Source organism: Astatotilapia calliptera, chromosome 8 (assembly GCF_900246225.1).
Source record: "Astatotilapia calliptera chromosome 8, fAstCal1.2, whole genome shotgun sequence".
Taxonomy (NCBI): Eukaryota; Metazoa; Chordata; class Actinopteri; order Cichliformes; family Cichlidae; genus Astatotilapia; species Astatotilapia calliptera.
The window spans coordinates 15,761,887-15,898,951 of record NC_039309.1 but is presented as its reverse complement, the minus strand read 5'-3'; the positions used below and the strand labels follow the sequence as shown (position 1 = coordinate 15,898,951).

The 137,065-nt window shown below is 40.8% G+C and overlaps 12 protein-coding genes and 1 long non-coding RNA gene across 29 annotated transcripts in view; 8 read left to right on the top strand and 5 right to left on the bottom strand.

Moving 5' to 3' along the window:
• baiap2l1a (BAR/IMD domain containing adaptor protein 2 like 1a) overlaps positions 1-27,641 on the top strand; it is a 30,314-nt gene extending 2,673 nt beyond the window's left edge. Inside the window, exons 4-14 of one of the 3 annotated variants that reach the window (XM_026179002.1) lie at positions 8,462-8,523; positions 14,853-14,924; positions 15,651-15,785; positions 18,968-19,120; positions 19,213-19,290; positions 19,851-19,971; positions 20,272-20,485; positions 21,952-22,011; positions 22,116-22,272; positions 25,899-25,939; positions 26,039-27,641. In XM_026179002.1, the coding sequence (XP_026034787.1) occupies positions 8,462-8,523; positions 14,853-14,924; positions 15,651-15,785; positions 18,968-19,120; positions 19,213-19,290; positions 19,851-19,971; positions 20,272-20,485; positions 21,952-22,011; positions 22,116-22,272; positions 25,899-25,939; positions 26,039-26,111 (1,166 nt within the window). In that variant the 3' untranslated portion in view covers positions 26,112-27,641. Of the gene's footprint in view, positions 1-8,461; positions 8,524-14,852; positions 14,925-15,650; positions 15,786-18,967; positions 19,121-19,212; positions 19,357-19,850; positions 19,972-20,271; positions 20,486-21,951; positions 22,012-22,115; positions 22,273-25,898; positions 25,940-26,038 lie in introns of all 3 variants that reach the window. The other 2 variants (XM_026179001.1, XM_026179000.1) reach the window with 2 other exon arrangements.
• A 273-nt stretch (positions 27,642-27,914) lies between these two features.
• Positions 27,915-42,948, top strand: tecpr1a (tectonin beta-propeller repeat containing 1a). Its single transcript, XM_026178999.1, has 24 exons — positions 27,915-28,133; positions 30,673-30,912; positions 31,436-31,618; positions 31,703-31,825; positions 31,915-32,034; positions 32,316-32,490; positions 32,571-32,671; positions 33,139-33,240; positions 33,367-33,515; positions 33,604-34,199; positions 34,359-34,504; positions 34,590-34,745; positions 34,916-35,065; positions 35,204-35,361; positions 35,460-35,690; positions 37,726-37,822; positions 38,025-38,104; positions 38,224-38,280; positions 38,542-38,716; positions 39,340-39,475; positions 39,616-39,708; positions 39,853-39,959; positions 40,176-40,295; positions 41,403-42,948. Exons 2-24 carry the CDS (start codon positions 30,688-30,690, stop codon positions 41,544-41,546), a joined length of 3,624 nt encoding a protein of 1,207 aa, XP_026034784.1. The 5' UTR covers positions 27,915-28,133; positions 30,673-30,687; the 3' UTR covers positions 41,547-42,948.
• A 43-nt stretch (positions 42,949-42,991) lies between these two features.
• Positions 42,992-53,365, bottom strand: bhlha15 (basic helix-loop-helix family, member a15). 4 transcript variants are annotated; one of them, XM_026178998.1, is made up of 6 exons: positions 53,269-53,365; positions 53,034-53,133; positions 50,227-50,906; positions 49,983-50,076; positions 49,138-49,329; positions 42,992-44,269 (listed from the first exon to the last, which is right to left on the bottom strand). In XM_026178998.1, the coding sequence occupies exon 6, from the start codon at positions 44,218-44,220 to the stop codon at positions 43,669-43,671; it is 552 nt and encodes a 183-aa protein (XP_026034783.1). In that variant the 5' UTR covers positions 44,221-44,269; positions 49,138-49,329; positions 49,983-50,076; positions 50,227-50,906; positions 53,034-53,133; positions 53,269-53,365; the 3' UTR covers positions 42,992-43,668. The 4 variants fall into 4 exon arrangements, with proteins under 4 accessions (XP_026034783.1, XP_026034782.1, XP_026034781.1 ...); XM_026178996.1 differs by lacking the exons at positions 42,992-44,269; positions 53,269-53,365 and adding an exon at positions 48,219-48,973 and having other exon boundaries at positions 53,034-53,187; XM_026178995.1 differs by lacking the exons at positions 42,992-44,269; positions 53,034-53,133; positions 53,269-53,365 and adding an exon at positions 48,219-48,973 and having other exon boundaries at positions 50,227-51,215.
• Positions 53,366-67,144: 13,779 nt separating this feature from the next.
• On the bottom strand, positions 67,145-68,503 carry LOC113027899 (uncharacterized). Of its 2 annotated transcripts, none has more exons than XR_003273164.1 (3): positions 67,913-68,503; positions 67,440-67,544; positions 67,145-67,353 (listed from the first exon to the last, which is right to left on the bottom strand). It is a non-coding gene; the product is annotated as an uncharacterized LOC113027899 (long non-coding RNA). The 2 variants fall into 2 exon arrangements; XR_003273165.1 differs by having other exon boundaries at positions 68,299-68,503.
• Positions 68,504-70,858: 2,355 nt separating this feature from the next.
• On the top strand, positions 70,859-73,040 carry pvalb3 (parvalbumin 3). The gene is made up of 5 exons (XM_026178994.1): positions 70,859-70,941; positions 71,413-71,480; positions 71,842-71,974; positions 72,419-72,528; positions 72,620-73,040. Exons 2-5 carry the CDS (start codon positions 71,420-71,422, stop codon positions 72,643-72,645), a joined length of 330 nt encoding a protein of 109 aa, XP_026034779.1. The 5' UTR covers positions 70,859-70,941; positions 71,413-71,419; the 3' UTR covers positions 72,646-73,040.
• A 2,106-nt stretch (positions 73,041-75,146) lies between these two features.
• Positions 75,147-78,488, top strand: pvalb9 (parvalbumin 9). Its single transcript, XM_026178993.1, has 5 exons — positions 75,147-75,414; positions 76,250-76,317; positions 76,809-76,941; positions 77,412-77,521; positions 78,206-78,488. Exons 2-5 carry the CDS (start codon positions 76,257-76,259, stop codon positions 78,229-78,231), a joined length of 330 nt encoding a protein of 109 aa, XP_026034778.1. The 5' UTR covers positions 75,147-75,414; positions 76,250-76,256; the 3' UTR covers positions 78,232-78,488.
• A 954-nt stretch (positions 78,489-79,442) lies between these two features.
• On the top strand, positions 79,443-93,810 carry ccz1 (CCZ1 vacuolar protein trafficking and biogenesis associated). The gene is made up of 17 exons (XM_026178991.1): positions 79,443-79,632; positions 81,116-81,191; positions 82,186-82,282; positions 82,375-82,472; positions 82,741-82,834; positions 82,978-83,058; positions 83,147-83,194; positions 85,460-85,543; positions 86,173-86,348; positions 86,937-87,018; positions 87,525-87,586; positions 89,862-89,973; positions 90,324-90,357; positions 90,524-90,641; positions 92,641-92,799; positions 93,328-93,455; positions 93,597-93,810. Exons 2-17 carry the CDS (start codon positions 81,178-81,180, stop codon positions 93,650-93,652), a joined length of 1,443 nt encoding a protein of 480 aa, XP_026034776.1. The 5' UTR covers positions 79,443-79,632; positions 81,116-81,177; the 3' UTR covers positions 93,653-93,810.
• Positions 93,811-95,888: 2,078 nt separating this feature from the next.
• Positions 95,889-102,023, top strand: dlgap5 (discs, large (Drosophila) homolog-associated protein 5). Of its 2 annotated transcripts, XM_026178986.1 has the most exons (19): positions 95,889-96,023; positions 96,917-97,164; positions 97,251-97,432; positions 97,607-97,681; positions 97,796-97,835; positions 97,934-98,011; positions 98,132-98,221; positions 98,336-98,416; positions 98,537-98,574; positions 98,668-98,918; positions 99,165-99,326; positions 99,415-99,503; positions 99,651-99,811; positions 99,901-100,002; positions 100,167-100,419; positions 100,507-101,084; positions 101,223-101,388; positions 101,551-101,594; positions 101,735-102,023. In XM_026178986.1, exons 2-19 carry the CDS (start codon positions 96,927-96,929, stop codon positions 101,843-101,845), a joined length of 2,739 nt encoding a protein of 912 aa, XP_026034771.1. In that variant the 5' UTR covers positions 95,889-96,023; positions 96,917-96,926; the 3' UTR covers positions 101,846-102,023. The 2 variants fall into 2 exon arrangements, with proteins under 2 accessions (XP_026034771.1, XP_026034772.1); XM_026178987.1 differs by lacking the exon at positions 101,551-101,594 and having other exon boundaries at positions 95,891-96,023.
• A 163-nt stretch (positions 102,024-102,186) lies between these two features.
• Positions 102,187-107,782, bottom strand: rsph10b (radial spoke head 10 homolog B). Of its 3 annotated transcripts, XM_026178988.1 has the most exons (17): positions 107,499-107,782; positions 107,329-107,404; positions 107,095-107,163; positions 106,700-106,873; positions 106,540-106,625; positions 106,343-106,463; positions 106,067-106,243; positions 105,845-105,941; positions 105,635-105,750; positions 105,374-105,563; positions 105,176-105,284; positions 104,926-105,005; positions 104,468-104,607; positions 103,818-103,922; positions 103,585-103,722; positions 103,086-103,161; positions 102,187-102,625 (listed from the first exon to the last, which is right to left on the bottom strand). In XM_026178988.1, exons 1-17 carry the CDS (start codon positions 107,603-107,605, stop codon positions 102,348-102,350), a joined length of 2,139 nt encoding a protein of 712 aa, XP_026034773.1. In that variant the 5' UTR covers positions 107,606-107,782; the 3' UTR covers positions 102,187-102,347. The 3 variants fall into 3 exon arrangements, with proteins under 3 accessions (XP_026034773.1, XP_026034774.1, XP_026034775.1); XM_026178989.1 differs by lacking the exon at positions 106,700-106,873; XM_026178990.1 differs by lacking the exons at positions 107,329-107,404; positions 107,499-107,782 and having other exon boundaries at positions 106,700-106,733; positions 107,095-107,149.
• A 614-nt stretch (positions 107,783-108,396) lies between these two features.
• On the bottom strand, positions 108,397-113,860 carry pms2 (PMS1 homolog 2, mismatch repair system component). The gene is made up of 16 exons (XM_026178942.1): positions 113,804-113,860; positions 113,640-113,696; positions 113,400-113,539; positions 113,204-113,290; positions 113,016-113,118; positions 112,747-112,930; positions 111,988-112,155; positions 111,741-111,838; positions 111,553-111,652; positions 111,387-111,471; positions 111,151-111,303; positions 109,787-110,657; positions 109,535-109,702; positions 109,341-109,441; positions 109,074-109,243; positions 108,397-108,701 (listed from the first exon to the last, which is right to left on the bottom strand). Exons 2-16 carry the CDS (start codon positions 113,651-113,653, stop codon positions 108,558-108,560), a joined length of 2,586 nt encoding a protein of 861 aa, XP_026034727.1. The 5' UTR covers positions 113,654-113,696; positions 113,804-113,860; the 3' UTR covers positions 108,397-108,557.
• A 38-nt stretch (positions 113,861-113,898) lies between these two features.
• On the top strand, positions 113,899-127,667 carry eif2ak1 (eukaryotic translation initiation factor 2-alpha kinase 1). Of its 4 annotated transcripts, none has more exons than XM_026178945.1 (16): positions 113,899-113,977; positions 114,521-114,681; positions 116,623-116,790; positions 116,915-117,051; positions 117,210-117,244; positions 117,334-117,433; positions 117,582-117,662; positions 117,755-117,848; positions 117,946-117,994; positions 122,261-122,642; positions 123,092-123,200; positions 123,358-123,464; positions 126,546-126,660; positions 126,751-126,830; positions 127,005-127,238; positions 127,401-127,667. In XM_026178945.1, the coding sequence occupies exons 1-16, from the start codon at positions 113,964-113,966 to the stop codon at positions 127,524-127,526; spliced, it is 1,992 nt and encodes a 663-aa protein (XP_026034730.1). In that variant the 5' UTR covers positions 113,899-113,963; the 3' UTR covers positions 127,527-127,667. The 4 variants fall into 4 exon arrangements, with proteins under 4 accessions (XP_026034730.1, XP_026034728.1, XP_026034731.1 ...); XM_026178943.1 differs by having other exon boundaries at positions 117,331-117,433; XM_026178946.1 differs by lacking the exons at positions 113,899-113,977; positions 114,521-114,681 and adding an exon at positions 116,421-116,505 and having other exon boundaries at positions 117,331-117,433.
• LOC113028570 (ankyrin repeat domain-containing protein 61) lies at positions 123,471-127,458 on the bottom strand. 3 transcript variants are annotated; one of them, XM_026178971.1, is made up of 7 exons: positions 127,395-127,458; positions 125,541-125,644; positions 125,256-125,350; positions 124,910-125,081; positions 124,535-124,735; positions 123,912-124,196; positions 123,471-123,797 (listed from the first exon to the last, which is right to left on the bottom strand). In XM_026178971.1, exons 2-7 carry the CDS (start codon positions 125,640-125,642, stop codon positions 123,591-123,593), a joined length of 1,062 nt encoding a protein of 353 aa, XP_026034756.1. In that variant the 5' UTR covers positions 125,643-125,644; positions 127,395-127,458; the 3' UTR covers positions 123,471-123,590. The 3 variants fall into 3 exon arrangements, with proteins under 3 accessions (XP_026034756.1, XP_026034755.1, XP_026034754.1); XM_026178970.1 differs by having other exon boundaries at positions 123,471-124,196; XM_026178969.1 differs by lacking the exon at positions 127,395-127,458 and having other exon boundaries at positions 123,471-124,196; positions 125,541-126,536.
• A 129-nt stretch (positions 127,668-127,796) lies between the features above and the next one.
• On the top strand, positions 127,797-136,830 carry usp42 (ubiquitin specific peptidase 42). 3 transcript variants are annotated; one of them, XM_026178936.1, is made up of 18 exons: positions 127,797-128,341; positions 129,578-129,827; positions 130,413-130,619; positions 130,722-130,832; positions 131,067-131,166; positions 132,131-132,198; positions 132,319-132,368; positions 132,460-132,542; positions 132,652-132,763; positions 132,880-133,020; positions 133,264-133,364; positions 133,548-133,713; positions 133,812-134,495; positions 134,603-134,682; positions 134,844-135,923; positions 136,174-136,481; positions 136,574-136,627; positions 136,713-136,830. In XM_026178936.1, the coding sequence occupies exons 2-17, from the start codon at positions 129,587-129,589 to the stop codon at positions 136,621-136,623; spliced, it is 3,582 nt and encodes a 1,193-aa protein (XP_026034721.1). In that variant the 5' UTR covers positions 127,797-128,341; positions 129,578-129,586; the 3' UTR covers positions 136,624-136,627; positions 136,713-136,830. The 3 variants fall into 3 exon arrangements, with proteins under 3 accessions (XP_026034721.1, XP_026034719.1, XP_026034720.1); XM_026178934.1 differs by having other exon boundaries at positions 132,298-132,368; XM_026178935.1 differs by having other exon boundaries at positions 127,797-128,797; positions 132,298-132,368.
• Positions 136,831-137,065: the final 235 nt, after the last annotated feature.

The following is a 137,065-nucleotide window of genomic DNA, read 5'->3' as shown; positions in this document are numbered from 1 at the left end:
CATTTTACTGTGAAGACATTGTAAAACATAAGGCCCAGGGCTGATTCTGGCCGCTGCTCAAAATGATAATTTTTCAAAATAAGCATTGTGCTCTATTAAATAAGACTTAAAATTAGTAACTGAGACCTTAAACACATTAGTAAAGTGCGTAGTCATGTCATAAATCAAGTGCAAAGTAACTTCATTTTCTCATAAATCTATATACAAGCCAAGTTCTTTTTACCAACCAGACAAGTCGCCCCCTGGTGGCTAGAATGTAGGTTTAAAGTACTGTAGCAATGGATTGACTTTGCAGACTTGAAGTTTAACACTTGTGCTTTGATTAATATCAGTGTGACAGATTTATTTTTGTTAGCTTGGGAAAGGGCAAGCTAACAAGTATAGGCTTCCTGTTTTCCTCTTGATTACTCTATTTGTACTAGCTGTGCAAAAAACCCCCACAAACCCTACACCTGTACAAGTTGACAACATTTGATAAGAAACCACTTTGTTCCCAAACATTTTACATATATTTTCCACATGGTTGAAGTTTCTCTTGAAATGATGCTAAACTCTCTCACATCCTGCCAGTATTACGTGAGCTGGACACGTATCAAAATGCTCTTTCCTGCAGTTTCAGCGTAATAGTGACACGTTCTGCTTGCATCACCCAATATGCAAGTTAAATATACAAGCATCTGAAAATAACAACGCTTCAACCCTGGAGGTGAGGTACTTAGCAGAAATTCATTATTATGTCCTGTCTATCTCTCACTCCAACTGAAGCACTTTCTCTTTTCAGCCTCCTCTGAGGCTGCCATCGAGCACGTACAGGTTGTTTTTCATCCATCCTCTGAGTCATCTCCAATTATTCTATTAGTGCTGAAATTTGGAGCCGACCCGCTTTGTTCGGGGGTGTGGGAGGGGGGGGGGGGTGTCATATTGCAATTCATTAAGTTGCTTTTTGTATTCTGCTGCATCACTCTGTAACGCCGGGCTTTGCAGTTCGGCTTTTTATGAATCAGAGTGATGTGACAGGAAATCAGAGCAGGGTAGTTAAAAGATGATGCTCTGTCAGTGTGTTGTTGGGGTTTTTTTTGTTGTTGTTTTTTGTAAAGGACTATTGTGATGACAGTGGTTGTCTCCTGTGTTGTGATTTCTTCGCTGTTATTTCTGAACAAGTTTTCTTATTTTAAATCAAATCTGCTTTCCTTTAAGCCTTTATTAAGCTTTGATAAGATTTTAGACTAAAAATCAAAGAATTTTTAGAAGAAAATAAAAATTTCAGTGAAGGACAAAAGCAGTCGTGGTAAAACACAGAGATGAAGAATGCGTTTTAATGCTGAAGTAGACTCTCAGACAAGATTCTCAGACTTTTCTTGCTCAGTTTCTTTTTCTGAATTTTGAGGATAAAACTCATAAAATAAAAAATCAGAAAAAAGCATAGACTGAAAAAGAATAGTGCAGCCCGTCTAGCTACAAAGTGGCAACGCACACAATGGAAATTTGTATTTTGACATTCTGACGAGGGCTGAAATGTTTTAATGTAATCGGAGACGTCTCATACTGCGCTGTTATGAAATGCTGCCCATGTTTGTTAAGGCGCTCTTGTCAGCGAACAATAGCAGTTTTCATTTCTTCATTTAACAATATGTTGGTGTTACGTAGCATTGTCTGAGCATACCAGAACCGCTGAAGTGAAACGGCTTTACGAGCACTAAATTCTACTTTCTTTCTTTTTTGTTCTCTTTCCTGTTGTGAAAAGTCACAGATGGGAGGACTCTGCGCTTTCTAGTCAAATCTAGCCTTATTGAAACAGACCCCTCCTGGTTAACAAATGCTCAAGAATAGAGTTTGTGCTACATGGTTTGTGTATTCTTCCTTTAGGTGCATTCGTCTGTATGTACTCCCATCACGTTATGTGACTTCAGTCATAAAAAAAATCAATTCGACTTTGAATAAGAATGAATGCAGAAATGGCAGGTGAAGTGTTGAACTCCAGGCTCCGTGGCCGTTCCTTCACCGCCTGGCGTAGACGACATGGTGGTGTGAATTCTCTCACCCACTGCAGCACGTAGAGTTGCAAACGTGCTGAACAAACAGACAGACAGGCAGATAGACAGAGGAGACCGTCTACCCACCGCTGATCCTCATCCTCATCCCCCTATCCCTCCATCTGCCTCTCCAAACGGTCTGAAAAAGACGATGCGAGTGTTTAATCTTTATTTACTCTAAGCAGCACGACTCTTCAGAATGAGGCACCTGATAGATTACTCTGTACTTCTCTGCTGCAGACACCTGTAAAGATCTTTTCTCTGTAGTCATAGATTGTGTTGTTTTTTTTTTCTCTTCCTCCCTCAGTGAATGGCACAAAGCTTGTGCGTCACAGAGGTTAGCAGGTATTTGCTGAAAGCTACCCGAGGCTTTTACTTGGGTGCTGCTCAATTTCTCAGATTCTTGCTGTGACAGATGTGAAAGTAATAAGAAAAGATTTTTTTTTTCTTTTTGAAGAAACACTAAGTGCTCAGATGAGTGAAAGCCTTTAACCTGTGTCACTCTTCTTGCACTCCTTTAATTTCATTTAGTGGATTCATAAAAGGCAGCACTGTGGGGAATTCACTTTATCAGTAAGTTCCTTGGATAATGAGCTTTTCAGCCATGCACTCTTTTTGTCCCACATCTCCTTCCATCTGTGATCATTCAGTGCACTGCTGCTACTAACTACTGCTGTCTGTCTCTGCATAGCTGGTTTGCAGACTTCTATAGCTGTCGCCTGCTTTTGCTAGTCCTAAATTACATTTCAGCAGGTCATTACAAAAAGATTTATTTTGATTGATGAATGTCATATCCAGTGGGTTTACATTTTGAAATTGCCTATGCATGAGCAAACGGCCGGACTCCACAGGGAGCTATTCCACTTTGAAAAGCAGCAGGTATCGAAAGGCTGAAAATGTTACAGGCGAATGAATAGCACGAACCGCACCCTTTCCACCTTTTCTCTGCACTGTTTGTCAAGCCTTAGTTCATTTAAAAAAATAAATAAATATTGACGTAAACTGTCTGCAATAGAAAAATGGTTATGTCAGCCAGAATGATTTTTCTTTCACTTTAGAGAGTGAGAATTCAGAGCTGGGAGTCTGAGTGTGTCCTGCTGATAGCTTTTGTAGCAGGTTTCTGCTTTTGAGAGGCACCATTTCTTCTGGAGGCTGGTTAATGTTATGGTGAATAAGACTTTCTGGCACTTCAAATATCTTTTTTTGTAGCTGTTTCAGAGGATGGCTTTAATCTTTAGACAAGCCTATGTAGTCAGTGTGCAATTAAGCGGTTTATTTTTACTAACAAGCAGAAATGATTCAGAAAAGTCAAAAATGTATCTTGTTTGGAAGAAATCCTGCCCCTCAAAAAAGAAAAAGAAAACACGTTGCAAACTTAGGCCTACAATATTCTGCAGTGTTGAACTTTAATGAGCAAAAATGTGTTTCTCCTTATCAAATGTATTTTTATGATGCACGTTTTAGCTGGAGTGATGGTTCAGCTTCTTTAAGTGTCTCAGAAAGGTATGCTGGTGAGTCAGCGTGCACTTTACCATGACCCTGGAACCTGATCAGCTTAAAAGGAGCAGTCATTTTTAAGTCATTAGTAATACCTGTGTCTTTCCTTTGGTGACATACCAACATTTTTTTTTTCTCCTGTGGAGAATCATCTGTGATGGCGTTTCTTTTTTGCCTGGCTTTTTCAAGTCAGCTGTGTTTTAAAAGCGCTGTTCTCAAAACAGTGGTGCTGTGATACATTATTTACGCCCATTTTGAAAAATCAAAATCATTGCCATCATGATTGTGAAGTAATAATGGAATAACAGAAAATTATAGAAGTTGAGGTAAAACAAAAGTTTTAATATTTCTTGAGAAAATGTGTTTGTTTCGTTCTGGGGGTTTAGCAAAACGATTGATGTCCTCTTTTAATTCAAATGCTATAACTTGGAGGAAATGGTTGGGTATAGCATGACTAAATTTGTTGTGACCACATGCAATGAACTTGCAATCTCATTGCAAATGGCTGATGAGTTGTGATAATTAGCATAGACTGACTGAGATTGGAGCGTCCTGTCTGTCTGTGTTTAAAAAATTAGACAGCACTTACTTGCAAACCTTTACCAGTCTGTGAGCGACTGCAGACAGTCCAAGTCAGACTGCAATTGTGTGGAGACAGGTTGCTTCATCCCAGGTAACCTGTGGAATCGCCTTGCCTTCAAAAGTGGTCCCCCAGAGGCTCTCTGGCAATTTAGCTGACACAGGTACTAGCTGTTTGTCCCCAAGTGTAGAAATGTCCAGTTCAATCAGTGGATTTTTTTTTTTTTTTCCAATTTCTTCTTCTTCCCTGGAGACAAGGAGGTTGCTGTCCTATTTTTATTCTAGTGTGACTGCGCCATTAATTTACAATACAGCAGCCGGAGATCGTTAACTTATTTAGTTTAAAGACTGTAAATGAGAACATTGCTAACACTGTCAAGAGGTTAAAAAAAATCTACCAGCCTACACCTCAAAATCACATTTGGACTACTTTTACATAACATTTTATTTGTGTTATCTTTCTTACTCTCATACAGAGATTGGCTAAGATGAGAAATTGAGGCTGAAAGTTCTTTACGTTTATTTGCAGACATGGCATATATCCTACTGTCTAACCATGGGCGTGATTGAACTAATGAATCATCCAAATTAAAGTCTTAAAACCTAATATCACAGTGTATGAGAAACTAAACAGCTGACATTGTGCTTGATATGAAACTTCAATTGTGTATACTGTACATATGATGATTGTTTTTATGTAACAACCTCAACTAACCTCATCTAACCTTTAGAAGTCCTTTGAAGCTGGTGTTTAATTTAATCTATTAGGAAAATTGAGACTCATTGTGCTCGGGGTATTATTGGCTCTGGTATTAATAAATGATATTCTGTACTCTATGTGACGGCAAGTCATTGCTCTTTGTCAAGTCAACTTACACTGATATTTATTGTCCACAGACCAAGTAGATATTTATTCACTGTAACTACTCAAACCATTAAACAACATTCAACCAAAAAATGTTACTGTGGGTGATTGTTATTGAATAGAAACTTACAATCAACACCCAAAATTGCCTTATGTAAATGATGATGATGATGATGATGATGACTGAAAGATTCAATCCATAATGCACTAAGCAGATAAGCACCTTCATACGTGTGAACTTTGAAGAATTTTAGGGGAATCAGACTACGAAATATTTTAAGTACACAGGAGGAAGCAGTCAAACTCAGAACTGTTCCTGCTACTTGAGATCTCAGTGTGTGTTAAAGGAAAGGAAGAGATCTGGTCAGAAAGTAAGTGTGTGTGTGTGTGTGTGTGTGTGTGTGTGTGTGTGTGTGTGTGTGTGTAATCATCTAGAAATCAGGCTTCCATTAAAGAAATCTCTCACAAGTCGGCTGGAGAATATTTGTTTGATTTTTATGCCGGAGGTTTTTTTTTTTTATTTTTTTTGGAGGTGGGGTTGACAAAACTGCCTCACTTTAAGTGCCATTTGTTTAGTCATTCTGAAGCTTTTGATCTCTTAAAAAAAACAAAACAAAGGATATTATAGTAATCAGTAAATGTTTGCCAAGCTATCATATCTGTATTTTCCTGAGAAGAAAAAATGTAAGCACATTTTCTATAATTTATTTTATTTGTAATGCAACTATTTGCTTTCTATTCATTACTTACTACTTTAAAAAATGTCTTCTTTGTTTCTGGCAAACCTTCAGCTGGCAGTGCCTAAAGAATCTACCTTGGTGGATTATGCCAACACCCAGCTGGCAGTGTGAAGGGAAATCACGTGAAACACTAGACGTACTTCATTTAATGTAGTCTACAGTTGCACTTTGTTCATGTAGTCATCTGGATGGATGAACTGCATATTGCGGTTCTCATTATCATCCTCGTTATCATTGATTACAGTGACATCATTATGTTGATATTAAGGGAGTAGCTCCTCCATGGCAACCCCCAAACACAATCCTTGTCCCACCTTCATTGCGATGTTTATAACTTGGATCCTGATTCATACAGGAGGCGGCCATGATTCACTGCAGACACTGCATGCTTGCTGGAACAAGCCCAGTGATGTGTCTCAGTGATCAAACCGCGTTGCGAGACGATGGCCGATGACTGGGGACACTTCCTGAGCTAGTTGATTGCTGTGTACACTTGTTGAATGGGTGAAACATTAGTTTGATCAAACTTTCAAACAAAGAGAGTCTATGCTAGAAAAGTCAGTGCCGCTGTTTGCCATGCCAACATCACCTCATGTTCCTTATCTAACTCCACATAGGCGGGATTTTTTTTATTTTTTTTTATTTTTTGCTTTTTTGTTGGCACAGGCCATATCCGTCTCATAAAAGTCACCTGTCGACAGTGTCTAAGGCCTTGTCTACTCTGCCATGTATCAGCAGTTATTCAATAGTGCCAGTTGTGTGGAAACATGGTGCTGTTTGAAGTTTAACATAATCTCAAAGAAATGTCTCTTTAGGGGTTCATTTCAGCCTTTGCTTTGTTTTACAGCGCAGTTGGGTTATAGTTTTTCTTGCTTTGTTTAAGCTTCAGATCCTCCAAACAACATGTGTTTGATTAAAATCCAAAGGTCATTTAATGGCGTCGTAAGACACCTTATCTGTAATATACAGGCTAGAGTAAATTCTACATGGACTCAGCGGGTGTTGAATGAGGGGTTCGGCATTAATAATAGTGAATCACAGGTGTGAATCATGTGTGCTTTTTCCACAAGGATCTTTTCTCAAACTTGTATTAACCTGCAAAAAAAAAAAAAAAAAATGAACGTGGAGTTGTTCATTTGAAAAATTTGAGGGGAAGTTACACTGATATTCAGACACAGATATTCAGATGAACTGAAAAGCCCCGTTTTCTGTTAAAATTATGTAGTCAAAGACTTTTTTTTTTTTTTTTCTTTACCTGCACTTAAAAAAAATGAAAAAATTACAGACGTCATACATTGTGCTGTTTTTCTTAACTCTGATTCAGCCGTCAGTTGTTCATGCACCCTCTGATGACTTTCTGTAGCATTTATCCTCACTGAGGCAGGCTTTCACACCTTGTTCACCCCAAAGGTGAAACTTGCAGGTGTACAATGGCCTCTTTGAACCCCGCCGCCTCCCCCTCCTGGCCTTTCTCAGCCTCCCCCTTCCACCCCATGTGGTCTGTTGTTGAGGCTGTGCAAACAGCTCAACATCCAGTGGCCACCCCCCACCAACCCCCGGGTCGAAACACAAAGGCAGCATTTACCAGTACGTTCTGGTGACCTTCAGAGGGCAATGTTGTTGTAGCTGGATGCTGCCTGCTGGACACAGACGTACACTTATGTATCGTTACGTTTGTTTGCTCTGAGCTGGGGAGGGGGTGTCATATAAAGAGGAATGTCAGGTGTTGGATCGAATGTATATGAGTAGGTGTTCAAAGGTGGAGTGTGCTGAACAGGGTGACTTATAGAGATTTTTTTGCTTTCACCTAAAAATGACAAAGTGAAACTGATGCTTGTGCTTTGTACACTTTCTTCACAAGGTGTTGAAATCCATGTAGGTCATTCACTTTTGCCCTTTTCCCTCATTGACTATCACATGTTCAGAAATGAGGTAGAGGGTGGGGGGTGAGGTGTGCTGTGCATGTTTTGCCGGTTTCACCAGAGCATTTTGCCCTGTAATAAACCTCGACTCTAGATTTCACCCAATTGTGATAGAGGTAGCAGTATAAACTGCTTAGCTATGATTGTCCCCTTCTGTTTACAGTATTGAGTCACTCCCATTGTTTCATGTCATATGCTGCTCTGTCTGTGCTTTAGCCTGTCTGTGAATGGAGACTGTTCTGTAATCGACTGCACAATACCAGAATGTTTCATAGGAGATTACTTATTGACAGCTGTTCAAATATTGAAACACGAGAGGTCATCTGTAAAATATGGACTGTAACAAATGTATGACAGGCTCGATGGATTTATACACAAAGTTTCTGAAAAAGTAATAACTGTTGATATTATGTTTTCGGATCTGTGCCTGCTGGTATCCAATGCTGTCTCCTACCCCTCATAAAGAAACAGGTTAAGATTCATGGTATTTAATATTTGAGGATTTGCTGCGCAAATTTTGATTAAATGATCGGCTATCTTCTTGTGTCCCTATAGTAAATGAAGTTAGAACCAGCAGTAAAAAATAAAAACAAGGTACTTTTTTGTGGGTGTAGAGCAAAATAATTCTGTCAAAGGGTGTTCTAACAATAAATCTCTGCCAGCAACTTTAAAGCTCAGTAAACCTTTTGTTAGTAAATCATTTTTAGAAATATGTACAAACCTTGTTTGGGACCAAGGATTGCATGTGGAACCCCACATGATACACAAATCAATGATTAGCTGTAATTACTGAAATACTAAATCTTCTCCTGAATTTTTCCTCAGGTGTGGTTCTGATGGAGATTGCAGAAGCCCAGAAGAAGGTCCATAATGACCTGGAAGATAACGTAAGTACCTTTTTAAAGAAGAAGTCATATTTTTATAATTACTGTCAAGTCTCTCACATAGCATTTTTAAAATATGAGTATCAAAGACGGAGTCACAAAGTAAGGAAGTATTGCAGGGCAAAAACACAATATGTGCTGGCCTTATCCTGAGCAAGCTATTAATTACATTAATTACTAGCTAGAAGTATTTATGGTCACAAATGCTTATCTCTAAATGTTAGTGAACAAATGCAGAACTTTTTTTTTTTTTTCCCCTCTGTACTCTCGCTATCACAAGCCTCTACAAACTTTTGAGTTTAAAATCGTTGTAAGCAAAAGTGTCAGAACTGCCGACAAAGTAGAAAAGCCACATGATTATTTTCCGGACCTGACGCCTTAGGGCAGGGGTGTCAAGCTCCAGGCCTCGAGGGCCGGTGTCCTGCAGGTTTTTGATATCACCCTGGATCAACACACCTGAATCAAATGATTAGTTCATTACCAGGCCTCTGGAGAACTTAAAGACATGTTGAGGAGGTAATTTAGCCTTTTAAATCAGCTGTGTTGGATCAAGGACACATCTAAAACCTGCAGGACACCGACCCTCGAGGCCTGAGAAGATGCAGCAGCAGATCTCAGAGAATGACTCAGCCTCTGTGTGGAAAGGTTTTAGGAATATCACCAACTACAAGCCTAAAACCCCCCCACTCCACTGATGACTTGCTCTTGGCCAACACCCTTAACGACTTTTACTGCCGTTTTGACGAGCCATCAGACAACTTTCACACCTTCAACGGCCCCAACAATAGAGACACTTTGGACACTAATTCCCCCACCTCTCCCCCCTCCATAGAGCCATCACCACCTTCAAACACGTCACCTACAACACCCCCCTCCTCACCCCACACAAAAGAGGATTTCACACCACCTCCTCCCACCACAACTCTTCATATTCATGAAGTAGGTGTGAGGAAGCAGTTTAAGTCTGAATGCTCGAAAAGCTCCCGGCCCAGACGGTGTGTCTCCTGCCACCCTCAGACACTGTGCAAACAAGCTGGCCCCAGTGTTTTCTGGCATTTTCAACTCCTCACTGCAGGTATGTCATGTGCCTGCCTGCTTCAAGTCCTCTACCATAATCCCTGTCCCCAAGAAACCTAGGATCACTGGACTAAATGACTACAGACCCATGGCTCTGACATCTGTGGTCATGAAGTCATTTGAGCGTCTGGTTCTCGCCTATCTCAAGACCCTCACGGCCCCCCTCCTGGACCCCCTGCAGTTTGCATATAGAGCCAACAGGTCTGTAGACGACGCCATCAACATGGCCCTACACTTCATAGAATAGAATAGAATAGAATAGAATTCAACTTTATTGTCATTGCACATGCACAGGTACAGGGCAACGAAATGCAGTTTGCATCCATCCAGAAGTGCTTTAGTGATATAGATATATTACAATATATATTAGCAATAATATAGATATGTGAGTATATTACAGAAATGGGTCTATTATGGTATGTTATAATGTACACGGTATGAAGTATGTTGTGAATATTCTATAACTATAAGTATGTACAGGCTGTAGTGAGTACAAGCTATGTACAGGATATGAACAGGATATAAATATGAAAAACTATACAGAATATGAAATAAATAACTTTACAGAATCTGAGATATACAGCTATACAGAAATGGGAACTATGCAAGTTGTAAACAGTTGTAGGATTAAAGATTATCGAATGTACAGAATGATTATTTACACAGAGCTATACATTGGTGCAGTTAAGATAAGTGAGGGTGTAGATAGTTTCTACAGAGGCTATATAAAGTGCTAGTGGTTGTGAGTGGTGGTTCAGTCCATGTTATTATTGTGTTTGAGGGTACAGTTGTCCATTGTGGGTGTGTGTATGTTCAGTCCATGAGTTTAACGTGGGTCAGATGTCAGGAGGCAGAGTTCAGGAGTCTGACAGCTGTGGGGAAGAAGCTGTTCCGGTACCTGGTGGTCTTAGTCCGGAGGCTCCTGTGGCGCCTCCCAGAGGGCAGGAGGGTGAAGAGTCCATGTGATGGGTGACTGGGGTCTTTGATGACTTTTCCCAGCCCTTTTCAGACACCGCTTCCTGTAGATGTCTTTTATGGCAGGAAGTGGTGCTCCGGCGATGCGCTGGGCAGTTTTCACGACCCTCTGCAACGCCTTCCGGTCCGAGGCAGAGCAGTTCCCGTACCAGACTGTTATACAGTTGGTCAGGATGCTCTCGATGGTGCAGCAATAGAAGTTCACCAGGATGTCTGAGGACAGGTGGTTCTTCCTCAGAGTCCTCAAGAAGAAGAGGCGCTGGTGAGCCTTCTTGACCAGCTTGGAGCAGTTGGTCGTCCAGGTGAGATCCTCGGAGATGTGGACTCCCAGGAACTTGAAGCTGCTCACACGCTCCACAGCCGTCCCCTTAATGTGGATGGGTGGATGTGGGTCAGCATTCCTCCTGTAGTCCACGATGAGCTCCTTGGTCTTCTCGGTGTTAAGCAGCAGGTTGTTTCTGTCGCACCACTCAGCCAGACGATCCACCTCCTCCCTGTAGGCGGCCTCATCGTTGTCACTGATGAGGCCAATCACCGTGGTGTCATCTGCAAACTTAATGATGGTGTTGGAACCATCAGCAGGTCTGCAGTCGTGGGTGAAGAGGGAGTAGAGGAAAGGGCTCATCACACAGCCTTGTGGTACACCGGTGTTCATTGTGATGGTAGATGAGCAGCGGTTATCCAGCCGGACATGTTGGGGGCGGTTGGTCAGGAAGTCCAGTAACCATTTGCAGATGAGGGAACTGATACCCAGGTCTGTCAGTTTCCTGATGAGTTGTGAGGGGTGGATTGTATTGAATGCTGAACTGAAGTCTATAAACAGCATTCTGGCGTAGGTGTTGTTGTTGTCCAGGTGTGAGAGGACAGAGTGCATTGCGATGGAGACTGCATCCTCTGTGCTCCTGTTCCGGCGGTATGCGAATTGGTGGGGGTCCAGGGTGGGGGGGAGACAGGATTTGAAGTGTGCTAGGACCAGTCGCTCTAAGCACTTAGTGATGATGGGGGTGAGTGCTACTGGGCGGTAATCATTGAGGCAAGATGGGTTGGAGTTTTTGGGTATCGGGACGATGGAGGTGGATTTGAAGCAGGCCGGTACCACAGCGTGGGCCAAGGACAGATTGAATATGTCTGTGAGCACTCCTGCAAGCTCCCCAGAACACGCTCTGAGAACACGCCCGGGGATGCCATCAGGGCCTGCAGCCTTGTGGACATTGATCCTGCTCAGCACCGCTCCTACATCGGTGGGGGAGAGAGTCATAGGTTGGTGGTCTGGCGTCATGTCTGCTTTGGTTGTGGTTGTGGGGTTCCCTCGCTCAAAACGAGCATAAAAGTTGTTGAGCTCGTTTAGGAAGGAGACATCAGAGGATGCGGGAGAGGGTTTGGTGGTCCTGTAGTCTGTGATGGTCTGGAGTCCTTGCCACATGCGTCGGGGGTTGGAGTTGGAGAAGTGTTCTTCTACCTTCTTTTTGTAATGGTGTTTGGCTTTTTTGATGCCCTTCTTTAGATTAGCCCTGGCTGTACTTTAGGCGTGTGCATCTCCTGACCTAAAGGCAGTGTTGCGGGCCTTCAGGAGGAGACGAACATCCCGGTTCATCCAAGGCTTCTGGTTGGGGTACATGGTGATCCGTTTCTGGGTGGTGACACTGTCTGTGGTTTTGGAGATGTAATCCAGTACAGATGAGGCGTACTGGTCCAGGTCTGTGTGGGTGAACATATTCCAGTCTGTGTTTTTAAATCTGTCCTGGAGCACTGCGTCTGTCCCCTCTGGCCACACTTTAATTGTCCTCACAGCAGGTTTCACACGTTGGATGAGTGGTGAATACCGAGGTGTGAGGAACAGGGAGAGATGGTCCGATTGTCCAATGTGGGGGAGGGGTGTGGCTTTGTAGGCTCCAGCCAGGTTGGAATACACATGGTCTAAAGTCTTGTCTCCTCTGGTGTGGCAGGAGACATGTTGGTGGAATCTGGGGAGGACTGTCTTTAAGTTGGTGTGGTTGAAGTCGCCAGCAACAATGAAAGCAGCCTCGGGGTGTTTATTCTGGTGTTTGTTAATGGCTGCAGAAAGTTCTTTCATGGCCAACCTAGCATTAGCGTCGGGGGGTATATACACGGCAGTGAGTATAATCGAAGTGAATTCTCTGGGGAGATAATAAGGTCTGCATTTGACCATTAAAAACTCCGCATTAGGTGAGCAGTGACTCTCAGTAGTAGTGGAGTTCATGCACCAAGCATTGTTAATATAAATGCACAAACCTCCACCTCTGGTCTTGCCGGAGTCATCTGCTAGCCTGTCGGCTCGGTGTGTGTGGCGTCCTGCTAACTCGATAGCATTGTCCGGGCAGCTGTTGTTCAGCCATGTTCGGTGAAAAACATGACATTTGAGTCCATAATCCGTCTGTTGTTAGTGATGGAGAGCCGTATCTCATCCATTTTGTTTGCCAGAGAACGGACATTGGCGAGAAAAATACTGGGTAAAGGCAGCCGGTGTGGTGTTAGCTTTAGCTTAGCCCGTAGCCCTCCGCGCCTACCTCGCCTTTGTTTACGATCTCGGCGCCGTCTGCGTGCACTTCCGCCCAGCCGGGGAGAGTGGGCAGCCTCCGGTGTTCTGGAGATCTCTGGGGTGAGTCGGAGATCGGCGATAAAACTGTTGGAGTTGTGAGTCCAGATGTCCAGAAGCTCTTGTCTGCTGTAGGTCAGCAACGCACAGCAATTCTGGACGAATAATCCGGTTAAAAGTAGATAAAAAAACCGCTAAATAGCAGATTCTGGAGAGACACTGAGCCTCGCGTTGTTCACGCGCCGCCATCTTCATCCTGCAGCATCTGGACTCCCCAGGAACCTACGCCAGGATCCTGTTTGTGGACTTCAGCTCTGCCTTCAACACCATCCTTCCAGACCATCTCCGAGACAAGCTTTCCCAGATGAATGTGCCTGACCCCATCTGCCGGTGGATCACTGACTTCCTGACGGACAGGAAGCAGCATGTGAGGCTGGGAAAGAATGTCTCGGACTCCCGGACCATCAGCACCGGCTCCCCTCAGGGCTGTGTTCTTTCTCCTCTGCTCTTCTCCCTGTACACCAACTGCTGCACCTCCACCCACCAGTCTGTCAAGCTAATCAAGTTTGCAGATGACACCACCGTTATTGGACTCATCTCGGACGGGGATGAGTCTGCCTACAGGAGGGAGGTTGAACGTCTGGTGTCCTGGTGCAGCCACAACAACCTGGTGGTGAATGCCCAGAAGACAGTGGAGATTAATGTGGACTTCAGGAAGCACACAGCCCCACTCCCTCCCATCATCCTGACTGACACCCCCATCACCTCTGTGGACTCATTCCGCTTCCTGGGTACCACCATCACCCAGGACCTGAAGTGGGAGCCCACCATCACCTCCGTCATCAAGAAAGCCCAGCAGAGGATGTACTTCCTGAGGCAGCTGAAAAAATTCAACCTGCCAACACGGATGATGATGCAATTCTACACTGCAATCATCGAGTCCATCCTCACCTCCTCCATCACCTTGTGGTACGCTGGAGCCACTATCAGGGACAAACAGAGACTGCAGCGTGTTGTGCGCTCTGCTGAGAAGGTGATTGGCTGCAGACTCCCATCTCTGCAGGACCTGTACACCTCCAGGACACTGGGGCGTGCAGCTCGGATCTCAGCTGACCCTTCTCACCCTGGACACAGTCTGTTTGACCTGCTCCCCTCAGGCAGGAGGCTCCGTTCCATTCCCACCAGAACCTCTCTCCATAAGAACAGTTTCTTCCCCTCTGCTGTTGGACACATGAACAATAACCGTATGACTGTTCCCACCACTAACACATGACCCTACGCTGTGTTCACTGCATCATTCCATGTTTGGCACTGATCACCACCTGCACTCATGTATATATCTATCTACTTAGCACTTTTAATTCTTATTCTTATTTTTATTTTCATGTCTATTTAAGCTTAATTTATGACAGTATGTTTGCACTGAAGCACCGCAGCAATTTCCCAATGTTGTAAACCTGCTCAACATTTGGCAATAAAACCCTTTCTGATTCTGATTCTGGAGTTTGACACTTGTGCCTTAGGGTAAAATGCTTCAGATACCTTGTGACAACATATAAACGGAAGACAAGTATTCCCAAATGAAATATGTCAACAACTGAAGCCATTATCAAATATTCCAGAAGATCAATCCATGCTTACTGTACACAACGAGTGATGTGACTGAACTGAACTGTAACTTTGATGTATGTATCAACAAATTCGTGATGTTTCCTATCTGCAGTTCAAGAGATTCCACAGAGATGTTATTATCGAGCTGGAGAAGAAGACAGAGATGGATGTCAAATACATGAACGTACGTGTCTCCATAGAGAAAACAGCATTTTTCTGTCTCTAAGAGATAGGCATGGCGACCCTGACATCAACAAGTATTTTTAGATATCACATTTTGAACCCTTAATTTTAGCATTTTGATCATAACCAGTAGTTTGGAACACAGGGTAGACTGCTATGTTATCAGAAATGTGTACCAGAGTTTAAGCTTGGATGGTCTAGTAGTACAAATAACCACAGTGCAAGGCATATTTGTATATAATAACTGCATTACAAATCTTCCAAAATCATCAACACAGGTCGAGAGTTCAGTGGTTCTAATGATCTGAGGAGAAGCCCAGCAGGAAGCTACTAGCGACAAGCACCTGTCAAGAGGTCTACATGTACTTAATGTGGCCACACTCTAATAGTACACAACATTAAGCTTTTATTACAATTAAAGCTTTAGTTGGAAGTTAAAAAGAGCGGCTGGTATAAAAAGAATTTTATACCAGCCTTTTCATACCACATGTTGAGTTCTGTTGGAAAGATCACTTTTGGAGCCAACTAAATTGATTATTTCAGCAAATGCAGTTTTAGGCATTTCTACTTCTTCTTTTTTCCAGAAGTTTCCTCTTGCATACATCTTGTTTATGTAACTATATTTCATGGAAGCTAAGCGTCCCTAAGGGAAGCATTGATGATGGTTTAGTTCTTCTTGTTTGTGTAGTGAAATGCCTGTTTTCCTCTTGTTAAATGACTCCTGCAGGCCACCTTCAAGCGCTATCAGTCAGAGCACAAGGTGAAACAGGAATCCCTAGACCGTTCTCAGACAGACCTGAAGAAGCTCAGGAGGAAAAGCCAGGGAAAGCACTCATCCAAATATGACCTCAGAGAGAACGAGGTGAGCTTGAAACAAAACCAGCTCCAATCTTTCCTGAACATTAAAAGGCGACTGTGTGCTAATACTTTGGATGTTTTTTAAAGTATGTGGAGTTTGAATGCTGACACTCGGCTGGCTGTGAAGACTGGATGACTAGTATAACATTTATTTGACAGGGTAAATGGTAAATGGCCTGTATTTGTATAGCGCTTTTCTAGTCCCTAAGGACCCCAAAGCGCTTTACACAACCTGTCATCCACCCATTCACACACACATTCACACACTGGTGATGGCAAGCTACAATGTAGCCACAGCCACCCTGGGGCGCACTGACAGAGGCGAGGCTGCCGGACACTGGCGCCACCGGGCCCTCTGACCACCACCAGTAGGCAACGGGTGAAGTGTCTTGCCCAAGGACACAACGACCAAGACTGTCCAAGCCGGGGCTCGAACCGGCAACCTTCCGATTACAAGGCGAACTCCCAACTCTTGAGCCACGATCGCCCCATGAGGGTAATGAATTGAGGCCAAGGCTTCTCGTGATAGGGATTAGTTTGCCTGTAATATTAGGGCAACTCATTGGAATGAAATTCCATGTTTGCTTTTCAGTTATTTTTTTTTCTTTTGTATTACATAATAGCGCCACTGATGACAGGCGTTTGAGAAAGGACACCCTTGGTGTCTTCAAATGTTTTGACTTATGTGGGATAAAAGGGCATTTTAAAAACCTTTCATGTAGTAATAAAACTATCAAAGAAGTCACCGTGGTCAAAGCTGCGTGCAGTTCACCTGTTTTTACATGGTGCACAATAGAACAATCATATGGCTTAAATGACTGTTTTCATAGAAGGTACACACACCCATTTTTTGTACAAAGGAAAGCATGCATACAGGCACAGATTCAAACCCTGTTGAGATTCAGGTTGTATTGGATGCAGCACATCTGATTGGTCTACTAATAAGTTTCATTCATTTAAACCACAAATGTAAGCAGTGATTAAATAAATACAATTCCATTTAGAAAAACCTACAAAAACAGTCAAAATACTGTTGTTTTAAATATCCAGTTATTACTGACTGATGGACTAGTTAATTTGATTAACTTTGAATGCACTCAGGTGTGTGTGGGTGTTGTGTTGGTATATAAATACTACCCCTCCATCATTCTTATCGTTGATTTGCATTCTGCTCAGAAAGTTTCCATCCTGTAAATATGTTTTCTTATGACAACAACAATCATTTCTGTGGCTTTTTAACCTTCAGTCCACTCTGGAAAAAGTGGACTGATATGCTTATTGTGCAACGTAGTGTGATGCATTTATCTAAGTACGGAAACTTTAAAGTGGAGTCCACAGTAGTGTCTACAGGTATAAGCTATTTACATTTAAGTATTTGAAGATCCTTTTTAATAAAATGTTCACAACCAACACCAAAAGTGAAAATTATTAAAATGAATGTCAGTTCAAAGTCCACAGTAATCGAAGGCAAAGTAAGGAAAGTGTGTAGCTGAATATTCAAATATGCTCACTAAGGCTTTTATTATTATTGCTAGCATAATGCTTCATAGTTGGTACTGTACAGTGCTGTTCATCTGCATTGTATAAAGACAATGCTAATGCTAAACTGGATCTACAATGACAGCATGGCTTCATAGTAAAAGTAGAAGAGTCTGGGAACTTGCATGCCTGCAGTCCAGACCTAAAACTTGTGTATTATGAGATTCTTTAAGGAGTAAAAACAAAGAGCAAAAGAGATCTAAGTGTTCTAGGTTTGCTCTGTTGTGTTTTCCTGCTGCTAAACTCTGTATCAGTCCTCTGTTTATCTTTGCATTTGAATGGCACTGTTTAAAAGACACCCATACAATAAGCTGTGTTGTCTGGGTGGAGCTTGATAGCCTGATCCTGTTTCTCAAGCCAGGTTGAAACTGGGGCCTTTCTTTCCACAGAATGGACTTTTTCATTATCTGATAAAAATGACACCAGTGAGCTACATGCGAGATGAGTCTAACTGCCCAGCTTTCTAATAATGTGTAGGGCTTGAGTAAGGGGCCAGTAATGAGCTCAGCCCTGTCGGCCTGCTCTTCCACCTCACGTCTGGGCAATTTTAGTGGTGAAAATGGGAAATAAAGAGCTTTGATTCCGTCCGTGTCTGAGAGAGAGACACACATAGAGGGAATGAGACCAGACAGTAGGGGATGGTCTTTGACAGAGCCCTTAGAGATAGGCTGCTTTACCATCACCATGACAACCTGGGGAAAATGAAAAAGATTGGGGGAGTAGGCGTTGAATAAAAAAGGGATGGAGTGAAGGTTGGGAAGTTTATTTTAAAGGGTTCAGTGTGCCTTGTGTCAGGGTCCAGCTGCCCGTGTGTGCGGCGTGACGCGTAGACTCAGTCTCAGGCTCTCTGTGGGGAAGGGGAAGACTGATTTGGTCTCCCGCTGAGCTAAGATTGATCCAGGGGCAGCAGGAGACTCAAATAAACTTGTCCCTAAGTGCAGGGACTTTGACTACAAAGCTTATTAGGAGCGTGATTTGTGCATCTAACCTGAGGACCCAAACAGCTTTTGCTCACAGGGAGCCATCAAGAGTCAGTTTTCCCAATCTTGGGTGTTAAAGCAACAAAAGTCCCCCGATCAGAGGCGTTGGCACCTGGTAGCAAAGAATTAAATAAAATAAAATAAACAGCAAGTATTTTGAATAGTCACCTTACTCCATTTAAAAGAGGATTTTATTTATGTTGCAATTATGGCCTGATACAGATGTGACTGAATATATGTGTATATATAAATGCAAAGTTTAAAAAAACAAAAGGGATAATGCATGTTAAAAAATTGCAAAAATACTTAATTAAATGGACCTATATTAATACTACAATAAATAAACTACAAATAGAATAAATAAATGTACATCAATATTAATGATAGTAATTAAGTTAATAGCTCCACCCACATGTGGTTAAACCCTTTTGTTTGTCATAATCTTTCTTCTGACATTTTTTGAACTGAGATAAAGATTATTTTGAACTGTGAATCATGCAAAGCTACTCTAATACAGCCAAACAAAACTATGGAGCTGAAAATTGGCTAAATAGATCCTCTTAACTATAAGCTCATCAATGCATTTAATGAACCCGATGAAGCACAGATTAAATTGTTGTTATTCACCCTATTCTGTAACCTCTTGTCCTGTGACCACCTTCTGCAGTACTTGCAGACTATCTCATCACGCCAGATGGACATGCAGAAGTTCATTGCTGATGGCTGCAGAGAGGCTTTGCTGGAAGAAAAGCGACGCTTCTGTTTCCTGGCGGACAAACACTGCATGTTCTCCGGTCAAATTAGCAACTTCTATGAGAACGTAAGCAAGGACTGAGATGAACATCCAGCACAGCCGCATCACACCTTCTATAATGGATCATTTAACTTGCTCTCATTCTCTGGTGCTTCCAGGCCAAAGAAATACTGTCGGTGAAGATCCCCACCTGGCAGGAAAAGTGCAGCGACATCACCAAGGTGCCAGACTCTGTGGTGAGCATGATAGAAGGGCTGTCCGTCGTTCCACAACAATCACCGCTGGTTGATCACTGTAACAGGGTTAGTTTGATTTTATTATTTGATTTGTAAGTGTGAAATCTGTAGATGTTAAGCATTCTTCTGTCATGTATTACCTTGTTCTATCACATATTCTCATCGTACCATGGGGGTAGTTTAGATTAAAACTGAGGATAGAGCATGCTGTAGTGCATAAGGAGAACAAAGCATTTGTAAAAGACTGGCCCTGCGGGGTTTTTATCTTCTCAAGTTGTTGTGTTGTAGTTTATCTTGTTAAAGTAATGAAATCTGTTGTATCAGATGAAAGCTGTTGTGTAAAGTAGTAAGACATGGGTGATTGTTATCAGCAGGAATTCTCAGATGTGTTGTTGCTGTTGTGTGGTGTTAAGGTCCAGTGAGGCAACAGCTGTTTAGTGCTTCGCACTTCACTTTGTGACTGTTTGATTATAGCACTAAGGACCTGTTGAGATCTGAATAATGCCAATTCACTTTGTCATATTGATGCATCCGCTAATCAGTCTTTGTGATCTCTTCAGGTCAATGTGGACTCTGGCCCTCCTCCAGCACCACCCCTCAAAGCTCAGTTCAGCCCACTTGCCAACATGTTTAATCAAGAGCCCACATTTCCATTTAACTCCTCTTCAGACCACAGCTCAGGTAAAGTTGGCTTATGTGAACTGCATAAATAAATATATAATCTTTATTGGTGAAGACTAAATCAACTTTGTTATCTACATGATGTGTGATTTTTATTTTTTTTCTGTCTAAAATAGGCCAGACTCGCTCATATTTCCTGTATATGTGTAAAGGAAACATTCTCATGCCAGAGCTGTCCATTAAATAGCTGCAGAAACAGCTAGCCATCCCCCCAAATTAAAAAAAACAAAACAAAACTTCGTTTACAACGGTTCAACAGAAATATGGCAAAGTCTCATTTCTAGTCTCTTCTGCCTCCAGATCAGGGCAGTATTGGAGATGGCAGCCTGTCGAGATCTACATCCCAGTCATCTGGTCTGAACGTGAGCAAGAAGTTCCGGGTTAGAACCATTTTCCCTCACACAGCAGGCAACAACGACACGCTCCTGAGCTTCGATGAAGGCGACATCATCACTCTGCTCATCCAGGACGAGAAGGACGGCTGGTTGTACGGAGAGCTGGAGAAGACGCAGCAGTGAGTCTTCATCTGCTTTTGTATTCAGGGCTGTGTTAACGGCTAAGAAAACCTGAGCTTAGTCTCCACAATCTCATTTAAAGTTACATTTTGTAATCTAGTTATCGTTCATTTTATTCACTCAATAGATTTGTTGTCTACAAATCCCAAATATCTCTAGTTGAATATTATTTTTATTTATTCCTTTATTTATTCATTTTTAGGCAATATCAAAACATTAAAGGTACAGTTCGTAAAATCTCACCATTAGATGTCAGTGAATTGCAGATTGCAGTCAACTGAATTCTGTTTTCTTGTCCCTACCAGTCAAGTGCATAATCTTAGCTACGGTGGGCGTTTTAGCGTTTTAAAAAAATGTTAACTTGTTGGTACACCTAAGACAGGAATGATACTTCCATTACAAGAAAGACGTAGCAGTCGTGGCACACGGGTGGTTTTTTTCCCCCACATAACTCAGCTGACAGTACAAGTTTCTCTTTTGTGCTTTTGCTGCTTTGTCATGCTAGTACCACATGCCTCAAAATACAGAGTATGTCCGGTATGTTCAACACGACATTCGTAAAGCCTGATCTTAGCTCACTCACGTACACATGCAGAAAAATGGGTGCAAACATGCAAAAAAACCCAAAACAAAACAAACCAGGAGGCATCTTCTCATGTAGATTATACAACAACAACATTTTCCTTCCCCAAACACAAGGAAGGAAAATATTTTAGCTGGAACTTTTATAAATTCCAATGAAGTCAGACCTTTTTAGCAGCTGTGATTACATGTCACCTCCAGAGAAGGTGGAAAAATGTTCACAGGTGCTAAATGAAAGATCTCCCTGCTTTTTATTCCCTTAGACAAACATAGCACCTGTTAGCTTTGCATCCACTTGTACAAAGGATCAGGCTTGTTTATGTACAGCAGGCTGTGTTTGCATATGTGGCTGCAGCAGCATTACCCTCCTTCTGTGTATAATTACGTTCATATTCATCCTTGCCAGATCACTTAGGGCTCATCATGCAGGATTATGGAGTGCTTTCAGTTTGCGTTTGTCCCACTTTGAAAGAATTTACACGAGCCTTATCTGCTTGTTGTGCGTGGCATTAGGCGGCCTTTTTAATTTCAAGTGATTTTAATGCAGTCAATGGCTTTTTTTTTTTTTTCCTTTTCTTTTTTTCCCCCAAGAAGAGGCCGTGTTGGGAGAAATCAGTGCTTTCTGTTTCTTAGCAACAAATCCACTGCATTGGTCTGATAAGCCATCGTTTTCTCCAGACGTGACTTGGAGACAACTTTGGAGTCTTAGTGAACAAAATCTTCTATTCTGTGTCTGATGTTAGAATTTTATTCAAGTGTTTTGTCTGCTGCAGTGATTCTCTATCGTGATGGATTCCAGATGACTGCTAAGAAATTGCATGACTCGTTATGTAATTTTATTTTGACGTTTTTTAAAGATGAAACGATGTGCTTCTGTTCCCAGGCGGGGCTGGTTTCCCTCATCTTATTGTCGAACTTACACTGAGTCGGTGGTATCAAATAGGTAAGAGGTGTCAGAGCCAAGCATTGAATCAATAACTTTTTTTTTTTTTTTTTAAATTTCACAGCTGCTGTTGGATAACTGAAGCTTTATGTAATGTGTCTCAGTAGTAATCTAGGCACGCCGGTGCATCGTCTTAGTACGATTAGCCTGCCAGAGACTGAGGAGGAGGAGGACGAAACAGTGTTGCTGCCACCACCAGACTACAGCGACGACGCCCCCTCCCGCCCAGTCATCCTCTCAATGCCTTCGCCAGTAAACACGGTCAGTATCAGCACTCGATTAAGTAAACCACCTGTCATCAGCTGTATCAGGAGCATTTCCAGAGCGTGACCTGATATCTTTTTTTTTCCTCATGTTTTGATAATTCGGGTTGATATGACGTATCTTTAGGTGGCAATGCTTTGAAATAGTGCTGCAGTTAAGCAATTTGAGTTTTGTAGGTATTACCAAGAACACGTGCTCTAGAAGAAAACGGATAAACAACATGCCTTTACACTGGATGTTTTGCTGTAACACAACAAGCATGTATGGAATTTGTGCAATTTCACAAATGATTGATTTATTATGATGATCAGGGTTGTCATTTAGGGAAGCTGTTCAGTGAGTGTGCTACTCAGCATTTTTCTGAATCTGCTCTGTAGTTTTCCATTACATTGTAAAACAATAAGTATACTTTTTTTTTCTGTGTATTTCACACTGCTTATAACAATCTTTCACATTATCATTTCTGCTCTTGGCTTTGTATGGCTGCAGCTATCCTTGATACGGTCTAATTCACACATCTCTTGGTGTGAGCACAGAAGCTGCTGTTAAAACCTTTTGCTTGTGAGAGGTAGCCAATTGCAGGAAAGCTAGCCAAGGGAAGCTAAAACAGCTTTATTGAAAAATGAGCATAATGTGTCTCCTTTAAGCGCTAATATTGTTATGCTGACATGCTGGGCATTTAAAAATATTTCATTTAAATTTTATTTTGAAAAAAGACCTATGCAAATGATCAAAGACCCCCCAGTGGCAAAAAACAGCCCCTTGAGATCATGATCTATCCAGCAAATTCAGTAATCATTTCCAGGTGCCTTGAAAGCTAGTGCAAGACCTGCCTTTGCCATTCAAGTCCATTCAAGCAGCGTCTCACTGAGCCACCTTTTAAAAACAGGGAGGTGATGTCGATTTCCAGTCCAATAAAAGTAGTCTGTTTGCACCAATCACGCCTTCCCTCAGGGCTTTTCTTTGATGGGCCTTGTTCCATCAGATACTAACATGCTGTTAAGTTTAATATTAGGCACCAACACAAAGAACAGCTAAGAGTGACTGTTGAAAGCTTGGAGCGAAAAGAGTAGCTGCTCGTCATCTTCAGCCCTCTTTGCTATTAGAAATAGGTCTGAGCTAACTGCAACCCCATATCTCACACATGCCCTCCCCTCTCTCTGTTGAGTTTTGACACCCAGTCTGTGAACAGAAAGGAGTTAGTCTGCTGAAAAATCCAGAATGCAGTACTTGTCAAAGGATTGTCAAATACGACATGGTATGCTGTTCAGAACAGCTGTGCCTCAAGCACAAGCAAGTTTTTAGTTACTGATTTCAGTCAGATTTAAAGAAAGGGGTTTTTTTTGGGGGGTGGTTTTTGGTCAGCTGTGGTTCTCTCTTCCACTTTGGACCACTCTGAACCACATGTCAAACTCTAGGCTACTTGGAGATAAAGAAAAAGAACCACCAGAGTCACTGTGATTCACAAAAATGAATTTCTGCAAAGTTTGCATGGGAGTCTTGATATATTTAAGTCCTCAGCAAACATTGCACTTTGTAGAGACATTATAAAAGCTAATATCCTGCAGCTGCTCTGTAATGTGACATGCATTTCTCCCCGGCTGCTGCTCATTGGCGAAGTTTAATGGCTGAAGTTTGTGGAGTTAGTCATCATTTTAACACAAGGTTATTTCTTCCTGATGGGACACGTGCCCTTGCTGGGTCGTCACGCCACACATGTACCATAAATGCCATCATGCAGGCAGAACTTTTAAGTCGAACTGATCGCGTCTTATCAACATCTCCTTAGTGCGCAGTCACCGGCTCCACGCCCTTGAAATGGCACAGCTAGAAGCACACCTGTGTTCTGTAAACAAGGTTCAAGGAAATGCGCTATATTTATTAAGACTATAGTTTCCACGAAGTATGTTTAATCTTCAGAGAAGTCACATTCAGTAGGGGCCTGTTTGTAATTTTGACAGATACAGGCATGACCACGGTACCTAGAAGAAAAGTGTAAAACAAATCAGAGAGGAGAAAAAGGTGGTAAAATACTCCCAGACAGGTTTTGACTAGAGAAGAGTTACAGAGGGAAGCATAAAAGATGAGAGAGTACAGTCTCAATTTAATTTTGTGACTGTGCTGTGCTGCCTGACTGGAAATGAACTATCTGTTGAGCCAGCAGGCAAGCCCAGGCACACTTCTTTCTCATCACCTTCCTTTCTGTTCTGGACTGTCTGTACTGTCCTCTGAGTTTGCTGCGTCAGGGTTTCACTATGAAATATACGACAGTGGGGGAAATACCAGCTCAGCGTACCCCAAAATTTTACATCCTGTTTGAGAAAGTAGGAGCTACAAATTTACCACCAAAAAAGTGTTTATGTTCAGATCAGCCCTATCAGCTAGCTATCAGTTACAATAATAGAACCCCCTGGGTGTCCTGTGAATTGTGGGAGGTAGGACTTCTTCCAGCACATCCCAAAAACGATCAGTTCATTTGGGATCTGGGGCTTTTTGAGGTGGGGTTAGTTTGTGTTCCACTACAAAAGCAATTCAGGAGTGTCTCAAGGAACACATTGCCCTTCCTTCTTACCATATCCACTGCTAGGAAGTGCTGTTGCCATGGGGGTGTGTACATTGCCTGGTATGTGACAAAGGAAAAGCTGTGCATTATTCTAACAGTGCACAGTCACAATGGTCAGGGGTCACTTTACATCATAGTTGATCAGTGTGTGTTGGACACAATTATATTCTGTGCTGTTTGAGGGGGGGAATTGCAGGACACCTTTAAGCAAGGTTAGGGTGGGGTTTTTTTGTGACATAATCAGTTGAACTGGAGAAGAAATTCTGTTTTTTAACACAAATTTGATTGAGGTTTTCTCTTTGTGAAGCAAATCTGTGCTCATTTATTTGTGATTCATCTAATCAGAAGTAAAAGTTTGCTGAGAACTACAAAAAAGCCAGGATGTTTCAAACAATGAATGATGAATGTAATGCCTTCAAAGCCCGTCTGTGGCTTTAAGAACTGTCACATTTTTTTTTTTTTGTTGACACCTGGTGTTTCCTGCTCTCTAGGGGAAAAGATGGGTAATGTCTGTTTCCTACAAAAAACGACAACAAAAAAGGCCTTCTCATACACATAATAAAATTATCTGCATGAGCTGATGTGACCTACCATGAAAAACAGAAACCACTGATGGTTCATTTTAAAACCTTTTGTCACGGGACATATTGTGAGACTACGGCAGCCCTCGGGGCATGCAGCTCAGAGATTTCTGCTCCTGAACCTCGTTGTTTTCCATGCTCACCTTTCACTCTGCTGGCAGTAAGATTATCACCAACCTAAGGTGAGAGAGGGTAAAAAAAAAAAAGTGTTTCAATTGCCAGCCTTTCTAGATTGTCTAGATTACAGGTTCAGTGAGTTCTGAGTTTTGTGGTGTAATTATATGTCAAAGGAAGGCGGGGGGGGGGGGGGGACAACTGTTGATGGGAAGTCTGATCAAACTAGTCCGACAACTAGTGCTTTCTTAATAGCTGGAGGCAGTTTTTGGAGATTGCAATGATGCCTGTTGAACTTTGTGTTGTTTCCATTTTGGTGACTTGAAGTTAAAGAGTCATTTCTTCTGCTTTTTCTTTAATAACAGGTTTCTTTAGTCAACGGGACTCCAAAGGCTCCTTTTCTTGCGTGAGTGACACAGCTGGCAGATTTTCACATATCCATATGACTAATTAAAAATCTATTTGACAATAACCTCATACATCTTTGTTCATTTTCTTTCCGCAGAGGAGGGAACCCCTTTGCCATGGTCAAGCTGAAGCCGACTGTCACAAATGACAGATCTGCACCACTCATCTAACTCTAAGCTTATTAGGGTGGTGGTGGGGGTTCTTCACCGCTGTTATGCCTTCAGGGGACTCTTGTACTGGAATCATACAACCCCCTCTGCGACACACTGACTATCTCCCCAACCCAACATCTCACTAGCCTGCATGCTAGTTTTTTTTTCCTCAGTACCAGCGCGTGTTTTATCATCAACAAAATGAACATTTAGACTTCCCTCTGATCCATATCGTTTTAGTAAAAGTAGCATTTAAATTGGTGAACGTGTTGCATTTCCTGTGGCTGCTTTGCAGTGAAAGCCGCCATGTGATCTGCAGTGCCATTAGAAAGTATTTGCTTTACGTTGTTTACCAGGAACTTAATATGACTGCTGATACTGAGCGGAGACAGAAAACTGTAAACAGTGAGGCTGTTATCAAAGTAATCAAATTGTACTGAATTGCAGTCATGCGTCTTTAAAGCAGTCCAGAGAAATCCACTAGAAGATTTTCCTCTGTCACTACCAGGAAAAAGTGCACATACACAGCTACTCCAAGTAAACAGGTTGAACGACCATTGCTTTTTACTCCTCAGTCGTAAAAGGCTGATGGGGTATTGTTGTCTACAAAATTGTTGTTACTGATATGCTATTTGGTAGATGAAGTCTTTGTTTTCATTTTGGAATGAACCAGTCTCTTTATTGCTTTGTAAGACACTCGGTCAGGCTTGTTTCAATGAAAAATGATGAGATCCAGATGTAAACCTTTGCTACCTGATACTGATGAAACAGACAAGCATACAGGTTGTCTTCCTGACTTGCCAAAATATCTGTATCTTTAGTTCTTTCTTTTTTTACTAGTTATTTTACTAGTTTTGTTTTTTTGTTTTTTTTAATTTGTCGAGGTATTTAGTTGTGAGAATGAAGGGAGAGTGATATTGGGAAAGAAGGGGTTTGTCATTGGATTAAAGGCAAAAACACTAAGTCACAGTTTTGAATGACAAAGGTATTTATATATAAAATAAGTTTGTATGAAATATTTAATAAATCTGTAAACAAAAGTCAGACACAGCAGTCACCACGCTCAGTCCAAGCCATGGATGTTACTTTCTTTTGTTGGTTTTTTTTTTTTTTTTTTTTTTGTTAGGCCTGACTGCTGCTTTTGCATATTAAATGGATAAGATGACCTTTTGATGAAGGGAATTATTTCACTCCTCATTGTTTGTTTCGTAGTTGTTATATGTAGCTTCTGTGCACAACACAGTTTATGCAAAATGAGAATGTACTTTAACGGCAATCATTTGAAATGTGCATAAGTAAAATAACTCATTGTTTGAAATATTCAAAGTGTTATTTTGTGAGGAAAATGACTTTTCCCCCCATGAATTAGCTTTTCTGAGTTCAGCTGTATGATGAGCAAGTGATTCATAAGACAGTTGATTGAATCGTATTAACTCACTGATGTAAGTGAACCCATCACACTGCCATAATGAAACATGCTTTTCTTCCGAGTACCTTGCCACTGTGTTGACCGATAGTCTTTTTTTTTTTTTTTTCAATAAAACATAAAGCCTGAATGTTCATTTTCTGTTGTCTTCTCGCTAATTTAACTGTCTGTTAGCTGAAATGAAAGAAAGTGATTATAATCATAACTTAAGGACTGGAGTGAAAACAAGTGAAAAAGCAGCCAATGCCCAAAGAAAGACTGGAGAACTATTGCTCAATGAAGTCTGGCTCCTTAGAAGCAAAATATAAATACAAGAGAGCTCGGGATATTTGCACAGTACTACTCCTGAACAGCCTGAACATGAATTATAGCTTTACAGCGCCCTCTGCTGCTTGTCTGCTAAACAGCACCTCTACAAGCGCCTGCTGCCACGGAAACTGCCAGTGGGAACAGAAGTAACAGCACTTCCTGTTTCAAACAATCATTTCTGCCGTGAGTGAGCAGCTACGGCACACAGAATGACTCGGACAGCTTACGATCCTTCTCCACTGGATGAATGAACAGCTGTGACTTCTCACCACCGCCGACAGCCGCTTTATGAGAGGAGGCTCAAGGTTGGCTGCTTGAACTCTTTCTGTTTGCTATTTCTATCCGGCTAAGCCCGTAAGCCTGTACCAAAACAAACTGAGCATCGTTAAATCATAGAGCTGGCTTTACTGCACACCTTCGTTTGGGGGCATTTCATTTCACATGTCCCTCTCCTGTCAGTCGCCTCTACAGAAAATAGTCCAATATTTCAAGCTAATCTTACACCGTTGCTAATAGGCAGCTACGTACTTTATTACTTGGTAGTAAGCCCCACGGGTGAACAAGCGCAGTCGCTTCAAACGTGTGTGTGTGTGATATCTTTATGTATTTTATTGTTACCATCAACCTGGTGTGTGCTGCATGTACAGCTGTGAGTGACAGGATACGCCTTGTAGCAGCAGCAGCGTCCCTACTTGTTACGAGATGCTGTGAAACAGTTGACTGCCACTTAGCTAGCCCAGAGCCCACTCTGTGATCTGTGTACATTTCACATACAAGCTTGGTTATTACAAATGCCACACGTATAGTGTGTTAAATGTGGGTCAGCAAATTGCGCTGAGTAGACATCGAGCAACGCAGTGCAAAGGTCATCGCCACTACAGCGCATGATCCAAACAACTAGTTTACAGATGGGTAAACAACTGTTCTCTAAGGAGGCCATTTGGCCCTTATCTCCCTATTTTCCACACACACTTTGTTCATATTTGTGTATAATTGTGGCCTGTTTTTTCCTTCTGTACTGTTGGTGGGTTATGTCTTCAGGCTCCTGCTCATTTTAAATTGTGTAGTATGCTTTGCTTGATATGCAGTGGTCATGAAAAATATATTTATATTAATCAAGCATGACATTCTGACCACTGACAGGTGAAGTGAATAACTCTGATTATCTCTTCATTATGGCACCTGTTAGTGGGTGGGTATGCTAGGGAGCAAGTGAACATTTTGTCCTTATAGTTGACATTTTAGAAGCAATAAAAATGGGGAAGCAAACAAACAAAATCGAGTCCATCACAGTTTGTTGCATATGGGGCTCCATAGCTGCGGACCAGTCAGGGTGCCCATGCTGACCCCTGTCTACGCCTGAAAGCACCACCAGTGAGCATGTGAGCCACAAAAGATGTGCCTAATCTGATGAAGCATGTTTATTTGATATCATGTGGACGGCCAGGTGCATGTGGGTGTTTTGCTGGGGAACACCTGATACGACGATGGACTATGGGAAGAAGGCAAGCCGGCTAAGGCAGTGTGATGCTTTGAGAAATGTTCTGCTGGGCAACATTGGGTCCATGTGGATGTTACTTTGACACATAACACATATCTAAGCATTGTTATAGACCACGCACATGCTTTCATGGAAACGGCAGGATAATGCGAGAGGCCTGAGTACAGAAAACATTCAAAAATTGAGACAGATAAATAATAAAAGACATGATCACATATTAAGAAAAAGATATGCAAAAGTAGTTGCAGATAGACAGATGCAACCATTTAAAATATTCCGCTGAAATCAGAGAGTACAGCTGCATTTTTAAATTTCTTTGTAGCTCTTTCCATTATTTATCAGCAGTGAAGTATTTCAATCCAGGTTTTCTAAGTTCAGACTGATCAGGAGGTACAGCTAATGTTAAAATGTCCCATGAACTGACATTGTAAGTACTGGTTTAAATTCAATCAAGGAGCAATGGTAAGCTAAGGGAATCTTGGGAGCAGAGCCTTGTAAACAAACATCATACATTGCTGCTCTCTGCGATTTGCTAGGGAACACCATCCCACTTTTTCATATAAGATATAGTGTTGAGGAAGAAAAGAATCACTTGTGATAAAATCATAATGCACTGCGATACAGTGAGGGAGATTGGTGGGGGAGGCAGATGGACCGGTATAGTGTCTGCAGTATTGTAGAATCACTGTATCCATCTGTTGTGATAAAGAGACTGTTTACTGTGAAAGCAAAACTGTCAGTTTTACTGGCTGATCGATGTTCCTGCTTTTATTTATAGTCATGTATGGTTTGGAGTGACTGAAAAAATGAGATTGCAGATAGAAGCAGCTGAAACGTGTTTCCTCCAAAGTGTTTCTGGGCTCAGCTTTAGAGAAAGTGTCAGGAACTCACTCATTTACAAGGGGATTTAAGGTGTTTTAACCATCTGACTAGGATGATGTTTCACACATGTCTAAAAGGGAGGGACAAATCCCATGCTGGCATCGGAACACCATGGTGTCTCCCAAGAGAACTAGAGGAGACGGCCAGGAAGTGGGAGTTCTAGACTGCCGGCTCCACGTACAAATCCACGCATGGACCAACTGTGAAGGATTCAAATTGAGTTTTTACTGATCTGCTTAAAGTGTCCAACCCTATCTCTGAGCCAATTTCGCTTATTTTTGCCATGTCCAAAACATTTTTATGAGGCCCAGTGTTTTTAAACACATACTTCAGCATATTTACACAGCAGCTGATGCCAAATGTTGTGGCACACGTCTCAGTGTTTTAGCCATTCATTCTGGGAAATTGTACAACGTAATTTCAAAGCCACATTATCAGCATTAACCCATTTTCTTCGTCAGGTTCCAGGTGCAGCCATGCCCGTCTCACTGCTGTGGGCTGTGGACGTCTATGGGCGGGTCTACGGCCTGTCCACGGCGGGGCAGCAGTGGGATCAGTGCCGCGATGCCCAGATGGAGTTCAAGCGGGTCACGGCGGCACAGCAGTGCTGCTGGGGCATCGCCTGCGACAACAACATCTACCTGAACGTTCACGCTTCCGACCTGTCCATCCGCTACCAAGAGGAGACCTATGAAAATCAAGTGGGTCTCTGTGACTAGTCGGGGGCTGTCATTCTTTAATGACTGTAATTACATTAAAATAAGTTATTGTAAAAGCCAAGAAATATGTAATAAGGAACCCACATTATTTGTCTGTCTTTAAGCAAGTTTGTAATACATTTTCTTTTTATTATTATTGCACAAGTAAAATTGAAAGTTAAAGTTCCCCATTATATGTTCAGCATCCTCATATGGCAGAGTCCCACTTCTCTGTTGCTAAATCCACAAGCCATTAGGCTACGTGCTTTAACAAGTGAACCTTAGAAGCATCCTAAACCAGTTTTTAATGGGAAAAAATTCTCACAGTGCAAGATCACGAAACCTTTTTTTAACACTGCTCTTTCAGATTATCCCCATTAGGTCGACACTCAGTCATTTTCATTCTTGTGGCTACATCTTCATGGGATATCTCACTAAAAGTGCTCTTGTTTTCCCTTAATATGAAATAAAAGGCAACACCACCGGCTTTAACGCAGTTCACTTTCTCTGCCCAACTTTTTGTCAGCGTTGGAATCCCGTAGACGGTTTTTCTGAACGTTTGCTGCCAAGCGACCGCTGGCAGTGGAGTGACGTCACAGGTCTGCAGCACCAACCTCTGGACAGCTTCCAGCTGCCCTCCAGCAGCTGGGAGTGGGAGGGTGACTGGTATGTGGATGAAAACTTTGAGGGAGAGCCCACAGAGAAAGGGGTGAGTTTAAAAAATGCGTGTCTGCTTCAGTTACTGCCCTTTTTTCCTTTCTCTGGTGTGACCTGTTCAGATGTTTGTTTCCAGGGATGGACCTATGCCATCGATTTCCCTGCCACCTATACTAAAGACAAGAAGTGGAACTCCTGTGTCCGTCGCAGGCGATGGCTCCGCTACAGGAAGTACAAAGCAATGGACACCTGGGCTAAGGTGGGTGTTACTGCATAACATATGCATGTAATGAGTGCTGATGGGTGAATGTGCATTTTAAGTTCTTGTTTTCCTTGTGTGCATGGCAGATCCCCTCACAGCACACAACTCTACCAGATCCCTTCAGCGACATCAGCTGTGGAGGTTGGGAAATTAGTGAGGAACCCAGGGGCCGTCTGTGTCTGTGGGCTGTATCCCTGCAGGGCAAGGTATAGATTATATATACAGGGCAGCACCTACCTTGTTTTAGGTATCAGTGGCAATGTTATTATGCTGCTATATGCTCAGATTGAGAATTTCTTGACTGTTGAAGTAATTCGTGTTTATTAACTGTGTATGCTTCAAATCATTTGCTATTAAAAGCAGAGTTAGACGTTAGCAGCATGGTAACTACTTTAAAATGATCCTGTCTCACACATACATTCGTGTCACACCAAAATTGTTTGATAGCAGCTCTTAATTTTCGGAATCTGTCTTTGTCACTGTTCAGGTGTGGTTTAGAGAGGGAATCTATCACCATAATCCTGAGGGCGCTTCATGGGAGGAGGTGCTTCTACCTGGAGAGGTGGTCCAGATCAGCTGTGGCCCAGCAGACCTGGTCTGGGCTGTGCTCTGGGAGGGGCAGCTCATTGTCAGGGAGGGCATAAGCAGAGACTGCCCTAAAGGTACAAATAGGCTCACTGATGGGAGGGTGACGTGGTGTTTCTGAGTAAATGTTTGAGAATTAATATTTCCTGCAATCCAGGTGCCTCTTGGGCAATAGTGGAGTCTCCCAGCTCCGATGTGGGAGCTACACACGTAGCCGTGGGAAACAACGTGGTCTGGGTTGTGACGAAGGACAATAAAGTAAGAAAGTGCTGCAGTCACGTAAAAAAAATCTGCTTTTAATCAGTGGAAGTACTTCCAAGATTTAGCATTTTCCTTTGTCAGTGGCTAATTCTGTTGGTCAGTTTGCACTAGCTGAATGTGCAAAGATGGCAGTGTGACCAAGCTAAAGCTTTCAAATGTTTCACTTATTTATTTATAATGAAGATTTATTTCTTTCCTCAGCTCAGTAAATGGAGCATAAAGACCAACAAATGCGAAGTAAAAGAACAGAAACAAATATTAGGAGCTGCTCTGCCAATCTTTTACTTTAATAATCTGTGTTGGCACTTCACAGTTCACTCCTAATTTCAACACTGTGACTGACACAACATGAAAAATGTCTAAACATAGTTAAACAGGCTTGTAACAGCTTGTTGTTAAAACTGCAGGGATTAAACCTGCGATGTCTTCAGAATACCTCTCACTCTACGCTCCTGCTTTACCAGGTGTGGTTCAGGCGTGGCGTGAATTCTCATAACCCGTGTGGCTCCGGCTGGATCAGCATGGTTGGAGAAATGATCATGATCAACGTAGGACAGAACGACCAGGTGATTCAGTGTGTCCTCAGTGTAACTGCTGGGAATCTTATAAGGACTGCTACATGGCTTTATTACTGCATGTTTGCAAGTGATGCAGTCATGCTGAGGTTTTCTGAAAGTTGCTGGTGTTCATAGGTGTGGGCTATCAGCTCTGAGGACCGAGCTGTGTACTTCAGACAAGGCGTGACCTCAAGTGAGCTGAGTGGGAAAACTTGGAAGGCTATTACCGTTCCCCGAGACGGAGACCGATCCCACTCCAGCGCCAGCGCAAACAGCCTGCAGAGGTGGATGCGCCTCAGAGGACACACACTCTAGTTAGCTTTTTAAAAATGTAATATTAAAGTTAATTCTCTCTCTGTCTGTGTTTCTCAGTGCCGGATGTTTTTTCTGTGGTGAGGTGCGTGCTCCGTCAGTAGCAAGTGATGCAGAATCAGACCTAGAGAAAGGATCTGCAGATGGGCCCGGTTGCCTGGTCACCTCCACCTCCCCGGATACCTTTGTGGACGCCCCATCTGACCCGCCCACTGACACTCCCAAACCCCGTATCCCCAAGGTCACCAGCGACAGCTTCATCTCTGAACTCGTCTCCGATCGAGAATCGGGGAAGACCTCGAGAGATGTTGGAAAAGCCACTCCCACTGTCCTAGAGGAGGACACCATCTCACACGAAGGAGATGCCAAAGCCCCCTGCGCTGGTGTTGCTCTCTCTCCTAGCCAGTCTGGCAGCCCTCTTGATACCCAGTGGAGTAATGTGGATCTGGAGGAGGCACAGAGCCAGCAGGCTCAAACTGGAGCAGTGCTGGACTCAGCTGACACCTGCAGCTTGTCCTCAGTAGCCACTTACACCCTTGCCATGGAGGATCCTTATGGTGGAGACGAGCACCCTCTGTGGGCCTGGGTCAGTGGAGGAGGCTGCTCTGTGGACAGTCACTCCCAGCTCAGCTGGTTTAACTCTGTGAACACTGCATGTGAGTTCAGTGAGCTAACTCACCGGTGATTGAACGTTTAGATTTTTATGTAACTTTAAGTAACATGTAACTTGTATAAAAGGATGATAAGTCAGTGCTTATGCTCAGTTTCAATGAAGCAGCATTGATGTCATTATTTTTGTCTTTTTATTCATCCAGCCTTAGTCCAGTCAGTCCAGTCCATGAGTTTGTCAGTCAGTCCAGCCCAGACGGCAGCTTGGCGAAAACAAATCTTTGAGCAACTCAGCGAGCGGACCAGGAGAGAGATTGATAATTTCAAACATTATGAACAAGCCATAGAACAGGTACCTTCTCAACCATGCACTTTACCACCCGTTTCTTTCATTAGCATGTCATTTGATTCGTTCACTTGATCCAATCCTGTTGCAGTCTGTGTGGGTGAAGAAGGGAAGCATGCAGTGGTGGAGAGACTGGAAGCCACATAAGTGGATAGATGTTCATTTTGCCTTGGAGCAGTTCTCAGGACCGGAGGGCAACAAGGACGGCATCCTGTTCATCTATTACAACTATTATGAGGAAAAGAAGGTTAGACGGAAGTGTGCGTTTGTTTAGTAAAAAAGTGTCTTCCTTAAGTTTCATGTGTTAACTTTTCTTTGATTATCATTTACCGCTGGCTGCGACATAACACCAAAGCAGACTGGCTTACTGAAGGCTTACTGTATATTTCAACTTCTCTTTTCTAACACTTCTTTTAGTACCTGCATGCCTTTATCAATGAAGTTACCATCCTGGTTCCTGTGCTAAATGACTCCAAACACACTTTTGCCATCTATACTCCTGAGCGGACCAAACAGAGGTGGCCTATTCGATTAGCGGCTGCCACAGAGCTGGAAATGCATGATTGGGTGGGTATGGAAAGAAAAAATAGCACAGTGGAAAGTAATAATGTAATACTATGCAGCATTTATTCATGTATATCATCTAAAAATGTCATTTGTTTCTCCATCTTTGCCTCCCTCCGCCTGCTCTGTCCTGCTCTTCAGCTGGCATTGTTGAGTGTGTCATGCTGTGACTCAAGGGGGATCCAGGGTCCTCCCGCCAAACAGGCCATCTGGTCCATTACCTGTAAAGGGGACATCTTTGTCAGTGAGCCCTCACCTGGCCTAGAGGCCGTGCCTTACCCGACACCCTGCGACCAGATGTAAGAATGAGCTGCACGTCACTAGACTGATGGCTTTAACCTTCTGCTATATGACTTTCTATTCTAACCACTTAGCTTTATTTCTTTCCTCTCTGCAGGTTCTGGCGGCAGGTTGGAGGCCATCTGCATATAGTGGAGTGTAACAGTGTTGGGATAGTGTGGGGGATCGGCTTTGACCACACAGCCTGGATCTACACCGGGGGCTACGGAGGAGGGTTCTTCCAGGGATTGGCAAGCAGCACAGATAATATTTACACCCAGACGGACGTTAAGAGCGTTTACATTTATGAGAATCAGCGGTGGAACCCCGTTACTGGCTACACCAACAGGTACTGTGCAAGAGTGGAGCTTCTGTTGCTTTATTGTTGGAAAGTGTTGTCAGAATATATGCGATAATTTGTTTTGTAGAGTTAATTCTGCTATGTCAAGGACACAGAAATATCCAGTCTAATACCTAGCTGTACAATATGTCCACTGTGTAACACAAAGTCAGTTAAACTCCAGGGATACCAATCTGTCCTTTTAGGAACCATAAGAATTAATTTAATCTAAGCTGGTGCAAGTACAGGAGCAGGTGCACCGGAGAAGCAACAGTTCAATTCACTTGTATTTATGTAGCACAAATTCACATCAACAGTCACCTCAAGATGGCTTATTTTATATGGTAAAAACCCTACAGTAATACAGAGATAACCCCAACAATCCCACAACCCCCTATAAGTAATCACTTGGTGACAATGGGAAGGAAAAACTCCCTTTTAACAGGAAGAAACCTCCAGCAGAATCAAGTTCAGGGAGAGGCGGCCATTCCCATGACCATTTGGGGGGTGAGCGGAGGGAGACGGGACAAAATAATTTAATGATTACTAATGGTTAAATGCAATCGAATATAAACATAAAGAAGTAAGTGAAGAAGAAATACTCACCCACTACAGCCTATTGCAACTAAGTTATGGTTCAGGCTTAACTATAAGCTTTACCTAAAAGGAACGTTTTAAGCCTGATCTTGAAAATAGAGAGGGTGTCTGTCTCCCAAATCCAAACTGGGACCTGGTTGCACAGAAGAGGGGCCTGAAAGCTTACTTGAAAACTCAAGTAAGCCAGCAGTCTCAGAGTGATGTGCTCTGTTAGGATACTGTGAAGTCTCTAAGATCGGAATTTTAGAAAAGGATTTTAAGAGGGAGCCAATGAAGAGAAGCCAGTACGAGAGAAATATATTCTAACTGCTTCCTGTCAGTGCTCTCGCTGCAGCATTCAGCTGAAGGCTTTTCACCGAGATTTCAGAGAAACATGATAATAATGAATTACGATAGTCCAACCTAGAGGAAATAAATGCATGAAATAATTTTTTAGCATCACTCGAAACAGGATGTTTGTAATTTTAGTGATTGCACAAATGTATGAAGGCAGTTCTACATATTTGTTTTATGTGATCACTCCTGACTGAATTTACTCTAGTTTTGCTTTTTGGCATTTACATTGCACCGGTAGTACAGCTTGTCTAACATAGTACACGCATAAGTAAAATTGCAAGAATGTTTTGAGAGAGACAGAGCGTCAACCCAACAGCAGGACCGGTATTTGCTCCTTTGTGCATGGAGAAAAAGGAGCCCTACAAAAATACTTCTAATAGGCATGTTCATGTTTCTGAGCAAAACTGTCCAAAACAGACTCTGTGACGGTTTCATCCTTTAGTGGGACCTGTGCTCATACCAGTCCTGCTTCTGTGTTGATGCTCTTCTAGGGCCCTATCCAGCACTCCTCCTGTAACAGCCCATCTCCTGTTATCTCCTCTGCACTCAGACAAATATAACTGTAAAGAGGGGAAATTTTCACATGTAATAAATGTAATAAATCTCATGCATTTGTAAAAGCTGCAGTAGGTAGGTGTCATTTTTTTAGTCTCTCCCTGCCAACACCAGCAGGTGCAGGTGTTTCACTAAAAATAAGTTAATCGAGAATTTCTGATCCCATTCTCTTCCACTTTAACTGTTACAACAGTGGATTTTAGTTGTTTGTTTTTTTTACATTAATATATGTGTGATTCTTATTTTATTTTTGTATTTTGGGGGGAGAAACAGGATCCTAGTTTCCACAAAGACCAGCTGATGAACAGTGTACTGAAAGGTTGCCTAGCTACACCAAAAGCCAACATCTCATCAAGTCCATTTGAGATTTCTTTATTTTATTTTATTATTATTATGTTTACATAAACCGAGCAATTGTGGAAACATTTAAAACTTTGCCATTGCACTCTGATGTGACAAATAGACAATATATTTTAACAGTCATTTCAGCTGAATCACATGTTGTTTTGATTTGTGTGTGTTTTCTGTCATTGAACGTTGCTATTCTTTCTTTTAGAGGCTTACCAACAGACCGCTACATGTGGAGTGATGCTTCAGGGCTACACGAGTGCACCAAAGCAAATACAAAACCTCCCTCCCCTCAGTGGACATGGGTAGGCAAACACACCCACAGTGGGAGATTCCCCGTGTTGATCTGTAACCTTCTCTGTGATAATTACAGTAGCTGCTATTCTTGCCTTCTAACCATTAGTTTGAAAAATACTACTATCTTTTCTTAAATATATCACACATAAGGGGTGTGGCCAGATCTGCAGGTGCATTGAGTGTTTCACTTCCCCTGTTTGCTGTTTTCAGGTGTCAGAATGGGCTATCGACTACAGCGTGTCTGGCGGGACGGACAGAGAAGGCTGGCAGTATGCAGCTGATTTTCCAGCGTAGGTTTCATATGCTGTTCCTGAAACCCCACCTGCTGCTTCACTTGGTTCAAACTATGATCTTGATTTATTTATCTTTCCTTTAATTCATTCTTTCGCTTCCCCATGTGTCTGTGCAGGTCATATCATGGCTATAAAACGATGAAGGACTTTGTGCGTCGTAGGCGATGGGCAAGGTACTATAAAAAGCATTGGTCTGTGCACTATTTATTCAGCAGGTACACAGCACTCTGAAAGTTGCCATCCCTGTGTTTGTTTTTTAATCAGACTGGGACAAATGGGCCATAATCAGCACAATATATTATGGTGTTAATCATATAACGTTTGTTACTGTAGAATTTTAAATTCTGGAGAGAATCTGAAATAATGTGCAGGAAGGTATTTAACTGAAGAGATTTGTTGTCAAGGACACCTGTTTATTTGGCCTTAATGCGCAGGAAGTGTAAACTGACCACTACAGGACCTTGGCAAGAAGTTCCCCCCATCGCACTAAGTGATGTGACCATCCTGCCATGTGCAGCTCAGAGCACCGTGGACATGGTTCCTGTGTGGGCGATCAGTAACAAGGGCGACGTGCTTTGCCGACTGGGAGTCACCGCCCTGACGCCTGCTGTGAGTCATTAATAATATGCAAGCGGACACCAAATGAACTGGTTTAACATCTTTGGAGAGCAACCATTAAAGCTTATTGTCATTTTTTCCGCTTGCATAACAAATGCACGCAAAGTACAGAGAGGTGCATTAGCACGTTGTCACTTATTTTTACTGTGGAGGTTCTTTTAGTTCTAATGTGGGCTTCTAGTGTGGAGAGTTTGAGAGATATTTGCATTTATTTCAAATACAACCACTTCAGTCAAAAGAAGATTGTAATTTCTATCAGCAGGGCATTAATGACAAGAAATATGATATGATGATAATGATGACTGACTAAGTCAGACGTTCCATGAATAGGAGCTGGTTGTGGGTTGAAAAGCGGCTTGCAGCATGCAGATTTGCCAGAGTTAGGGTAGCTATATTTGGCTTAATTTCTCATTTGGAGAAAGATAATTATTGTATTATTTTATGCTAAATTTATTAGTGCTTCTAAAGACAAAAAAGGAAAGGGGGGAAAAAAAGAAATGATGTTTATCAATGGACCAAAAACCTCCAAAGTTTCTTTTATTTCTGTTTATGAACATCTGAATATGAAGAAGCAGGTTTTTGAGAGGCAGTGCTTTCTCTGTCTGCTCTCTCAGGGATCTTCATGGCTCCACGTGGGAACAGACCAGCCTTTCAAGTCCATCTCCATTGGGGCTGCCAGCCAGGTGTGGGCTATTGCCAGGGACGGAGCTGCCTTCTACAGGGGATCTGTGTCACCACAGAACCCGGCAGGTCAGTGGGGAAAAAATGAAAACTGACAGTGAAGGCTGAAAATTTTAATTGCATTTGTCATGTCTGCATATTGAAATAAAATTTACTCAAGCAGATGCATTTTACCTGTGTTTTATGTGTGCGGGTGTCTCCCTCTGCAGGAGATTGTTGGTACCACATCCCATCTCCAGCCAAACAGAAGCTGAAGCAGGTATCTGTGGGAAGAACATCGGTCTACACTGTAGATGAGAACGGTAAAGCACAAAACGCAGCACAGATTTTTATTTACAGCTTAGGTTTATAAGTTACTTTTATAGATGAATGATGTAGTGTGTTCTGTTTATAGTTCCTGGTATGTATTTTTACGAGATGTCTGATGTGGGTGTTTTTCTATCAAGGTAACCTGTGGTACCGACAGGGTGTGACCCCCAGCTACCCTCAGGGCTCCTCCTGGGAACACGTATCTAACAATGTCCGCAAAGTCTCTGTAGGCCCTCTGGACCAGGTAGGACATTATGGCACCACCTTCATCCATTTCATCCTTAAAAGCTGAATGCAGTTAACAGATTTTACCTCACATATTTATAGGCATGGAGGTTCAGACTTCTTGTCTTTCTAATTTGTGGCGCTTGTAATGTAAAAGTGATTCAGTTCAGGGAACACGTACCACACCGCGTGTTTATTTGTGGGTGATTTTGTTGCTTTTGTTTTGGGGCTGCAGGTATGGATCATAGCAGACAAGGTGCAGGGCAGCCACAGTCTAAGCTGCGGGACGGTGTGCCATCGACTCGCAGTCCAACCCATGCAGCCCAAAGGACAGTCCTGGGACTATGGCATTGGGGTAAAGAAACCGAACAGTATGACTGGAAAATAACAGTTTCTGAACAGTTTCTAACTTCTATGCTAGTTTCATTTTAGTGGAGAGAAAGAATATCAACCAAAAAACACATGATCTCGATTTATTTATCAAGATCCTCAGTGTGCTGAAGTCGTCATGTACCCTTTGCAGAAAAACAGCTCCAATATGAAAGCAATTCAGTTTCCATCCAGGTGATCAGGAGTATTTGCGATTGACTGGACTGATTGTAATCTGTAATCTTAGTTCAGTCAGTGATTTGCAAATCAATTTATAACTTTTAACGTAATATGTTTTTTCTGGATTTTTGGTTGATATATATCTCTTTCCAGTAAAGTAAAACTACCATAACAAATTAGAAACTACTTGTTTCTTCGTGAGTGAGCAAACTTATTCAACATGAGGTCCGATAATTTCCTCTACTGTATATGTGTCATGAGTGAATTGTCACCATTTTTTTTACTGATCCTGTCCTTCCCAAAATGCAACAAAATAAAGGCATATTGTTATCACAGTAATGCAGCATTTTATTGGTAGTTGTTGATATTTTGAGCACGGCAGTCTCCAGCAGATATATTTATACATCACATTTTCCCACAGACTTAGATTTTTTTCTGTTATCTGCTGAAGTTTGTCTCCTTGTTTTTTAATGCTAAAAAGCATCATCAAGCATCCTGTGCAGCTTGTTCAAGTAAAGTAAACGCTGCACATAATCTGGGGTGTGTTCAACATGCTAATTGTAATATTATTTTCTTTTGGCTTGTTTATTTTTTTCATTAAAAAAGAGGGGTCACATTTTATATATGCAGTTTTTATGGGGGATTTTTTTTAATATGAGTTGGATGGGAGGTGTTGAAAACTACAATTACCAACACAAAGTATATCAAGCTTATTGCCGTTTGAAAAAAACAAGAACAGTAGAGTAAATATTAGTTGCTGGAACACTTCAGTCTTCATGTGCAAACTGCAGTAGAACAACAACAGAAAGGTGTGGCTCCCAGTTTTCAAGGCTTTGTTTAGTGCTTATAGACAGATGGTAAACAAGCTTATCCTCAGTAATAATAATTATCACCCCTGTGTCACTGTTTTTAGGGTGGATGGGACCATATCACAGTCAGAGGGAACTCTGTAGAACCGCCCCACATCCGTTTTCCCTCTCTAACAGACACCTCATCCCCTCGGAGCCTGCTGGAAGTCAGGAACACGGAGGTCGACAGCAGTACTTCAGGATGTTAGACAAACACAAATTTGTGCACACAAACTGTATAAAAAGAAACAAAACTCAGATTACCTTTGTAGTATTTTTTTAAAGCACAGCTTATTTTAACACTGGAATAGCAAGGTGATCCTTAAATCCTGAGGTTGGAGTTTTCACACCTTGTGAGCCGGTGAAACAGAGCAATGGATCTCAGACAATCAGAGCCATCTCTGATGACAAACATGCTTATCTGATCTGTCCCTGTGTTGTTTTTCATTTGTACTAGGCATTCATGTGATGGTCACGGCATTTTTGTGTCTGTTTCTGTAAGTGCGGTTAGTCTTTTGCCATTGAACTTAGTGGTCTTAATTCATTTTTGTCCTTATTTATTAATCAGGATGTGATGTTCATGATATGTGTGGTTTTTGTGTATAGATTACCACAACAAGTTAAGGTTAAGATGATAGGGGGGGTTTATATGAAAGATGTATATTTTTTAAAATGTGCTTGAATTGTAGTTGAATAGTTGCTGGACCACCAGCTTCAGAATGAGTGTTATTTTGCATTTTATCCTGTGAGCAACAAGTCAATAGGGCCAGTTAATCTGAAGTTTTATCTTTGTTTACTTGTCTGCTCCTTTTGTCTGCTGATCTGGCACAGCATCTGCACTACTGAATACTTTTATGTGCATCTATGTGTCATCATTTGGATTCTGAAGACAAGAATTGGGGTGATTATTGCATGTAAAAAGTCAGCTTGTGAGGTAAACTGAACCCACTGTTAGCTGAATGACACTGGCTGAGAGAATTGTAAAACTACACTCCAAAACACGCTGTGTAATTAGCATTAGTCACTTCTAAGCAGTCAAGTATTGTTTCTAGACAGATCGTAGAGGTTTACCCATGGACTGCTATTTGGTGCCAGGATGTAGCAGCTGTTAGAACACCTACACTGGTTTAAACTTACACATTCCTTGTGCAAAGACTTCTGATGTTATTACCTAAAAAAAAATCTATCATTATCATGAAGCATGTACACTGGTGAATATTGTAAAAAAGAGGAAAATTACTGTAGTCTTATAGCTGAAACGCTCAAACTGAACCTTCCTCTTTCTCAGGAGTGCTGCATGCTGTTAACTTCCTTTGACATAATGGTTGTAGAATGACTGAGCAGTAAGGGGGGAAAAAACATTATCTTTTGTTGCAAGATTGCAAAATACTAGTATCTACTCAGTATCGTGGCAGTTGTTATATTACACGGACTACTAAACATCATGCACGGGCATCAGTTTATGTCAATAGCTGCTTAAATGCACCTTCGCTGTCTAAACCTGCTGAACTATTTGTAAATGTTGCAAGTGAGATCTCTATTATCTGTGAATACTGAACATTGTGTGTGGTCAAAAAAAGAAACAGTCTGTGTCAATAATAAATACATGTATTTATTAATAACAACTTCTCAAATGTTTTTTTTCCCCCGTTATGATGTTTCACACAAAGTTTGCAGCTTAAACACACATGGAAACACAGCAGGGAGAGGGGATAAGCAAGTAACATACACGTTAAATAGCATCTGTGCCTTTAAGAACTCTTCTGTGTGCAGAAGAAGAGGAAAGAGCTACGCGTTCAGATCAAGGGTGGATTATCATTGTGAGCGCTTTCTTGCAACAACACCTCAATATTTAAGCCTTCTGCTTGGTTGTCTTTCTTTCATGGATGCAACAGTTATGGCTCGAGGTTACACTGAGCAGGTTTCTCAAGAGTCGATACAAGAAGATGGCAAGATAACACAAAAGAGAACAATCCCCTTCCCCAGTTTAAACCACAACACGCAAGAAGAAGAAGGAAAAAAAACATGAGGGTGAAAAAAAAGCAGCCCTTCTTTCCTGGGCACATACATTACACAACTATGGTCCATTTGGTTTCACTTTCCAGTCTGCATTCTTCATGTCTGCTGTATAAAATCCTTCCATATTTTGCATGGAGTTCTGCACAGCTCACCTCTTGCTAGCATTTATTAGAGGTCTATGATCTGGGGGGGGGAGCCCACTTCCTACAGAAAACACAGCTGAACGTCTCTAAGAGTGTGACTGTAGGAAGTGGGTAATGTTTGATTTGTCCAGCCCTCCTCCTGGTGGCTCCCCTTGCTTTAATCTTACTGTTAGCTTTGCTGGCTGAAGCTATGCATACTGGTGAGGTATTGGGTGAGACCTTCCTCCCCCTCTTCCTCCAGGTGCTGCTGGTAGCACTGGAGGAGCTTGGCAGCGCTGGCCTCTGAAGGGACCCCGCCAGCAGGCAGGCAGCCCCCTGACATATCCAGGATGATGGTGGTCAAAGCTTTGATGTAATTCTTAGCCAGGGTCAGCGTTTCGATCTTGGACAGCTTCTTCTCGGTTTTCACATGCGGGATGGCCTCGCGCAGTGCTTGGAAGGCGTTGTTGAGTTTGTGCATGCGCTGGCGTTCCCTTTCGTTGCTTTCCAGTCGACGGATGCTGCGCTCTTTGGTGCTGGAGCCGTGCTTGCGTCGCCGGCCTCCTCCCTGCCTCTTGCCATTGCCGCTCCTCAGAGAGCCCCTCCAGGAGCCACGGATCCGGACCGAGGCCTCTGAGCCTTCCTGCTCACTGGAGCCCGGCTCTGTGTCTGGCTCGAATTCCGGCTCCGGGTCGGACCAGGTCCTTCTGGATGGCTTCACAGCCTTCCCTTTGGATTTCATCTTGCTACTCCCCTTATCTCTGACAGAACAGATCTCAGGTTCAACAAACCTGGAAGACAAGATAGGAGTGTTAAGGACAAGAAAAAAAGGATATAAAGTGGCCCGCTTCATAGTTTTCCTTCAGTCAGCTCCAGTTTAAACAACTTGGCATCCTGTTGTATCTAATCAGACTTTTGCAGTGTGAAAACTCCATGATGTTGGTCTGTTACTCCACACTTCTTACCCCACAGTTCAGAGATAATACCCATGTCAAGGTTACACTCACAAAAACAGACCTGGCAGCTCACAGCAACAGCAAAGCTTTTTAACTTCACTTTAACTCACTGCATAGTTTGGTTTCACATAATAAGACTAAACCATCAGCTCCTAAACTTATTTAAGAAGAGGTTCTATTACTATTATATATTTTAAATGTGAATTTACAAACAGTGACAGTTTAAACTATACTATCACACGCTGTCAGATAAAGCTGTTTTACATAGATAAGTACGCACAATAAAAAAAAACGTGTATGTCTCCATCATCGTCATTATTTCCCTAACCTCAGCTTAATCACACCAACGGCAGTGCTGTGACCGATATGAAGATGAGCAGACACAAGTCAAATTCACTCACAACACAAATGGAAGGGAACTAAAAGCCTTACCTGGGAAATTATACTAATATTCTCCTTCCTGTTTCTTTTTACAGAAAAGGCGTCAGCATGCAGCCGGACATGATCAGCGACATAAAGTCAATTAAAGGAGCAGTGGGAATGAAGGAGCGCGAGAGCAGCACATCAGCGCGAGGCTCACAGATAACTGTCACACGTGAACGGCTACCTGTTGCTAACAGATGTACACGTCGCGCTGTTCAGCCAATCAGAGAGACAGCCCTTTCCCCCGCTAGCTCCGCCCTCAACCCTAAACCTCCCAACAACCTGCTGCTGTTGCTGCAGAAAGCCACAGATGTGCAAGAATTATACTGAACTTACATTTATACTAGGATGTTTTTGATTTTGATTTTTGGGGGATTCAGATTAACTTTGGCTCCCACTAATGTTTTCCAACGATACTTAGTAGTTGGTGGAAGCAGCATTCAAATCCAGGGATCATCTTATATAGACATGGTTAGGGAGACAGATCTAAGTGTCCTGCAGGCTGTGTGCTTTAATATCTGTGCTGTTCATTTGAGAAAAAGCACAAATAGCAGTCAGAACACGACTATTCAGTTCAGAAAGTGAAATACGTGGAGTACTTTTATAAAATATTAACTAAATAATTGGTTGAATATGCGTACTTACCATTCACAAGTTCCAGCTGACATTTGCATAGATTCTGAGAACAGTGAAAATTTGTGTGCAGTAGTTCAGTGATGAAAAAAAATATTTAATTGAAACCCTTTCAGTGTTAGTTTGGCCAGTTTACCTGGTGAATTAGGAATATTCTGATGTGATATTTTTGCGTTTCCTGCTTCCCATTTCTAGAAAGTGTAGTCGTTTTGCAGTTGACAAGCAAAATGTTAAGGATTTACTGGCTAACTAATGTAACTGAGGAGTTTTACTTTACTGTATTTCATTTAAAAAAACAATTAAGGCAATATAATGAGATTGCAGTGGTGGAATTGAGTGGTATGGTCTAATATTTTAAAAACCCTTACAAAAACTGCTCTTTTTTCCATACTGATATGCTGATAACACGCTCAGCAACAGCATTTCCAACTGTGAAATGCTTTTTTATTCATACACGTGAATGCAAGTAAACCTTCTTCTTTTTCTGTTAAGCTGCAGACGTGCTCTTACCTTTAAGACAACTGTAGTAAAGTTAGTTCGTCTGAACAGTTAACATATTTTCCATTGTGACTTATCACCTTCTGCTGCTTCATTTGAATACAGTCCTCCAGGCTACAGCTGAATGTAGGCCTCGTTTAAACTTTGCTCCAATATTTGCTTTTCAACAGACAAACTTTTTGAGCTGCATTTTTTGCATTACATTACTTCTGATGGACAGCCTCAGGCCACTAGAAAACTAAAAAAAACACACACATTACAAAAAACATGCCATAAAAGAAAAGCAGAACAACTGCAATTATTAACACGCTCCTTCTTCACATGGAAATGTGATCTGCAGTAATCCAACTGTTTAACTTGGCAGCCTAATGCAGCTGTTGGCAGTTGGGATTACCTTATGTTGTGGTAGCAAGACTACAAAGACAGGGAGGAGTCACTACGGTGAGGTATACTGACTGTTCATCAGTGACTGCATTTGCAGTGTCTGCAAACATCTGGAAGATTATTGACAAACCCTGATGGTTTTCAATTCCACATTTTGCTTCAGTGACACATATACACAGGCAGAGAGACTCACAAGGTTAAATGATTGCAGTTATGCTATCGCAGTGCATAGATACTGGATGTTTATATATCAGGTGATGATTCCTCATTTGGGTAGGTAGGAATACATAAAAATTTAAAACGATGTTGGGGAAGGGCTTAAAGTAATGGGGCAATGGGCTTGTCGCTTCAAGCTACCTGCTTTTAACATTTGAGTTTTGGTGTTTTGAAATTCAATGTGGCGAATGAGAGGTGACTCTGACTGTGAATCTGAGACACAGTGCAGGCTCGTGGGATAGCAATTTGTCAGTCATAAGACTGACCCTGCTTTATCCTCCCTTTCGACTCTAAAGGCACCCATAATTTCCAGAATTAACATCACGTTTGATTTGGGGAGGTCTGAAGCTAGTGATGGAGAACATAATCTGATTAGAAAGGTGTTTACTGAGTTCAAAGGTCAGGAGTGCCCGAGGGCTGTTTTCTCATAGACTTCTACAGTATCAGCACAGTATTCAACAGTATCTATCTTTTAGAAACCACAGGAGTTGCTCCTGACTGGCCTCCACATATGTGGACATCATATTTTGGGTTATTTAGACCAAAATACTAAATTTTGCTCTACAAGGGCCTGATATCTTGGCTCTTATTTTTCTTAAAAACAAAAATAAGGTAAAAAATCCCCAATCAGCCCAAATATCAAAGAGAAATTAAAAATGTGTGCCGTGGAAGAGTTCGGGTCTTAGGAGGTTAAGACACATCCACATTGGCCTCACTTTTCAGATCTGGACACTATGAACCAGTTATGCGTTCATAGCTTTGTGTGCTTATTCTTACTATATGGCCTACACACTCACAAGACCTAAACAATGGTGTTGCTGTTTGTGACGAAACAAATCTCTAGAAAACATACAAAACCTCATGTCTATACACAGAAACCACACTGCTTCATGGCAGTTGGCCACTACATTTTTTCTATTCAACAAGTTAATGGCTAATGGATTTCTTATTATTTTAGTTACTCCCTTTAGGGGTCACAGTGGATTATCAGCCTCTATCTCACTCTATTTCTATCATCCACCTTGGTCACTTCAACCCACTACTTGTCTTCCTTTTCTCCATCCATGAATCTTCTCTGAGGTCTTCCTCCTTTCCTCCTGCCTGGGAGCTTCATCTTCAACATCTTTGGTCCAATCTTTCCTCTGCACATGCCCAAACCATCTCAGCCTCACCTCTCTAACTTTTTCTCCAAACCTCTTAGTCTGAGCATTAACAACATTAGCACAGTGTTGGGATGTCACAGACACAGCAACGTTACAGGTGTGAAGCTCCCAGCTTTTAGAAGCAAACACTTCCAGCGTTTGATGCCCTTGAGCAGCTTGTGTGCGTTTGTGTGTGTGTGTGTACTTCTATTACTCGTGTTGTGGGAACATAAACCTGTTTACACAGTCACACAGTGGGGACTCGCCTCCCACATAAGGACAAAAGCCCCAAAAGTCCACATAATGTCAATCATTAGAGGATATTTAGGAGGACGCTTGGCTTAAGGTTACTATAAGTCTCATATAAATGAATATAAATGAATGGGATTTATTTTGATATCTTCTAAAGTGTGTGTGTGTGTGTGTGTGTGTGTGTGTGTGTGTGTGTGTGTGTGTGTGTGTGTGTGTGTGTGTGTGTGTGTGTGTGTGTGTGTGTGTTTGTGAACAGTAAGACAGGTCCTGCCAGGTTTCCTTCCCTCCTCAGCTACATTGTATCTAATCAACCAAACCTTGCTGAAGTTGCCTCTGTGGAAATATTATCTTTGCGCTTTAGTGTGCACAGTTTCTGCCTCCATTGGCCCTAAGGCTTACACTGTTTATTTTACCACAGCCGCTGATATGTTCTGAGCTCAACACACTTCAGTAATGAGGCAAGCAAACAGGGCCCCCGCAAGCATGCTCTGTTTGAGCAAAACAAACCATATAAACAACATATTTTCTTCAACACCAACATTAGCCTGAAAACTACAGCAATTTAAAGATAAAGTGCGACTGCAGAAGCACACAGGAGTTTGTTAAACACACGTAAGTTTCTGTTTCTGTTTCCTACATCGAGTCCAAGGACGCAACCTGGCATAAAGAGTAGCTTCCAAAGCAGTTTGCAGCTGGAAAGGCACCAGCACTCTTATGCAACTCTTATTTACCGTTATTTGACATCATGGGCAGTAATCTTGTCATACCAACAACTGTGAAAACTGAATGCGCTGTCAGAGAGTCCTGCTCGGCTGTGATGTCATGAATGGCAAGTGCGCTGAATCTATTTGGAGCAAAGACGGAGTGAAAAAAAAGCTATTAAAATCCCTGACTCATCATAAAAGGGGGAGGGCGGGTAGGAGATGAGTTAGGGTGAAGAGGAGAGATCTGGACGGTTAGTCAGTTTTTCCATTAGGCCAAGGCTGGCTCTCTGAAAGAAAAACAAGTGTGGATGTCACATTAGGCCATGGCGACAGTGAGATGGCCTTAGGCTGAAGGCAGACATTCTGATAGAAAGGCTGTCTTTACTTTACCACGTTTCATAAAAATCACCACATGCAGCTCAGTATGTGTGTGCATTTGCGTGTCACTCACCCTTATCTCACTCGAGGTCGGACTCAGTGACATAGGTGAGGAAAAGGCAGGTTTGGGGTAGACAGCCATTCTCTGGTCTGGACTGGGCAGTCCGGTTATGTGTCTGCAGTAGGCTGTAGGGATGAGAGTGCCCGTCATACTGAAAATGGCAGCTCTTCTCCAAAGCCGAGAAGTCATCCTCCCATTCGAAGGCTGCACGCAAAACCAACCACATGTATAATTAGCCACACTGACAACTGTGTGATATCCTGCAGTGCACGGTGCAACCCTTGGTCTTTTTACATTGTCATAAGCCTTTTGTTTGATACAGATAAAAAGATAAAACTGTTAATAACACTGCCAAATATTATTTAGAATTATACTGCTGTTGCTGATGGTGATAACATCACCATCATATTTTATGAGCTCATTGTTCCATCTCTCTGTAAATAAAAAGGAAAAAGTAATGTAAAAAAAAAAAACACAGTAACTTCAGTGTAGCATTACTTCAGTCAAACTGATGACATGGCTGATACCCTTATCTCCGTCAAATTGATAACTGTCATGTACGTCAGCCTTTCTACAGCTTCATCTGCAAGCCACTTTGCAACCCACCTCGAGCCCAGCTCCTTCTTTTCATGCCGACCCCAATTTTGTTGCTATGGATACCTGCAATAGTGAGGTATTGCTACTGCTCTCTCTGGCTCAGCTTTACATGATGATACTACTAAATATAAATTACAGCATGAATGAATGTGTTAAGTAAAAGTGCAATATGTTTCACTGGTACAGTGTGTGTTTTGCTCTTTTTCTAAATAATGGCATACAATCTACAAAATCACTTGTGTAATTCTTGAAGACATTACCATTATCTTCTAATGTGACGCCTGGCAGGTTGGAGGAATAGCTGCTCATCAGAGACGTGTAAGACTCAAAGTGCATGTCCAGAGTTGGACTCTCCTAAGAATAAACAGGAAGTATTCAGTATTCAGTAACATGGTTGAAACAGTCCTGTTAAAAACATTTAATAAACACATTATTAGCTACAAAAAGATAAAAAGCCTCAAAATGCATTAAAATAAAGGTTAAAGTAGAACAGGAAATCAGTACCTGATCAAACAGGTAGACAATGACATCATCATCAAATGACACACTCTTCCTTATTTTCACTTTCCTGTCCCGTCCACATGATTCTCCTGGATGATTGTAGTTTTGAGAGGATGTTGGAAGTCTTCTTTGGTTGGCAGTATTTAAATTGTCTCTGTCAACATTTTCCCTCTGGTCATTCTCAGAGTTAGTGTTCGGACAGAAGGGGCATTGGGCAGTGGAGCTTTTCATAGCTGTCGTATTGTTGTTGTCACTGATAAGACAATCACTATTCCCAAGAAAAGTATTGCAATTCTGCAAGGAGTAAATGTCATTAAAAAGTTGTGCTGGCATACAGTCATCGCTGAAACTGATAAACTTATTGTGGTGATCTTGGCGGGCGGCCATATTGAAATTTTTTGTGTTAAAACTGTGTCCCACACATTTAAACTAAGTCTTGTCCAAGTGGGGAATCTGTACCAAAAAGATCAAGCAAAGCAAACGCTAGTTGCTTGATCCGTCGGCGCTGGCGACAGAGGGAGAAGGATGATGATGCTGTTACCAAGCTTGATCTGGAGTCAGTGTTCCTCCACGGTTTACAGGTTGAGCAGCATCTTTGAAAGCAGAAGCAGGTGACTGGTAGTCCCTCCTCGTCATCCTGTATCATCTGACCTGAGGACATCCACAAATGAAGCTCTTCATCCCTGTATGAATGATTCACAATGACTCAAACAGCTTCACCTCAAACTAATTAACGCACTAACCTACTGTCTGACCACCTACATGTGTTTCTTGCCTTGGTGTTGTCGTGGTGATGTTTGTGCTCTCAGCATATTCACAGATTGGCAAATACTTCAATGAATACAGAGATAATACAAATTATATTAAAATAAAATTCATTATGTAGGCCAATACACTCACTATGTTATAGTTATAATTAAAAAAAAACCCAATCTATATAGAATATAATTTTACTGTTTGCTCATTTTCTAAATTCTTGTAGCCAAACTGATTTTACCAGCTACAGAGTACCAATGTTTGTTCCACTTATTTACAGGTTTATTTACCTAAGAATGTATTTATTTACCTTGAGAATCTTAAAAAGCATATAGTGAAATGATAGTTGGGAGTGGAACAATTTATTATATTTTGTACATTTAGCATACACTAAATCCAGACATGTGACTAATGAAAGAAAGAATCTTGAACTTGTGACTCCCTAAGTTCTACTTGGAGTATTAGAGGGAGGGGGCACTGCAAATCATCATAAAGTGATTTACCTTTATCCTATGATGTAATATTTCTATCCTATTAGAAGACTTTACACTCCTACATAGCACCTACTTGAGGTGGTGCATTGATTTAAATACAGAAGTTTCACCCTTGCAAATATTTTTGCAAGGAAGCACCCCCCCCCCCCCCCCCCCCCAAATTCATGCAGCATGACCAAAGATTTGATTCTGCAGTCATGACAGAATAAAGATGGGAAGAAAGAAGTAGTGTGAGGACCAAGCTACAACACGCATGCCTTTATTTACACCTCCAAATAAGTCCATATAACAACATTGGACCGTCACTGCAGTCCAGTAGGGTTGGAGAGGCATGTAGCAAAGGAAGAGTCTGAAAATTATGTGAATAACATGTTTGAAGTCATCAGATTTTTATTATTAATCCTTTATTTATCCAGGTAAAAAATCTCATTGAGATTAAAAATCTCATTTCCAAGAGAGACCTGGCATCATGGCAACAAAAGTCACATACCACATAGGTATATAACATTTAAAACAAATGTCAACCCAAGATCTCACTTGAGAGACTGGTGGCTTCTTTTTCTTTCTTTTTTTTTTAAAGAATGGCGCACTGTCGTTCCTGAATAGTTCGAGAAACAAAGAAAATCAATTGCAAGGAACAATGAGGCTGTTCTGGAGGTCATGCTGGTACACTTAATATTGGGTTTTCCTTTAATATGTCACCAATCTCCACAGTTTCATCACCTATCACCTAACGGTGTTGATGGCACATGCCAGTTAAAATTAAGTAGTCAGTGCTCAGGCTCAAATTGCCTTTTAAAAATTATGCCCCAGTAGCTTAAATATTGAAATGGACTTTTTATCGCCTGGCCAAAAACATTTGGATGTTGATGGTGTGAGAATGGAACCTGTCGCAATTTTAAAAATATGACTAAAAATGACATGCATGCTTTTTCTAATTAGGATTCTCTTTTGCGTCTCCTCTAAATACAATTCCTTGGCAGTGTCAGCTTATTAAGGGTTCAGTTGCGGTACCCAGACATCCATTCAGTGTCTCTCAATAACAGGATGTGCTGAAACTGATTTGTCAGCCTTTGCCCGTTGGCTGAAGCAGCAACCGCAGATGCACGCATGCACACAAACACGTACATTATTTGAACACTCACTCCTGAGCCTGAATAAATATCGAAGCCCATCCGTCCACGGAGACAAAGACGCAATAGGAAACTTTCACCGCTCTGCAGTAACCAAGCAACCACTGGATGAGTGACTCAGGAAAGGAAGAGAGGAGCTGACTCACAGCAGCTGTGACGTAAACGATGTGAAAAGACACACACACACTCTCATGGTCGCACACACACGTATGCAGCAGGCCGTAAAGCCTGTAATCTGCCCTGTTTCGGGTAAATTAACACCTCACTGTGTAACAGGTGGACAGACTCGGGATAAGATTATAAAACTTCCAACCAGCCAAACCATGAACAGATACCTCAGTAAGAAAAGGAAAACACTGCACATTACACCCTTAGTGTCTCCAATTACTACACAGACTCCAAGGCATTATTAAAAAGCAAATGATACCTTTTCCTTATTCCTTTGTTAGTGCATTTCCTCTTAGAAAGCAAGTTTAAACTATCCAATGAAATCACCAGTGCGGCTCCACCCCCGAAATGTTTTAACTCTGTAAAAATAAAGAGAAGAACCTGTTTATCAATTTATATGCGTTGCTGCATCATGACACTGCATAATGTGTTGCACCATAATCTCTGAGCAGCAGCAGCAGGCATGCACAGTACCAGCACATGTCTTTTCTTACCTTGCATTCAGTCGGCCCAAGTAAGTCCCCTGATTTTAATGCATTGCAGGAACCTTATCGAGGAAAAAACAAGAGAGATAAGCTAAGCATACTGAGACGAGAGAGAGAGAGAGAGAAGAGACGGAGAGATGCACAGAAAAGCAGTTGGTGGGGGTTGGATGTGCAGTACACTCTTCCGGGAGAATTCCCGGCAGCAGAGTGCAGGACGGGGATCAATAACTTATCCCGTCTAATGTAACACATCTGTCCTTGCTGATGGAGAATAGCAGCAGAGTGAATGTCACAGTGACATGTAGACTTATAGAAAATCTGTGATACTTTGTGGCTGTTACATTATTCTCAAAGATGTTACAGCATAAAATATGTAAACACGTGTGTGTTGGCAGCATTTCTTTACACTTTAAAATAAAACGATAAAGCATTTCTTTATGTTTTCCTAGGGAAATGGAAAATGGGTGCAATGATTTGTTGAATTATGTGCAAACATATATGGAGAAACAGTACATAAAGAGCCTTTTGTTCTGTCCTCTGTCGAGATGATCCCACAATGCTTGAATAATGTTGATGTCCAGGCTCTGAGGATGCCAATTCATTTTTTTGTCCAGGTGCGCCTTTAATGCACTGGCAAGGTTTTTGCAACCACTGTCATGTTGAAAAACGAAACTATGAAACTGTTGTCAGTCAAACTCTTCTAAGATGTATTACAGTATTGAATAGTGGATCAAAACCTGACGGTACTTTTATATGTTCACAGTTACACAACTTTTAACAAGACCCTCAACATCACTGGCAAAAAGCAAAAAACGCAACTCCAAACCATCACAGTGTTTTCACGTGGTTGTACCTCTCACTTTCCTCTCTCCTGAAAAAGAGCAGTGCAGCATTTTCCAAGATTTACATGAGAAGTAATTTTGTGACACACTACACTGCTGACATGCACACAAAGTAGGGCAAGTCAAATCTCAGAAGTAGAACCATTTACAGCTTAACCTTAATATTTGCATATTTGCCAACAAAAGTGTTTCCCTTGAAAAAGGAGTTTCAAATAAAAACACAACATGACCAAAAGATAACTTCATGCATTAGAATAAAGTGTCCAGTTTGTGTCTGACCTGCTGAAGATAAAAAAAAAACCTGTCTCCTTAGCAGTGATCCTAAGAGTATATATTCCACGCATTTGTAAGGCCAAATACTTGGAAAGACCCCGACAGTCTCATGAGTATTGTTTCAACAATGAATAGCGCTCCCTCTAGAGGTTGGAAGCAGAATAGCAGGCAGTTTTAGGAGCCGTTCCTACTGAAAACTGGAGACCTGGCATAAAAAATAAATACATTCAAACCCCGATATGAAATACACTTCCTACTTTATACATATTAGACTGCTAATGTTGCTGTAGGCTATAATATGTTTCACCTAAAGATGGAAATAATATTAAAGCTGCTTCTGCTGGATCATTGCAGCTATAAATAATATGTTTACCACAGCTGTTGACACTGCTTCTGCACATTGTTCCCCTTTTTTTCTGGTTTTACTTTTTATTATCACCATACAGCTTTTCTGTTGACTTAGTCCTCCCCTTGGCAACAAAATCACTGATGCTGGAGTTCTGCTTTACACACCCAGACAGCATCAGGATGTTGTTCCCAGGAGGAAACAGCATTCACCATTCAGTCCATCTCTGCTTTTCAATAGGAAAAAAAAAGGATGTGAACCAAGCCAAAGAGACGGACAGATGGTGTTTCCATACAGAATCCATCCTTTTTGCTTATTGCCAAACTCCTCCTTCCGCTCATTTCACCAGTGTAGAGTCGTCTTCCCGGGAATCATGTCGCACGGCAACCTTCATCCATATCAGGTCAGCCAGGGCACCCTGACTGCTTACAGTACAGTGTTTCAGTACAGTCAACGTTTTATTTGACTGGACTTAGCAGTACATATGAGAATGTGATGGAGTGGCAGAGCTGAAAGCCTTCTCACTGGCACAAAATGCGAGCTTGTTCCGCTCTATTTCACGTTCTATTTTCACATTGGAGCAATGATAAATGTGTCCTGTCTGAGTTTCCCATAATCAGATATGTCGACAGCTTCTGCATCCAAATGTCAGATGTATGATGCAGCTTTAGTTTCGATCAAACAGGAAGAAGGCCGGTAGCTGTATTTTATTATTTGCTGTAGTTTATTATTTCTCTAAAGTACTGGAGAAGTGATGATAGTCAAGCTGGCTTATTTTGGGCCAACTCATCATGGCACAACCTGTGACATCGTTTGGAGCAGGCATCAAGAAGTGAAGGAAAGGAAAGACAAGAATTAGAACTGTGTTAAGCTCAAAAGGGGGGACACAGTACAACACTGACTTGACACATGTGACTTGAAGAGCTTTTGAAATTCATAATTGGCTAGTTTGGACTGGCTTTGGGTCACCGCTCCAATTGAGTTGTAAGGAGCACAGTGCATGCCAAGAGATCTGTGCGACTATCCTTTTACACTGTAGGCGCAGAATCATCATATTCAGCCGGCAGACGGCAAGTGACACCAAACAATCCGTGAGAGGAGGGTAATTGGAGATCACTGGGCTTATTCTGAGCGTGCCAAGTACACGGTGCTCAAGACCCCTGAGAGAAACATATGGAGCTCCAGTCCCTAAAGCCACTGTCTTGGCAGCTGTGGAATGAGACACGGCAAAGCACTGTGGGTAATGTACAGCAGCATCCAGTAAGAATGCCGCTGGTGCTCTTTGCAGCCTTTATTTGGACACGGCTCGGTCTCATGGGCGCAGATGAGAGAAGCTGAGAGGGAGTGAAATGCTACACTAAAAAAACATCATAAAACGTAATAAATATGTCACCCTGTTGGTTTAAGGTGTGCAGTCCTAGCAGTAATAAAACTGTAACATCCTCTTTTTTTGGAAAACTGTTTGAAGGAAAAGCCGGTGTGCCAGCTCTGCATCTGTGAAATGAATGACTAAGCTGCTTCGCATCAGCTGTACAGTGCACAGCTCCCTTTGCAGAGAGAAAATATTTTAATAGTGGCTTTTATATGAACACATGAGTGTGTAATCTGTCTCAGATCATAGGCCCTCTGTTGACAGCAGTACACCTGCTCTTCCAGATCTCTGAGAACACTGCCAGTCTGTCTGAACTAGCCAGTGCCAGGGGGCATACTGCATTGGGGAAGGCGTGACTGTGTGTTTGAATAAAAAAGAAGCGGACAGACAGATATAGGATCAGACAGGAGTGTATGAGAAGCTCGGATCTTTGTCAGCTGGGTAGGGATGAGGTGGAGTTGGGTGGGATCTATCTGAACTCATTCTTTGGTGATATGAGGACATAAAGTGTAATATATTAGTCTAAAAACTGTAGGCTACTTCAAGAATGACTTGCACAGGATGGGAAATGTGAATCATTTTAATATATCCATACTTTAATTAGATATTTAAGCCACGAGCCCATTATTGTTCTATTTTGGGCATGTCAAACATTTGGCCTCCAATCTGATACCCAAATCTGGCTCTAGCTTTTTCAGTAAATTTAAACATTTGTTTATGCCATTTTAAGCTCAAATAGTTGAGATATTTCTTTCGTTTACTACAGAAGCATTTCTTTCTCATGTAGAAAAACTGGTGTATACTGTTGAAACTGAACCGCTTTATCTCATATTAAGATCTCTGACAGATTAAATGTGTGATTAAACTTGTTTGCACTGAAAGCAGGGGGGTTTCGCCGATCTGGCCCACTTAAGGTCAAAAGTGGCGCATGGTGCAGAATTGCTTTGACATCCCTGTTCTACTTCCTTGGGATTACTAATTAGACCTGGCCTCTGAATTTGACTCCATAACCACTAAATAAAGGAAGAAGTGAAAAATATGAAGTGAAAAAAAGTTGAATGACTTTGTTTAAGGAAAATGACATAAAAACACAAGTTTGCTGATGCAAAGGAGCTGACCTTTATTAAAATAAACTTTACCTTTAACATTTTTTTTCTTAGTGATTAAAGAAAATCACACATTTAGGCTTAAAAAATGTTCATCTTATGAAGTGGATGTTTTTTTTTAAATACTGGTACAGATCATAAGAAACATTGAAAACAGGAGAATAGTCCAGCCTCCTACCACTTGGTGGCAGTAGAGTGTAAAAGTTAGCCTCAAGTGGCGTATTAAAAATTGCTAAGTACTTTATTTCACACACTAACACACAAACTGTAAAACATCCTAGCAGGGAAAATTGGTGATGCTACATTTGCGATATTTGATTTTCCAGACATTCAGAGCAAGGAGGAGAGCAGCTTTTATCACTTAAACCGCTACATCAGCCGGTTGGTGCAACCAACAAACCAAGTGGTGAAAGGCCTGACCTGTCTGTCACTTGGTAGCTGTCACACTTATCCATGTAAACACTTACCTCATCCAGTGCTGTAATCAAAGTGCTGCTAAGGGCTCAGCTCAGCAGGGCAAAGTGATACTTCAGCATTAAAAAAAGTGAACATGCAGAGTTCATACATGTGAGAAGGAATTTCCTTAAACTGTCAGGACTGCTGGCGAGCCAACGACAGAGAGAAAAACTGTTAAAAGGCTTGACTGTGACCTCTGACCTGTACATACACACTCACATTTAGGCACACATACTTGATCACAGCTGCGGTGCTCCTCGACTGGTTTGAAGTGTTTTTGAAGGAGCTGAGTTCAAGCACTCGTTGACAGAGCTCTAATTTACACACACACACACACACAGGCACACAGACAGCCCTGATCAGATAAGAGCAGATCTGTTTCAGCGGCTAATCTTACATGTGATGAGATTTACAGGGGCTTGTGGCATTGGAATATACATAACTATCTTTATTTGGGAATCAAGCTCTGCCCAGGGCTATATCCTCTATCTCACACTATAGGAACAGGAAACAGGACACTATGCTTTCATGATGAATCCTTTTATATAGTGGCTTGTTTTGGTCTGTGGTTCTCAGCAGTTTTTGGTTAGACCCTGTAGCAAACAATAAAGCCTGGAACACTTACATAAATCACTGTCTGTGAACACAGTTCACCGTGCCATCCTCGAATCCAGGTTAAAGCTCTGTAATGCAATGAAGCTATGTGTTGGCCGATTCAGAGACAAACCTCACTTAAAATGGACTGAGGCAAAGTGGAAATAGTGAAATGCCCCAGTTTAAACATTTGAGATGTCTTCTAAAATATGGGTTTTTGCAAATCAATGCATTCTCTTTTTAATTACATTTTGTGCAGCTTCTCTACTTTTTTGGAATTCTGTTTGTATATAATTACATTACCATAGACTATAAAGCATTGTTCAGTCCACTTGAAACACTGTTATATTAAAAGGCTACAGTGTTAACCAGTTACCACCTCCAAGCAATTTTTAGGTTGCTACTTTGCACTAAAATGAACACCATGCAACACAAACTGCCAACATGTAACTGAAAGTCAAGGGCTGTGCTTTGGCCAAAATTATATGTAAAACTGCTCCTCAGACAGACCACGCAAAAGAGTGTCTCATGTCTGCTCCCACATGACCTGGGCTGCTCCCACTGGCTGCCACTTGCTGTCACTGAGACACTTCCTAACAGGGCGTGGGCAGCTCATTAGCAGTAAAACAGCTGATTTGAAACAGGGTTAAAACCAGGGACATTGTAGAGATAGCATAACAGACAATTTATAAAGGATTTCCACCTGAAGATATTTAATTTATGTCATTTCCTTATTTAAACAAATGTCCCCTTTAAAACGTAATTGTTTACGTGTCACACAATAGGTATGTTATGTAGTGCTGTGCATCCATACATAGACCTACTTTAATCAGGAGGCAAATCAAGTTCAGGTGGCACTGGTCTGTATTCACCTGAAGCCTGAGAAAGGGAACACTCTAGTATAATATCCACACTGGAGTTAGTTGGTTGTGGTTGCTAGGTGTACTAACATGGGCTAGAGTAAGCTCATACTGCAGTGCTTAGACCAGGGTGACACCCCAATATGTACATTATAAATGTCAATAAGTCTTTGAAGCATCACAGTTTACTTACTGATTACCCCACAGGGTACCTTTCTTGTTCTTCATTATAAACATATTACATGTATGTGTGAGTTTTATAGCTTTAAGCAACTTAAAGGCAGCAACATGAACACACACTCAAGCAATATGCTTTGGGTTCATTCAAAATTGCGCACACTGTCTCATTGTACTGCATACGCACACTAACCAGTTGCACAAGAGTGCATCAAAACAGTGCATGGATGAAATAGAATGGCATGCACACATGCACATGCACACTGAATGCCACAGACAATCACACATTTAGTGCTGAAAGACAGGTGCCAAAACAGAAGCACAAGACTAAACTGTTCCAAAGACAGAGGGTGGTGAGCAGTCCTGGAGGGTGGAGTTTAAGAGTACTTTTGAAGGGCTGGACTTGGCTGAATTTCAGAGTGTCTCTGACATGCCCACACCGCAGCTGGTCAGATAGAAATAGTCAAAGGTGTAACTGAGCCCAAAAAGAGGAGGAGCGACCACTTTCCCTGGACGGAAGGACGAACAGGGTGCCTCTCTCACTCATGTCTGAGAGGCCGAGCATTGCAGGCATTAGTGGGGGACTTAAAGATTTAGTTTAGCATCAGTGGAACATCAAGTCTAACCTGATGAGCCATCATAAATAAATAAAGCAGATACATGATGTCAGGATTTGATATCAAGACTGTAAAGTGCTTAATAAAATATATAAACATGATTAATAGTACATTTAGCGAGTGATTCAACTGATCAGTCCAGATTTGATCAACCCTCTGACTCTTCAAACCTTTTGGTAACATTCAAGAATTATACTACAACTAACTACAACTGAAAATTAGGCTTCATGACAAAGTAAAATGACATCAAGAAAAAATGTGTCCAGGGCCAAAAGAAAAAGGAAACTAGCCAAAGGTCCTGCGGGAGGTGCAGGAAGCCGTAGAAGAGCAGGGAGCGCATTGTTTCACCTGCACTGCGGAGAGCCTTCCTGCAAAGTCATCATAAAAATCCATCATCTAACGCATGCACCTGGATAAGCCAGGACCATGATGGAAATAAGTCTGTTGTTGGGAAAGAAAAACTGTGGAAATAGTCTGCTTCGGGTAAACCTGTGCACTTTTTGGTGGTGCAGAAAGTGCAAACGTCTGCAGATGTCAAAATTACTGCTTATTGTCACAGATTTGCAAACTTTGCATAAAGCTGTTTGTAGTATGTCATCATGAGACACTAAAAACGGGGGGTGAGAAAAAAAATTCTTGCTCTGTAACAAAAAATTGTGAAAAATTGTAAAATCCAGAACTGCAGTACATTTTATTACAGTCCATGTCTGATAAAAAGCAAGTGTTACAATTTTCAAGGTGATGGCACATGTTTAACATAAAGGATATTTACATATTCAAGTGTATGGTAGACACATTATGGCTAAAGCTGTAAATAAACAGCTGGTGTTGGCTCGCCTGGTAAATGCAATTAGCTAACTATTGCAGATTTGTTCAGGAAAAGCATTATATGTTATATGGATTCCACTTTCACAGCCAGTGGCACCAGAGGCTCCCATAAACCACCCATCTTCATTTAAGCTTTTTACTCAGGGATACTTGTGCATGCATGTCGAAGGAGCCCAGGTTTGAACCACCTGCCCTACAAATCAATCAAAAGCCCACTCATCCACCCGTGCCACAGTCATTAAATCACTCGTACTGAGACTTTATGAGCAAGATTCACAGAAAAAGCCAATGATGGGACAAAACTGAGAGTCGGGGATGCTGATAAAGTGAAAGTGAGAAGAAAATATTGAGAGAGACAAAGAGAAAAAACAGAAAATCATGAGCATTACATGTCAGCTGACTGCACCCAAGGATACAAATTTCCAAAGCTATAAAACTGAATACAACTGTCATGATGATGGTGAGATGATGCCCATTTAAAAAGTTTCATATTTGTATAGTTTTAGATTTTCACTTAAATCATAATGCCAAATCTCCGTGGTTGTTTATGCTAATAAATTAGATGCAGATACACAGAGAGAAAATGCTGTTTTTCTGCCTATCAAAGGTGAAGTGCAACCTACCTTCTGTTAATGGGAGCTTTACCTCTTCTTGTTTCCAGTCCTTTTGCTGGTTGTCCCATTATTCAGTGTTTCTCATTTTTGAAGGGAAAAAGGGGGAAAAGGCAAATATTGCTTTTTTGATTTGTGAGTGCACAATGTTCAAATCCAAGTCCAAAAAACGAACTTGTTAGTACCCGTGAGAACTGATTGCCTTGAATAAATCCTTGTAGCTCATCAGACCACTCCCTGCTAAGCTGCCTTACATGAGACAAGACTTTTTGCAGGTGCAGTAGCAAAAGATCTGCATTGTAATTTTCTCTTCTCTTGTTGCTTGGACTCCCTTACAGCTGCTCGTCTGTCAGGAAAAGAAAAAAGAAACAAAATGCCCCAAATCACAATGTGTTTTGGACTGATGCCTCATCCCTATCTGTCTTGCTCTGTCTGTCTTTTCCTGTCTATCCCATCCCCCTCTTCCTCCTCTCATCCATTGCTCCATCACACAGGAAGTCTGGTCTTCCTGAAAACAAGTCTCCGAGCATGGAAAGGGACAAGGACAAGGGGGGCAGGTACGTGTGGGGGCGCAGAGGATGTTTTTGTCATTCCACTGCCCCTCTGGTTACTGCAAGCCTCAATGTAGTCCATCCTGAGGAAGCCAAGCCCTCGTCACTCTGGTCAGGCCTTGGGCCCACACGTGCTCCCTCGTAGGGCCGGTGTGACGCAGTAACTGTAGCGCTGGAGTAATCCCTCCAAACAAACGCTGTTTCTTAAAAATCATAAAAGCTTTAACAAGCAGGAAAAAGTCAGCAACAATCACAGCAGACGATCAAATGTAGCATACAGCAGCGCTGTGTGGTGAGGCTCAGTGTTAGAACAAAAGTCGAAGACTTTGCCATCTATCCAGCCTCCATTTCCTGTATGTAATCACTGCAATCTGCCAAGCCACCTGCAAGTGTGGGAATTTATCTGCACATGGTTTTCCACAGAGTCCCACTGACTGATTTACAGTGTAACAAAAAAATGGACACATTGTCCAAAATGGGAAGTTTTAGTAATAATCTTCAAAAGTAAAAACATTTACTAACGTAGCTATGCTTTTACAGTTCGGGTGAAAAAAACTGAATACGTTTCATGCTCTGTAAAAAGCTGGATATTAAAGGTGCAGAGAAGTCAGGTTGCTTTAAATGCAACAATTCAAATCATTTCAGCGACATATTAAAGTGATAAAGGGAAAAAGAAAACATTTAGCTGGAAATAATTAAGAACAATAAAGAAATCCTAGAGTGGGCACAGAAACACCTCCGTCAGTGACTCTGCTTCATCTCTGCATCCACAAATATAAGTGAAATCTGCAGCCTGAAAAGAAAAAAAAAATACATATTTAGAAGCACAAACGTACCACATTACTGCAGTTATTACCTCTGCCATGTTTTTGGTAATGTTTACGAGTCTGTGTGTGCGTCAATCTGTCTGTAACACATAGTAACAGCTTAGCAGTCCAATAACATTTGCCTTACATCCACCAAAGTCTTCGAGGTCAAATTATGGTGGGTCAAATTGACAGAAAGCCTTATAACTTAGAAACTATGATTCTTGTAAGTGTAGTGTGCATTGTCAGCATATAGAAAGTATCATATAAAGATTTAAATATCATGACACATTTGAGCTGAAAGTCAAAGTGATAGTAATGCCATACAGAGTGTTTATTCAAAGGTAAAATTATAGCCATTGTTTGTGCTGACAAATATAGACATATAGAAAATAATATTATGGGATTCTAAATATTACATTACTTTGGACCTCTGATCTCTTCAAGGTCGAATAAGGTCAAACTTTTTTTAAAAGCATTTTATTTTGAAAACTATGCATAAAATTCTACTTCCTTTGTTTGCATAAAAATCACGTTGTCACAATTTACCTCTGACCTTACTTTACGATTTCACATCTGCCTTAAAGAAACTATTTGGAAAGAAGTTTAAAGTACAGTGTAATTAATTTCAAGTAGAGTGTAATTTAGCCGAAGAACAATGATCTTATATTGTAAGTACACTGTACTTTTCAGGATGTGTTATGGAGCAACCTGCCTTTTTATATCATAATGTTTTACATTGTTATTTAATATTTATTCTGCGGATGCACACGATGAATAGTGTATTATTTAATTCATCTTTTCTTAAGATTACTTAATTTACTTATAAAAATTGCTTATACACAAATAAGTTACATATCATTTGCTTCTGCTTTCTTGTATAATACCTGGAAGTTAGGCAAGGTTAAGACACTTCATAATGCGTCACATGCAGAGAAAATTAAGATGCTTTTACCAATTACCAGGAAATTAAGCCGTTTTTAAAAATGCTTACAGTATAATTATTTTTTATTTCTTTGTAAAAACCTAGTGTACCTATTTTTAAGTATTCGTAACAGCTATAACTATGTTGCAATGTGCATATTAATACAATTACACCTTTAATGCATCGTATCTAAAAAATAATAGTACTCAAAATTATCTCATGTGTATTAAAGTATATTAAAGAATTAAATTAAAATTATTATTTTTTAAACAGGGCAAATAACAAAAGCCTGTACTGCAAACTTCTTATAGTCAGTTTAAAACAAAGAAAACAAAATTATTATGCATACAAAATGCATTACTATTCCCTTAAAAGCAAATACTGCAGAGAGTGTGAGCTGCCTGGGCAAATGTTTGTAGTTTGCAGTGTTTTGCCAGAGTAATACTGTGTGAATATAATAGAGGGGGGAAAAAATCTTACTTTAAGACGTGCGCTTCTCTTTATTCTCTGAACACAGTAAGAAAACGTTCGTGCGACGTGTCAGTATATATGCTAGTATTTCTGAAACACATATCATACTTCTCCAATGTATGCTCAATCATCCAACTATGTCCCACTTTTTGGGGCATACTTTTCCAAGCTTGTGAGAAAAGGCACAGCGATCCATACAAAACTAAATGCATTTATATAATGTAAGTCTAGTGTGAATGTCTATTGTATGTTCCTCATTTTCTAAATGCTAAATGTAGTATTGCTGGAAACAGTGTGGCTGTGAGCGGAGACAGCTCCATGGAGCAGAGCCTGAAAGTGACAGACTCCATAATAACAGGATGTTTACAGCATGCGGAAGCCCTGCCAGGGACAACCACAAGCAGGCAGCAACTTTGGCTGTGGCTGGAAACACGAGTGAAGAGGAAATGCAGGCCGGCCAGATTCCCTCCAGATGCACCGAATATAACCTCACTGACTGCTGTTTTGTTTACACAGAGTCTCTACCTGCTTGGGGTCTGTTTAAGTCTTTCTTTTTTCCACAGTGACCCCTGGAGAAAGAAAACACAGCTGTATGATGGCACACAGTGATGGCTGATGGGGTCAGCTGCAGGTGACAGTGGACAGACAGAAATTGATGGTTTCTGACATTTAGGGTGGGTTGAAGCTTGTTCACTGTCACCAGCTGTTTCTTTTCGACCATCAGTGTTCAAATTTTGCACCAGACATCACTTCTCCAATGAGCACTTGTGAACTTGAGTAAATAGTAGTGTAGGGTGTGAATACTTCCTGTTTGCCATAGGACAAAAAGGCCTTCTGTCACCTGGTGGGTATCATCATTTCATCTGAGTTGATCTGATCAGATTCCTTTGGTGTAAAGAATTTTATCAAAACAGTTATAAAAGAGAGCTTGAGTGTGTCTTTAAGCTTTTTGGACCAGGACAGAAGTGGCTACATAGAACAGGGTGAGTTACAGTTGAGTCACATGCACAGAAAGCATTCTGATCTGATATATAAAATCACCTTTTGCCAAGACAATTTTAGTGTGTTGTTCGTTTCTGTGTTTCTTGTTCACTTGTCACTTCACTGCTCTCGGTCAGGCTCTTCTTGGAGAACTCTGTGAAGGAGCAAGACCTCTGACCCCAGCAGACACCAGAGCTTTCCTCCTGGAGGGAGACTTGGATGGTGACGGTGAGATCGGCTGGGAAGGTCAGTGTGTCTGAGCACAACTAACCAAAGATATAGAGTTCACATTTTTATTTTTGTGCTTTTTCAGGCATGTGTATTTGATTTGATGCCATAGTCACACATCTGTCTGCTTCCCAGGTGTTGCTGCCCATTCTAAGCTTGACATCACTTCCGCTTTCCCACGATGTAAAGCTGATTGTGACATCACTAGTCTCGTCCAATCAGCTTTTTGCCAGCCTTCTTCGGGCCAATCAGCTGTGATTCTGTGTACTTTAAATCTCACTGGACATTAGTCATTGTCCCTTGCAGATGCCTTCATGCAACCCACCTCCTCCCCATCATCACCTCTCGCTCATCTTTCAGGCTCCATTCAAGCCTTCATCTTCATCTCCACCACCAGCATCTAGACTCCAGGGGGTCCTACCATAATCCCTATAACTGCTGGGATTTCGTTCAGTGACGCGCCATCGGAGTCTAACCACCAAATACCTCAAACTGAATTCTGTATATTAATAAATTATTTTCAGTTCCATCATAAATGATCCCTCCTTATTGAAATGAAGACAAGCACTCCTATAGAAAACAGTAGGAACAGCTTTAAAAATAGGTCTTTAGTCATCACATGTTTATTATATAATTCAATTCTAATTTATATTGTACCATTATATTTATTCACCAGCCTTGTGGTCAGGTCTTATTCTGAAAAAACAAAAATCATTTTCACACTTTTTTTTCTTTTTGTGGTTTCTTTGTTTATGAAAATAATAAAGCGCACTCATCATTAACAACAATGAGCAGTGATTGCAAAGAAAAATCTTTTCCCGATTATGTCCGTTGTCATTTTGAATCCCAGATCCCAGGTGCTGGTATCAGTGGCAGTCACCAGCTATAACATGATCTCTTGACAGTGATCTGTCAACCTTACACTGTCTTTTACTTTGCAAAGCTAAAATGTAGCTGGTGTCTTCATCTAATATTTTTATTTTTCAGAGTTCTGGTCAAGTCTGCACAAGATCTGAATGATTTACTGCATGGGGATGATCCTTTTCCTACAGTAAACCCCAAGTTAGATCTCGCTTCTCTGCTTTGTGTCCCTGCTAGAATATATGTTTCTTCATGGTGTGACTTTTACTAGCCAGTGAGAGACACAGATGAGTAGTTACAGTAAAACCTATTGTTTTGATGTTATATTGAGCACTGGGTCACATCCAGGCTAGCCAAGGGGGTTGGGGAGGAGTACACAGGAGACTTTTGAGTCTCCACTTAACCGTACGTGCAATTTTCCAATCAGCAAATGAAGTCGCCCCAGTTTAACACTCCGTGCGCAGTAATTGGTGTGAATATGTTTACATTTAGATTCCATGTGTTCAGTATTTATCCCGTGTTCCTTGAAATCATTTTAAAGAGGTGATTGATTGATTTGCTATAGATGCCAAAAAAAAAAAAAAAATCATCAAGACTACAGATGAGCCATTAGAAGAAATGGTTTCTTCTGCCTTTACATTTTACATTCTCGTACAGCTAATGCAGCACAAGGCTCTGGGTTAATATAACTCCTTATTTTAACAGATCGACTGCATGCATTCATTCCTACACCGGGTCTTTAGTATCTATGGAGAATATTAACAATTAAGGTGGGGATCGTGCAGTTTAATTTTCACTTAAAGTTTAACGTTACAAGAAAAGATATTCAGCCAGCATGCAACCAGCTTCAGTTAGAAAACAGTTTCCCAAGCATATCACATCTATTTGGTTTTTTCTTATTGTCTTTATAGATGAATGCTGGACAAAAAAGCTAACTTGTTACAGTTCGATGGTGAGGGCTCAAGCGCAGGACTCCAGAATCAGCTGTACACAATAATTTATTTGCAGAATCCACATTGTGTATTTATGGGAAGTGCAGGGCAGTGCTATATACAATTAGGTGAGGGACGGGGCTCCAGGGAAATCCACGGGGGTAGTCACGCATTCTCCAACTCTCCACACTCACAGCCACAGGTTCACTCTTCCACACTTGACACAAAGAATCGCACGGGGAGGGAATCCAGGAGGTCTGTAGACGGGGAGACGAGGATTAGTTACACAGTTCACTTTTAAACACTTGAGCTTAGCTTAGCTGTAGACTTGACATTCACTAACGCCTGGCAGACAACAATCCAGCGAAGAACAGCAGTCACCTCCTGGCTTAAATGCTGACCGCCCTGATTAGGCTCACCGACGGCGTGAACCCACAATGACTTCCGCCTCGGCGATAGAGAAGAGGAGAGAGAGAGAGTGGAAGTTGGAGAGAAAGACAGAAAAAACCTCAGATCAGCTGGACGACATAACTACATTATCACCAAAAGGAATTCAGATTGTTAAGAGTATAAATGGTCGTGTAAAATGGTGCTTTACCACTAAAAGTCCTGCATTTATTTGTAAGTAACAGAAAAATGTTCATCAGCTGTTAGTAAATTACTCATTAATCGTGGATAATGGAAGTAAGTGTAATCACAGACACATGACTACAGAAAATAAAATAATGAAAAAATGAATAAAATTGCACTTTTAAAAAGCTAGAGATAGAAAATTTCACTAAACTTTTGTTCATAGTGAAAAAAAAATTGTATTACATTTCCACCAAACTGTTTCACTGCAGTAGTAAGACGCAGGGCCAGATAGGTTGGATCAATACTAGTCCAACTTTATTTCTTCTTCTTCTTCTTCTTCTTCTTCTTCTTTTTTTTATCTTACTTCAAACACTACAGACTAAAAAAAGCTTATTGGTGCAAATTGCACCAGGGGTGCACAAGCAGGGCACAGTTGGCTCATGCAACTGATCTCTGGCAAACAGGAAAGTGGCTGTGAGGTGACTGGGTGTCTGGCAGAGCTTCGGAGTACCTGCATGACCCAGCAGAGAAACTCTGCGACGGGATTAAATTTCTGATCCGACGCATTTACAGTTCTGTCAATGATGCACATTTATTTGCAACTTTCTCCCAGACGGCGAGTCACTCACCTGACTGGCAGAGGACAGAGCGACAGGAAACAAGGGTCACTTCTATTTCTGCTGCAGCACCAAAGAGCGACCTTCTGCTCTCAGGCGGAGATATTGATTCAATATGTGCACTCTTCTGCACACAGAAGGCAAAATATCTCTGTGGCCTAAACCCATTTCACAGGATTTTCTGAAATGTACATTTCAGAAGACGTCCTATGATCATTCGTTGCTGCTTCAGATTACAGGCTTGATGGGTTTCATTCCTGCTGTGAGATATTTGTAATTTAAGCCTGATATTGAAGAAGGGCAGAAATAGTTACAGTATCTATGGCTGAGTCGTTTGAGGTGAGAGACCTCATTTGACCACAGCAGATGTTAAATGCCAAAGATTAGTTTTTCCAGAGTTTTTAAGAAGTAAAGAAAAAGCCCAGTGAAACACATTTTAAGTACAATTTGTGGCTTCTTGGACAACCTATGCCTGAAGACATTTCTGTGAAAGACTTATGGAGAACTGTAGCAGCAGCTAAACTAACAACGTATTACGTGTCCAGAGCTTGAAATTAAATATGTTTAATATAGATTCTGTTATGATTTGTACACACAATTAAATTCTGCTGGTATTTCAATAAAACTCCTCATCATCTCAATACTGCCACCTGATGTAGAATTACTGCATAACACCTGGCTATCCTAAAAAAAGCAAACATAATAAGGAAAGTCCCCAGGACTATCCCCGTTTAATTGTCATTTGTTTTGATAGTACGTGAGAACTCGGTGTCATTATGCAACCATCCGGTGCCAAACTGGATTAGTTAAAAGGATGATGATGATGATAATGGGTGCGATGATACCGAGGGTATCAGCTTTCAGCGTGTCCCCAAATAGCACCACAAATAGTTTCATCGCCATATGGAGAAATGGTTTGAATGGATGTAAGAGGTCCAGAAATAAGTTCCGGCATGAGAGCCGGTGGCTGTATGTAGGTGCATGATGATAGTGGTGATGTACTATTAAATTAAAGCGTTTCAATTAATCCCTGGAGCTCCCCACTTCATATAAACGTCTTCCTCCTATTCATAAGACTATAACTCACAGTTTGGTGTGGAAAATTATCATAACATTGTTTTAGTTCAGTATTGCTATTATATACAAGTCCCCTCTACGCATTCACGGCAATAAAAATGAATGAAACTTCAAAAAATGGGGCACAATGTGCATAAACATACATACGAATTAGGAAGATAGAAATCATAAAGACTCATAGAAACCGTAGTCCATAAGTTTGACGTAGATTTATATATATATTAATAATTCATATAACAATCATACACACATAATTGTTTTTATCAAAGGAATAGATAAGCAGGACAATGTTTTTCTCCATAATATAGTAGTATAATAGCTGATCAGCCTAGTGTTCTCAATGTTGCCATTATGTGAAGCTAAGAACAGCTGGAATAGGGAAAAGTGTTAAAGGCATTCCCCTGTTGTGGGCTAAAAATCCAAAGAACAAATAAAGAAATGAACGTTTACATTTTGAACGTGGTGCTTTAACTTACGTAGGTTTTCGACTACAACGTCCCTACCTGCAGTGATCAATCAGACCAATCAGCCTGTTCTGACATTGGAAGGTCAGCAAAGTCATCGCAGACGTTTTACGCACGCCAGTTACGCACAAGCGCCGTTTCAACCAAACCGTGATCAGCGATGATGGTGTAAAAGCACAGAGATAATATTACCAAAATGTACTGAGTGTTTGGGGGGGTTTACAAAAAAACAACAACAACAAAAACACATTGCTTTATTAAAGGAACTTTTCTGAAGGTTATTTAGAACCAAAGCTGGTGAAGATAGCTATTTAAGGTCATTTAAAGAGTTCATAATCAACACAACGCTTTTTCACATTAATACATTTGTCATTTAAACATGATTAAAGACAGCGTTTGAAACGACATTCATTAAAGCGCAGTCAACAAGTGAAATTACATAAACACAGGGCAGGGATAGCTCAGTAGGTAGAGTGGTGGCCCCATGATCGGAAGGTCGGGGGTTCGACTCCACTGAACGGCTACCCTGAGGTACCCCTGAGCAAGGTACCGTCCCTACACACTGCTCCCCGGGCGCTGCACTGGCGGCTGCCCACTGCTTCACTGGGTGAATGGGTTAAATGCAGAGGAACTATTTCCCTATGGGGACTAACACGCACACTTTACACACTTTACACAAAGCAAAAACAAAAAAATAATAACAGTATTAAGTACGGTTGACTTGGAATAAGACTTTCTGGCTGTCAAAGATAATATAAAAGTTTACCCCAGCTTTCACTCTGACGTGTTCTGCACACTTTAACAGGCTGCAGAGTATGTTTCAACCAAATCAGCAACATATATTATTAGCCTTATGCAATATTAAGCACTTTCACATAGGCCTACGCTTAGCCTACCATTTAAGCATCTTCATTTATGCTCATATAAATAGAACAGCTCTGTCTACTGGACACATTTTTTGACTGACTGCTTTGCACACAGTGTCTGTTACATAGCCTATGCATCATATTTCGGGTGAGACAAGGTATATAAGCTGGTGAGAGTCGCTGGGGGCTTTACTGCAGTCACCAGATTCATCTGAGCGAATCCACTCTAGTCTTAGCCAGACCCTAAGGTGAGTTTCACTGAAGAGTTGCAGACCTGTAGGCAAGTCCACTTCCTGACTCAGAGAGTTACAGGGCTTCTACTTCTTCATGCAATGGGATGTAAATCATGTCCAGATTTTGAACATCACAAGGCCAGATTTCAGCTTTGGACTAACAGAGGAACGAAACGGAGAAAGAGAAAAAAAATTCAACTACAGATGCAAAGGAGATTTAATCTTTTGCCTTTTGGAGGGCTTTATTTTGGAGAAATTGGACTACCTTTTGTGGCTTGGAAGACTCACAGAGAGGGACTGTGAATTATACTGCATGGCATAATGAGTATTGCATGAAGCTCTGTAACTCTGAGCAGTGCACTACAAAGTGCACTGAGGGAAGTTAAAAGGTGGCCTTAGATTGAGAGTAAAGCTGCTTCATCGTGTCAGATTTCCCCACAGCCTGACTGACTAACCGATGACTTGTCCTCTTCTCTCCTCCCTCAGTTAAAAAATGGCATTCGCCGGAGTCCTGACCGAAGCTGACATCACTGCAGCCCTTGCAGCTTGCCAAGGTAAACATGATGAAACTCATAGCATTTTAACCTAGGGAAAGCCTAGACAACAGCCAAACTGTGACTGCAAAAACTTCGCATCCAGTTGCAAAATATTATAAAAAAAAGAAAAAAAAATCTCAGGTGTCTGCCAGTAGTATAGAGAGCTTTAAATGGCTGTATGTCTCAGCATAAAGCATGCACCAGTGCATCTACTGTAAGAAAAGCTGACCTGCACATTAGAAAAAAAGCTGAGTGATGGTCAGGAAGGGAAAGTGGATACAACCAAATGCCAGGCCTTACATGCAGAAACTACAGCCTCTGCAAAACACACCACAGCCTGTGTTTGTGCTATAACCTCCCTCTGTCCATCTTTCCACAGCTGCCGATTCCTTCAAGCACAAGGAGTTCTTTGCTAAGGTCGGCCTGGCAGCCAAGTCCGCCGATGACATCAAGAAGGCCTTTGCCATCATTGACCAGGACAAGAGTGGCTTCATTGAGGAGGATGAGCTGAAGTAGGCACCCTCTCTTAAATTTCACCCACAAGCTCCTCAAAGCTCTTGTAGCACTGGGATCATCTTTCTCTGGCTCACAGTGAAATCAGAATGATGTCAGAGGCCCAAAAGCATCTGAGAAGCTCGGGCTACTGGGTGTTCTCCTAGACTGCAACTCAATACCAGTTCTCTCCTTCAGTGCCTCTCGCTGTAGGGTGACGTAGAACAGAGGACAAAGGAAAGGAATTGTAGCCTGCTTACATTTTTTTCATGACAAAGCCCAAAAACCTCAGCATCCAATAGAACAAGAAGCATTCAGTTAGAGATATTTAATATGCTTTTTGAATAGATGATCGGTTTAGCACAAAATATTCACTGTGATCCCAGAAAACAACTGTTCAAAGAAAGGCTTCTCTTTTAAAAATAAAAAAAAGCTCATCTTTTGTCTCTGATTACCCTCTCCAGGCTGTTCCTGCAGAACTTCTCTGCCAGTGCCAGAGCTCTGACTGATGCTGAGACAAAGACATTTCTTAAGGCCGGTGACTCTGATGGCGATGGCAAGATCGGAGTTGATGGTGAGGAAATCTTTACCTCCAGAAGAACAATGTAAAGGCCATCCAACAAAAGCAAAACAATAACCTTCTTTCTTTCTTTCTCCCTCTACAGAGTTCGCTGCCATGGTCAAGTCTTAAATGAATGAACTGACCAACTGACTGACTTCACAACTCTAAAGGAACAACTTGAATCAAGACATCCTTTTCCTCTCTTCTTCTCCTCTTCCCATTCACTCTCTCTCTCTCTGTCTCTCTTCAGTTCTCCACACCACTTTTATACACTCAACCTTTCACCCCTGACCATGGACAAACTGCTCCCTCTCTTTCTTTCTCTGGCAGTGCAGACCCCAATGCTGTCCACGATGAATGTAACCAACTAAGTGTATAGCGTGGTTGACTCGTGTCTTTCTCTCTCTCTCTCACTTCTGTCGTCGTTTTACTGTGACTTCTGCTTTCTGTGAGATCAGTGATGATGCACTTTTAGGGCAAACGGACGGACGATGAGAAAACAATAAAGGTTCTTTTTTCAGTAAGACAAGTCTGACCCTGTTCTTTGCTATTCAGTTGTGAAGTAGTAAATCAATGATAGCTTCTTTTTTTTTTAAAGAAATTCAAAAACATTCTTTTAAATGCATGAGAAAACTTCTACATGTAACATCCACCCACCCACCTATCAATTCCCCCATTGCCTGTGAATTGGCTCTTTAGGTAATCTTTAGGTAATATGGCTCAGATGTGCCTATTTTAAGAAAATAAATCAATGCTAAACTTTTAACTAAAATGCTAAACAAGTAGGCGAATGTCACACAGACAGGTAATTGACTTTGTATAAATGATGATCATAGCCAACATAATGTCACCCCCATGGGTTTGTATAGTCCTGTATTGAAGTCATGAGTTCAGAATTTTGCATCACCGTCTGAGATTTTGGAGCCAAACGTTGAATAGGTGATGGATGGGTTAAGGGGGATTGTAACATGTAGTTCTTTTATTGAATCGGTTGCTAAGACCATAAAAGAAGGGGCATTTTCTCTTGTACATCCAGAAGAATGCAGTTTTAAAGCACATCTGCAACAGCATGTATCTTCTGTGAACAATTCATGGAAGTGATATGATATGCAATGTTCAGAAATCAACCCACCTAAAACACTTCAAAAATATCTATGTGCAAACTGACTTTAAATCATTTGATTACGTGTAGATTTTACATGTAGTTTTATTACAAGTACAATGTAAACCTGTGAATTTAATGGACTCTGTTCAAATGAAATGTACTTGATTTGTATGCATTCAGTTTATACTATATTTTCCTTAATGAGTCATTATTTAAATAAACAAACCTTTTTATTTTACTCAAAATTATCTATTATTTATTAAGTGCCAGTAGTTATATCAGACCAAATAAGCCTGTTGCAGCAGACCAGTTGAGTGCACATACTGTATATGCAAAATTTTCCACTATAATGCGCTCAGTTTTTGATTTGTGTGAGGTGTAAGGTCCTGTTTTGGTTGCTTAAATGCATTTTTTTTTAATTGACTTTTGCACTATTAATGCATTACAAGTACGTCCAGCTGTGCTGATGTGAGACTTACATAACCTCTTAATCTAGATTCACTAATACGCTGACACACACCTGACTCCTGCTCTACATAATCCAGCTCTTATCTCTTACAGTATCTGGTAATGCTTAAATTCCACCTCCCTTCCAAAGTGGGAGAAAAACCAACAACAACATACAAGAGCAAAACTTGATTGATAATCGCAATAATAGTAAGCAACCACAAGGTGTCGCCATTTAAAATAAATAAATACAAAGAGGGTTTTCAGATGCTTGATGGTTAAAGTTGCAAACGTCGAGGCTTGGAGATAAAGAGGTGGAGTTACTCTTGGGGTAAATAGTTCATCTTTTTGTGTAACAAGTAGGTGAGACTGATGAAAATGCTGTTACTTGCAAAGTGTTAAGTCAGAGATTTGCAGCAATTGAAAGTTTGAAAAAAATAATTAGATTTATTCCCCCTGGTTCTAGTTACAGAAAGCACCCGTCCCCCCCTCTTTCCTAAAGCCATTAGTGCTGACTGGATTCACCAGAGACGCTGCTGCGTCAGATGGTTTGGAAGGCTTCCCCCTTTGCAGGAAACAAATTCATCAGTTTAGAGTGGCAGGCTGCCAGCAGGCTCTTCAGCACAGGCCCCACCCAGCCTCTCACCTTTTAGCACAGGTGCATGAGTGAGAGCTTCAAAACCTCTGACAGTAACAAATTATGTGCATATATCTAAATTCTCACTAAAGAAACTTGTAATCTTCATGTTAACTTGTTAGGCAGGTTGATGGCTCACTTGCAACAAACACTGAGGTTTTGACTTCTGAATTTTTACTATCAGAGCATGCGTAATGGAGTATTTCTGATAAATTACGACCTGCTTGAGTCATCCAAATCAAAGAGACTCTTCATTAAAGAAACAAAACAAAACAAAGAAATGATGCCAGACTGATTATTGGATACTTTTAAGGTTTCAAATGCACCTGCAGGGAGAGAGAGAGAGAAGAGAAGAGATGGGATGGGGAAAATGTAAGGGAGGGGGAGAGAGGGAGAGCAGTGTAACACAGGGGGAGAAAGTTGATTGGACGAACCACACGCTGCCATATGAGTAACGGGGGAAAGGGAGAGAGAGTAGGAGAATGTGCAGCGGATATAAACCGTAAAGGTTAATTGGACAGGTGAGCGGGTGAGGAACACGAGACGGAGGCGGCTGGCTGCGGGAGAATTTGATCCTCGGACAGATTGGAAACTCAAGCATCGCACTCGTCGTATATAAGGCAGAGCCAGCTGTCGGCAGCCACCAAAGAGTCTTATTTGCTGCTGCTGCTGCTGCTGCTGCTTTTGGACCCGGACCGAGGCAACTGCGGTGAGTAGCCCACAGCTGCACAGGTAAACTCTCAGTACAGGTGTGGTATCTGTCTGGTGTGGTCTGTTGGTGCAGTGGCACAGCCTTTAGACTATTTGGGTTACTTTTTCAGGGACGTGACGAAAGTTTTAAATTCGTCTAGCACTGCTTAATTCCTCCAAACATGACAGAAAGGTGAGATTTTTGACCAAAATACAGGTTCGGGCTGTTTCTGCTCATGCTTTTAACAGATTCCCCTAAAACAACCTGATAAAAACTTGCAGATCATTTTTTATCTACGTTTATTTTTTGTTTAAAGACAGCAAGCTGTCTAGCGCTCAGGGGAGGGTGTTTAAACTTTTCCTAGTTCTCTTTTTTATTCGTTCTGAAATGGAAGTTTAAGTATCACAAATTTTACTCCTTCCCTCCCTCTGTTGATTTTTTTTCTTGTAAAGTCCCTAAGTGCCAATTATTTTTGCACAGAGCCAATTAAGCACTTCAAACAAGGCCAAAAAAAAAAAAAAGCCGATTAACAAGCTCGCAGGGGAGATCCAATCAAAAAGCACAATTAACCTGGCATCAACGATAAGACAGAAAATATGTTTGGAGTTTTTTGATAAAATAGAGATTGTACATAAAACACATGAAGCCCACTCATCAAAAACTCATAACCTGAGGTCTTATGGGATGATGATATTAACCTAGATACCACTACAGATATTAAAAAAGGTAATCCAGTGTGATACAAAAGTGGGCTGAGAGGATATCAAACAGCCAAATGTAGGTTAAGATCATTAGAAAAAAGAAAAATACAGACCTATGTGTGTTTCTTTAAGACTTTTCTTCTATTTTGCAGGACCAACATGTCACTCACATCCATTCTTTCCGCTGACGACATCCAAAATGCCATTAAGGACTGTGAAGGTAGGATGTCAACTTATGCACACTGGACCACACAATAACTAAACATGATCAATTATGACGGTTGTATGACTTATATGCAAAATAAAATACATTAAATGCCGAATAAACGGTTGCTGTAGTCGAGTTCTTTGGTTTTGTTTTTGTTTTTGCAGAAAGGTGCATAATCTTCTCCACAGCTTTTCAATATTGTACAGTGTCCTCGCTACTAAAGTCGCACCCGCTTTAAATCGGAATTTATTTATTTATTTACTTTAAAAAGGGGGTTTTAATAATCTTCTCTGTTTTTTATATTTGTGGGGGCATGGCTGCTGGCTTTAAAAGTTTAAAAAAAGAAAGAAAAAAAGGGGGGAGGGAAGAGGAAAATCCCTCCCTCCGTCGCTGCAGACACATGCCGTTTTAATCTCCACATCACCTCCCGGCCCGGTGAACCTCACGGGTCAGCTCTGTTTCTGTATTTGTTTCTCTTTTTTTCAACATTTGTATGCTTTCAGCTCCGGACACTTTCTGCTACAAGAAGTTCTTTAAGCTGTGCGGCCTGTCCTCAAAGACACCCAAGGAGGTCAAAGATGTGTTCCAGATCCTCGACGAGGACAACAGCGGCTACATCGAGCACTCTGAGCTCAAGTGCGTAAAAGGATACGGCTCTCCCAGCTCTCCCAGAGGCGCTGAATCTTAGTCTTTTCTTTTCAATATGCACTTTTGTTCCTCTACCTGGATTTACTCCGTCAACTAACTGACCCAGTGCGGTGTGGCTTCATATTTAATGTGAATCTATCTCGTATTATTTCTCTGATAGAAAGAAAAAAAGAAAGAAGGAGGCTCGGTACATTAAATCACACAGTAGTACTCTATTACTGTGATGAATGTTAAGCTGTCTCGCAGTAATCCACTGTGAGTGGTGTTTTCATTTCATTTCTGTTACACAATTCATCCTTTTTTTGATAAGAGGTTTGACTTGTGCAGTCCAGTTTAGGAAGTGGTGTCTTTCTCCATGTTCTTATTATTTTCTGTTTTTAAAACATGCCGTATATTGTCATCCATAAATATCAGTCATGGATAAATATCATTGTGTTGCATTGTGTGTGTGCGTCTAGGTTTTTTCTGCAGCGGTTTATCCCCAGTGCACGGACACTGACTGACGCAGAAACCAAGAGCTTCATCTCAGCAGCTGATGATGACAGCGATGGCAAAATTGGAGTAGACGGTTGGTATCTGGTTTCTCACAAAAAAATCAGCATGTGGGCAGAAATGATCTTATTAGTTGGATTAAGACTCAGCTGGTGGAAATGAACCAACACAGGCTGTGCCAAAAGAGACGAACTGGGTGATATATGAGATTTAGTGTGTGTGTGTGTGTTTGTGTGTGTGTGTGTGTGTGTGTGTGTGTGTGTGTGTGTGTGTGTGTGTGTGTGTGTGTGTGTGTGTGTGGGAGGGGGGGGGTGTCTTTCACAAAGAATCAGAAAACATCAGAAAACCTTAAATGCACTATACATCTATGAGGTGAGAGAAGGTATTGTTTTTCTATAATGTTGAAATCCTGGGAATGTTTCATTGGTGTATTTTCTGATCCCTATTTAACCATTATGCCATGTGTGAACCACACATGTTGATATTAAGGTCATCATCATGCTCGATCATTTGCCCCAGTTTTACCCATTATCCATTTGCAAACAAAAAAGTTGTCTTAGTTAATAGGATGAAGGATTTAGGCGATCCAAAATGGACCGCTTTAGTCTGTGTTTATTGTTTATTTACCAGCTCTTCCCTAATCCTGGAGGGAATTGACACAAGATTTAGATTTGCTTGTTTTCTTGATTTTTGTCACGTGGCACATGCAGAGCTATGATTAATTCTGAGTATTCCTTTATTTGTTTATTCTTTTCCCCAGAATTCCAATCCATGGTCCTATCCTGAGTTTTCAGATGAAAAAAGTTCAAGCATTCAGGTCCTTTGGTCACTTTCCCACATCTGGAGTCTTCTGATCCACTTCCAGGGATTAAATATGTTTTCTATTAATGTCTGTGTGCACAAATTGCTTTAAAAAAGGCCTTTTTATTTTATTTTAAAGGCATCACAACTTAATGTGTCTTTTCATTATATTGGTATGTGGTTTCTCGTCTGTAGCATTCCCCCCTGACAATGAATGTGGTAAATAAACATGTGGAAACACACACACTTGTGAACTGACTGTGTATATATTAAACGAACTCATATTATGGTGTTTAGTATGCTTTGATGATAAAGTTATACGTAAAGCAGTGCTTAGCACTGGTGCATCATATCAAGACGTTTGTGGGTCTAAATTTCCCTGTCAAATGTCAGCCTTTGTTACAGAAAAGGCCTCTCCATGTGTTGCTCAAAGTCCAGAAGACATGCCTGTTAGATTATTTGGCTGTAGGTGTAGAAAAAAGGAAGATAAAGAAGCTTAAATTTATAGAATAAAATGGATATATGTAAATATTTGGACACAACTTGTAGTGTAAAGCACATTGTTGTCGGTAAGACCCGAAACACAACATATAAATGGCAGTCTAAATCAAAAACAAATACACACAAGATTACAGCTTTACTGGAGGTCAAAGGAGCTTGCAAAGAAAAGCATCTGGACTTCTTTAAGTTGCTTGAAGACGTTTCACCTCTCATCCGAGAAGCTTCTTCAGTTCATGAGAGGTGAAACGTCTTCAAGCAATCAAAATAAGTCCAGACGCTTTTCTTTGCAAGCTCCTTTGACTACGATGACCTGGATGACTGAGAACCTTCACAGACAGCTTTACTGGAGAATCAAAAGAAAAACAGTCTGGGTGCTGGCATGTTTTGGTGGCACTAATTCCTAAGTATCAACTGTACTATTCATCATTTATAACCTGAAATGTCCGTAATTAAGAAATGTATGTTTTAAAGATTTAATTTTATATAAAGATAAGATATAAAGGGTGCAAATTAAGAAAAAAAAAACATTTTAAAACGAAAAAGACAAACTTTGTATCTTGCTATTATGTATTTAAAAATTCTAATTCTGTAATATTATTGCACAGCAGTATGCTTACTCAGCAAAACGTGTTGTGGTCAGTTAAACTGGAGCACCCCACAGATCATTTGAACCCCCGATTTGGAGAGTAGGAAACTTTGTTTGAAAGCGGTTTGACCCGAGCGACTGAGCTTGTAGCACCTCGTAACTAAAAGCAGGAAGTTAAGGATGTGAAGTAGAATGCAAGCGGCTTCGCTTCCCATTAACACCATTTACGCATTAGTTCTTTTAATTTTCACTGTCTGTATCAGCGAGTACATGGACGTGTTGTGTTTATCTTCTGTAAGGTGAGTGTTACTGTCACGGTTCACTGACGGTTCCTCCGACAGCCAACACAAGCCTACAGCTAGCAGAGCCAAGCTAACAAGCTAGCTGCTCTGAGTGACTCCGGCTGGTCGCTGACTGGATGTTTGTCAATAGTAGTACACAATCACATAAATTTCCTTATGTGTTTGTTTTGTAGTTTATTATAACACATATTGTATAAAAATATCCAAGTATTTCTCTCTGCCGGCTAAAGTACAGTAGTAGCATTTCATTTGCAGTACCGTATGTGTACGAGACAATAATGACAAAATGTAAAACGAGTAGAAAACAAACACACCCCTTAAATGTAGAGGTGTAAGCGTCTGAACTATATCACTTTTATCTCCAGTAAATGAAGTGAACTGCTAAAATTTTACCTTGCGTGACCTAGTGCCTCTAACTTTAACCAAAATGGTCAAAAACTGGTACACCGTTTTATTATTATACACAGCAACATGGCTGCTAACTTTTAAATGCAAATATCTAATAAGCAAATCGCATGGCAGCAGTTCAGTGCATTTAGACACGTAGACATGATCAAGACGACCTGCTGAAGTTCAAACTGAAAATTAGAATGGAAAAGAAAGATGATTTTAAGTGGCTTTGAACGCAGCATCGTTGTTGATGCCAGACAAGCTGTTCTGAGCATTTCAGAAACTGCTGATCCACCGTCTCTAGGGTTTCCAGGGAAAGCGAAAATATCCAGTGAGCATCCAATTTTGGAATTAAAATGACTTGTTGATGGCAGAGGGGAATGTTTCTAGGTGATAGAAAGGCAAACTTATACAAATAACCACTAGTTTACAACCAAGGTATGCAGAAGAGCATTTTTGAAGGCATGACACGCCAAAGCTTGAATTGGGGGCTACAGCAGCAGAAGACCACACCGGGTACCACTACTGTCAACTAAGAACAGGAGATTGAAGCTGCAGTTCACACATGCTCGCCTAAATTTTGATTTCTCCTGCATCATTCAGAGGGTAGGCTTAGATTTTGGTGTAAACAACATGCTTTGTATCAACAGTTCAGGTTGCTATTGATGGTGTAATGGTGGGTGGAATATTGTCTTGGCACTCTCTTTGCCCCTCGACCATTGCTTAAACACTACAGTCTACTGTAGCATTCTTGCTGACCATGTTCATTACTTTATGACAACAGTGTAGCCATCTTCTGATGGCTTCTTCCAGCAGGGTAACAGAAAATACTCTGTGGAGGCCATTTAAGTACAGTAAGCGCAATCTTTAGATCTCAGTGAAATAGAGAACTAATGGAGTGAGAGATTCCCACCATGTATGTGTAGGCAACAAGTCTGCAGCAACTGTGTGATGCTATCATGTCAGTATTGGCCAGAATTTCTTAGGAATGTTTCCAGCGCCTTTTAAAATGTGTACCTTACCAGTAGTGTATTATTACCAATGGATTTGTGTCACTATATAACTGGATGTTGTTGTCTTTGTTTTGTAGGAACACGGCATGCTAACCAAACGGCCACTGGAGCAAAGGAAAGGCAGACACAAGTTACACTAATGCTGATGATCAGGTGAGTTTAGGTGACTGAATATTTTGGTCTTCCCTTTTTCCATGCAGTATTTTGGCCCCTATGCAATGTTTTGGTCTCTGTGCAATATTTTGGTCTCTGTGACCTTACCATTCCCATCCTAAATGATCATAGCCCCTCCACCCTTATTTATTTATTATATTATATTACTGCCCTTGTATACACCCCCACACTGCTTCTGTTTCAGTGTTTCTACATACACCGTGTATAGTCAGGGGTGCACATACGTGGTTCGCAGGTGCGCATTCGTTGTCAAAATAAAAGACGCGCACCAGATAAGAAGTTGCAATGCGCATTTGCGTACATATAAAAGCCACTGTTTTTGTCCGCTAGAGTGGGATTTTCACAGCATATTCTGCACTACATCTGTGTGCGTTCATCATTTGTTTGAAGCCAGTTCACCTCCTGCAACCACTTTTCTGAGTATACGCACTTCTTTTGCGGTTCGGACTCTTTCTGGCATTTCTTTGGAGGTGGAGGACCACCAAAGTAATTGCTTAAAGGAGCTTGCTTCTTCGACATCTTCAAGAGTTCTAGTCAAAGGTCTGTCCTCCTCCAGAAAATCTTATGTACGCAAACTGGCGTTGCAACTTCTTATCTGATGGACATCTTTTATTTTGACAGCGAATGTGCACCTGCAGACCACTTATGTGCACCCCTGTATATAGTTTAATCCCACACACACACACACACACACACACACACACACACACACACACACACACACACACACACACACACATGTATGTGTATTTATATATATATATATATATATATATATATGAAAATATGAAATATACTGCTTTTTCTTCTTTGTATATTATTTTCTTTACTTTTGCACCTTTGTGGTCTTGCTACCCAATTTCGCTGTGCAAAAAAGTGCACAATGACAATAAAAGGTCCAAGTCTAAGTATTACATAAGAGCAACTTGGATGGAGTCTAAAGGTATGTCACCTTTCTCTTTGTGTGCCACAGCCCCAAAATGGCCTCAGGAATGCAAGAGAAACAGTACACACCATCTTTACTCAGTTTTTTCATTTACAACCCCACGTTTGGACCTCGAGAAGGAGAGGTGAGTGAGACTCCCTGATAAAGAGTTCTTATGCAAACCTTTTTAGCCTTTAGATGAAAAAAGCATGCCTAATGCAAATATTTTTGTTTTAGGAAGAGAAAAAGATTCTGTTTTACCACCCCAGTGATGTTGAGAAGAACGAGAAGATCCGAAATGTCGGCCTTTGTGAGGCCATTGTGCAATTCACCAGGTATCAGTATTATGGTGTATATATTACTGCAGCAGCATCATGGCTGTATTTGCAGTCTATTTATTTGTACTTTGAGCATAAATTTAAGCGTTTGTAGCTGTGATGAAGCAAAAGGAAGCCTGAAGCACAATAGAAAAGGGAAATGTTGCAATAAGTGGTCAGATGCACACTGATAAATATCTAGTGTAAATACAGACAGAAATTTAAGAGCCGTGCGTGTTGTTTGGGTGTGTCGCCCTTCTTCACTGTCACATCCCCTTTGTTCCAGGACGTTCTGTCCAACAAAACCAGCTAAATCCCTGCACACACAGAAGAACCGGCAGTTTTTCTTTGAGCCCGAGGAAAATTTCTGGATGGTCATGGTATCTTGCAAGCTTATGTGTACATCACCTTCCCAGTATTTAGTCTTTGTCCAGAGTTTGTCTCCTTCATTTTAAATATCATTCTGCTCTTAACTCTGTAATGCTCCTTTGTGCTGTTTTATTAAAAAAAAATCCATCCTCAGGTGGTTCGAAATCCAATGATTGAGAAACCAAACAAAGATGGCAAACCACCTACAGTAGAATATCAGGAAGAGGAAATGCTTGTGAGTACTGAAAAGTATTCGTGTATGTCTTCATTGTTTATCTCTGAGTATTGCCAGTTGTACTTAGCTTCCCTCTTGCCTTTTGTAGGATACCGTTTATGGTGCAGTGGTAAGGCAGTGCTACAGCATGTATAAGGTGAGTTTGAGTGCGGTTTTAGAATTTGCCATACTTTTTAACATTTACAACACAAAAATCACTTAAACCACCAGTGTGATAAGTTGTTATTTAGCAACACAGACCCAAACCATGACACAGCCACCATCATGTTTTACAGATGAGGAAAAGGTTTTTATACTGGAATGCACTTTTTTTTAATGCATTCCATTTTAAGTCTCTTCTTTTTCTCTTCTTCAGAACAAAATGTTTATCATTCACATCAAAACGTCCTTTTTAAAATTATTTAGTCATTAAACATTCTCGCTTGTCAGCATGACTTTGAACAGAGTGCAGATGAGCTGTGGTGATGTTTTCAAGTTCAAGGTTCTTTATTTGTCACATGCATAGTTATACAAGTATAACACACAGTGAAATGTAGCCTGACACGCTCCTCGACATGTGCAAAAATTTTTGGGGGGGGGGGTGTAGAGGAAGAACATATTATATATATATATATATATATATATATATAGTATATACACTGGGTGAATGTGCAGTAGTAGCAGCAAGCAGGTGAATTCTGTACATTAATATGAATAGACATCTGACTATTTTACAGGATAGACAATATAAACATATTTAAAATTAAAGGAATTGAAATGTACATTGTGCCTTGGTTTAGTGTCTGGAAGAGTCCTGTCTCAGTCAATTATAGATGATGTGAGAGGGCGGGTGTGTGTGTTTAGGGCACGGATGGCTTGGGGATAGAAGCTCCTCTTGAGTCTCTCTGTCCTTGCCCGGAAGATGCGGAACCTTCTACCAGATTGCAGAAGTTGGAACAGTTTGTTGCCAGGATGGGACGGGTCCTTCAGTATCTGCGCTGCTCTAGTCCGGCATCTCCTGGTGTGTCCTGAAGCGGGGGGAGAGCAGTCCTGCAGCAGCGTTCTGCTGTACGGATCACTCTCTGGAGAGCTTTTTGGTCCTTCACACAGCTGTTCCCAAACCACGATGTCATGTTCTGTGTGAGGATGCTCTCCACAGCGCCTGTATAGAAAATCCTGAGGATCTTTGGAGAGACCCTGAACTTCCTCAGTTGTCGTAGGTGATACAGGCGCTGCCTAGCCTTTTTGGTCTGGACCTGAATGTGGGCAGCCCATGTCAGGTCTGAGGAGATGTGGACACCACGTTTTGACACAAACATCGTTGCTGTTCATTGTTCTTCTGCCGATGAGCTACTTAGCAAATTTGAAAGCGTCCTAGAGTGTGTGCTAGCTTACCATCTTCATAATGGTGATTCGTAAATAGTAAAATAGTTGGTTATATATCACTGATCTATTCTTATCTTTCTCAAAGCGCTTTATACAACGTGGCTCATTCACACACATTCATACTCTGAGCAACGCATTGTGGAGCACGACTTGGGGTTCGGTATCTATCTGTAGTCAAATGACTACTCTATTAAATCTTAAAATAATTTAAATAAATATGTAATTAATGTTAAATTACTAATGCTAGAGGTTCACAAACATTTCCCCTCACAAATACACATTTCACGGCTCTTGAAATGACATGAAATAGTACAATATATATTTGTTTGACTTGTTAAGAAATATAGAAAATGTCAAAGGGTTCCTGCTGCTGTGTGTAGTGATACATTTATCTTCTGGATGAAGAAATCTTTGACTTAAAGTTTAGTAAAGTAATTAAAATAAATGTCATTGCTTTTATCACATTTGTGTTAAAATTGTATTTTACTGCATTGGAGGCTTATTCTAATAAAAAGACCTTATTCGCTCAAAGCCATGTAATGACACCCTAGAGTAGTGTTTCTCAACTCTGCACCCCCAGAGGTACTCTGAAGTGTTGCAGGGGATTTTTTTTTTTTTTGTTCATTTATTAGATGTGTTCTTAATTCCCGAAATTATTCCTGAAATAAATAGTATTTTAAGTTCCTATTATTACTATTTTAAGGTTAATCTATAAGAGAAAAATGACAGACAAAATGTAAAAGTTGCAATCAGCTGAAAACACAGGAAGAAATTAAAAAGAAGGCAACATGGAGTCAGTAAACTACTGTTGTTTCATTTAAATTTAGTGCTGGTCTTTTCCGGTTGTAACACTTCTCATGAAGTCAGGTCTGTGCATTATGTTGAGGGAATTTTGCTTGAAATACGTAATGAAAGGATTACATTACTGGGGGGAATGTTGAATCATTGCTCTTGAGTGTCACACATTACTAATTTATACCTGTATGATGCCAAAATAAGTCATGTTTTAACAATGCTCATTTTCCTCATGCTGTAGCTCTTCAATGGCACCTTTTCCAGAGCAATGCAAGCTGGCGGAGTGGAGCTGCTCATGCAGAAACTTGAGAAATTCTTCTACAGGGTAATAAATACTCACAAGCCATAACATTTTTGTTGCTAGGCGGATATGTTTTGAGTTCAGATCATGCATGCATGTATATTGACCTTGCTTTGACAGGATGATTCCCTTAGAATGCCGGCATGTGTGTTTTTAACAGAACTCATTCGAGCCTGACTGTCCTTGTTATCACAAGGGTTTCCCTCACTGATGACAGTTGTCATAGGGACACTGTTTATTTGTGAATGCTCCCGTTACTCTTGGAAAGCTGTAAGATGTTTGCAGTCATGGTTGACGTCTTGATCGTTGTCTTGCCCCCATTATTTGTCTTCACGTCACACTTCTGTCAACTAGCCGGAACATTGCTTTTAAGGAGCTGCTTTAAAAATTAATTTCTAATTAGGGAATACCCTTCATCCATTAACACGGGCTTCCCTGTCCACCATGAAATCTAAAGACGGGGAGAAAGAGAGAGGCTGTGGTGTGCTTGTCAGAGGTTGAATGTCAATGCGGTACAAGTCAAAGAGTTTCTTATATCCTCTTTTCTGTATTGAACTGTAAGCAAGCACTTGTGGGCAGGTAAACTAAACCCTTTCTTTTTTGCGTCTCCTGTGTCTGTGTGTGTCCGTGTGTTATCACGCTGGGGTTTCCAGTATCTGCAGACTCTCCACTTGCAGTCCTGCGACCTGCTCGATGTATTCGGAGGCATCAGCTTCTTCCCATTGGACAAGATGACCTACCTGAAGATCCAGTCTTTTGTCAACAGAGTGGAGGAGAGCCTCAGTCTGATCAAATACACAGCCTTCCTGTATAATGACCAACTTATCTGGTATACAACACTTGTTGATGCTGTGCTTTAAACTGTATGTTTGTCCATCAAACCCACCATCTGTCAAATTTGACTGAGCCATCCGGTGTATTAAGGTAAAATCCTGTGCTGGCATCAGCACACGAATAATGGCATGCTGGGTAAACAGTGGTGGTTCTAAACACAGCAGTTAATCCTCTTTGTGGTTTATGCACTCCCTGACATGTCACTTGTTTTTAATTGTGCTGTCGGCCACCGGCTCTGTGTGTAAGCACAGGGGGAATTACATGATCGCTAATGAAATTACTTGAGAGCAGCATAATCGTTCACTGTGAACTGAAGATGGACAAACAGGAAGGAATATTTAATTACTGTGCAAATTAAGCAGCTGCATCTGCTGCACAGCACTCATTGAATCCCATTTATAGCCACTGCTGAACAGCAAATAGTAAGGCATTTTCTCTTAATATCTATCCAGTGATCCATAACACATTTGACAGCACACCTGATAAAAATGAATCCATGCATTTAGTTGTTTTTTTTTTTTTTCATTAGTGCAATGTGACGTTTACAAGGTGTCATTTTTTGGCATCGTGGTCGTGTTTACAGGAGCGGGCTGGAACAAGATGACATGAGGATCCTGTACAAATATCTGACCACCTCGCTTTTCCCCAGACACTCAGAACCAGAGGTAGGTGGAGTGAAAAAAGTGGACTTCTGCAGAACTCCAGCCCACTAGATTATTTTAAGGGCAAATCGAGGAATGGTCAAAGGAGGTGTCATGACTGTAGAGAAGAGGACCACTGCTTCACGATATTGCATAGTGTATATCATATGACAACATGGCTAACTTGTCTTGATAAATCTGTACAGCTAATGCTAAGCTTTTTATATAATTTGTAAAACAGGTCTGTGTCCATGGTTTTGTTAGTTTCCATAGAAGGATCCACCGTCATTAAAACATACAAAGCTACTGTAGCATTTAGAGCAGTTTGGCTCACTGGGATCATTTGCACAAACGTTGACCCCATTATCTGAAACTTTGGCTGTGTTTAATATAAATATCTGACACTTTAGTAATATAATGATTATTTTCTGACAGAAAATATGACCTAAAATAAGGAAAGCATAATAGATCTACTTAAATAATTGGCTAAACAATCCATAATTTTACTCTCTTGTATTTGCTTGTTTCAGTTGGCTGGCAGGGACTCCCCAATGAGACCAGAAGTTGCTGGAAATTTGTTGCACTATGGGAGGTAAGTCTATGATCCCTGCGCCCATCTCTTTTAATCCAACCCCCTGCAGTGGTGCGGTTACTAGAGTAATGTCATTCGTGGGCCAAGGCATCCCAGATACGTCAAAAGGCATGTTCTGGATGCACATATGAATGATAAGATACAGATGCATGTGTGTGTGACACCATGTGTGATTTCGACCCACTGACAAGCAAATTAGATAACGAGGTAACTCCCTTGGCTAACACACCGTACTGTTAGCCAAGGGGTGGAGTATCACTCCAGCCTCGAGAGGTTTCAACTTTCTATTTTGTTTCCGTGTCCATGTGTAACAGGAGAAAGTTTGCTCAGGTGTTGCCTCCCTGCCAAAGCTTATGTCTGCATGCTGCTTAACTAACTTGTGTCTCACGATGATGTAAAGTTGCTACAGTGGTCCGAGTGTGACTCTTGCTGAAATTACACGGGACAGACGACACAGCATTTCTTGAAAAATGCTGAGAAATGTTTTTTAAATCAAGACAAGGTATTGCAGTAATGGAAGTTGCATAGGATTGCAGAGTCTGTTGGACAACACTACACAATAGACGTGCATTTAATTGGAAACATTAAATTGTTACACATAATTTTCAATTCAATTCAATAAAACTTTATTGATCCTGAAGGTTGACCCCGAAGGAAATTGGGTTAAGGCTGCCGACCTTTGCCAGCGCTGACTTACCCTTCTGACCATACATGCATTACACAAACATCACATGGGGAAGACAGGTCAGAGAGGTATAACAATGGAAAATGCACCACATAAGGAAAGATAAGGAGAAAAAAACACCTCTGCACATGAAAAAACTCTAAATACACCAAAGAAACACATGACAAGCAACAGGGGTGTGTAAAGGGTGAGAGACAGCCGATTTAGACAGTGCATCCGGGCCTGCGTGCACTGGTCTCCTTGATCCACCGTCAGCATCGGAAGGGAATAAGCGTCGAAGGCGTTTGGAAAGGGAGGGGGGATGAGTGTGTGCATATCAGTGTATATGTATGTGTGTGCGTGTCCAGAGTTCAGCTGAGACAGTGTCCTTTGCCCTGCTAGGCTAAGTAAACAGTCTTCCAGCCAACCCAGGTGGCCTTGGAATGGGAAGGAACAGACTAAACACAGTCGTTATCAGGGTGTTTTTTGTTCGGCTCCAGCCTTGCGACCGCAGCTGGCGCCGAGAGGGTATCCGCATGAAGTGATGGTGCTTTTTACTTTAGTGCGAACAACTCATATGAATTTCAAAGCTGTTCTAACAGTCCAACACTGGTCTCTCAATCTCCCGTTGGAGAGCCGTGAGCTTTCTATGATGTTATCCAAACTTACGTTCTGTGATGTTGTCGTTTTTTTTGCTCAAAGAGCAGGTTCTGAGAACTCACGACCGCAGTTTAAGTGGTTTCTCTAAATTCCTGTGTAACTATATAACAGTGAATTCGTTGTTCTGTTGTGAACAAAAGAGGCATAAACGGTTTTTGCTCCTGAGAACATTAAGCTCATATTTGTGTGGTAAATTCCTGATTAGATTTGGTGCCATCCATTATTGGCTTTAGGCTAATATGCTACTTTACTACAACTGTTGATTATTATGGAGAAACGTGCACTGTGATGATTCATAACACATCAGTCAAAACAAATAAATACTTCGTCTTCCGGAGATTACAAATACATCTACGCAATTTCAGGGCCATCCATCCAACAGATGTTGAGATAGTAGATAGATTCATAGAAATCTAATGTGATTAGAAATAATACCTTAACTGCTTCTCAGAGGATGAGCTTTTCCTGTTTTGGAAACCTCATGTGCTCCCAGCATCACGCATATCTTAATATTTTCATTCCCATCATTCTTCAGGTTCATTTCTTAACTCTTTCCCCCATAAAGATGACATTTGATGACCTCCCCAGTACCCTTAATGACGAGTTTATATCAGTATATTTTAATAAAGATGTGGTTTGATAACCATTAAAATAGTTTCCAGGTTTTTCTAAGGGAAGCTGCATTGGCAGAGACCACCCTCTCACATCCAGTCATGTTGTTCTATAAACAGGCCTGAAATATGATAGAAACTGTTCAGCTCAGGGTTACTCCTGGTTTCAAGGGGTAAAGAGTCAATAGCATCGTGTGCTTTTGTTTTTTGGTGTGTTTTAGGCACCAATTGAGCTTTCTGATTTTCAGTCATTTGGTTTTGAGTAATTAGATCATCTGTTTTGATTTTGATACCTGGTCTGTGAATATGAACCCAGGCACACTGCGTCTGTCTTTTTCAGGTTTTTGACAGGACCTACAAATCTGAAAGATCCGGAGGCCAAATTCCGATTTCCAAAAATATTCGTCTCTGCAGAGGACGGCTACGAGGAGCTGCATCTGATTGTTTACAAGGTACAGTAGGTTAAATGCAACACTCTGGCATGACAGGCTTGTTTCATTTCTCTTGATTTATTTAGTTTTGATTCTTTTTTTTTTTTCTAATGCATTAAAAATGAGTGGGCAGTTGTTATTCATTTTTAGGAGGATTCTTGTAATCTGTGACTGGGGGGGATTTAACCTTTTTTTCTGTTTATGAATAGTAGATTTGGGATAAAATATATTCCACTGCTCTGTCAAACGATGTGGACTTCAGGGATTAGTGCGCGGAATTTTAAAATGATGAAGTATATCCCGCACATTAGTGTGATTCCTGGCCTGTGTGACCTTGATTTTAACCTGCAGTGATCTGCTTTGATCTCCAGGCAATGAGTGCAGCAGCTTGTTTTATGATCAGTGGTAAGTGTGTGTGCCCTCCCGGTTTAATGATGAAAGTTCACTTTCATTTTGCTTTTTTCAGTTCGGCATTTTGATGTTTTTGCTGCTCTTATAAAACGTAATTATTACATTTTCCTCACCTTATGTCCAGTAACAGCTGACAGTTCACTCGTCTGTTTCCTAATAGCCTCTGTGGAGCTGACGAGGGAGTTCTGTGAGCAGTTGGACAGCTTGGTGGGCCCTCAGCTTACTTTGCTGGCTTCTGATATTTGTGAACAGTTCACAATCAACCGCAGGATATCAGGGTTTGTTGCAATTTCTCCTCTTTCCTAGCTTTTAGCTTGGCATGTTCCTGATCTAATCTCTATGTGGTGCTGCTACGCTTACCTCAGCTTCATTTTACAGAGAATACAGGGCATAATGATGCACCTCTGGGCAAATTACAAATATTGTTGATATAAAAAGTGATACGGACAAAATGCCATACCTACAGCAGATATTTATTCATTTTATTTTAAAATTATACATAAAGATTGCAACACAAAACCAGGGTTTAGAAACTAGACATACATCTTATTGTTTGTAGCTCAAGAGTTTAATATTATATGTTTACGACATTGAAGGACTATTTGTGTGCTTACAGTATTGTGCAAAAATCTTGAGCCACCCCTTATTTATTTATTATATTTTGCTTCCAAGCAGCCAGACTTTCTTGTAATATTATAACATATAAAACTGCATCTTTAGATACTTTGTTACTAGCAGCCTGCCACAAAAACACATCAACGTTTTCCCAATTCCTTAGTTAAATCTTCAAAAATGGCAAAGAGAACACAGTTTGAAATGCATGAAATTGTATTTTTGCACCAAGTAGTTTGATTTTGTGCAGTGTTATGAAGAAATGTGGAGAAACTTTACAAGTGGATGTCAAGAAGTCATTTTTAAAGAACTGGAGTGAAAATCAGTGGCGACTAACTAGAGTGATGAATCCACATTTGAAATGTTTGGTTCAACTTTTCATCAGTATGTACTGAGGAGTCAGGTGAACAGTATAACCCTGAGTGTCTGCTTGGTGGAGGCTTTATCATGGTTTGGGCTTCATTGCAGCCAGTGGGGATCTTGCCAAAATTGATGGAATCCAGAAAAGTACCAGCAGGTTTGGTCCACCATAAAATACCATCTAGAAAGTATTTGATTGGCTCCAGTGTCATTTTTCAGCAATGATAGTGATCCCAGACCCAAGGCCAAAGCATACCTGGGTAGAAAAACACGAGACTTTTGCACATTACTGTATTCAAAATAAATCAAATAGTTTTTTTCTACTTGTGCCTTTGTACAGTATCAGGAAGACTGGGAGGATATTTAAAGGCAATCTGAACTCCAAAATTAGAAAATGAGGCTAGAAAAGAGCGGTCTCAGGTCTCTTTTCAGAATAACGTACCTTAATGTCATTTGTGCGTCATATTTGTAAGTATCGATGACATTCATGTTTCTGTCAGTCAGTCTGCTATAACTAGAAAGCTGATTGATTTGTGTGCTTGGTGATTACACTTCCCACTTTGCTTGTCATTGGCCTGTAGCATTAGCTCTGCCTGGCTGGCAGTGATAGATGAGACTCTTACTATCACTGGGTAGCATCATGTCACTACTTAGGGGTAACTCAAGCAGTACAGCTTTAAGGACTGGCATCCTGGTCAACGCTCCTTTAATTCCAGCAGTTAGCTTCAGACACGGCTCGGCAGGTAATCCAAACCTGACCGAGGCAGTTTGATGGGCTCCTTTTTAATCACCCTAGTGAAGAATCCACTCAATAAATAATGCCACTGCAAATTTATCAGCTAGCTTTCAGGTCTGTGTCCTGGTTTGGCCTCGTCCAATGGTAAATAATTACACACATCATGTATAAAAATCACCTATTTGAATACATTCACACACATGTCCATAGATGCAGTTTAGGCACTTTTGTTAAGTAAACTCCAGCTCATTAACTTGGCACAGCGTGGGTAACCAATGAAGCAGGGATAAGTAAAATGATACCTTGGTTTAAGGCTTCATTTGGTAACAGTATGGTTTTAGAGACTGGCCCAGCCTCTTTAACTTTGTTTGTCTCTTACTCTAACCGATCTTACTGGATATCAAGGTAACACACATTTCATGCAGATTTTGAAAAGCTGTGCTGGCACCTTAAAGTCATAAATCCCAGGTTCTCTAAACTATCAGGTATAAAGGATAATTTGTAATACTAACATTTTATCGGCACTTTTTATAAGTTGCTTAACTTTTGCTTACTTTTGTTACTTTCAGGCCAGAAAAGGAGCCCCAGTTTAAGTTCATTTACTTCAACCACATGAACCTGGCAGAGAAGAGCACTATCCACATGAGGAAGACCGCCAGTGTTTGCCTCACCTCTGTCCATCCTGACCTCATGAAGATCCTGGGAGATATCAATTGTGACTTTGCCAGGTAAAATCAGAGGACACTTTAGTGAAACTTAAGCTATATTTACTAAGTGCCATCAGGCATTTCTTCGAGAGTTCTCTAATGACAGTTCACAGATAAGATAGGTGGTACTGCTGGTGTTCCTAATGGTGACCAGAGAGGATAAAGAATTGATTAGTTTTGGTTTATATAAAAATAAATAATAATAATAATAATAAGAGTGATCACAGCAGCATTAGACCATCTTTAGTTGTGTATTTTAGAATCAAACAAAGAAGATGTGTACAAGTACAAACTCATTTTCCCAGCGTTTCAGCACAGCCGTGTAATTTTCAGTTTTATTACGACACTCCTGGGATCTTTGCATATCCACATTCTTTCCGTCTTCGAAGCAACTTATTACACTGCAATCCTGCAGTGTAATAAGTTGGGGGGTTTTGAGTAGGTTAAAATGTTCTCTGGTACATTACATGATCTCTCAAGCAACAAAGAGCCCACTGTGAATGTGGTGAACACCTTCGTTTGAAACATGTAGTTCTTTCTGTCTTTCAGGGTTGACGAAGATGAGGAAATCATCGTAAAAGCTATGACAGACTACTGGGTAGTCGGCAAAAAGTCAGACCAGAGAGAACTGTACGTGATCCTGAATCAGAAGAACGCCAATCTGATCGAAGTAAACGGTACGTCTCCCCTATTTGGCATAAAGCAAATGTATGTCATTCTTACCAAAAGTACACCATCTGTCCCAGTAATCTCCTCTTCTCCTTACGTTGACCCTTGTCTTTTTTTTTCCCCTTTTTCTTTTTTTTTTATTACTTTAGAGGAAGTTAAGCGGCTTTGTGCGACGCAGTTCAACAACATATTTTTCTTGGATTAATGGTGAAGACACTAAAAACTGTTGCAGGGTATCTTGACAGCATCAGCGTAATGCAATAATTGCATCGTGAAATTAACAATAACAATGAAAAGATTCCTCACATCGATTTGGTTTTTTTATTTAACCTTGAAAAATTGTAATTTTTCTTCTGTAATTAAGTGTAAAAAAAAGAGAAAAAAATCCAGGTTTTGACTGTATGTGTAATTTTCTTTCTTTCATTTTCTTTGTACATACTTGAGCGATTTGAAACAATTTTCTTTCGCATTAAAATGTGTTCATACACTTTTATAATGAACATATGACACTTTTTCAAATATATTTAAAAACTGACATGCTCATACTCCGGCTTTATTTGATGATTCCGATGCCATGTCAAAAGATTTGTGGTTTGTAAACAACTGCCCTAACTTCAAATAAATTAAGAACCAATTTTCTGCAGTGTACTGAATATTTTAAGTCTCTTTGGCTTTAGACACAAAAGCGAGTAAAGGTTTTGGAAACTCCACAACATCATTCTGATCATGAGTCACTGAAGTCAGGAAAACTCATTAAAATGTAAAGAATAATAAGGTGTGGGTCACCTCTTTGATAACTGTTCAGTGCAAATTAATTGAAGGTAAGTGAGTAGATGGTAGCATTACTTAGGTTTTTGTGGCCTGTTTTCTTTGTTTTGCTTTGTTGTTTTTTTTTTTTTTACATTTTATAACAAAGACATCTGTTCAAAATAATTAATTCCAGTTACTTTAAAAATAAAAAGGATGAGGATGGGCTAGAATAACACAAATATTAACTTGTGATGAACTCCTGGAGCACTTGAAACATGCCAGAGATCATAGAAATCTACTGTTCCGTGGTTCTTGGTAAATAACAGAGAGCACTGAATTCTTGGCACCTATGACATATTAAGCTTGTAATATCTTTTTTTGGTGCTTTTACAGGAAATGTAGTTAGCAAAATCTTACAAAAAATCTCATGAATTAGGCTTGAACAGCTTTTTCTTTTGGTTTTGTCTGAACTACATCCTAACTTGTACTTCGTCCTTTGTCCTGCAGGGGAAAAGGACAGAAAATGTGATGACATATTATCTCTTAAAAACACAGTTGCGAGTTTTGTTGACAGAGAGGTTAGAAATGTAATATTTAGTCAGGTTTTTTTAATGACCTTTAAAACACAAGTGTTGTTACTATTTTAGGACTTAAATCCACCATAAAACAAAAATGATCATGACTCAAAAATGTATTTGTGTTGATGTTACTTCATTTGGTTGTTGAACTACACTACACAGAGTTTCATGTGGAGAGAAAAAAAGGTGTGTACATTTATATATGCTGTTGGAAATTTTCTCACCTGTTTATGCTCTCCTTGTTTGAGTTATGACTTTGTCGCTGGTCTCAGAGTCAATTCTGGTCTAACAGGCAAGTTACACAAGAGTGATGTGGACACTGAAGTCTGCATAAGGTACACAAAGGAGTAAATGGAGTGTGTATAGCACTTGGTGCAGTGGCCCCCTGCCCCCAAGCTAGGCAACTGGCTCCAGCAGATCCTAGGAACAACATCAAGATCTCTGTCCAGAAGAGTGCAGTCCTAGAAACAGCTACTGCGCAGGACCCTGAAGCTCCCAGGTCCCAAGCTTGAAGGATAAAAATCACCTGCAGGGGGAAGAGGAGGGAAAAAAAACAGAGCTATTATAATTTATTTGGCTTCAAAATATCACTTTTTAAATCTTCTGTCTAATTGAGAAATGTATTAAACTTATTTATGATGAACACTTTTATTTGCATCACATTGTACAATCATTTCATTAGTTTTCTGTGGATGCATGTGTATTTTTATTTTAGGTTGCTTTGCAAAGTAACAAATAATGATTTACAGTTCATTTCATTCCACATGGATTTAACCCACATAGCTGATTGCTGATTATAAATAATTCCCGTGTTCAACTATATCAGCTAAACAACTTAATATTAATACTAATTGTTACCCTTCCTACTGTAAATGCCTGATTTTATCAGACACATGCATATTGTGTAATTATACAGGGTTTGACCTTTAAAAAAAAAAAAAAAAAGAATTTATTCCAAGCAAACGTTTTTATACAATTTTTTTCTCCACTTTTCTGGACTAATTTCAGCACACAATGGAAAGTTGTTACAACAGCAACAAAATAATCAGAAGAAGAAGAAAAGAAACTAACCAATCAGGGCTCACGTACGACTTGCAGCCAATCAGCGTAAACTTGGACAAATTTTAAAAACTCACCCGCCATGATTGTTATGTTTCTGCACTGAGCGTGTACGTTGCGCTGTCAGGTTTTAGTAAGTAGACAAAAAAGAAAAGAAAAATATTGTACCTCTTTGGAAAAAGAAAAAAGGTAAGTTGGGTTTTTAATCATAAAAGTTGTTCACTTAGATATATTTGTTAACGGAACGTTGAACTCTGCGCGAGTCCTTCTGTCAACAGTCGCGGTGGAGTGGGTTACAAAACTAGCATTGGTTGAATAATTAGCTCGTGTTCCTGGTTCGCCTTTGAAAGTATCTATTTCTACTCACTACACTTTTTAGTAGCAGTAGAACAAAACACTGTGCTGGCTCACGTTTATTTTCTCCAATTTTTGCCTTATTATATTTTGCTTTTACTCAGGTATGTAGTTGGTGTAAGGTTCACGTCTCCTTCAAATCATACTTTAATCCAGTAACACTGACGTTGACATTTGTTTGCAGAGAAACCACCAAGGAAAAAATTAAGCCATCGCGACGCCATTCCTGTCGTTGTTTTAACGCAATTGTTTGAATTTCCGGAGAATAAGAAAAGCGGGAGGGGAAAAAACACAGCGTCAATATTTTTGATCTGTTGGTTGTTGCGTCTGCAAGCTTGTAGCTAAACAGGCCAAAATGAAGCCGTTTTTGCCGTGTTACCATTTATAGTGCCTAGCCTATACCACATACTAAGAAGTGTTTTTTGTTTTTTTTTTGTTTTTTCCCCTGACAGCTCTTGCTCAGTACATTGTCCATGTTTTGGGAATTATTTTTGTGTGGTTTTAAAATTGCCACCACATGAATAATGACACTAATACGTTTAAAAACTGCCTAATTTCTATTCTTATAGCTGATTACAACACAAAAAACGAAAAAATTTTGCCATTCAGTTTTTGATCCCTCTCGTTTTTATCTAATATGACAAATGTCTCCTAATGTCTGTAATATCTATTGCATGCAATCTGCAGTACCTTTCAAAACATTATGTTTCCCTTCTTGAAAAATCCAGATACCTGATTATGGAGTCACGATTTGCTCACCTGCGGCAGCGGGACACCAGTGTGTCGATGCTTAGGGTAAAAATGTCTCGGAGAAGGTCTCATTCCCAGAAGGAGAATCGAGAACGTACTGTGAACACCCGGAGGCAGCTGGATAAACTCCCAGAGCTGGAAATGTCCTCCCTGAATGCCTCTATTGCAGTGGCCAATATGTCAACCATACAAGAGAAGACGAAAAACAATGAAAAACCTGCTAAAGGTATGGCTTCACAGTTTAAAAAAAAAAAAATGGACTGCTCTAGCTCTAGCTGATTTGTGCCCTTTCCCATGCTTGTTACTCCACAGCAAAAGCAGTGGAAGATAGGCTGAAACAGCTCGAGCGCTGGAAGGAGCGGAAGGCTCTTGAGAAGGAGAAAGAGAAGAGGGAAAGGGAACGTAAAGGGGTGTTTAAGATTGGTCTGTATCATCCAACGGGAACCATTACCTCACTACCTGCTGTCCCAGATGCCTCAGCAAAAATCCAAGAGGTAAGAGGGGACTTATCAAAAAACACTTTAGGTAACTTATTATAAAACAAGTCTGTGAATCACATCCCTATCTTTTTGTTGGTTCTTTCATAACTGTGATGACCACATGATATCAGAGGATATTCTTTTTGGTCTCAGTGGAATTTATTTATTTATTTTTGGTTATGTTTTCAGAAAAAGGCGAACACGGCTCCATCCCAAAGTATTAGAGTCACTCGTTCAATGAAACAGCAGCAGCAAGTGGAGAAGGTACTGTTTTCTTCCACGCATGCACCATTGTTTTCACAAGTTTCGTATTTAACTATTTAAAACAAAAAACTAATACTTTGTTCATTTGTTTTTCTATTGCCTCAATTTCTGCAGCCTCTGAAGATACAAGATCCAAATACTGGACTGAAGAAGGGTAAATTAACTGAATGCCCCTTAACTGAATTTTTATTTTTTTAAATGCAGCTTTTGATTAGAAGCAGTTTTAGTAATGACTTTCTTCTCTTTCTGTAGGACAACCTGCTGTGGAAAGATCAACAAGGACCCGGCTAGCTTCTGCCAAGCCTGCATCAACTACGACCAAGACCAAAGGTACAAATAATTTAAAAAAAACTGCCCTTGAAACCAGCCATTGAGCTTTGTTTGTTTTGCAGTACTGCAATCCTGTGTTTAGCTCTTAATTTGTGTCTGTATTATCCCATTCTACCATAGAAGCACCTGCCGTACGAGCTTTGTCAACCAGATCTGCCAACAGACCTCCAGTTCCTGTGGTAAAAGGCAAACCTAAGGACAAGACTGCAGGTATTGTCTGGTTTGGAAGCTCATTTCATATCGAAACTGGGAAGGGAAGTTAAGAAATGGCGTTGAGGGATTAAAACAAATGGATATTTGTTTGTGTTTAATGTCTCTCACCAGTGTCCGATGCAAGAACCACAAGGAGCCGAGCAAATCTTAATCCTGTGGCTCCCCTGTCTGGTGCACAAAGGAACTGTAAAGGTATCATGAACCATAAAACCAAAACAAAATTTGTTCCAAATGTGTCTGCCTCACTTTACATTGTGAACAGTTGTTGGAATTTCTCTCACCATTTTTGTTGTCCTTCTTTATGAAACACAGAAGCAGTCAATGACACTATCCATCATGCTGTCTCAGAGGTGAGCAGTTCAGTGAAACACACGACAAACTAAACTTGTGAAACTTTTAAGTAACTTGGAGTTTAATTGCTTTGCTGCTCCTGTCGTGTGCAGGAACCTGAGCTGACAGTGCCTGAGATGCAGGACATTGAGAAAAGACCTAGTCCTCCCAGCCCGACACCATGTGCTGAGGAAGAAGACATGGTGGTGGATCAATCTCCAGCCAAGCCTGTTTCTGCTGATCTCGTCCCATCGACATCCTCATTTGCTCCAGAAGGTTTTCTCTTCCAGGCTCCGACTGGCTTGTCATCCTTCAAGTTTGAGCCTCTCACACCTCGTTCAGCAGACTCCTTCCTTACACCAAGGTCTGCTTCTTTTTTCCGTTTCATCTGCTCAAATTTTCCTTTTGCTAAATATGTACTGAAACACTGATGTTGGCCACAGTATTGCAAAACACCAATTAATAGATGTGTTTACTGCTGTTGTTACTCAGCATTACTGTGACGAGTCAGGCAGTATCTTTTCTTTTTTCTTTTGGGCCCTTTTTAAAGAAAATATGTAGGCTTTAGAATTTCAGTCAATCTAAAAGCAGTGCTGTTCTTTCCATCCAGCTCCAGCTTCAACCTTCCACCAGCCCCCGTATTCAGTGATGAGCAGAGCGAATCGTGTCCACCTAAATCGCCTCTGCGCTCTCCTCCTCATACCTCTCCCACGGTTGCCCCTCCAAGTCCAGGTGGATCAGTGGAAACCAAGCACGACGTACCATATTTCAGGTACTTTTCATATTGTTTAGTCTTTCAAAAAAGAACGCCTTTTTTTTTTTTTTTGTCTTTTAAAAACATTTTCTTTTAAATGCTTCAGATCAGAAATGGCCAATGAGACAGAGAGACTGATGAGCTTGTCTCTCCACTGGGAGTCTAAAGTGGAGGATGAGTCCATCCCAGAAGAAAGTGAGTTTATCTTCTACACCAATTGATTATTAAAACCTTGAATATTTAATTTTGGTTCTGTAGATAGTGGTTGTTTTTCATATGAGGAAAATGGTGGATTTCTCTGACTAATAGTAATTTTGTTATCTTCTTTCTCATCGTGTTCAGTGAGAGATCGCATGCGCACAGCTGTTGGCCAAGCACGGCTGTTGATGAAAGAACGCTTCAACCAATTCAGCGGTCTGGTGGACGACTGTGAGCTAGGCCGAGGGGAGAAGATCACCACCTGCACTGACCTGCAGGGGTTCTGGGACATGGTTTATTACCAGGTGATGCCTCGAGAGGTGCAACACACACATTAACACGCAAACAAGGAGAAGTGACCTAACATCGGTTTTGCACTCTTTCCGCATTCCAGGTCGAGGATGTCAACAAGAAGTTTGACGCTCTGAAAGAAGCGGAGGAGCGAGGCTGGGTGGAGGAGCACAAGCCTCCACCACGACAGAAGAAAGTAGTTAAGGTAAAGATTCCTAATTTAAGCTTTGGTTCAATAATACTGCTTTACTTTTGTCAACACACAGCTGTGCCATCATAAAACTGAGTTTTATGGTTGCTGTTTCTGTAGTCATTTGCATATGAAGGCCTCCGTGTTTAAGAAAACAGCTTGTCCCGTCTTTTTCACAGAAACAGCTAGCAGCATCTGCCAAGCCTGCAGGAACTAATGCAGCAGCTAAGGCTCGTCTGGCTGCCGCAAAAGCAGCCATGAAAGCCAAAAAGCAGGCAGCTGAGGCAGAGAAGGCAGCCGGTGCTGCTAACACTGAAGACTGTCTCGTCTTGAGCTCTCAGAATCCACACCCACAAGCAGGGGCTCAAAGGCAGGACACAGTGGTCTTTGATGGAGGCTTCTTCCAGGTGGAGAGCCCAGCTAAACAATCAGGTGACTTGCATGCCAAAAGTTTGGACTTTGGATGACTCTGGATTTGGTCTAATCATATTGCACATGTTGGGTTTTTTCTTTGTTCAGTTAGGAGATCCAGCCATTTAAATGCTGCTGTGCTGCCTGGGGTCTCTCCCTGCTCCACATATCTCTCACCTAGAAGGGTCACCCGGCGCTCCCTTGCGTTGGCTCAGACACCTGTTCAACATGTTCACGCACCCGCACACCTCCGCCTCACTCTCAGACAAACCCCAGAACCAAAGTCTCAGTGCGGCACTCCTCAGGCGACCCAGAGCAGAAGGGACATCGTGAACATCTCAATGGATTTCTCACCTGTCAAGGAAGTGATTTCAGATGACACCCAACCTGACGGATGCCCTGCACAAGTGTCAGAAAAAGTCTTCACAGACATTCCCTCTGTTCCACAACTCCTTCCAGCAATCCTCGAGCCAGCCGAGGATGTAACTGTTGATAACCCTGCCAGTCCAGCAGTTCCAGGCTCTCCGTGCAAACAACCTGCCGTGCCCCCAGCTCCTGAGCCCTCATCAGCCCCGAGCTTTACACTGTCGCCCTGTGCAACTCCTAGCCAACCTTCCGTCTCTTCATCTGCTGTGCAGGGCCTAGTGGAGACTCTGTGTCACACACCAGACAGCACAGTCGTTGAGGTAAAATAAATTTCCCTCTCAATTCTGTTTTGTGCTTCAGAACAAATTTATTTTTTATTTTTTTTTATTTTTTGGGGGGGGGGGGGGGGGGGTGTTTTCTAGCCATGTAATGAATATATTATTCTCTCGTAATTTTAGGAAATTTCTGGACTGGATTTTGAGAGATACCTCCAGCCCTCAGACAGATGCAGCCTGTCACCAAGGGACACAGTTGCGACAGAGACACTGTCACCCATGGCAGTGGATGTAGCGATGGAGAGTCCTAGAGGACAAGCTACGAACTTTCTTACTGAGAAAGAGTCTGGTAAGACTAATGTTTTATAACTTGGCAACACTAACTAATGAAAGAGATTTTTATGTTGAAGTGTTGTTGTTGTTTTTTTTGGGGGGGGGTTGTCACCACATTTTTAAAAACTACACATTTTCACCATTTTATTCATTCTTTTGCTCACTTCTGTCACGACAGCACTGCCAGTGGTGTCTTCGGTGTTAACTCGTCACTCACGACAGGTCAAAGTTTTTCCACTTTTCTTCTAAACACTAGGGTTTTATGGAGTGGTTAAGTAGATAGATCGATCCTAATGTTTTGTCCAAAATTGTCTTTGTGATTTTTCTCTTTGGATTTTTTTTTTTTCCCTTTTATTCTTTAGGTACAGACAGCAGAGTCTGCCTTGCTTCTCTTCACCCCAGACCTGAAGGACAAGATACGCCAGTCAGTCTGTCCGAGTGACCTCATGGTCTTCACCCCTCCTAATATTTAGTAAAGAGACTGAAGAAAGTAAAGAAGTGTTTATTTTTGACTTGTTTTAGCAACTTTTTACACTTTTTAATATTTAAAAAAACAAAACAAAAAAAAAAAAAGATTTTTGACGTTCTTAGATGAGTAGAAAAGTTTTCTCACGCAAAGTTCTAATTAAAGTTTTGGTTACAACCAATAAAGAACTCTGTATCTATATCCAATCACAAATGAACAAAATGCTCAACGCTGTTATTACTGACTGCTTTTATTTGTTAAAACGGGATACACAAACAGAATCATTTGTTTCATCTTGTATTCTTCAATATTCTGGGGGTTTTTTTGCTAAGGGGGGTGAGGGGCATTTCTTCTGAGAAGAGATGCAGTCACAAAATCTTTGTTGCAAAGTGGCAACTTGGAAAATTTGAAGATTTTTCATGAAACCAGCCCTTTACTTGCATGTCTTGTTAATAATGGAGTACAACGTGTGTGAGGTCATTGTATTAATATTTTCACTTCATAATGCTCTAAACTGAACCAACAAAACTAAGGACATGATAGCTGCATGTTGTTCTGACAGCATTATTTGGCTTTTGTTTCATCTTATCTAGAGCAACCTGAGATTCTGGGTGGTGCTTTTCTTCCATTATGTTTCTTGTGACCAGCTGGTAATAGTCAGATGCTGGGAAGAAAAAGTGGTTGAAGAATTCATCGACAGTCTTCATCTTAAGTTCCAATTTGCAGTCTTTAGTGTTGTTTTCTGCTGGTCTGCACATGATTTCACCTTCAGGATCGTCTGTGTACTCTAAAGGAAATAAACATGTTAGGCATTTTAGTTCTGACACAATCATTCTGAGAATTTGAAAGTACAAACCAGTTTTAAATATGTGATTTGTGAAGTGTGTATTTACTGTGCATGTCTAGCTTACATTGAATACAATAAATGTCCCTTCATTTTCTGAACCATTCTTATGTAAAACTTTGGGTCTATGAAATTTTGAATCTGTAATGATGACAGTAGGATAACATCAAGGGAAAAGAATTTAAGCCTTTTTAGGTGGTCAGTCTGCAAAACATTTAAGCATTTTCAAGGCGAAGTTATGGACTCGGTTTACATCCCAGTCACCACTGAAATGAAAGGTTATTGGTTTAAGTTCTTCAAAAAAAACCCTGCCCAGGCAAGATAAGACCTGCTTCTAGAAGGCCTGAAGTCCTATATATATATACACACACAGGCATGCATACACTGAAACTATAAACCAAACCTGCAGGCTCGGGTATCTCGTTGGCTTCCGTCTTGACATCCCACTGACTTCCATCCTGAGCACTGGAAATCCCAGTCTGCAATAAAGATGGGATTTTATCTTATTAAATATTTTAGCAAAGTTACTGCCAGTTTTGTGGCATATTCCAGAATCACCCTTCACAGATGCAGCCCCAGTCATCTTTTTGTGCATATAGTGTTGGTTGTTTTGTCAACCAATACTGGCCTGTATCGGCTAGTAAAACTGCCAGAAGGAAAAATGAGTAACACTGAAAGTAAATGAATAGGGGAAAAAATACAGGAGCTTGTTAATTTTGAAATATATAATTATGTCACAGCTTGCAAAAATATGTTTGGTCCTTAATATGTTTGAACAACTACATATTTTACATGTGACATGACATTACAAGGTTAGCAGATACAGAGATTATGAAAGCGTTGAGACAGGATCTGACCAACTGGAAGGGGCTGTTTTTTGTCTGTATCATCTCTTCACTGACCTCCACCTCAGGCGAATCCTTCCTGGTTTCAGTGTTGGACCCAAAAACCCGATGGTCCTCCTTCAGTGTTTCAGAAACCTGCTCACATGTAACTTCTGCGCAGCCCAGAAGCACCTCAAAAAACTCAAGGAACGTAATCTGCAATGGAAAGAACAGAACAACAGCTCTCATGATTCAAAAAGAGTAATATTGTACCAAAAAACAGCTGAATGAGTTTACTGATGTAAACAGACCTCCAGATCAACACTGGCAGAAAGGTTGTCGGGGTTGTGGCTTTCTGTATTGATGATCTCCAATAACCTCCTTGTGGTCAGCTTATGGTCCAACAAATGGAAATCCTGCAAGTGGTTACAACATGAGGTTTTAACTTTGATTAATTGTTTTTGTGATAAATAGGCATGTCATTCATCCTATCTGCTGTTGTTGTTGATAAAGACATTTAAATCAGATTTGTTTGACCATAAATCCACTTTAATTTTTTTAAAGTATTGTATTAATGTCAAATCTGGGACATAAAACTTTCATTCAGTTTTATTTATATAGTGCCAAATTACAACAACAGTTGTTTCTGTGTGCTTTATAATATAAGGGAAAGACGATGCAATAATACAGGGTTAACCCAAACAATCAGATAACTTCTAACAACAAGCACTTGGTTATAGTGGGAAGGAAAAATTCCCATTTAACAGGAAGGAAGAAACCTCCAACAGAACCAGGAGGAAGAGCCACCTGCCGTGACCAGCTGGGAGTGAAGGGAAAGAGGGAATAGAGCAGCAGTAATCATTTAATACTGAGAAGCTTTTAGTTTGCACTGATGAAACAGGCAGCAAAAATGTAATGTACTATTTATACAAGCAAAGAAAAGTGTTACAGTTTGTTGCACCTTGAACATCCACAGCAGGTGATGGCAGGTCATGGTCTGTTCATCCCTGGTGGCTGTGCAGAAAAGCTGAAAGACTTCCCAGCACCTCTTCATATAGTTCATAGCCACCACTCCAACGTCTGGCTGCCTAAACAGAAAGCCTGGACAGACGCAACTATTGTTAATGAACAGTTAGTACTACATACTATAGAGTTAAGCAAGAGTGTTAAACACTACAACATCAGGATTCTACAGGAGTATCAAAACCTGTGAAGAAACCCAACTGAGGAACCAACAAACTACTAAACCAAAACATTAGTAGTAACTGAACTTTTCTTTCACCGATTTGCTCTTTTAGTTCTGATTACAGTGTCGTTTGCTGTTACCTAGCAGTACCGCTGATGAACGGATTGTCTCTGAAGTTCACCAGCTAGTGAAATACAATTTAAATGAATCACATACAATTGGGTCTGTAGCACCTTTTACATTCTTAGCATTTGGAAGGATGTCATCTGTCATCAGTTTGGAAAAACAGGCAGCCAGAAGGTGCTTTGGTGACCTGTAAATAGAGAAAAAAATGAATTATTACAGATAACTGATCATGATTAATCCCGATTAAACAAAGTTTTCTTGAGTATAAACAAACTGATTTTATTAAGTTTATTAAGGGACACCCCAGGCAGTTTCATTGTGATATCTTCTGATAAAGATAGGAACAGGTTCCCTTACACCATGTCTTTACTGTGGATGTGGTGGGCCACAATGACAAGATAGCTGATGAGCTTGCGAAGCAGCACAGGCGTGAAAGGCGAGTGTATCTCTGCTGGATCAACATCCTCTGAAACACACAGAGTGAAAGCGGTTAAAATAACCTATAAATACTCTCAGAGGATCATTCAGTGTCTGCTGTGGAGCAGTCCCTTTCACCTCTGATAAGACGGTCTATCTGTGTCAGAGTTATGCCGTGATGATGAATGTTACAGTCTTTGAGCAGGCGCCAGAACTGAAGACGGGACAGCAGGAGGGTGTTCACCGGGGAGTGGGCATAACCAAGCCTGCTGTAGAAACTACAAATTGACCTCAGCTCTCTTTCTTGCCTCAGCACCACAAACTCCACCTGTTACACATGATACACGGTTTCAGGGTGGGAACACGGCTGTAAATGAGGACGCTGGGCTGAGGACTGACCTGTTTGCGCTCTGTGTCACGTTTTCTTTCCGGGATCATGTCCAGGAGACAGTCAATGTTCAGAGCCATGTCTGGTCCCAGTAAAGATGAGTTACTATGTGACAGTGGGAACGCACCTATGACAAATTTCAGAAGGATTTCAAGACTGCAGGATTGCTTATTTCCTCCTTTACTATTTTGAACATACTCTTGAATACTGTTGCTCCTTACCGAGAGGAGCACTATGTGCTCTCAGGTTGGGTGTGATAATTTGGTCATCCACAAAGTGTCCCTCGAATGCACGCCCGTCACTCAGTGTGAATTTTCCCTAACAAAGGTGACATTTTTCTGAATTTTACAATCAGAGTTGATTCATTCTGCACTTTTAATACATCAATAAGAAAGCATACTGTGGATTTCTCTAAACTTTTTCCAGCTGACAGTGAAACACACCTGCCCGTGCTTTTTATTGTTCTTCCATTCTCCTTCATAGATCGCACCACCAGCGTAGTAAAAGGTTCCCCATCCATGCCTCTGACCCTGAGCAAATTCCCCTGTGTATCGATTGCTCTGGGAATACTGAGATCCATCTTTTCGTCTTAAATTCCAGACATGTGTGCCTTGGCCATGCTGCCGCAGGAGCAACCAAAACATAAATCTGATTCAAGAATTAATTTTTTTTAAGCTTTATAACTTCATATATAATTAAACTAGGGTTTTCTTTCATACCTGCACTCCATCCTGCCATGCCCCAACATACTTCTGTCCCAGATTCAGCCACCGCATCGTGCCCTTTCCATGCCTCTGGTTGGTCTTCCACTCACCAGAGTAAGTGTTCCCAGAAGGGTAGCTATCAGGAACAGATGTTATTGCAGGGTAATTCAAATACAACACCAGATGAGGAGATATATTCACCTGATGCATACCATCTCAGTCCACATCCTTCTCTGTTGTTCCTCACCCAATCTCCTTTGTACCAAGAGTTTTTTTCCTCGTTATAATACGCCGTACCCTAGCACAAATGAGACCAATTAAAAAGAGACAACCAAATTCCTAAAAAATGACAAAATCAATGGTAAATCATACCTTTCCATGTCTCTTGCCCTGATGCCACTGCCCGCTGTAAAACAAGCTGTTTTGGGTACATTTGTAGGTTCCTGTCCCATGTGGTATACCGTTGTAAACCTCCCCCTTATAGGTGCTGCCATCTGCCCATGTATAAGTGCCCTGGCCCATGGGAATATTGTGTACAAACTCTCCCTATTAGATAAATTCAATTCAGTATTTTGCCTGCATTCCTTTATCAAAGACTTTGCCTCCACATTATGTTTCATTACACCTTACTGACCTGTATTTTTATGAGTGTGTATATAAAGGATGGCTGTTTTTAGAAATGTTACATATACATTGACTTTTCAAAAACCCTGCTTAAGAAAGGATACTGTACAGTTAGTTTTTAATGCATAATTTCTGTATGCTACCTCATATTTTAGTCCAGCTGCCCGTGTGAATGTGCCGAATCCATCCATAAGTCCTTTGGAAAACATGCCCTTCACAAAAATACAATTCAAACATACATTTTTGTTATTTGTTTGATGCATTTTTTTTGGAAGGATATAAACACATTTCAAAATATATTATAATATAATAAATCCTTAATTGATTTATGAAATTAGGTCATTATTTGTATTTGAAATTCATTTGTAAAGCTGTACCTTGTACACATGGCCTCCTTCAAAATAAGCTACACCTTGTCCATGAAACTGCCCTTCACAGGTTTCCCCTTCATATCTGTCAGAAAGACACCAAACCTCACACCCTGAGTAACTTATACGTTCTCTAAAAACAATTATTCACATAACTAACGTCGTGAATAACAATGTACCTCTGTTCAGTTAAGATAACAAGTGGGGGAAGTTCATAGTTGCCTTCGTCCTCGGGCTGCTCGTCACTGTCAGGATGATTCTGGAGCTTGATTTGGCTCATCGTCATCGACTTTTAAGATCGTCTACCCTCCTCCGTTTTGGATGTCATACCCAACTGTTATTGTTTTCCCTTTTTATTATTATTTTTCCCAATCAAACATTTTCCTTAGCCTCTTTTCTATTTCTCATCTTGTCTCAAGTACTGCACAAGCTGGGAATAGGAACTTAACCATGGCAACGGACGCTTACAACTACGGAAGCCTGAAAGAAAGCCTTCATTTGAGTTTGCTAGGCTAATCCTTGGTCACACCCTGACCTGGTGGGCTTTGAATGCGCAACTGATCTAGTATTTACGATAACCTTAATAAAAGGCATTTTGTGAGCGCAAATAAGTAAATAATAAAACATATTTTCCAGATACAGCAGTCGGACACTTTCAAGCGTCATTAAACACTCATTATGGATTTCAAAGTAATGGAAAATACATTATTTCCATTGTTAAATTACTTCTGCTAATCTTAAATCGGCATTTGCTACTGGAAATTTAGATAGTCTGATGTGTATAACGTTTACAAATCCAGTGGCTGATAAAACGATCCCAAATCTTGTGGTCCTAAAGTGACGATATTTACAGATCGTTTGCTTTTCTGCATTTGCCTTCAGTAATTTTACCACTCAGGTGTGAATCTAGGTTGACCTCACTCCAGTAGCAGACCCATTCAGTCAACACAACACAATGCAAACCTGTAAATAAATGATTTAAAGTAACAGAGACAGAATACATATATTTTTCCAGTATCTTTTTTTATTGTTCTGTGTAGTGTATATTAAAATAAAAAAATATAATATGTAATATACATTTTTAAAATCTAAACACAACTAAACATGACATTAAATCAATAACAAACCATTTAACTCTACAATATACCATAAGAGTGGTTTGACAGAAGTAATCTGGAGTGAGGACACATTTGAGTTATCTTAAATCAGTTACTCCAACAGTTCCTTCCTTTGCAGACTCAGTATTGTGAGATGACGTCCAGGTTAGCGAGGTGCCTCATGGTTGGCCTGCCGTGAGGACAGTTCCATGGATGCTCGAGCTCCCCCATGTGAACCACGAGCTTCTTCATCTCATTAACACTCAGAGCAGTGCCGATCATCACCTGATGAGCAGAAAATGTATCAAAAAGCATTTTTAAAATAATGTTATGCAATTTCCCTATAATGACATTTTTAAAAGATCTTAGATAACTACAAATTACTAGCATTACTAACAGGGTGTATCATACCATATAGTTTATGTATGTAGCTTTCCAAATCAAGCTTCCTCAAAGATGAATATCATTTCTGAGTCCAAAAAAACGTAATATCACGATGGGCAAAACAATCTAGAAATCGAGACTTCAAAAGTGGACTTTAGAAACCAATAAGTGGCCACGTCCATCCTTTATATACAGTCAATGCTGCAGTCTATGACTATCCAGTCAAAACTTGAGTGAGCACTTAAAAACAACGTCACAGTGATATAAACTCACAGATTTCCGACAAGCTCTGGAGGCGAACATCTGCCTGACTCTGGATGGTCGACACATAACCCCTGGACTGTCGCTCAGCATGAAGATCAGTTCTTCGATGTCTGATGGACCGAATGTCCAGTTTTTACTGGTGGGCAGTGAGACCAACTTCACTCTCTCCATCACCTGAGCTGCAGTCCCCAAAAAATAAACAACAAATATAAGCTTCATATTTGTAACTGTCAAAATAATCAGATCACTTTTAATCCCTGGTGCAAATTGTATTACCGTCCTCATCAATCAGAAATTCAAAGCCATTGCCCTTGAAAATCTCGATGTTCTCTATGAGTACGTTCTCACTGACTGCAGTGAGGTGAAGTTTTTGTGGGCTGCAAACGGAAAAAGAAAATAAATAAAAACATACTCGGATTGCCATTGGAAACATTCCAAACACGGTTTTACTCAGTGATTTACACTCTTACACAATGAGCTTCTGCCCTTGGAGTACGGTGTGCTGCTGTAGCATCTCAAAGTTGTACTTCTCATCTGTGGCATGCTGATCAATCATGAAAAGGTCCGACTTGAGTTTTGTGATAATGAAGCCCAGGTTAAACTGACCGATGATCTCCATTTCTTTAAACATTTCTTTACTGAAGGGATTAAAAACATTTTTCTTTTAATTATTTGTTTGAAAATTGCACACCGACAGTTAAGTCCATACCTCTAAAATCTACCTGATCTCCTTCTTGAGCTCTTCTTCTGCACTCTGGTTTTCTCCTGGATTGATCTTGGCTCTGAAGCGTCTGTACAGCAGCTCTTCCCCGGCCCTTTGTTTCTGCTGGTCATGTAACCTCCTCATCTTCTTTGCAAGCTCTGCTAAAGAGAACTGAAGATGCACAGTCCTCCTCTGCAGGGAGACTGGAGCATCCACTGTCAAGGGAGGTTTCTCACCAGCGTTTGAAAAAGTGCTGGATTCTTCTTCTGAAGGGAAATGTGGATCGTCTTTCCTGGCCCTCTTGGCCTCTGGGCTGACAGCAGAGTCCTCATAAGGAGTGCATGCTTCAGTCTCTAACTCTGGATCTTCGGGAACAGTGTGAATGTTGCCTGATGTCTCTTTAAAAGTTTCATTATTAACACTCGTTCTGTCCACTTTTGGAGGACTGGACTCCAGGTCAGAACACTGAATATCGGGTTTTGCTTCAGCTGTGTTACAACTGGACCCAGCACTGTCTTTTTGAGAATCAGTGTCCTCGCAGGACATCACTCGGTACCTAAACCCATCTAGCACCGACTTCCCTGCCGACGAGCATTTATCCAGCTGTCTTGTGTATTTTAATGGAGATTTTAAACTTGAGTTGCAGGAAGTTTTTACAGGATCCTTAAAAAAAGACTGCAGTGTTTTCTGTGTTGTGCCACTGCCGGAAGCTTTTTCCTTACTCGACTTCCCAGAACTGGAACTGTAATGACTTGAAAAAGCAGCTTTTAGGCCGGCCAGATTCAGGGATGACTTTGGGCTCAGAATAACAGATTCGGTGTCCTCCTCACGTTCTGCCTTGTTCTCGTTAGACAAGACAGTTCGGCAAGGTTCAGATGTTGATGTTGCATCTATGAAGAAGCACAGAAACAAAATGAAACTTTTAAGAGCAGCTAATAAAAATACCATTCATTGGAAAAGGGATAATTAAATACTGAACACAAAATGTGCTGATTTGATTAAACCTGGCAGGGTCCATATGCCTATGATATCCCATGAAGTAACTGTACATTATTGTCTTGGTAGGACATTTCTGAAAATAATATATGAATCCATGCTTCATTTGATAATACTTTGTAATACTTTATGGACTTCTCCCATAAAGTAAACAGATTTTGTAAAAAGATTCTACACGTGGCCATGCATTATTAGAAGATAAATACTATGTAGCTCTCATGCTCCCACACTTAATTAACTCATAACCATGGCGTTATTTCCTCCTTCCCTTACATTACTAACCAGTGAGCGCAAGGACAAATATTCCTAAAAACCTCTCAGTGTTGCTATTTTACCGTATTATTAATGTAAAGATATGAGGGTCTACATGTAAAGGTGTATTCTTACTGGTGCTGGGTGCAGGTGTATAGTTCAGGCTGATCTTATTGACTCCACCCTCATATATGGCGATGAGAGAGGTCTTCAGAATAGCCAACAGGAGTTTCTCCTCCTGAAGGAAAATCTGTCGCTTGTCCGGGGTTACATTCACATCCACACACTCTGAAAACACAACGCACATGCACTCAGGGAAATCAAACGGGTTCCATAAATTACATCAGCTTGATTAATCCCCATTTTCTCACCTGAAGCAACAGCTACGTTCAAGGCAACAAATGGATACTGATGTCTGTTGTACATGTGATACACTTCGTTTACGAGTTTGGTCACCTGCAGGGTGGGAATAACCAGAGTTCAGGCAGGAATGATGAATTCTGACACCTCCTCATAAAGCCACTCAGCAGGAATTACCTTCAGGGGGTCACAAGGCCGACTGTTAATGAAAAAGAACTGCCTGTCTGTGGTGCTTCTCCCAACACCGTGGTCACCTTGAGACACAAAACCTGTGATCCTGTCAAAAGCAAACAAAATAATAATAATTACAAAAAAGAAAATAATAACAAGAATTGTGCAAAAAGGTCTTCCTATAAAACACTCACGAGAAAAGTTGTTTGGGTAGATCTGCACCCTTGAGTCCATATTCTTCAATAACATTTTCAGTGGGAGAAACTTGCTGGAAAGGTAGAAGACTCTGCAGCTGCAAGATGTACAGCCAGCACATAATCACAGAAAAAAAAATTAATATGAAATAAAACATTTAGCAAGCACATGAACCGCTTTTTGACAAGCCTCTTTTATGAAGTATCAGGCCAGTGGCTTTGTTGTTATTAGCAACAGCATATTAACCTGCTTTGGTCCAAATATGGCTCCAATGTTGTCTCTCATACTTTGGCTGCCAGTAGTGCTGAGGACTGTGCTGCGCTTTCCCTGCCCATTTTGGTTGGAGCAGGTAATGCGCACTCCTGTAGAAATGATACAGTAGGACTGCAGCACATGTATCATTTTGGCATACTCCTAAAAACACAGAACAAGATAATAGCCGTTATTAAGGTCTGTTGACATTGTTGATCTAATTTGTTACTTTAAAGTTAAACTTGGCATAGAAAATACCCACTCTTGCCGCCGCCTCTCATCTAGGACAACTCCAGAGTAGAACAAAGCCCAGGAAACTGGCTCTGGAGCCCGAGTTGTATGTTGAGGCGAACCAGCCCATCTCAGAGATGTGACCTACCACGTACCACAAGCTAGTTTTGAAAGCCACGGATCAACACACCAGGACCTTGTCCCTGATCACCGCTCACCGCACTGGGACTGGCTCACGGGTGGAACCCTGGTAACCCTGAGTTTTTAACCCTTGATTTTTTTTGGACTTCATAGGGGTTGTTAGAATCGCTCTTTGTCTGGCTCCTCACCCAGGACCAATTTGCCTTGGGAGACCCTACCAGGGACAAACTGCCCCTGACAACATAACTCCTGGGATCACCGGAACGCACAAACCCCTCCACCGCGATAAGGTGGCGATTCACAGAGGGGGCACCTGAAGCCCACTTTTGGAAAACTCAGTATGTGAAGAAAGACAATGAAAGAGACGACTGAATGCCCGACCTTCTTAATATTGCGTTGAAACTCCTTGTGTCGAACAGGCAGGGTGGAAAAGAGCTGCTGCAGGCTGACCGTGGTGCCCTGTTGCCGAGGATGAGGGGTCCTCTGCACTAGGTGGCCTTTGTGGTCAAAAACCAACTTTGTGCCCACCTGGCTGGACTCGTGGCAGGTAATGACACTTAAGTCACTACAATAAGGAGCAAGAGCAAATTTTAGCTGGCAAATAATTTAGTTTTATATCTAAAATTACCGCAGAACGTGAAATACTTTACCTCAGAGCACATAAAGAGCTCAGGGCTTCACCTCTGAAGCCAAATGTTTCCACGTGGATGAGGTCAGAGAAATCCCTCAGCTTTGATGTGTGATGCTTCAGTGCTGTGGAACACACAGATGATTTCTTCTTAACAAACAAGCACAGGCAGATATTGTCTAATTACACAGATACAAAGGTGACACTTACTCAGTCCTTCAAAGTTGGCCTCCTCAACACCTTTGCCATTGTCTGCCACCTCCACTTGTTCAGCTCCACTCTCCTTCAGCTTGACATCTGCAGCATGCAAACATGTGATACATTAAACTATATCTAACAATGCAAAACAGTATTATTAGGCAAACGGGACTCTATCGAAAAATACTTTGGGTAAATATTTAATTACCAATGTTGGTGGCTCCTGCATCAATGCTATTCTCCACCAGCTCTTTGACAGCAGTGGCCAAAGTCAGCACCACCTGTCCTGAGCAAATCTGATGCACCGAGTGCTTATCAATAGCTCTGATGGCCCCGGCAGGTTCAGAGCTGCAGCAAAGAAAATCAATGTTGAATTCCAGTGTACAAGGTAACAAAAGTTTAAAAAACACAAATATATCCATATGAACAAATGCTCTCGCTAGCTTACCATGCATCAGACATCTTCGAAGAGTGGAGTGACTTGAGAGTTTAAATTTGTTTTTTTCTGTAAAACACCGAATAGTTAGTCCCTGCCGTCCCTTCTGTCAAATAGTATCATTGGCACTGCTTGCCAGTACATCCACTACCCGACACCATGCTGTAAACACAAACCTAAAGCAAGTCCCGCGCGAACTGCGCAGATTGCTCGCGAGCGTCACGTGTGCGCAGAACAGCGCAGCTTCCTATTAAAAGCAGCAAAACAGTAATATAATGAGTGCGTAAGAACACAGCCTCAAAATTAAATACAATAGTAGCAAAAAAAGTAAAATAAATGGCACTGTTAGAGTAAGTATTTTCAAAGCTGTTGCCTAAAGCTTAGTATTATTTCATCACCAAACCGACTCCGTAACGTGTCAGGGCGAATGTGCAATTATCCAGTTTTTAAAAACGAAAAGACGACTTTTTAACTACAGGGACCACCTCAGTGTCTTGACTTTTTAGTTTCATATTTTTCAAATGCGCTTATGTTAATTTTACTTTAAGTTTTTATTTTATTTTATTTTTTTATTTTACAAAAACATAGATTAAATAGAATAAATAAGTTAACCTTTTGGCTTAATACGCTTATTGTCAGACGGTCCCTGTAAGGCTGGGGAACGCAAAACATGGCTGTCCATTGACATGGTGAACCTTATGGCATTTTTCATACAGCTTTTCGGACTTTTCTGCCGTTGTACATTTTCACAAACTGGGATTTAACGTAGAGTTTGACTCATCTTATTGCAGACATGGGGCAGCTTTTTTATTTTTATTTTTTGTCGGGCAGCGTGGTGAATTAAGCGTTTTATTTTGCCATGTCATCGTTATTTCCCGTACTAAAATGTACAGCTCACCGTCCGACAACGGACTCGTGCAGTCGGAGGAATGTTCTGGCAGCAGCGGCCTTTTGCTTCGGCATAACCGTAAACCCAGCTGGAGGCAGGAGGCAGACAGTATCGTTAGCCTGCTAAACTTGGCGACTGAAGAGGACGACGAAGTCCAGTTTGACAGTAAGCAGATTTTCGTTGCTGTGTTTTACAACTGCTAAACTCAAAGGTTTTGTTTACACCGGTGTCAACCAAACGTCCGTGACGGTTGTCCACATTGATTGAGTGAAATGTGAGTTTTGGAGTTGTCGAAAGTCCACACCTGCATTTTTACTTATGTAATATAGCAGGGGCGTAGCTAAGAAGTTAAGAGTCCGTGTGACAAGCCATCCTCTGAGAGACCGTTTATTTTAACTGCATGAACAATTTTAAGGATCAGCTTTAGTCTTCAGCCTCAGCCTCCAGTCATGATATCGTGCACAGTACCCTCCAATAAGTATTAATTGAATATGGTGCTTGCAAGAATATTCAATCTTTTCACCTTTGCAAAACCCATTTGAGCTGGGTATGCATTAAAATGTTAACTTAAAAAGCAATCTCATTAGTTGGATGACGTATTGTAGTATCCATTGTTTGAGTTTCCTTTTACTTGAAGCAATCAAAGTAGCATGAATTAGTACAGACATTAAAAAAATAATACAAACACTCCCTTTATTGTGGATAGCTGGTACCCAGCCAGATCCACTTATACTTAAGTATAGTGGCAGCTGTCCTGTTTAAGGCATGTTTAGAGTGAAATGAATTCTGTTAAATGCTACCATTTACCTCAGTGATTGTATTAGATTTAGGATTTAAAATAAACTTCAGTGAATGTGGCCAAAAGAAGAAGCTACCGTAGCTTTATAACTTTTGCTGATTTTGATTGCATGTAAGCTTCCTCTACTTTTGCTGTCTTCATCCTGCACTCTCTCCTTCTCACCCTCTCTATCCTCCTCCCTCAGGCTTTGTGCTGTCACCAAAATGTAAATGTGACAGTGAAACAAAATGTACAACAACAACAACAATAAAAGCAGGATTTACATCGTTTTATGATAGTATTCTAATTGAATATAGGCTTCCACTGCCCGTTGATAGCTAACATCCTTCTGGCTTGCTCTGGAGTGCTGTTGTGCTGTAAACAAATAATGAAGCCCAATTCAAGCAGAATGGGAATAAAATAAACTACACTGGCTCCTTGGCTGGCATAAAGCGATATGGCAGTAGACTTATGGACAGCTAATAATCTTTAGCGCTCTAGCCTACATCGGCTAAGGTTTGTGATGCTATTTAGAGAATTTGGTGATGAAAATTAGGGGTGCTTGTCCCCCCACCAGAAAGGCTCCAAACCCTTTGAAATACACTCGTATATATTTGTGTGTTTGAGGTCTCATTTATGTTTTGGGTTTTGAGGTATGTGCGGCTGAAATGCCTGACTGAATTAAAGCAACCATACCTATTTATGCATGGCCTATCCCTTTAGTTCTTAGTGTCACAGAGAGAAATAATAGTCTTTACATGTGAATTTACTCCATAGAGCCTTCAAATAAAGTGAGTCACAAAGAGGCAGGTCTAGCCTGACCTTCCTCCTTTACATAAACAGGATTTAAAATACACCTGGTTAATGTTTGCTTCACACGTCAGGCCCTCCCTGTGTACGAATTCTGCAATATTATAAAATGAGAGTGACGACGGAGACCATGCAAAGACCCCTACATGCACATCTTCTCCTAAGCTCAGTCATTTTGTGCGATAGGTGGAGGGGGGCCTGTGTCCACTGGATATGGCAGATAAGCATTACTGTTGTGCACACCCCCTTATGCATAAACAAGATGAGCAAATTTTTTCTTGAAGTTGAATCATTAGTGTAGCTCTGAGGCCTTAATATTGCACCGAAAGGGTTTTCACACAGAAGAATGGATATAGGAGAAAGAAACATTGTAGAAATTATAGCAAAAGTTATTGAAGAAGGTAAGACAGCTGTGTCAGAAATCTACTCTGTGAACTTTACAGAACAGTCAGCTGCGTTCACAAGTGCTTATTTGATCTCATTTTCAGTGTTTTTCTTTCTTTTTGTCCTATGTTTAGCTTCAGACACAGACGATAACCGTGAGGTGTTGATGGCTGGTAGGCATTATCCGTCAATCCAAGAGTTTGCCTCAGCCATCCCCAACCACCTTCTCCTCGGGTCTTTGCTCGAGCACCTGTGCTTTGTTTACGAGAGCAATCCAGCTCGCTCACGCATGCTGTTTAAAGGTAGCCATCGAGATCCTATACTAAGAACTGACATTTAGTTAGAAGAGAAATCCAAATACAGTTCATGTTTAGCATTTGGTTCATGTGTCACATAGGTTTAAGTATTTTATTGCTCCTCTCACAGTCATAGGTCAGCGTTTAGCTGCCATGAATCTCCTTTCACCTCTGGCAATAAGTGATGAATTCAGCACCGTCAGACTCCAGCATAACCGGGCCTTCACCGAGCTGCTTAATGCTGCCAGCTCCTCACTCTACCCTCAGGTAAGTGGATCTGTTGCCAGCACCTACACTGCGTGCTTGGAGTCAGTATGTTAGTTTTAATCAACATTTTTGAGAAAATTCTGTACTTTGATAAACCTTCTTTGCTGCCTGCTGTGTCAAAGAGTGATCATTGTGATTATCCTCATCTTGGTTTGCAGGGCCTCGGAACAAACGCACACAATCCTTCTCTAAGGTAAATTGTATTTGGATTTTTTTCTGATGCATGTGTTCAAAAGCATATTTCAGTACATTTTTAAGGAAGCCTGTTTGTGCCTTAAGCAGACCTAAGGAGGGACTGTTTCAAGCGCAGACATCACGGTATCTCAGTGAGTTCGAAGAAATCTGTAGACTTGGGAAAGGATCATATGGAAACGTATTTAAGGTATATATAATTTTTGTGACATTCTTTAAGAAACTCTTCTAAACTTTTCATTTTTCCTCACAATTTCATTGTACATGTACAATGACAAGAAAGGTCTATTCTGTTCTAAAACTGGATTTGAGTTAAATCATTGTGTTATCGTTGATAGGTTATGAACAAATTGGATGGACAGTATTATGCGATGAAGAAAATTCTCATCAAAAAAGTTTCAAAGGAAGACTGTATGAAGGTAAGCCTTCTGAGCTGTGCTCATTAGAACACTTATGTAACTTAAATACAGAGATATGAAGTACCCGCTTTAACTTGTTTTACTTGCTGTAGGTCCTTAGGGAGGTCAAAATGTTGTCCAGCTTGCAGCATGTAAATGTTGTGGGCTATCACACCGCATGGATGGAACATGTCCAGCCTGCAGCATGTGAGTATTTCAACTCTGTCCTGCACATGTTTGCTTGGAAGAAATGCATGATGGGACCGCTGATGGAGACTTTGTGTGTAAACTGTCTTTGTTGCAGATCCTGAGTCAAACTTGCCTGCACTAGAATCTGCTGGACGACAAGACAGGTAGGCAGTGTGATTATTATCCGTTTTGGCTTTGTGATTTATTAGGTTGTTGATAATTACAGTGTTACTATTATTCTCATTTATGGGCTCAAATTTTCGTTTCGAGGGTGTGCTAGAATAGATTTGCAGGCGTTAATCTTCAGATGGTACACAGATACAGCATTACTTCTCACCTTATGTGTGCAATGCTGTTTGTTTGCTCCCTTCCTGAATCCCTAATGTGTTCCGACTGGTCAGTTGGCACGATATTTCCACAGTATAACGGTTTAACGTTTTCCTAACAACAAAGGATTCCTGGTTTTAATCCTAGGAGGAGACACAAATGCCATGGGTGGGTGTGCTAAATTAGATGCTGAGCTACCCATTGTAACCCTTTAGGGACTAGCCAAAAGTAACTTTTTGTCAGTGGTTACTAAAAAGACAACAATTTAAAATAAGCAGAAAGGTTTCCTCTTGCTTCTAATGTCCTCTCTGTGCAGTTTTTATACAATTTTTAAAAAACCTAACAAAACAAAAAAACAGCACTTATGTAATCTTTAGCTGATTATATTAATAGTTATTTTTTCAGACCACATTACTGTTATATTAAGGGTTTTAGTTATGAGCAGCAAATTGGCACATGATTTGGAACATGGCTTCTGGTTTAAATTTGTCTCAGTGAGCCAAGTTTGTTTGACTGTTTCATTTTTATGTTGTCTGTGAACAGAAACAGAAAAATCTACCTGTATAAATGAGAACAGATTTATTGGGAATATTGCTTGACTAAAATTTTGTTACCGGTAGTGTGAACAAAGGCATATGGGAGAGAAGCAAACCTAATGTTAACCATATTACTGTCACACTTTCCTCCTCTTGTTGGAACGTTGCCATCTGGATTTAGTTGACTCAGGTGCTTAAAGTAGCTACCAAGTAGGCATCTTGCCAATGTGTTACATAGTAGCATAGGTAACAGAAGAAAAGACTGGATTACAAACCAGATATTTAAGGCAGTTCAGTAGCATTGTTTTGTGTGCGAGTAAATAACTCCATTTGTGGCCTATGTAAATGTTTTACAAGTATAGGCTATACAAATTATGAACGGCATTATTAAACTCTCTGGGGAAATGTCATTTTTTTCATTATTTCACAAGTGTTGTTAAACAGAGAAATTGTCCCACCATGGTGTCTCTCTCTGTGGGGATTGTGTTCTTTATAATGTGTGCCTCTCCCTTCTTTCTTGAAACATAATCAGCATCTCTGAGGTTGTCCTTAGCATACTTCAGTCTGACTTGTAGGTGTCTCTAATGCAGAAGTTGAGTTTTTCTTGGGCTGCAACCTCATAGTCCATTCCTGTGTATGGCTCTATTGGATTACTTCTTTTTTCTTTTTTTTTGACACTGTAATTTTTATTGATAGTTTTGTCACAGTTTAAACATAGACATGTATTGCATTACAGGAGAAATAACCATGCAAGCACACAGTCAAAACAAACAGAACTAAAGCGAACAAAAGGTGTGGGTGCCAATTCTAATCAACTACCGTATGCATGCCTGCCTTTACTCCGCAGCATACATACTCCAGCTTATATACGTACTTTTATACGGGCATGCATCAATAGATATACAGAGTCATAGACCTTAAATGTTTTGTTCGTTCATTAATTTTCCTTGGTGCCATATAATGTCCACTTCTCCCACTTAGCAACGAAAATATCTTCCTTTAATCTGAGAATGTAAGTCATTTTTTCCATTGCATAGATTTCTCCAACAATATTTAACCAGTCTTTTGATGAAGGCGGATCCAGTTTGTACCAGTTTCTTGTTATAGCTTTCTTTGCAGCTATCAATAGGATTTTTGTCAAATACAAGTCGTCGTACAGAACATACTCTCTAATATTCCCAAGATATACAGTTTTAAAATTGTGTGGTAATTGATAGCCCAAGATATTGCCTATTACAAGAGTCACGTTCTTCCAAAAATTATGCAGTTTCAGGCACTCCCAAAACACGTGCGTATGGTGTGCTTCCATGTTACCACATCTTCTCCAGCATGGCAAACTGTCTTGAGTCTTTTTACTTTTGATTTTTGGTGTAATAAAGAATCGAGTAAGGTGTTTCCACCCAAATTCTCTCCAGCATCTTGAGTTAGTCGTTGTGTTCTGGGTTTCACACATATCTAACCATTCCTCAGTTGAGATATCAGTTTTTATTTCCTGCTCCCATTTCTTTTTTATGTATTCAGTTGATGTTGCCGTGTTCTCTCTTAGATTTTTATATAGTACAGAAATCTCCTTGAATTGGAGGCCCTATTGGATTACTTCTTGAAGTCTACCATTCCCGACATGGCTAAGTCATTCATTGGTGTCTTGGCAGTTGTTTTGGGGTCTTTAGACACGTCTCCCTCTAGTTTTCTTTCCACAGTCTTTGAGATCTTTCACTTTCTACCTCTACCAGGCTCGTTCTTTACTGTGTGACTCTCCTTATATTTCTTGGTGATGCTTTTCACTCCAGTTCTTGACGCTTCAAAATGCTGTGATAATTTTGTATAGCCATCTCCTTATTGGTAAGCATCAACAATTCTTTTCTCAAGTCTAAACTGATTTTATTTGTCTTTGGCATAATGCTTTCTCATGTGACAGCTAAAACTCTTGCTGAAGTTTTAACTGTGTAAATTAGAAGATAACCCTTAGATTTAACTTGATTTTACAAGCTTTGAGTATTACAGAGTTACATCATTGCACAGCAATGGTTTGTGCTATGGCTCAATAAAAAGGTCAGTTTTTCAGGAGTCTGATAATGTTGTTTTCTTTTTCTTTTTTTCTGAAAGAAATCTGGATTTTTGTAAATGGTTTTCTTGGGAACACATACATTATGTATGTTTATCCTAGAAACCCTATGTTGATTTCTTTATGTACTAGGTTTCTGACTTGTTGTGTTTAAAAGCATTTGGGAAAATTTTGACAAAACTAATAATTTTCTCCTGCTTTTGTAAAATTACCTTGAAGTGGAACACTTTGGATGAATTGCTGACTTCAATTCAGAGCACAAGTAACATTATTCTTGATTATGTGTAGAAATACCATTAAAGGTGGGCTATTTATTGCAGGTCTTGGCATAAAGTCTGTGTGACTAGTGAACAGTGTTGGTCAAGTTACTTGAAAAAAGTAATCAGTAACTAATTACTGATTACTTCCCCAAAAAAGTAATCCCGTTACTTTACTGACTACTTATTTTCAAAAGTAATTAATTACTTAGTTACTTAGTTACTTTTTAAAAACACGATTTACAACCTGAATAGGTGATAAAGCGATAGATCTTTCAGCCCAATTCTACTTTTTCTACAATCCATCATACAAAATGTAATCAAATGGAAAAGTCCCTTTTTAAAACTTGTTTTATTCGTTTTAATCTTTTAACTTTATGCATCAAGCAAAAATGTAATTATATGCAACATTCTCTGACTGGAAGAAATTTGTTTAATATTTAAACCTATTTTCTGCACATTCCAGCACATAAAAAGTGTTTACACTCAGTCTTTCAAATAGATGCAAGTAAAACACAGCAGAGAATAAATAAAATCAAAGACTAGCGGTCCTTTTGCTCTATTTTCACCTGTAAAGCAGGAGCGGGGTACGCGGAGGTTTACCCTGGTGCAGGTGTGCCGCAGCGGTCAGTGGAAGGATACGGCAGTTTCTCTGTGAATTTCCCATTACGTGGTAGCGCACTCGGAGCTTGCTTGGAAGCTCACTCACATGTACTGTACCAATGTACCTGCACATGTGATGTGACAATAAAAGTGATTTGATTTGATTTGAAGTTTAGGGTTTTTTTTCGCTGTAAAAAGAAGTTTTCTTCCCACGCACAACGGACACTAATGTTTTTGTCACTTTTTATCAAACTTAAAGTAAGGTCAGTACTTCCACGCTTTAAATGCTGCACGCTCATACTCTCTCCAGTACTCGATATATGATCCACTGTTGATCTGCACACAGCTGTTGTCATGAACGTCGCACTCGCTTACGTCACTGTCATGAGACATTCTCGCAAAAAAAATCACGGTTGTAGTAACGCAGTAACGCAGCGTTCCTACGGGAAAGTAACGGTAATCTAATTACCGTTTTTGCAATAGTAATCCCTTACTTTACTCGTTACTCGAAAAAAGTAATCTGATTACAGTAACTGCCCATCTCTGCTAGTGAATGACTAGATATCTCGAGGCATGTACAGGCAGCACTAGTAATTAGTTTGTGAACTTGCACTAAGTCTGTCTCGACTCTTTCATTTACAGCCTTGATGAAAGTGGGGAGAAGAACAGCAGCAGTTCCTCTATAGTTTTTCAGAGCCACAGTCAAACACCCGCAGAGACTGCTTCAAGTGCCAAAGTACCTCAGAGAGACACGCAGCCTATAAAAGCCTTAGTTCCCACCCAGGAGGGACAGGTGGTGTGTCCCAAGACGATGCGTCGCATCCCAGAGAACTATGTCCCTTGCGTTTTTCTGGGACAGCAAGGTCCCATTAAGACCTCCAAGTGTCCTGCCATGGGTTGGGACGCTTCAGCAGTTTTGGATGAGGAGTCCAGTAGGAGTAGCATGGAACTAAACAACAACTCCTGCATTGACAAGGAGTGTCATCAGTGGACTGAGAAGCGTCCAACGAGGCCTTCTAAAGAGGTAGGTGATTTAAAAAAACAACAACAAAAAACCCAAACTTTCTTGGATTTAAAAAAGCTAATTAAACTAATTTCAGATACTGAGGTAAGTGTATGTAGAAGTCATAAGTTCAGGCTTCAGACTGATCTAAATTATAATATTTATAATTATTTTATTTTTATAATTTTTCACAGTTTTCACACGGATGTCAGTGAGATTGAATATCAGTAATATGATCATCTCCAGCACACTGCTCTCGAACAGTGCATTCCTATCAGAGAATAAACTGAAAGGGTATACCTAGTTTAAGATAATTTTATATAGGCTTGCAAAGCAACGCTAGTAAAGCCCATAAATTATAATAAATAATAGACATGAAGGTGGAAATGAGCAATAGGAGTTTTTTCTTTTTCTTTATTGCAAAAAAGAAAAGCAGAGGATGTAACTTTTCTGTTATGGCATATCTGCAGGTGCACTTCCACCTGATGCTTTATATCCAGATGCAACTATGTGAGCGCTCCCTAAAAGACTGGATCTCTGAGAGGAACGCCAAGCCCAAAGAGGAACAAATCTCAAGATGTAATTTCTCAGTTATACATCCATGTTTATTTCAGATTACTTACAGCCCAGAGCTTCATGTTGCTTATAATATATGCAGATAATATTTTTAGGGGTATTCTGAGATAGAAAATCTTTTTGGGGGAGGGGAATAAATAGATGTATTTTCTGTTTTCAGGTCCTTATGCCTGTATTGATACTGAACACACGCTCAGACTGCTAAGACACATACTTGAAGGTGTGGAGTACATTCACTCCAATGGAATCATGCACAGGGACCTGAAGGTATGATTTCTCTTTTCTTTCTTTCATCCACACCTCTGTTACTTTAAGGTTAGTCAGCGGTTTGATGCAAAAGTTTAAAGTCAGGTGGAGTTTGAACTGGTGTCAGGTTGGAGTAATATGAAATTATTATTTTACATATTCCTGTTCACTGTCTGTCACAAAGGAGATGTTGTGTACATTCTCCCAATGGTTGAAGATAAATTTGTACAGCTTGTCAGGAAGGATTTTCCTCGTTTCTTCTTTCTTGCCTCTGACGTGTGTTAGATAAATGTCACTCTTACAAATATCCTGAAGTCTCCTTGGCTGTCGAGTTAGGTTCATGAGGTAGTCTCTCTGTTTAAAGAAACATGGTTTTGTTAAGGTTAAGGGCAGGTGGCCTTTTTGGTTGTAGACAGTAAGCGGTGAGGTCAGGCTGAGGAGCTTCACTAGCAGAGAAACATTTCTCACATTAGGCATGTTGTTCAGGAAAAGGTACAGACAGTTCTCCCCTGCTTCGCTTAGCTTATACATGCTAGCTCCGTAGCTCAGCAGCAGGTCTACGAGCTCCTCGTTTCCCATGCTACATGCCTCGTGTAAAGGTGTCATGCCAGCGTTGTTCACTGCATTGGGCTCCGCGCCTTGTTCGAGCAGCTCAGTGATGCTGCTAATGGCGTCTTCTGGGGTTTTAGTGGTCTTTGTAGCCATTGCCACAGCAGCGAGGTGTAGAGGGGTGTTCCCAGTGTGCTGCACTCCCTATTAAAAAGAATAATACAGACTTGTTGAAGGACACAAGATATTTCAACAGTGTTGAGAGCAGAAAGGTTAAAGGAAAACTGAATCACATGCTGCCATTGTGCATCTTTACAAACTTGATCCATGCTTTTGGATGGGAAGGGGCTTTTTATAACCACAGCATATATAATTGAGTGAGTATGTAATTAAGATTGTAAGTAAATATTTAATTAATGATAAGTTGGTGTTGACAGTTATAATTAACTTTTCCTATGTCTTATTATCCATAAAGCACAGTTGATTAAAAAAACAAACAAACATACATAATACTGAATATCAAATTCTCAAACAATACAAACCATGTTAACATTTGCGCCATGCCTGAGCAGACTGGCAATAATATTCTTATGCAGTATCCCAGCAGCCATATGCAGAGGTGCCATCCCACTGCCATCCACAGCATTAACATCGGCACCATAGCACGCCAGTATTTGGACAGCAGATAGTGCTCTGTAGCGTACTGATATGTGAAGAGCTGTCTGGTGGCCTTTTCTCTCCACCTACAGATGAACCACAATTTAACCAGTATTTATCTTAAAGCAGAATTTACTTCCACAGACTTATTACAGTATGCTGACTTTGACGTTGTTGGTAGCCCTTTTGCATGTTGAACATCAAAGTTAGGAGATTGTAAGAAGCAGCTAGACATCTATTTGCCTACATGGAAAACTCACCTTAGCATTGATGTTTACACCATGGTCACAGAGGAGCCTTAAACAGGCCTCTGCCTTTGTACACACACCGATCACTTTAGTCTGGAACTTGGAATCTGGTTTTTGGGACGTATTCAGGATGCTTGGCCAACCAATTATCACCAAGTGCAGCGGGGTTCGACCAAGCATATCTCTGTGACAGAGGTAAAGGTGAAGACATGGAGAACAGAAGACTTTTAACAGAAAGTACATTATTTTTCTTGTTCTCAACCCCCTATAAAATAATTGTATGATGATCAAATGCTTCAGGAAGTATTAGGTGATTCTACCTGAGTTAGATGTCAGGTTTTAGTGCTTACATCCATACCTCAATTCAGTGTCTGCTCCTGCAGACAGAAGACTCTGCATGCTTTGGATTTTTCTGTAAGAGGCAGCCAGGTGAAGGGGAAGAATAGCAAAGCCCTACCGGGAAAAACGAGTGAAGAAGAAATGGAATAATCATAAATTTAAGTTTCTTGTTTGCCTATAAACAGTTGACATTTATTTGCTATCAAAGTTGTTTTCTTTCTTTGTTTCTGTGAAGTGAGACTTGCTTGCAAGCATAAAAAGATCCTTGCAGTATTTTATAAGATGGTAGCATTGTTGCATTTACCTTGCAGAAGGCTTCTTTATATACTTTGCCTTGTGGCTCAATGAGGAAATTGCTCCCATGTTTCTCAATCAAGTCTTCAATGCGTTGCAAGTCCTCTTCCATGACTGCTGTGTAATATTCATTGCTGTGAATTTTGCTAATGCTACCTCTCTTATCCAAACACTCCTTGTGCTCCTCCAGCATGGTCAAGTGCTGCAAATTCACTGATGTTTTTCATAGAAAGACATCAGGAAGCAATACTTTACGGAAGGGAAGTCGAAAGCTACTTCTGTTTTCTGTGGTTGGTGTTTTTCTAACTTTGATGTGCAGCCTTCCTGTCTGAACTGATAACTTGTTGCTGCACTCGGGGCCAATTTTGGGGGCTTGCTGCATCCGTTCCTGCAACTAACTGTGTTTGCATCACATAGTTACCTTTTATTTACCTGTACTTAAAGTTAAATCTTGATGACTGTGGGGGGATGAAATTGAAAAACAATTGACCATGTTTGGTTACCTTCAATTTTATTTTCATATTTTTACTTTCTCATTTTATTTTTCCATTTTAAGTTATCTTTAGCTAGACTGAGCAAGTGCCGCAGTTGTCTAGCAATCTCATAAATCAGTAAGTTCAGGGAAATAAATGGGGAGAAAATGTAGGTGAAGTCACTACAAATAACGTAAATAAAAAAATGAATACAATTGAAAAGTAATGGAAAAAACAAAATACAGTATAAATAGTCCCATTATTAAAAATATGCTTTCTATTGCATTTAATTGCTTATTTATATATTCTTTTTGTTCACTGGGACAGACTGGATTAATTATTCAATGTATTTTCCCATCAGAGCCTTTATGTGGAAAAAAATTTAAGAAAAAATATTGCACATTTTATGTAAAGTTAGATTCTCTCAAATCATAAGAATGTTTAGTTTTTGTCTTTATTGTATTGCAGATTTCACATAAAAGAATCTGTGTCCTTAGTGACATATGGAACTTAATTATAACCTTTTTTTTTTCTCCCCACAGCCAAGGAACATTTTTCTTCACGGCCATGATTGTCATGTTCGGATTGGGGACTTTGGTTTGGCCTGCAGGGACATCATAGCGGATGGACTCAAAAGCAACACTTCTCCTTACAGCGGTAAGAGTTTACCCACATAACATGGCATGTTTCAGAACCACCAGTAGATGGCAGCGTTTGCTATTTAATGACATTTCTGGTGTTTTCAAGATTGCAGCCATACTTCAGGTGTTGGCACATTTGTGTATGCTGCACCAGAACAACTGAAGGGCTCCAATTATAATTCAAAGGTAATGGACTGCCTTACTTATTAATAATTCATGTTTTCTTTTCATGTAAAAATCATTCTGAAGTGTTAGCAATTTATGATTAGAAATGGTAACATTTTATTAGAATTAATTATTTTTTTCTGTTGTCTTTTAACAACTGTGCTGAACATGAATCTTCATTTGCTGCTCACTCAGTCTGACATGTACAGCATCGGAGTGCTGGCTCTCGAGCTATTCCAGCCTTTTGGTACCGAAATGGAGCGGGTCCGGACACTTGGGGACCTGAGGGAAGGGAAAATCCCTGACTCGTTCTGCCACAGATGGCCAGTTCTGACAAAATACATCATGAATCTCACAGATAAAGAACCCAGTGTTCGTCCCACAGCCAGCCAGCTTCTACAGAGTGAACTCTTCTGCAGTAAAGACAAGGTACGGTGTAATTAAAAGACTATTTCTTTCTTTACTTAAGGAAACAAAGTAAATAAAAGTTACTCATGTAAAGAGTGGATTATGTTTTACTGTTTGAAGTTGTTGAGGTTTTTGTTTTCATAATAATTCCAATCCAGTTTTAAGAATATTCCTCACCCTCAGGTGATCCACGGTTTGCAGAGGAGGGTTGAAGAGCAGGAAGAAGAGATCATGCAGCTGAGGAGACGGATCACTCAGCTCCAGACTTCACAACTCACAGTTAATTTCTCCGAGCTGGAAAACACCTGAGCCTTTGAGGAAAAAAAAAAAAAGTTGCTAGCTTAGTGCAAATTAGTGTGTTTGTATGTTTGAATATTTAAGTGTGTCTCATGCATCTGGATTGCAAATACTTTTCTTCATTGAGCAGTTTAATAAAAATTATTTCTAATATATTCGGCAGAGTTTCTGCAAAGCACCGTGTCACTTAAAATCATTTGAGGTATTTCTTTAAAATCTATGATTTATATTATGAGTTTGACAAGTCGATGTTTAAGCAGAACTGAGCAGCAGAATAGTTTATCCTGAGAGTTCAAGGTGCAGTCTTTACTGTTTGACACAATAAGTCCTGTCATTCTTTCTTTTTTCTGAAAACATAGGCACTTATTGTATTTACATGATGAGGGGTTTCTATATTTCCTGCATATATGTTTGAGATTTGTTTAAAATGAGATACAGGGGGTGCGCTCTGTTATGTTTCAATAGCTTTCAAACGTTAAAATGCTGGGAGCACCCAATAATATAGGGAAAATAGCATTTCTACATCGTTTTTGTTTTGTTTTAGTAAAATAATTAAATCTGGACCACTTCTATAATCACGATAAAGCTATAGAGCTCATACTGTGGGGTGGTACACCATGTACACAAAGTTTAGAGGTATGTACATGCGCCGGATATTCACTAGGAACGTTTGACGATTTTAGGAACCTATCAGAGGCCTTGTTTCATCCCAGGTACCCGGATGTACCCGTGGGGCAATTAGCTACGTCATTGTTCACCGCCGGACACCCGCTAGAAATAAGGAATGGATTTACAACCTCTACTAACGCGATCATAACAGGTTACAGGTGAGTGTTGTATTGCCTTTACGATCAAGTGCCACTTTAACTGTGCGCCCGTAATATTTTGGTAGGCGTGAGCCGCTGAGATTTGTTGTAGTAAGCTTACACCGGTTCTCTATGTCGTGTCGGAGAGAGCAGCGCAGTGATCATACACAAGCGCCGGCGTCGAGCCCCTCCTTTCTCCTCTAGCTAGACGCCCCGTTGCCCAGGCCACACATTTTTAAATAAAATAAATGTCACCGCACAGCCAGGAAACTACCCGTCAGCTTGCTGGTCCGTAACTACGCTTCTCTGCGCCATGTCAGCCAGCGTCCATAGTCTTGTGCTAGCTAGCAAGTAGGCAAGCTAGCTAGCCGCACAAAATGCTAGCACAGTTCGATAGCTACGTTGCGTTCGGCGTTTCGATGGTTTTTGCATCTTCTTTAAGTGCGCGTCATTACATCTCGGAATTCGACAAGACTGGTAAGCTCTCAACTTGCTCTCCGTCTGATGTGCTCAGGGTTTTTTGTGTGTTTTCTTGAGGTTTTGCGACGCTGCGTGTTAAAGGCCTAGCAGCCGTCATTTAGCCAATGTGAGCCACTCTGTAAGAGCAGGTGGGAGGGAACAGCTGCTTCTGTTGTAAACGTGCTTCCGACTTGGAAATTTCCTCGGTCGAGTGGGTTATCTGGCATTTCCCCTCTTGAGTTTTCTAAACACAAATTTTTGTCGATATTTTAAGTTTGTTAGTTGGACAGAGTTAAATTAGATGTCGAAAGTTACTCTTGTCTCCTGGTGTTTGTTATTTAAAAGGAATCTGACAAGATGATTCAAATAAAAGCAAAGGGTCAAAAACAAATATTTGGCGCTCACTTATGCTAGTCTGTTTGTGAATGTAAACAAATCATCCAATCTAACACAATTTCTGATACTTGTTTGCTGAAAGTTTAGGCGATGGTATGAGGGCAGTGTTTAATATAGCGTTATTTAACTATAAGCTATAAGAGACTTAGAGCTTTTTATTATCATTGTGCAGTTTTTTGCACAGCGAAATTGGGTATAATCTGTTAATGTGGCTTTTGTATTTAGTAGTTGTTGTCCAAACTCACTGTACTGCTACCTAACCAGTGTAGGATTAATGTAGTATTTAAGTTTTCTTTCCCTTTTTCCAAAATAACAATGAGAAAATTCAAACCTAGCAACGACTTAGTTTTTTTTTGTTTTGTTTTCAGTTCATAAACGTATGTGTCTTTGTTCCTAATGCAGCTATGAACAATGACCATAGTTGACGGATCTTCAGAAAAGTCTGACCACGAGTCAGCCGGATGTAACCGACCCTCCTTCACCAGTGGAGACGTGGGGATGGACAGCAGTTGTTCCAGCAGCTGGGCAGTGGGCCCCACTGTACCCAGTGACTCTCCAAGGCTCAAGGCTCCAGTAGGCTGCCTGGCCCCCACTCCTGGAGCTGCTGTGTACAACAGTACACCCTCCTCCGTGGACCGGCCCAAGGACCAAGGTCAGAGCAAAGCCTGGCTTTTTTTCAAAATGTCTTTTTAAGCTGTTTGAAGATTTTTATTGTCAGACAGAATAGTTTTCCAACCTGTTTTAGCAAATATGGAACCACACTTTTTAGCCATTATTTACCCATATTTGTCAGAATTGGTTTTAGTAACATACAGCTAATCTTTTTGCTTCTGCTTTCACACAAGTTTGACAACTGTTTTTGTGGGTGTTGTGTTGCTGCTTCCCTTCTCCGTTCATTCATCCAGTTATGTAATGCATCCAGCTTTGCATGATCAGTCACTTCAGCTCGTGATGCAATTGCTGTTTTTATATAAAGACCGGCAGCCCAACTTGTTTAGCAGAAACAAAGGAGAAGGCAAACTGTCCCGTCTTTCTTCCTGAGCCTGTTTAGGAGTTGTTCACAGTGGCCAGAATCACATTATATAACTGTTAATAGTTGTAGCTATTACTGTGATGTCCTGACATGACTTTGCCATGTGCCAGTGTGTGGTTATATAAGTAAGGTAGCATTAAATTATGTCCTTTTTAAAATGTATTGAAACAGATTTTTAGTAATAATTGTGGCTCTGTGTGTCAGTGATGAGCAGTAGCGATGGAATTGACTTGCCCCAGAAGGTGCTGTTCTCACCAGATCGGCTCAGCCTAAAGTGGGCCCAGGTTCACCGCATTGGTGCAGGCCTCCAGAACATGGGGAACACCTGCTTCCTCAACTCAGCCCTGCAGTGTCTCAGCTACACCCCTCCTTTAGCAAACTACATGCTGACGCGGGAGCACTCCAAAACATGTAAGTTTATTTCACCAACAGTGGTGTTACGCAGTCCTGCGCTGATTCTCACATTGTATCACTCCTTACTCACTCAGTATTTTGTCTCTGTCTCTGCTGCAGGTCATGAGCCAGGGTTCTGTATGATGTGTACCATGCAAAACCACATCATTCAGGTTTTTGCCAACTCTGGGAATGTCATTAAGCCCATTGGTGTACTCAATGAGCTTAAGAGTAAGTGGATGACTGTTGATGCTGTGCTCTGTGCAAAGTGTTTACCTATATTTTAATGATAGGAGGCGCTGTGTGACTGTTTACCTTTTGTAATTTTGGAGGGAAATAATCTGGAGGGATTTTGAATTCTGTTTTTAAATAAGTGTAAACTTGCATTTAACTGTGGTATCCTTTACAATAATTCACCTCCTGCTTTGTTTTTTGGTTCTGTTTTTCCTCGTTCCCCTCACCCAGGGATTGCAAAGCACTTCCGCTATGGAAGCCAGGAAGATGCTCATGAATTCCTGCGGTGCACAGTGGATGCTATGCAAAAGTCCTGCTTACCTGGAACCAAGTGAGTGTCATTTTACATTGCATGCATTCTAAACAAATTAAACACACAAAAATATTTTTACTTGGGCTTGACAGTGTTTGCACTTTATTATGTAGTAAGATCCATAATTAGCTACGTAGAGGTAACACCGTGACAGTAGGAGAATATGAAATAAATCCTTTATCCTGTTTTTTCAGGAAGTGCAGTTTATACTAGTTCGTTTTAACTATTAATGCTTCAATTGCTGAGAGTATTTTTCAGAAATGCAGATTCCTCAGTCTCTTGCCTGACTGACACCTCAGTTTACATACTAGGCAAGCCACTTGATATAATACCTCATTATTATATCAAGTTTTTTAATGAACTTGACTGCTCCAACACAGAAAGTATTCTTACACTGGGTGTGGTAGCTTGTTTTGGTAACAGGGCTTGAAAAGATCAGAAGCGGCTTAAACGTGTAGTAAAACAGGTGTCTGGGATTATGGGGGAGAGCTGCCAGTCTTAGTGTCTAGTATAGATTTCTTCTGAGGCAACAGGGTAAGCAGTGTGAGCAGGAGCACTCAACCCCTCAGGTCACCCTAATGGCATTAGTGCTATTATTGCAGCAGCAAAATTCAGAAAATCCAGGTTTTTCTATGTGTTACTATAGAGCTTCAAAGTCTATGTGCACATTTAACCAAAACTACACGTTTAACAGATGCACTGGGCTGAGTGTTGTGCTTCTTGTTAGACTCCTAAAAATAATTTATTAATTCATTTTTTTTTTAAGAACCTAAAGTGTCAATTCTCATCAAATCAATTCTTCCCGTGTAGCAGCAGATGGCCTCTTAAGTAATTAATCGTGCTCCAATTCCTCCTATTGTCTTTTCTGCTACTTGAATACTATAAAGTGATCGTCTGGTTCCAAAATGCTAAAAATAAATGGTCAGTTAATTGTTGCACTGTCCTTATTAGTTAACTTTTGTGCTTTATCTTTTTATTATAGATTGGACAGGCAAACGCAGGCAACCTCTTTCATCCATCAAGTGTTTGGCGGGTACCTAAGATCCAGAGGTAAGTCACTGTTTTTTAAGGTTTGATTTATTTTTCTTTTATTTGTCTTTTTATGTCTTACAGCTTGTGTGATACTCATAGCACTGATTTCTGTTTCAGTTAAATGTTTAAACTGCAAAGCTGTCTCAGATACATTTGACCCTTTTCTGGATATCACTCTGGAAATTAAGGTAATTGGACAACATTCAAAGTGACGTTGCTACTATGTATTCTCTGCATTATGGAGTGTGAGGTTTTTCCTCTCTCTCTCTGTTCATATAGACTGCTCCAAATGTCTCCAAAGCTCTGGAGCAGTTTGTCAAGCCAGAACAGCTGGATGGCGAAAATGCTTACAAATGCACCAAGTAAGTCAAAGAGATGCCAAACCATGATGAGTTTTAGTGTTTAGGTGTGATTTTTTTTTTATTTTTATTTATTTTTTTGGTCAACAAGCTGAATGTTTGTTTCCTTCAGGTGCAAAAAAATGGTAACGGCCTCAAAAAGATTCACAATCCATCGCAGCGCCAATGTGCTCACCATCTCACTCAAACGCTTTGCAAACTTCAGTGGAGGCAAAATCACAAAGGTAAATGGCCAATAGTGTCTGCTTAAGTCATAAAGATACATGACAGATGCTTTGTTTTATTATAAAACAGGATATTTGCATGTAATGTTTGAAATTTTTTGTTTGGTGGTCATCAGGATGTGAAGTATTTGGAGCATCTGGATCTGCGGCCCTTCATGTCTCAGTCCCACGGGGAGCCCCAGCTCTACAGGCTGTATGCTGTGCTGGTTCACTCTGGATTCAGTTGTCATGCTGGACACTATTTCTGCTATATTAAGGTACTGGCTGTGCCCGAATCTGTTTGAATGTTGCTGTTGCTTAGTACAAACAAACACACACCATAAACAACACATTTCAGCAGAAAACTGAATGCAAACAGAGAAAAATACTTTGTATGCATTGAAAGAAAGAAAGAGAGAAAAAAAAAGACCCCTATATAACCATAAGATTCTTCTTTTTAGCTCAAATTCAATTCAGAAACTGAATCTGCTGTGTCACATCTCTCTCATTCTGTCTCACAGGCCAGCAATGGGCAGTGGTTTCAGATGAATGACTCGTCCGTGTCAGTCAGTGACATTAGGAACGTCCTCAACCAGCAGGCCTATGTCCTCTTCTACATCAAGTGAGTAAACATCGGTATTTTTAAACATTCTAGGCTTATTCCTTCAGTAGAACTTTTCCCATCATTATTTAATAATGTAGACATGTTTATTCCCACTTTTCTTGTAGAAAATTTATTATTATAACTTAATGTTATAATGTTGATGCTTTGTCATGGTTAATATTCTTTTTTCCATGTCATCAGGTGCACAGATGTGAAAAAAACTGGGGACTACAGCCACGTGAACCATAACGCTGGCATATCTGGTCAGTCATCTCCCCGGCCGGTGGTGATCCCACGCACCATGGCCACCATGCATCACAACAGTGTTGGCTTCATAGGTCCCCAGCTGCCACCACACATGAACAAGGTACTTCCTCACCTGAGGGTACTGCTAATGTTGTTGTTTTTGTTAAACCCAGTGTTTGTCTTCTAAAAACCTGTTGTTGTGACTTCTTGTTCCTTCAGAGTTCGCTTCATGTTAATGGGAATGGATCTCTGAGGGACTATCCCACAAGCTCCAAGCCCAGCACCAGCGGCAGTGCGGTGGGGAAACCAAACCATGGACTAGCTACTTCTGCTTCCTCTGCTTCCATCTCCCACTCAGTAAGCCGGCCCACAATGATTCCAGACAGCGACAAACGACAGAAGCTTTCATTTTCAATTGGGCTAAGCAAACCGAACCGCCCATCTGCTTCTTCCTCCTCTTACTGCCAGCCGTCCTCCGCCAGCAGCTCCTCCTCCTCCAGCTCTTTGTCCTCCTCACAGTCTACCTCAGACGTCCAACCAGACGTTCGTTTTATTCCGCGTCCACTAAACCGAGTCGGCGGCATGCCTTTCAGTAATGGGGATCACAACCCTGTAGGAAACGGGGCATCCTTCCTGGTGCCGTACAGCCAAGAGTCTTCAGAGGAATCAGACCAAGAGAACTGTGGCACTCTGGATAACGGCAGTTCATCCAAGTCTCATCCTAATGAAAATAAAGACACAGGAAATGTCTTTGATAATTCTCCCAAAACCGCCAATGGGGAGTCAGGAGTGCACCATCACGGCAATGGATTAAATGGACAAACGTATGGAGACTTCAAATCCAGTCAAAATGGGCACCACAATGGTCATCACAAAGTGAATGGACACAGCGGCCCTGACAAGGTAAATCTTGTCTTTATTTTTAGAATGCTTGTCTGTTTGGGTTTTTGTTTGTTTTTCTTAAAGGGACGTATTATTAATATTTCTTTTATTTATTTTGGGCACATCAGATCTCTGGCAGTAATCATGGCAGTTTGACGTCTACGGCTCCTGTTGCTAATGGAATAGGCAGTGACCATAGCCAACCAAAGTAAGCCTAACACTGAACTAAAAAAAACTTATTGCTCTGCTGTCCATTTTATGCATTTAAATTTTTAAGTTTAGAGGAGTGATCTTAAAACTGTGCAGACTTTCCTCTCTGCCAGTGTGACAAAGCATTGCTCATATTGCTTTTGTATTTTATTTTTCCAGCAAAGATGCTTCATCCCAGGCCAGTTCTTCTCAGAGCATTCATCCTGCTGCTAATGAAAGCCAGGATTTCTCCACTCCTGTCACAAGGGCTAAAACTTCATCTGAACCCCTGCCTCACTGTACAGAATCCTCTGCTGTTAGCGCTTCACCCTCAGCTACTGCTACAACTACCCCTTCTGTTGCAGCTAAAGAATCTGCTTCCGCTCTTTCTTCTTCTGGGCAAGATGACAACCCTGCAGCCTTACCCCCTCAGCCGGGCTGCTCTCAAAGCACCAGTGGGGCTTCTGCAGCTCCACAGAAAGTTAGCGTAAGCAAGGATGAAGCCAAGGATCTACCACAAGATAAATGTGCAACAACAGGGACTGAAGGACGTAAGGATACTAAGGAGCAGTATCAGTCCAAGCCTAGTTCTAGTTGCAATGAAAGACGATCTTCCCGAGACAGGGAAAGACTGTACTCTAGCTCTGGCAGAGATAGAGAAAGACACTACAGGGATAGGAGTCACGAACGAGAAAGCGACGGCGATCGTCACCGGTACAGACGGGACTACAAAGACGGTCACCACCGCCAGTACAGGGATCGTTTCCCCCTTTCTGGACGTTACTACAGGGAATGGGAGGCCGATCGTCACCGGGAGCGAACCTTCCAGCACCCTCGGGAGCGTGATCGCGACAGGTGCTCTAACCATTACCATTACTACCGCTACCGGTCAAGAGAGGACATTGACCATGAGCGAAGGGGATATGGTTACTCCCACCGAGAGGAGTCTCGTGGCAGTCGGAGGTGGCTGCAGGATAGTAGAGACTCCTGGGCAATGAAGGATAAGAGTAATGGCAAAGAGAGAGAAAATTACTCCTCAAAGGAAGGAAATTTCTCACCTTCTACAGCACCAGAAACAAACAAGTTCAAGGGCTCCCCGCCACGGGCTCGCCTTTCCTCTCCAGACAAAGAGGATCAAAATCACAAGAGGACTCTCAGCAAAGACAGGGACGACAGCTCTGAGGCCCGCCACACTAAAAAACACAAAAAGAGTAAGAAAAAGAAGAAATCAAAGGATAAAGACAGACACCGTGAGAGTGGGTGAGTATTGCCATCTTTCTCTCAATCCTTTAATGAAAACAGAAGGAAATGTTTGTTTGTTTTAAGCTAGATTTTTTTTTGAAAATAATATGGGGTTAAAGCTCACTATCAGTATTAATATTTTCTTAAAAACGGAAAGAATTTTCATCATTTTATTGATAATGGGTCACTTTTTCTGTCTTAGGCTGGCCGTAAAGCTTGAGATCTTGGTTTTGTTAAACAATGTGATTGGTTCTCTGTCATCCCATAGAAGTTCTGACGGAGATTCAGACAGAGCTGCGGAAATGAAGAAGAAAAGGAAAAAGAAGAGACATCAGGACAGCGATCCCGAACTGCACAGCCCAGACGCAGCTCGGAGCCACAGAAACAGAAGCAGCGAGGAAAGGGAGAGCCGCAAGCGACACCACTCTGACAGAGACTTTGAACATGACAATGGTTTTCCATCGGAAAAACGTCGCTGCACAGACTACGCTGACGGCAGCGGTGACCATCTACTACCTTCCGATCATACCGCACCGGCAAACGGTTCAAGTTACGGCCATCTCAATGGACAACCAGGTATTCATTTAGTCTCCAAAATCACAGGAATGCTGAATTAAATGGTGCTGACGAGCTAGTCCAATTTTAAAGCATCAAACCCTGTTTTGTAGGTTACAGCCAAATCAGCGGCAGTGGATTTCCCAGTGACCTGAAATACTGACTCTGTGAGTGGATGTCTTTTTAAATGGTCAGCGTTGATGTAGCTACTAATACTTTCTCTTCACTAAGACCTCATCTTTGTCATTTCAGATCCATCAACCGAATTTTAACAACAGCAGAGGAATGACATCAACTTTTTTGACGTGGTGCTTCTTCATTAGGAATAATATTGTATTTTTACCTTAAGTAAAGTGTTTTAAAATTTAAACTATCCCCCCCCCCTTTTTTTTTTTTTTTTTTTCCTCTCCTCAAATGGGCTTATTTATTTGCCGTAATTTCTCCTAGCTATCGGTTAAAAAGAAACCTGTTGAACATTTATGATGAAGAATATTAATATATACTTGTATGAACACAAAGCCTGGAGCTTAAACATCTCAACTGCTGCTCAGTGGAACTCAGGACTTGAAAAAAACGTGTTAACATCAATCACAGATATCCACCTG

Excerpts from the sequence above, each read along its gene's own strand:
- pms2 (XM_026178942.1), bottom strand. Across the intron at positions 112,931-113,015 it reads AGCTCTTTATGTGCTCTGAG|TGACTTAAGTGTCATTACCT; the intron begins GTAAAGTATTTC and ends TCCTTATTGTAG. Across the intron at positions 109,244-109,340 it reads ATTTCTGATTGATGAGGACG|CTCAGGTGATGGAGAGAGTG; the intron begins GTAATACAATTT and ends TGGGGACTGCAG.
- pvalb9 (XM_026178993.1), top strand. The coding sequence starts at position 76,257 with ATGTCACTCACATCCATTCTTTCCGCTGACGACATCCAAAATGCCATT. Across the intron at positions 76,318-76,808 it reads TGCCATTAAGGACTGTGAAG|CTCCGGACACTTTCTGCTAC; the intron begins GTAGGATGTCAA and ends GTATGCTTTCAG. Across the intron at positions 77,522-78,205 it reads TGGCAAAATTGGAGTAGACG|AATTCCAATCCATGGTCCTA; the intron begins GTTGGTATCTGG and ends TCTTTTCCCCAG.
- ccz1 (XM_026178991.1), top strand. Across the intron at positions 87,587-89,861 it reads AATTTGTTGCACTATGGGAG|GTTTTTGACAGGACCTACAA; the intron begins GTAAGTCTATGA and ends TGTCTTTTTCAG. Across the intron at positions 93,456-93,596 it reads CAATCTGATCGAAGTAAACG|AGGAAGTTAAGCGGCTTTGT; the intron begins GTACGTCTCCCC and ends TTATTACTTTAG.
- LOC113028570 (XM_026178969.1), bottom strand. The coding sequence starts at position 125,723 with ATGCTGGAGGAGCACAAGGAGTGTTTGGATAAGAGAGGTAGCATTAGC. Across the intron at positions 125,351-125,540 it reads ATAAAGAAGCCTTCTGCAAG|GGCTTTGCTATTCTTCCCCT; the intron begins GTAAATGCAACA and ends TTTTCCCGGTAG. Across the intron at positions 124,197-124,534 it reads ATGGCGCAAATGTTAACATG|GGAGTGCAGCACACTGGGAA; the intron begins GTTTGTATTGTT and ends TCTTTTTAATAG.
- eif2ak1 (XM_026178943.1), top strand. Across the intron at positions 117,663-117,754 it reads CAAAGGAAGACTGTATGAAG|GTCCTTAGGGAGGTCAAAAT; the intron begins GTAAGCCTTCTG and ends TACTTGCTGTAG. Across the intron at positions 127,239-127,400 it reads TCTTCTGCAGTAAAGACAAG|GTGATCCACGGTTTGCAGAG; the intron begins GTACGGTGTAAT and ends CCTCACCCTCAG.
- bhlha15 (XM_026178996.1), bottom strand. The coding sequence starts at position 50,610 with ATGGCCGCCCGCCAAGATCACCACAATAAGTTTATCAGTTTCAGCGAT. Across the intron at positions 50,077-50,226 it reads TTGTCTACCTGTTTGATCAG|GAGAGTCCAACTCTGGACAT; the intron begins GTACTGATTTCC and ends GTTTATTCTTAG. Across the intron at positions 49,330-49,982 it reads CGTCACATTAGAAGATAATG|CCTTCGAATGGGAGGATGAC; the intron begins GTAATGTCTTCA and ends TTTTGCGTGCAG.
- dlgap5 (XM_026178986.1), top strand. The coding sequence starts at position 96,927 with ATGGAGTCACGATTTGCTCACCTGCGGCAGCGGGACACCAGTGTGTCG. Across the intron at positions 98,012-98,131 it reads AACTACGACCAAGACCAAAG|AAGCACCTGCCGTACGAGCT; the intron begins GTACAAATAATT and ends ATTCTACCATAG. Across the intron at positions 99,812-99,900 it reads GGGACATGGTTTATTACCAG|GTCGAGGATGTCAACAAGAA; the intron begins GTGATGCCTCGA and ends TCCGCATTCCAG.
- usp42 (XM_026178934.1), top strand. The coding sequence starts at position 129,587 with ATGACCATAGTTGACGGATCTTCAGAAAAGTCTGACCACGAGTCAGCC. Across the intron at positions 129,828-130,412 it reads GGACCGGCCCAAGGACCAAG|TGATGAGCAGTAGCGATGGA; the intron begins GTCAGAGCAAAG and ends TCTGTGTGTCAG. Across the intron at positions 133,365-133,547 it reads TATGTCCTCTTCTACATCAA|GTGCACAGATGTGAAAAAAA; the intron begins GTGAGTAAACAT and ends CCATGTCATCAG.
- rsph10b (XM_026178988.1), bottom strand. The coding sequence starts at position 107,605 with ATGACGATGAGCCAAATCAAGCTCCAGAATCATCCTGACAGTGACGAG. Across the intron at positions 106,874-107,094 it reads CAGCTGGACTAAAATATGAG|GGAGAGTTTGTACACAATAT; the intron begins GTAGCATACAGA and ends TTTATCTAATAG. Across the intron at positions 104,608-104,925 it reads AAATGCTAAGAATGTAAAAG|GCTTTCTGTTTAGGCAGCCA; the intron begins GTGCTACAGACC and ends GCGTCTGTCCAG.
- tecpr1a (XM_026178999.1), top strand. The coding sequence starts at position 30,688 with ATGCCCGTCTCACTGCTGTGGGCTGTGGACGTCTATGGGCGGGTCTAC. Across the intron at positions 31,826-31,914 it reads CAATGGACACCTGGGCTAAG|ATCCCCTCACAGCACACAAC; the intron begins GTGGGTGTTACT and ends TGTGCATGGCAG. Across the intron at positions 32,491-32,570 it reads AAGCAGAGACTGCCCTAAAG|GTGCCTCTTGGGCAATAGTG; the intron begins GTACAAATAGGC and ends CCTGCAATCCAG.
- pvalb3 (XM_026178994.1), top strand. The coding sequence starts at position 71,420 with ATGGCATTCGCCGGAGTCCTGACCGAAGCTGACATCACTGCAGCCCTT. Across the intron at positions 71,481-71,841 it reads AGCCCTTGCAGCTTGCCAAG|CTGCCGATTCCTTCAAGCAC; the intron begins GTAAACATGATG and ends ATCTTTCCACAG. Across the intron at positions 71,975-72,418 it reads ATTGAGGAGGATGAGCTGAA|GCTGTTCCTGCAGAACTTCT; the intron begins GTAGGCACCCTC and ends TACCCTCTCCAG.